At 39.5% G+C, this 144,179-nt stretch overlaps 4 protein-coding genes across 6 annotated transcripts in view; 1 reads left to right on the plus strand and 3 right to left on the minus strand.

Moving 5' to 3' along the window:
* Positions 1 to 639: 639 nt before the first annotated feature.
* On the minus strand, positions 640 to 55,023 carry LOC121954858 (mitogen-activated protein kinase kinase kinase kinase 3-like). The gene is given in 36 exon segments (XM_042502586.2): positions 640 to 5,771; positions 7,054 to 7,107; positions 7,245 to 7,300; positions 7,583 to 7,653; positions 7,831 to 7,923; positions 8,022 to 8,090; positions 8,210 to 8,381; positions 8,679 to 8,782; positions 9,132 to 9,190; positions 9,418 to 9,535; positions 10,025 to 10,085; positions 10,290 to 10,369; positions 10,463 to 10,547; positions 11,336 to 11,377; positions 12,169 to 12,281; positions 14,865 to 15,252; positions 15,716 to 15,767; positions 18,298 to 18,372; positions 20,555 to 20,593; positions 21,834 to 21,886; positions 24,710 to 24,772; positions 27,694 to 27,752; positions 27,904 to 27,982; positions 31,004 to 31,114; positions 31,116 to 31,121; positions 32,241 to 32,322; positions 32,493 to 32,555; positions 33,027 to 33,158; positions 34,070 to 34,142; positions 34,399 to 34,441; positions 35,012 to 35,059; positions 35,815 to 35,870; positions 36,017 to 36,081; positions 36,257 to 36,347; positions 36,721 to 36,778; positions 54,780 to 55,023. Coding segments are annotated over 36 exon segments (3,000 nt in total). The 5' UTR covers positions 54,879 to 55,023; the 3' UTR covers positions 640 to 5,683.
* Positions 55,024 to 56,134: 1,111 nt separating this feature from the next.
* thumpd2 (THUMP domain containing 2) lies at positions 56,135 to 64,076 on the minus strand. Its single transcript, XM_042502327.2, has 11 exons — positions 63,790 to 64,076; positions 62,542 to 62,680; positions 61,705 to 62,250; positions 61,439 to 61,575; positions 61,222 to 61,299; positions 60,982 to 61,034; positions 60,070 to 60,157; positions 59,620 to 59,691; positions 58,427 to 58,541; positions 57,375 to 57,495; positions 56,135 to 57,044 (listed from the first exon to the last, which is right to left on the minus strand). The coding sequence occupies exons 1-11, from the start codon at positions 63,997 to 63,999 to the stop codon at positions 56,696 to 56,698; spliced, it is 1,908 nt and encodes a 635-aa protein (XP_042358261.2). The 5' UTR covers positions 64,000 to 64,076; the 3' UTR covers positions 56,135 to 56,695.
* Positions 64,077 to 71,139: 7,063 nt separating this feature from the next.
* Positions 71,140 to 76,389, plus strand: LOC121954609 (uncharacterized). Of its 2 annotated transcripts, none has more exons than XM_042502234.2 (7): positions 71,140 to 71,262; positions 71,547 to 71,772; positions 73,045 to 73,239; positions 73,459 to 73,628; positions 74,171 to 74,320; positions 75,392 to 75,564; positions 75,648 to 76,389. In XM_042502234.2, exons 2-7 carry the CDS (start codon positions 71,587 to 71,589, stop codon positions 76,085 to 76,087), a joined length of 1,314 nt encoding a protein of 437 aa, XP_042358168.2. In that variant the 5' UTR covers positions 71,140 to 71,262; positions 71,547 to 71,586; the 3' UTR covers positions 76,088 to 76,389. The 2 variants fall into 2 exon arrangements, with proteins under 2 accessions (XP_042358168.2, XP_042358169.2); XM_042502235.2 differs by having other exon boundaries at positions 73,462 to 73,628.
* Positions 76,390 to 92,333: 15,944 nt separating this feature from the next.
* slc8a1b (solute carrier family 8 member 1b) overlaps positions 92,334 to 144,179 on the minus strand; it is a 189,606-nt gene continuing 137,760 nt past the window's right edge. For both annotated transcript variants that reach the window (XM_088086131.1, XM_042501705.2), the window contains exons 6-11: positions 129,420 to 129,565; positions 124,386 to 124,485; positions 108,146 to 108,331; positions 107,764 to 107,853; positions 100,994 to 101,097; positions 92,334 to 100,832 (exon numbers count right to left, since the gene is read on the minus strand). In XM_088086131.1, the coding sequence (XP_087942257.1) occupies positions 100,560 to 100,832; positions 100,994 to 101,097; positions 107,764 to 107,853; positions 108,146 to 108,331; positions 124,386 to 124,485; positions 129,420 to 129,565 (899 nt within the window). In that variant the 3' untranslated portion in view covers positions 92,334 to 100,559. The remainder of the gene's footprint in view (positions 100,833 to 100,993; positions 101,098 to 107,763; positions 107,854 to 108,145; positions 108,332 to 124,385; positions 124,486 to 129,419; positions 129,566 to 144,179) is intronic.

Consider the following 144,179-nt stretch of genomic DNA (forward strand, 5'->3'; position numbering starts at 1 on the left):
CAGGAAACTATTTTTTAATTATCATAATTTAATATTTAAAATTATTTTACAGAATTGTTAATTTTTAAGCACTTTTGCTCAGGCCATTTTCTGCTGTTGTTTTGAATTCCTTGTGCTTTTCTGTTTTGTTTTTTTTGCTAAATGTTCTTAGGTTAGGTTAGGTAGGTTAGAAATAAGTTATCATTCTAGCGCTCAGCAAATAAATTGTTCCAGTCTTTCAAAGATTTGATAAATTGATTCTGTTCACAGATTTCTTTAAAATCCCACGTACAAAGTATTTACATAATATTTTGTCAACTCACCCTCAAATTTAACTGGCTGCAGATTCCTCACCAGGACGAACTGTTTGGTCCTTTGTTAGAGATGCAAACGTCTGCCACCTGCAAGCAAGAACCCAACAGATAAAAGAAAAAGAGAACATGCAGCTGATATAAAATGCACAAACAAAACATTTCAGCTTGATGCTGTAAAGCACAGCATGCACATTAGCAGGAGCCTAAAACGAAAGCAGCTAAATATAATGCAGCCATCATTAACTTTATTTACAATTGTACTTTTCCTGCTGTGAAATGAAGTTAAAATGTCTCACCTCTTACATGCTGCTGCCCGTCAGAAACAATCACCACAGGACACAAAAGGTTTGAGTTCCTTCTTTTTAATGTGTTAACCTGTCATCTCATAAATCTGTTACACTTCTGAAACAAAATATAGGCAATTATACAGTATGTAAAACAAACCCATTTTTATTTTACACTATATACATTTCATAACGTGTGCATTGCATTATGAAAACAAAAGACAAAGGTGATGTAATAGCGACAGAACAGAGGAGACTTGTGTTTTTGTTTTGTTGGGAGGAGACCTGGGCATCAAACTGCGTTTGGAAAATAACTCATCAGTGTTTAATTTGCTTGAAGCACCAGATACTGTAGATAGAAACTCTGAGAGCCAGAAAGAACGAAGTAAATCATCATTATGTCAATTTACTATTCTTTTCTGCTGACTGTCTCATTCAAAAAATCCACATATCTTGTGTCCAAATAATCTTAAAACCATTGCTGTGAATTATTTTCACACATGATTTGAGCCAGGAGAAATTGAAGTCATAAAAACACAAATGGACTTTGAACATTTCAGCACAATGGAGGCCGTGTTGGCACCTGCTTTTGGGGATTATACCCTAGATGAAGCTTGTGTCTATGACAGCACAAATTCTGACACATCATTCAAACTCACACAAACTTTCTTTGTTTTTCTGAAAAGAGGACAGTTTCCAAAAAGTAAAAAATAAAGTTATGAACCCTACAGGGAAAAAAAATAGTATCATATTTTCAGAATTGTTTGTATTGTCTGTTTTCACTAAATCAATACATGACTTTAGATGTGCAGCTTCAGGATGAGCTTTTTCTTAAGTTTCAGATTATTCAAAATAAAATGAAAGCGTAAATAATGCATAAAAAAACAAAAACTGAGTATTTATGAGTTGAGTCTTTCACTTTGTCTTTGTGTGTTCTAGTAACTTAAATTGATTTCTCAACTTCTGATCATTTACATATGTCAACTGAGAGGACAAGGACTTTTAACATGAGTATCGGAGAACATTTTTTGTGTTTCACTAACATTTAATGCTGTTAATGGCTGTCTTTCCAATCGGACATTATGTGTTTTGTTTTTTTTTTTAAGTCTAGGACGAGGTAGACTAAACTTGGCCTGAAAACTGCTCAACATATTTTGATATTCCATTTGCAAATGCAGAAAATATGTTTTTTAACATCAACCAATTCCTAATGCAAAAGAATGCATGGTTTTTAGAAAGAATATGATGTAGTCCCTTCCCTGTAAGGAAGAAATGATTCAATCAAACTGAATAAATTGAATCTAAATGTGAAAAGTGATGAATTAAGCTTAATGACGGACTATGTCGATGTGAAGCTATACTTGGCAGAACTCGCATATTTTTTTGACACTGAAGGAACAAATTTATGCTTTGTTAAATAACCTGATTATGTGACTAAAACTTGGCTGCCGCCCTGAACTTATGACAAGTTTATATTTAGTAATGTTGGCAAGACGCACATGTATTAGCATGATCGTGGCTAAATCGCTTATCTGTGGTTGTGATTCACTTCGATGGCATTTCAAAACATGCTAAATATAACTGGAATAAGCTCTGAAGAACAGTTTCCATCCTGGTTTGAGCAAATATCTTGTGCTAGAAGTGAATCAACTATCAGCTGTGACATTTGTCTCTTTCATGGCTGTTTTGTGGCAAAATTACAGCCACCAGCGTCCTATGAACGACAACACATTTTCCACTCTAAACTTAATATACAGCAAATAAGTGTGCTGCCTTTATGTCTTCTATGATTCATATTGAAGATATTTGTTTTCCAGGTGCAACGCAACACTGTGAGCATTTTGTATGAAAGAGTTATATCCTCTCTACTCTCAACTGGACTATGCTTGTTTTGGCTGTTACACTATAATGGTCCAATAAACCTTCAGGAGCAGGAATCGAGTGAGAGGATCTGTTAATAACGCCATAAAAACAGTGAAAGTGTGTGTCGGGACACTGGTGAGATTCCTGTCACTGAGACACATGCTGCCATGTTGATAAAATGACAAAAAATGATGAGATCACAACTTTCTGTTGGCAGCCCCCCGACATGGTGACATGTGCCTTTTAAAACCACCTTAGTCTTAGTGTCTTTACAGAGCTAAAAAAAAAAACAATCTCACTCTTTAGCCAGCCTTATCAATTTCAAATACTGGAACTGTTGCCAATTCTGTTTAAATTATACATCACATTCTTATAAAACACCACATTTTCCAATAAATTTGGAGATTTCACTGTGACCATAGTGGTAGTAACATTTGTATCAGCATAGCAATTATTTTTTATTGATGTGATCAAATCTCTAAATACTGTGTGTAAAGAGCAGCTCATTAACTTTTTGTAATTGTGGAATTTTTGCTCTTGCAGCCGATTTGTTGTCCCTCTATGGAGAAAATAAAGAAATTAATGAAAAACAGAAAAAGACCCACTTGCTGAAGTGAACCCAAGTGTCTCAGCTCTGTAAGATTTCAGTTGCAGCGATGGTGTCTCAGTACAATTTGGCTAAACTAGTGTTAACGTCCTCTGTAGCGACCTCTAGTGTCACAGCTTGTAAAGACTGGTAGTGTACTGCCACATGTAGACTCTCCTACAAACCACACCGTGCACATCTACATGCATGTAGTGATCTCTTATACAGATGTCGTCCTTTAAAGGAGTCACAGCGATCAAGGCCGAAGTTTAAAAATTTGAATAAAAGGCTTAAAACTTTTGGAAATACACAGAAGTTTCCCATTTGTTTTGGAGGCTTGTTAGACAAGAAGCAGGCTAAGAGTGGAAGTTTGGCTTTGTCTCTTTATTTAACTGTGGACAGTAGATGCATTTAATTTGGCCTGAATTTAACTGTGTTCTATCTTGATAGATCTTTTTCAAGTTGAATTTTAAAATATTTTTTGTGTTTGTTTCATCCTCTTTGGGGTACCAAATGGGAGGGGTTTAATACCAAAAATTGCTAAAAAAAAGTTCTACATAATTTATGGTGTTTCCCACAGATTTAAAGTCTATGTTTGGCAGTGATGGATGTTTGTGTGTGTCTGTGAATGCAGTGCAGGCGAGACACGTTATTAGCTCTTTTTAACCTCAGCAGCAGTTTGAGTCGTGTGGCTGAAAACTGACTGTCGAGATGGATGAGAAGATGAACTGTGACAAAACTGAACTTTTAGACCCAGTGCAACAAACGGTTAAATTTCACATTCGCCACACCTGCCAATTTACTGCTCCATTTGTGCCCAGAGTACGCTCTGCACTCCAACAGTGTGGTGCAATCAATAATGGTGTATATACTTCAATAGGGCTCCTTATGAATGGTTCAGCTCCACCAAAACTATAAAATCAATACGTGGCGGCAGATGTTTTAATCGTGTTGGGCCACCACAAATAATTGAATGTGTGGGAAACTCTGATTTATAGTCAAATATGTCAAACAATTTTAACTATTTTATTGTTTTGCAACAGCTGCTTTTGTGTGGTGCAAACTCCACCCAATCCACAAAATTGGAGGCAAATTTTTACATAAACCGGGTCAATTGAATAAATATATATTTTTTTTTTCCTTCTGTGTAAATCAAGCTTTTTAAAATTGGTTTTTAATATCTTTTGTTTCTCTCTTCAAGTGGCCTCCTCTTGGGAAAACACTGTCACTCGTTAAAGACCAGATCTGTACATAACAGACTTGTATGTGCATATTCTATGGCTACGCAAACACACATACATACACACACACACACACACACACACACCGTGCATACACACAAGGTCATATATTATAATGACATCACATTTGTTTATCAAATACCTTTGTCTCTGTGCAAATTTTAAACACCAGTGGTTCGATAAAAATAAAAAAAGCAACATAAAAAAGCTTTCTGATTAAAACAGCGTTGAAATAAAATAAAGGGTGGATGTCAAAACAGAAGAATAAAATTAAAATTAGCAGATTTTGCAACGGGTGGCCCTGCTTGTTGCTATGGTACAAACGAGCAGGAAGTTTCCATGGTGACGCATGCAAAATGAAAATGACCAATCGTCGCTGCATCTCGTGTTCGCTCAGCTCCATCCTGAGCTCCAGATTATTCGAGTAATATCGGATTGCTAAAGCTGTCCACCTGAGGAGACTGCGGGGCTCTTTGCTTCCCAAATCTCATCACCTGAACAGGGAACCAGGAAGTGAATTTACTGCCCCGTCTGTCCTCCGCGCCTGTCTGTCTCTCTCTGTTCGTCTCCACAGTTGTACAGAGCAACTATACACACGCCTATCTACATGACCAGTCTTTTTAGTGTTCGTCTCTGTCAAAAAAATACTACATTTATATTTACAACAATTAAATAGAGGTCAATTAAGCACTTGTGTGGTGTGGTGACGGGTATTTGACGCTAGCAGAGGTGGCGAAGCTTTTTAGTCTGTTTTCTTTTTTTTTTTTTGTCCTTTTATAAAAAAAGAAAAAAACAAATAAAACAGGAAAGCCATCCTGGTTGTTAAAGTTACATCATGCCACAATAAATAAAGGTGTTTAAAAAAAAGAGAGGAAAGAGGAAGAGGGAGACAGAGTGGAGGACGATGAAAGGTTTTTTGTGCAAGATGGCTTTTCTGTGAAGCTTTAGCGCAAGTAGCAGTAGTAGTAATATGTGTAGAACTAGTAGTAGAAGTAGTGTTCAGACTTCTGTGCGGTTTTTCCCAGTGTGCAGTATGCAGGGAAAGGTGGGATGGTGTCAGGGAGGATTCTGGGTTGAAGTCGCTTGACTACGGTGCAGATTCCCGCCGCCTATCTCAACCCAAACTGGCCTCAGACCAGCAGTTTTTAACCCCTGCTCTTTCGGAAACAGCTCCACAACCTGCTGCTCTACTACGACACGCTTAACTAATACACATGTAACACTGCGGTGCGTTTTTAAAGCAACTGGGAATCCACATCTGCACCCATGAACGGCTTGTCTCCCAGTTACACAGGAGGGTGGGTTAGCGGTAAAGTTGGGGCTGAGTGTGTCTCCCGGTCGCTCACTCCCTTGTTTGCATTAGTGGTAGGCTGTTTAGAGAGTGTTTTTATGTGCGTGTGTGTGTTTGTGTGTGTCTCAGTAGCTGTTTTCGTGGCCTGCCAGGATGTAGAGGTTGCTGTGGGCTGTAGGGTTGTCTGTTGGCCTGCTCTCCAGCACCACCACCCTGCAAGACAAACACAGCCAAAAACACAAGCACACAGAACATCTAGATTAGTTTTTTTTTTTTTTTTTTTAAAAAAGCTTCAAAAAAACCTGCATTATTCAGTCTTTATTTCATCTTTACCCAGCCTGCTTCTGGCACAAATAAACACAACACTGAGTAAAATAAAGTATGACGACATAGTAAAGACCCAGGATTTATTGCAGCAATGTTACAGACAGCCAGCAACCCACACAGGATATGGTCCAAGCCTGTAAAAGCCCTGTTATTTGGAAAAAGGCAGCAGAGGGAGATGACTTGCTCCAAGAGTAAACCCTTCACAAAGTGCACTCTGTTTACCCTGCGGAAAACTGTGAGAAAGCTGTTAATGCTGTTTTAAGAGGGACCCAAAGGCTCACACATTCACACATCATAACTCAGAGGGACTCAGCTGCTCAGTAACGACACAATAAACACCAAATGAATATGACTTTAAGTAATAATCCCCCCCAAATTGGCAAATTATATATTAAATACTCACCCCATGTCACCTTGACATAAAAAAGAAAGCTTTCTCACATGCCTGAGCAGGGAGCAGGCAGGTTATTGGTGAACTGAAGTAATGGGGGCCACGATAAAAACTACATCAAAACTTCTGTTTGTAAACTCTTACAAAACTCATCCAACAGAATCCAAGACTCATTTATCCAGTGGTGTGTTCAGTACTTCCCTAACACATGCATTTTTCCTAAAACCTTAGTATTGCATGCACAGGCAAGCAAGTGGGTTTCCACTTTAGCGTTTTTGAGGAAATGCATGTGTTTGGTAAACATCCAGGATATGACTGGGTTAGTAAGACTTGGACTACACTTCACGAGTTGTGTAAAAGTTTGTAAATGGATGTTCTGAAATAGTTTTTCTATTTTCAAATGAAGTTGTCTATGACTTCAACACATGAAGACTTTTCTCTGTTTTGGATGCTTCATTTACTATTGAGGCATGCGGCATTATTCACAAATGTAATATAACAAGCGGTGAGAAATTGGATATAAACTGACATTTTGGGGGAGAAATAGTCCCTTAAGATCTGGTGTTTGCATGCAGCATCACACCAGACAAAGATGAATTTGGTGTCTATGTTGTCATGACTTAACAGCTTAAATCCCCCGAACTTTGCTGAATTTCTTCAGACTCCTCTCATACAGTCCTTAAGCTCCTGATCATCTGACGTCAAGCAGACCTCAACAGTCCCAACAGAAAGAGGCAGCGTTCTGAGCTGACAGGGGCCAGCGAGCAGTGAGTGTACCTGGGCCGAGTGTGGCCTCCGTTCTCGATCTCTGGATCTCTACAGTCAGCACGTCTTCAGTGAGAAGACATCAGAGAGGATGTTAAAAAAGACCTAAATGTGTGTGTGTGTGTGTGTGTGTGTGTGTGTGTGTGTGTGTGTGTGTGTGTGTGTGTTATGTTTATGAAGTGAGGAGGTGAGTGTGTTCTCACCTGTCTGATCCCAGTAGTCTGAAGATGCGTGTGCTGTCGGAGATCTCCTGGGTGATCTGATAAATATATGAGGAAGAGAAAAAATAAACACAGAGACCCAAAGTCAAGGTCAGATATCGTCTGAAAAATAAAATAAAACACTCCAGTCATCTACTTACACTTTAGGAATTCATCTGCTACAACAGCAGTAATCAAAATCCTATTATATTCTACGATTAAATAACATCGTGCCATGCTGCCGGAGGTGAACCTCATTACACACTCTGAAGATTCCTGCTACTGTGCATTTTCTTCCTAAACAGGCAAACACACACAGAGACATGCAGGATCGATCTCACCTCATTGGTCTTGAAACTGCGTCCCTGCATGCCGTGCCTCCAGAAAGCCAGGACACTGTCTTGGAGACAAACTGCAAAAGAAACAGAAGATATAAGATTGTATAAATCCATGAGAAAATAAGCATGTAAAGTCAAGTAAAAAGTATAACTCGTTCTTTCAGTTCGTAAAAGACATTTTGGTCTTCATATTTATGTCATGAGTTGATTTTTTGCAACTGAAAATATACAAGTGTGGCTTTTTTCTTTACCTGTGGATTCGATCTGGAAGTTGAAGGTGAGTTCTGCTGACAACTTCCTGCTGGATTTCAACCTGCCCTGGAGGTTCACTATCTTTATACACCCTGCAGAGAGAGAAGGAGAGACGGGGAAGAGTAAGAGCTGAGTAAAAAAGTGCACTGTGGAGATTCCCGATGTTTAAAATTGTATGTGTGTTACTCACGGTCGAGGCAGACTAGGATGGTGTCTCTCTCTAGCTGCGTGACGTGGATCACACACGTCTGCGGTGTGTCTGCAGAGAGAAAGATTCGGGCAGTTATTTTGGCGTCCGTCTGTAACATCTCAAAACAAATCAAGTGCTGTTAGATTGACACTGACATGCAGTAGCAGAAAGGCTCAGGCTGTACTCACCGGCTTCTGTGAACCAGGAGGAGGTAGAGTTGGGGTTGACGGTGCCGAACCGAACCACCTGGTTGAGCTCGGTGCCTTTACTGACGGCAACGCAGATCAGAGGGTAGGTCTGCTCCGGGACCACCAACATCTCAAAGACCTCCAACGGACACGGCAACGGGAAGTCAATGTTCTGTCGAAAATACGAAGAGATGGCAGGTAAGAAAGAGAAGATAGGACACTGGACTACTGTTGTCTGACAAAGAAAGACAGTAATGCTGATGCAGTCGCTGAGTAACATATTTAAAGACATTGCAATCATTTTAAAACTTAAATTCAAACATTTTCAAATGTTAAAACATTACAAGCATTAGAACTTAGAAAACGTGTTACATGTTTTTAGTCTTCAAGATTTTGGAGTTTTGTAATAAAACGAGTTACAAGAGGAGGACAGAAAATACAGATGAGGTTTCAAAGAGCAAAAAGTGACCTTGATGAGCATGAACTTCTGCATGGACTCCACCCACTCCAACAGCATGACACTAGACTGAAAGGCTCCACACAGGTACTTATGGCCTGTGTACGGGTTACGAACTGCAGGGAAACGACACCAGTGATCATTGACTTTGAATTTTCTATCTCGGTAACCTTTGTATCTTAAACTCACAATTACCTGTGAAATGTTCTGTGGTTTTTACAGTGCTGCCTCACACTGTTAATTTTAATTACTTACTGATGAGACTCATGAAGTGCTAACAGTAAAATTCTACATACTTTACATTTCTATCAAAATAACACAATGCAGCTTCTTCTATGGTTTGTATGAAGTTGACTGCAACAGGCCCGATTTCAAGACAGTTAAACAAAGTCAGTCCTAAACTTCCAGATGTGCAGAGTCAATCCAGTAACAAAACATATAAAAACCTCCTTCACGAAAACTCACCTACGCAGCACTTTTGGCACCCTTTAGTGTCTGGAATTTTATTGGACACCGCAAACTTCCTGTAAACAGACAAAGAAAAAAATCAGAGTCACTTCAAACAGGCTTTTTTGCAGGTGGTTCAAATTAACATGATTGTGCTGTTTTTGCATTAAAAGCTATTTAAATTTTCGCTGACCAAAGACAGATCAGTAAAGAGGAGTGAAATATTACAATGCTGTTGATAAAAGGAAATAAACTTTGATTGTTTATATGACTGATAGGTTTGACCTCATTTTTGGAGAGTTACCTGGGAATCATCTTATCAGGCAGCTTGTGTGTGGGAATGGCTACTGGTAACTTCTGTAACTGTCTGGCCTGTTCAAACAGGCCGGTCAGACTGTGGGAGTACAGCTGAGAGGCTTTTCCTGCAACAAAACAAAACACAATAAGACAGGAGAAGAGAAGAAACCTAAAGTAACGAGGTGAATAATGTCATGCACACATATATAAACCGCTTCCTCCTCTGATGCCTGTTCCCAGTTTTTTTTTGGCTCATCTTGCATTTTTTTTTACTGTTTATTGTAGGTAGTTTTGTTATTTTAATGTAATGTGTCCACTTGTAATGTATTGTCAGTTAACTCTTTGTGTGATGCCCTGTGGACTGTTCTATGACCTGTCTGTGTAGATGTTTTTTTGGGGTACCTGCCTTAGGACTACAGATGAAATTTAGCAATTGCACTAATTCTAAATAAATAATAATAAATAAATAATAAACTGAATTAATAAAAATAAATCATGTTAAATTTGGATAAATATCTAAACTGGCAATATAAAATCTAATATAAAAACAATATGAAACTATTTATAAAGCCAACTCCAAAACAATTCCATCACACAGACGTGTTATAGCTCACCGGATATGGAAAGAAGACAATTGTTCATGACATATAGCCAGGTACATCGCCGAGGAAACAGCTGCAGAGGTAGAGAGAGAACGGAGATGCAGCAAGTGAGCACCATAACACAACTAACTTGAATAATTGGATTTCTTAATTACTTTTTTAAACAAAAATTCATCGTACAATCTATGAGAACCACCGAATTGAATCATTATTTAGGAGTTTCTATTTATATAAAGTATGTTGCTGATATCTTAAAATGCATCATCTCCAGTCTTACCTGTTCCATCGAGGTCTCGTGCAGCTCATTAAGGTTTAATGTGTAGATTCCCTCTTCAGCTCCGAATATTAAATACTGGTCTGAAACACACGCAGAATCAAGCAGCACATTAGACAACATGAACAGAGTCGGGGCGGTTCAGTTCCGGATGTAACTGTGTCTGTATTGGTTACCTCTGGTGTCGGGGTTGATCCAGGAGGTGGCACAGTGGATCTTTAAAGGACAGCCGTTAAACACTTTGGAGAAACATGCACCCATCTGCCAATCGAAGAAGGAGACAAATTATGACTTCTACAAATTATCTGACAATTCTGCAGATTATGGTGCTTGAATGGGTTGAGTTTTTCCTCTGAGCGCTTCTTTGAACACCTCATTGAGCTAAATATTGATATCCCATCCCAAAGTTGTTAACAGTTTTCAGGAGTTAGTTCAGTTCAACCCTTTAAAACCTGGATCGACATCACTTTTCTTGTGTTGCTTTCAGACGCCTTTTACAAGTATTTGATTTCTTTCAAAAACATTTGAAACAAAGGCAATGAGAAACTTCATAAGAAATGCCCCACAAAGGGAAGAAAGAAAGAAAAAAAGGTGAGGAAAAGTACATTTTAAGCTAATTATTATAATTTCAATTATATTACAGGATTATTATAATTTAGGCACTTTTTCATATCCTTTATTAAAATGTGTGTTTTTTATTTAAACTTGTATTTATTTTTTAAATCAAATTTTTACTAGATTTCAAGTAATTTTCTTGTAATTTTAAAAGTTAAAAGTTCTTCCAAATTTTTGTTGCTTATTGCCTTCTTCCCATGTTTTTAAAGAAAGTAAGCCAATTTGTTCATGTCTCAAAGAGTTAAATACCTGAGTGGCTTGCTGAAGACTAAACCAACTGAAAAATAAAATGTGATGCAACAAAGATATGTAGCATGTGGTTAAATATGACGGTGTATCCTTATAACCTATATCCTATATAAACTGTCCCATATCAAAATGTCTGCTTCTATGTATAATACCACTCACAATAACAGAAAGAGACTGATACTTACGTGGACTTTGGGTGTAGGGGGGAGGCCGTTACTGATTGGCTTCTAGGAGAGACAGAAAAACGCACACAGTCAGCAAAGGATTCTTAATTACAATAAGCTGTTTGTTAATCTTATATGAGGAAAAAAAAATAAAGCTGATACAAAGATACACCACCTTGGTTTTGTTACTGCACCAACAATTCCTACAGATGGTTAAAATTTCCTTTAAACTCTGTGTTTTGAAACAAGTTTTGAGTTTCAAAACATAACAGTGAACTGCAGACACTGTTTTTCTGATGCCTAATTTATACTTCTGCAGAAACGCTCACGCAGAGCTGCAGAGACGGTTTGTGGGTCTCGCAGAGAGCTAAAGAGAAGTATCGCACAGCTCCGGAAAAATGTGCGCAGCAGGCATCGCAGACGCCACAAAAGTTTGACTGGACATCAGACCTGGAAGTTGAGATTTTCATACAGCTCAGGTCGCAACACACGTGTGAAATAACACGCGACCTCAACCTCCCTTGGTAGTACGCATACCTGGTGTGCACAACAGGTGCCTGCACCAGCCCACACAAAGCCGCACAAGAAAACATAAGGTTTAAATCCTATATCCCGCCCATTCTTTGCAAAGGAACCCAGAGCGACCACCAGGACTCACTGGTGCAAAGAAAAGGATGTGACGCCTCACTGACTTTCCACCCACAAAACACAGCCTATGGCGTTAGACAGAGTGCCTGACGTTCTCTCGTCTGTGCCAGAGCATTATGTTTCTTATTAACTTTTTTCAATAGGTGCACTAATGGCTAATTCAGCGAAAACATCCAAGTATTGGACACAGATGCAGTTCTGCTTACCGGAACGTCCTTCTTGTCTTTCCGTATGGGGACACTGGGTGGCATGGTGGACTGTCTGTCTGCTGGACTCTCCCTCTCTCCACCACCATGTGGCGCTGTGTTCAGTCCATTCCCTACAACAACAGAAACATAACTCAAAGTTTGACGAGACTGGGAGTTAATATGTGTGTTTTAGGCACAGTGAGAGCGAGCGTGTGAAAATGCAGCTGCGTGTTTGAGCAAAATAACTGAATGAAGAAAAAAAACAGATTCAGCTGCAAAAACAATGAAACTTTCTCATACATACAATCAGTTTAAATGCATGTTTAAAAGTACAATCTTGAGTGCAGCACTGAGGACACAGAGGAGTTAAACGGTAACAAACAAACTACTGGGAGCAGAGAGGGAGGGAAGGAGGGAGCAGACTAGCAGGAAGAACACAGAGGATCAAATATAGTCGTGAGCGAAGGAAGGTGTTAATGCATCACATACAACCTGCTGGACAGTCGTCAATATTGGTTAATTATGGCTGTTAGATTTGTCTTCTCTACCACTCTAATACTCTGGCCAAAAACTAACAAATCTGGCCGAAATACCATAGCAAAATAATAATAAAAATAAAACAGACTTTGTTTGTGGCAGCTATAAACAAAAACATTTCCTGTCATGGCTGGAGAACAACCCTCGCACCCATACGCAGACCCACAGAGCGACTCCTCCACTGTGGGCATGATGAAGCCTTAAATAACCATTCCAGCATAACTGTATATTTCTAATCTTTATTTTCCATCTATTTAGTTTAAATGATGATTTTTCACATTTTCTACAGTTATCCAGATTTCCCAATCTGTTTTCTATTATATGTGATTCAACTCCAAACACCACAGTTAACATCTCCAGGGAGAACGTTGGCTCCAAAATGTTTTCTAAAATGTCATAACCAAGAAAACAGAGTTTCCCCCATAAATACAGATCTGTCTACAAACAGCCAACTTGGTGTAATAGAAACCACCTTCTCTTAATCTGAAGGAGTAAACAGGTAAACCACATTTACAAAATTGTGCTGATTATTTAGTTTTGAGATTATCGCTGGAATGAAAGGAAGATTTTACAGAATCGTGCCGTTAACAAAGCGCACTTTTCCTTCACTGGAAGTGCTGAAATTATATGAACTAAAATTTATTGATGTACGCTGATCAGATGTACAGTAAGGGGGTGCAGGGAATATTCAAAATACACCAATCATATTAGATATTTTTTAAGAGGGCATTCTTTCAGAAGTATCCTTATTAAATTGGAATTTAATTTGGTTTGTTTTGGTTCTGGTGTTTCTGTTCAGCTTCCATCTCTGATGTCATGGTCTGTTATTGTAATTTGCCTCAAGATTAAATGTAATTGTTCAAAATGTGGCTTGATATAAGTGTTTCCCGTAATGGTCCTTAAAAGGGAACATCACTTAATTGAAGAAATCCAATATAGTATTTCCAAGAACTAGAAACATTCGATCATTATTTACAAACATGAGTTTCTCTCTTCTCTCTCTCTCTCAAAGCCAGAAACCAGAGAAGTTATGCTGCGTCCCAAACATCACAGTATACTGAAGTACTAAAACACATTAGCCTGGCTATTAGCACATAGGCTTGGGAATGACATGTTCTGATCCATGTATGATGGCGTCTGTTACCTTATGCATAGTTTTGGTTACTATGTGCATGGAGGCGGCCCCGCTGATGGTGCAACTGTCCACGGATTAGCCACAGAAACACTAGTTTTTTCTGTACGTTTGGTGTTGGAAGACGGAAATTTCACCTGGGAAATTCTGACTTTGAGTGGAACGCAGCATTAGTCTCTAACTTATGATGGCATCAAGTGTAAAGTCTGGAGCTGCTGCATAGGCAGTGAATGGGAGTCTTATTTAGAATATTTGATTTCTTATTTACACCTAAATGAGCTTTATTTTATTGTAATGTTCTTGGTTTTGAAACGTAATACGTACCAAAATAATCAGAATATTCCCCTGGCTGCTCTCAGTGTCATCGGGAACATTTTTACCCATTCATTGTCTCTGGAGCTCCTCACTTTAAACCCTGTGACATTAAAAAGTTGAGTTTTGGCACCCTAGTTTTTGGATTTGGGAGAGAGTTGTTCATTTTTACCAATATTTTTTGGACTTTAAATTGAGGAATAACATAGGAATAATGTGTGATTTTATAAAACGGGTGTAGTTCCCCTTTAAGTATGACTAAGTTCAGAAATATTTTATCATTTAAATTTAAAGTGGCTGATAGGAACAGGAAAGACCAAATTTAATCCCATGAGAAGAATCAAAAACAAAACTGAACAGAGCTAAATTCCTGACTTATCCGTGCTATCATTTCATTTTATGCCATGTGATTTGTTAAATCACTGTCGTCAGGACAATGTTTTCTCCTCTTCCTTCTTCCTCCTAGGAAGCGAGGGGGAGTGGTAGCAGACTACTAGCTTTTGATTGATTGGATTAAACAACCAATCAGACTTCACAAAAAAAAGACAAACACTTATATTGAGCAGGAGCTGATGAAAAGCTACAAACAAAAGATTTCAAAGCACTGTTATTAATGGACTCATGGAACAAAGAAATCAGACTACGAGGACTGACTAATGGGAGACCACACAACCAATCGGAGGGGACGACAGGGTCTGCGGACACTACCGATCTACCAAGTGGCTGCTCTTACTCTTATCCTTTTCCTCCTCTTTTTCCTGCTCCTCTTTCACCTCCTTCAGCACCTCCCATGCCTCCTCCAGCTCCTCCTCTGTGTGAGGCGTGTGGAGCCATTCCCAGAAATGCCTAAAGCTCCCATCATCCTCTGGGGCAGAGTTTTCGACGTCCGTGCGCTTCGGGCTCTCGTTACCTAGGCTGCTGCGGCGGTGGGGTGGCAGCTTCGGGGGCGGGGGCCGCGGGGGGACGTTGGAGGCGGGCTTGGCGGGGCTCGGCGTCTCCGGGACTGGACAGCGCTTGATGGTTCCTCCGCCTCCGCCGTCGTCCTCGCTGTGTGATTGGCTATCGTCGTGTTTTTGTTGTTGTTGTTGCTGCTGGGGATGGGACGAGCAGATCGACTTGGGCTGAAAGGAAAAAGAAAAGCACAAACAGTCAGCTCACTGCACCACCTGGTCACATTTTCAACGACATTTAACAAAATAAATTAAAAAAAAAAAACGTAACAAAATATAACTTGAAGTTAAAAATCGATCTTCAAATGACAGATTTCGATTCAGGTGGGCTGGAGAAAAAAAGTGTATGTTGGAAGGCTCTACAGGTAAATTTCTGACATACATGAAAACACTAAAACTGTGTACTCTGTCATAACTGATCCTTATTTGAAGTAAATCGTGTGAGTATTTATGTTTACATTTTGATTTATTTGACTATTTTCTTATTCATGTCTAAAATGTGTACATGTACGTATATGTATGTATAAAAAAAAGGACAACATGCAAGTTCTTATGTTCTGATATACCACGGTGATGTACTGCAGTTGCTATTTTGTTGACAACAAGTTTGAAAAAAAGATTCAGTTGTTCATACCTTGGGAGGAAGCGGAGGTGGGACCTTTGGCCTCATGATAGTGCTTGATTTACTGAAGAATAAGAGGAGGAAATCTGAGATTCTGCTTGTTAAAACACAAAATGATCAAAAATTGCTGTTTATTACAAACAACAGTTGCACTGGAAACAATATACACGTGTAGGCGATGGTTGAACTTGCCATTTTAAAGTAATTTTTGCTTGTTTTAAAGGACAGGATTTCATAAGATCACTTATTTTAATATCCATACTCACAAAACTAAACCTACTTATTATAGATAATATCATTATACCTAAAACCCTTGCTGTCAATTTCTTGTTTTGGATCACATATGAAAAAGTACAATCAGCTGTTAAAATCTAGTTTTCAGATTTCAATAAAAATTATATTGTTTGTGCATCTAGACCAGACTTCGTACATTTTTATAGTATTTTATGGAGTGATCAGATGTTAAAGAAACCCTGAAAATGACAAGTACAACCACAGTCCTACAGTATGTGACACCAGATGATTGCTTTAACAGGTTAACCACTACGTCTAAAGTGAGTCTGGCACACTAGAGATCATTAAAATCAGCTACAGATGGAGCATTAATGTGTAAAGTCTCTGAGATCAGCAGGTGGTGTTGCTTGAAGTACTACATCACTTTCTGCTGGGAATATTATAAATTCAACAACATTTCTAAATTATACGTATTTGTACCCATCTTTGTTAAACAGAATAATAATTTTGATTGCAGAACAGGACTTTATTCTCAGAGACTTTATCCATTTTGCCTTATAGACTAAAAAGACTTATAGACTGCACATGTATCGGGTATCCTGTTAATGACTGACAGACAAAGAACCAATCAGAGCACACGAATCAAAACAGACAGAGGCTTAGGGCCAATCACAGTGAGCACAAATACAGAAACACCAATAACAATGAGGTGAAGTGACGACAGAGTTTACATGCACAAAATATTCAGCTCTTCACTTTTGGAAAAAAATCCTAATTTAAAATTTTAAAACATAATGCTATCATGACCTGCGTCAAATTCAAAATACGGTCTGATGGTTGTAATAGTGGAATATTAGTGTGCATGTAAACATAGTGATTCAGCTGAATAGCAGCCAACAGATACATGAATGCAAAATAATAATATATCGTAAACCTTTTCAGTTAAAAACTGATCAGTAACTGACACCGTTCACATTTTGGGGGCTGGGACAAGTTAAAGTTCCAGTCTGTGATTGAGCATGTTAACGGTAAACACTGAACTGGAAAAGGTGGCATGGTGGCGGGTGGCAAATGACAAAGATCCTCCTTCAGGAGAGCATATGAGGGTGCTGAAGAAAACGCCTACTGGTGCAGAAATAGGGTGGCTGGCAAAAATAGCATCTAGTAAGAAAGCAGGGTGACTTAATACAATCTACAGGCCCTACGCTGCAACAAATAATTAATTTAATTGAATGTTTACCTAAGAGGGACACAGCATATTAATGAACACCAGTATAAAATACAAATGTGAATTTGTCAGTGTTAGCAGGACTGCTTATTTACATCTATAGTCTCTTGTTTTATTTTAGAAGCTACATGTCCTGTATTTGGAGGCAATAATTGTAATTCCTCTTTGATAACTTAAGTTTAATTGGGTGTTATTGAAGACAAACTCTGAGGTGCAGGTTTATACCTCCGATGGTTTGTCCATTTATGAATCCCGCTTCTTTCTATTTTTGCAGTCACTCTGTGTGTGTGTGTGTGTGTACTAAGTACTAGGGCCTTTATGACTGCAGTGGAAAATATACGACTACAATGCTCTGGTTCGCTACAGACATTTGGCTTTTACACAATGAAGGATGAGGCCGGACGCCAGATATACAGTTTTATAGAGGCAGGAGAGGACAGCGTGACACACACACACACACGCACACACACACACACACGCACACACACACACACGCGCACACACACACGCGCACACGCACGCACACAGCAAGGAGGGACACAGATGGCGATGCAAGCGGAGAACAAAACAAGACAAGGCCACGAAGATCAGTTATCTAAGCACGGAAGCTAAACTGAGACCTCATGTTTCATGCATCAAATAACGACCACGAAGAAAATTAAATGATACGACGTGTCAGAATTTCTCATGTAGCTCAGATAACACATAGCTACATAACCTCTTTAATCCTGTGGTGTTTAACCCTTCAGATGGCTAAAATATTCACTGTCCCTGTGTATCTATGGAGGTAAAATGTAGAAATAATTAAAAATTAAAACAGAAATTCAACATAAACAGCCTCCAGGTGAGTTTTTAGGGTTAGGGTTACTGTTAGTAGCTATTAAACTTCACACAAGACACACGTAATGGCAAAGAAAACAGGCTGTAAACGCACACACAAACACAGGTGGCGTATGTGGCGTGATGGTGGGGTGTGCTGCATAGAAATGCGTTGATGAAACTGTGGCAAAGATGGGAAGCCTCCCGCCTCCGCTCTCTCCTCTTCCTCATCCTTCCCTCTGAAAAGACGGGAGGATGGCGGAAAAAAAAGTAGACAGGGAGGGAGAGGCTTCCAGGCTGGGAGAGAACTTACTGAGTGTGAGTTTCATCATCATCTGCACCATCATCATCCTCATCATCATCATCCCCTAAGTGTGCCACATGGCCCCTGGGAGAGGAGGTGAAGATAAGGAGGGGGACGGGGGTAAGAAAGGAGGAGGGATAGAGGAGAACAGAAGTAGAGGGTTGAGGCAGGAGGGTAGGGAGATTAAGGGAGCAAGCAAAGGAGGTAGGAGATGACAACAGGAGGTGGAGAAGGAGGTAGGAGAGGATAGAGGAAGAGGGGAGAGGGGAGGGAGATCTGAGTGAAGCTTGGTCCACAAACTACCTCTAACCCTCGAACCCTGCGCAGATCTGAAAGGACTGAACAGATCCAAACAACACGAACAGAATCCCAAAGCCTCGTCAAAATCAATACATCGATGGATGTCTGATCGTTACAACATCGCAGCAGCCGCAACAACCCGCTGATTACTTTCACAAAAAGACATTTCTAAACGCGACTCTGCTGTTTGAATCTACACAGTCCTTATAGATCTACAAAAACCTCTACACAACCTCTAATGAGTGAATCTATAGCAACTTAACCACAACGTTTATCCTGTAAATTCTCAAATATTCATTTAGCAAGTTATTAGAAACTGGCTTACAGTGGAGACATTCCAATTTTCTTCTTACGTACATTTAATCATGTTTTAGTAAAATACCTCCCTGTTTTCTTGTCTGCTACTGTTTTGTTTTGCTATCGAAATATTCAGCTTTGCAAAAATACTGATCTTGCTCACAAGATAAATGCAGTTGCTTCTATTTTGATGTTCTTTTCAGCTCTTTTTGCGGATGTTTCACAGTAAAAGTCCCCCAGGGAGGGGAGAGATTCTGCATTTTGAACCACTGGAAGGTTTTTTGCATTTGAAAGTGCAGAGGGTTGTGTTTCATTGTAGCTTTACGGAAAGAAATAACGCCTGCACACTTTCTCCATATCACAAAAGTTTAACTGACATGTTTGGATCCAACTTGGATTTTTCATCAGGTCAAAAAATGCTGATTTTTGATGTCCATCACGTCAAAAATTTAGATTTTTGATCTCCATCAGGTCGAGCAGGACCGAAAGGTCTTGATTAAACTTTTCTGGTACGGAGTTATTTTTCTCTCCAAACAAAGAGAAAGAGAACAAAGGAGAGACGTGACAGTACGAGCCATTACTTGATAGATTTTTAGCAAGGTCTTTTTTTTTTGCGAACAGCCTTTTAGTTGTTCATGCCAGCTTATTTTCGAGATGAAGCCATGACTTTAACACTGGCTTTTATTTGAGAATTTACAGTCACAAGGAAGCCTTTCTATGTTGGAATACAGCATCTTTTCTAAATGGACAACTTTTCAAGATTGTTAAATATATGAAAAACATTTATGCCATCCAGATACAACCTCCAGATCCATGCCACGTACAGGATACTAATCTTTAAAGGAATATTTAAAATATTTGCTGTGACATAACAAACAAACAAAAAAAAAGCTAAAAAAAAAAAAAAAAGCCACAGTCGACCTGGCACTTTGTTACACAAAAACAAACCATGAACTGCATTTTTCCCAAGTCTGTAAACTACTGACTGACTGTTTTTTTAAACTAAGACTGAAACAAGATCACTGTTATACTCTACGACTATTTCTGTCCACCAAAGGAGACAGAAGAGACAAAAACTGGAAGCAACTCAAACTAAAAGAAACATTCTAGCGTGAAGCCAAACAAAATACTTTTAATTCAACATTATCTAGATTATATATGTTAAAACATTGATTCATCAGACCTTGTACACAGTGAGGACTTGCAGCGCATTTGTTGTATCAGATTGTCTCATAGAAAGTAGCAAAGCACTTTAATTATCAAGAAAGTCTCCACAGACGCGCCAGTAAAATTGCTAAGGACGCCCACTGCAGCTTCGGCTGGAAAACTTCATACTGTACGTGCGTATGTATGTGTGTGTGTGTGAACGCACACGAGAGTGTGAGTGCGTGTGTATGTGTGTGTGTGTGAGCCATGCTCTGCAAGAAGCCCCTATGAAGCACAGCCGTCTCCTGATGACATCAAAGCGTGAAGCAAGCCGCAGAGGGAAAGTAAAACCAGAAGGTATCCAAAATGCTGAGAGCAGTGACAGCCTGGAGTCATTACGACAGCGTTAGTTGCGTGTGATTGGCCTGATTAGTCCTGCCGTTAACAATGATTGGCTGATGGGTGGGCGTGGTTAGAAAACCAGCAAGTCTAGAGGCCCTGAGTGAATCAGGATATGACTTACCTCTGCTGAAGCTCCTCCTCCACAGATTTGAGAAGACTCCTGTTTGACGGACAAGTAAAAAGAAAAGTACAAATGAGAAAATATGAAAAATATTAAAAAAATATTCTGTTTCATAATAACTTATTTATTAAGGCTGAAAATCTACATGCTTGAAGAATACTCTGCCCTGATCTGAACCTGAGCTTTCTGCTTACAGAGCACACTTGAAAGCTCACACAAACACACAGCTTAAGGAACATCCTCAAGCTGCGATTCTGAATAAATCATCAAACCTGCAGTCTACAGAAAACTCTCTCATGCTGGCTCTCCCTGTTAGTGCACAACCTCCCTCGAGGTTGTGGACTCACTGCAACTGTAGATGAAAGAATTGGAGGCAACTGAGGCATCGGAAAGATAAAGAGATGAAGGTGTAAAACATCATAAAATAAGAAATATCGCCATGCGGTTGTATGGCTCCGTGCACCAGTCAAATTGCAATAAAAGTTTATATCCATGTCTGTGAAAATATGGACGCTTCACACACAGAAGATCTATCCATCAGTTTCGAGCTGGGCACCTGAGATTAGTGTCACCAATTCAATATCTGATCAAATATCTTCCCTTTAGTTCCTGACTTATGATGTTAAGTAATGGCCTGAGAGGTTGCAGAATATTATGAAGTCACAGTTGACCTTTGGATATAAAATGTCAGCACTTTATCGTTCATCCTATATGACATTTATGTGAAATTTAAGCATCTGGATGCTTAAAGGTGGCATGGCCAAAAACATGTTTTATGAGGTCACTGTGACCTTTGACCTTCAACCGCCAGATTCTGATCAGTTGACGTTTGTGTCAAATTTGAAGAAATTCCCTAAAGGTGTTCTTGAGATAATGCATTTACAAGAATGAGATGGAGGAAAGGTCATAGTGACCTTGACCACCAAAATTCAATCAGTTCATCATTGAGTCAGAATAAATGTTCGTGCAAATTTTTAAAAAAATCCCTCAAGGTTTTCTTGAGATATTGCATTCACAAGCATGAGATTGATGAGGTCAAAGAGACTTTGACGTTTAACCATTAAATTCTAATCAGTTCATCCTTAAGACCACTCCAACATTTCTGCCAGATTTGAAGAAATTCTCTCCAGGCATTTGTGAGGTGTCACGTTCACAAGATGCGCCAGATGTACGGATGGACAACCCGAAATCACGAAGCCTCCGGCCTAAGCTATTGCAGGTGTAGAGGCATAAAAAGACAGCAAGAGACAAAAGGATAGCAAGTGAACGTGAGGCTTACTTGTTTCCTCCCAGCAGACTTGGTGAATCATGTCCGTACTCCAACTGCAAGTCCTACAAGACAAACAAATGACATTACTACTGTGACACAACATTTCATAACTGTCTCATTTTAAAATGCTCTAATGCTTTTGATATCTATGAGAAGATCTCGCCCAAGTGACAAAATAAACCACATTGATTACAAGAGTGACTATAACTGAATCCCTGTTCAATAATGAAATTACTGCAGGGCTGCTAATGTAGCAGCCATCGTAACTGCTAGAAATAATATCTCCAATAAAACTGCAGTTTCACTCTAAGTTGAATTCATAACCACATATATGTACACAGTGAGCATATGGCTAACTCTTTGCATAGATATGACTCCTGCTGAGTTCACATTGTGGCCTAAAATCATAATAATAAGATATGAGCCACGACAGAAACTCCTTCTGATGTTCATAGTTTTGAAGTTGAAGTTTGTTGGCATTATCATATGTTTTGAAAGATTTATGACAATGCCAGGTGTGTTCATAAAATAAACACTTTTTCTGCAGTGCAGCACTTGTTCAATTCCCACTTTATCATCATTAGAAGACACAGATAGCAGGTTGACACATGTATAGATACCTGCAGTCATCCTGCACCGTTGTTTTTAATATCTGCTCAGTTGGCACTGCACAAAAGTTGGTTTAAAACCTGTTTTCCTAGACCTTTTTAGCTCGTGGTAAAATGAGGCAACATTTACTTTTCACCTGTCATCACATGTTATAGCCTCTAAGTAGACATGAATTCATTTTTAGCCACATAGAGGTGGAAGAATCAATTGATTCACAAGAAAAGAGCAAAAGTTAAAGAAAGTGAACATTGAAAAAAGAATTGCTGGCGTAAATTTCAGTTTATAATACTGCACAGTGAATTTGCTGATTGTGATCAGGGCTTTTTTAAGTAACCAGCAACCCCTTAAACTAATAGAACCAAGTTAGTCAACGTGCTACTTATTTCTTGAAAGTAACACTTGGTTAAATTGCACAGGAGACATGCAAACACTCGCATCTTAGAGCAGCAGGTCAGGGCAGATAAATAACTTGTGTTTTGGTTTTGGACACCATCACCAAAACTCTTAAAAAATGGATACTGACAGGTGAATTTGCAAAGAACGGATTGCAGTCGCTAATAGCACTATAAATTGTGCATCACTTGCAGCTGCTATCTGCCCCATCTCAAGACTTAATAAACAAAAACATGTTGTGATAATGATGTTAAAGTGTAAACACTGCCATTAAACAGCGGAGTTGCCTTTTGTTGCAACAGACTGCGATTTAAAAAAGTACAAAGTATAAATGTTGCCTTTGCTTCAAGAACACAGTGGGAAGAATAATGGCAAAAAGAAGAAGAGAGCTGACATTTTCAGGCTGCGAGGTGCAGGTCCTGAAGAACTGCCTCCATGATCACTGGAGTCTATGAATGCGCTTCACTTCTCACCAACTCTCTTAAAATGCTGTTAATTTCACTATAACTGAGTGTGGCTGTTAGCACTGATCTTCATGAAATGAACTGTTTCTACAATGTGGCTCATTTGCATAGAAAGGGCCAAATTTTGCACCAACTGTATGCATATTACCTAATTAAAATATGTGCACAGGAACAATGAGATGCTATTTGCTTGGCAGCTCAGTTACGGGTGCATTTCATCTTTTGTGGGTGCTTTGAGAATTACAGTTTCGTTGTCCTATTTGTGCAGATTTCAGACGCAAAAGCCATGCGATACATTTCTGAATTAGTTTGTGAGCATGAGAGCCCCATGCGCACTGCTTCAGCAAAATGTGTGCTTGATAACAGTGATTTAATAAAGTTTTATGCTCCTGCAGCACCTTTTGAAACTAGGTGAGTTTCACACCTCTCTGAATGACAGGAATTAAATCTTGGATTTACATCTATTGCCACAATGTGAATGCAGCATTGTGTCCTTTAAAGATAATGACATTTTACAACAGGCATGCAGAGGGAAACACACATACATACAGACAAACATCATACACCCACCCACACACACACACACACACACACGAAAGAGGCCTCACTGCTCTGGTCAACTACAGGACGCAAGAGGTTAGAGAGCATACAAGCAAGAAAAGAGACAAACATTCTGTAGAGAGAAACAAATATCAAGTACAATACAGCAAACATGGAAATGTGTAGTGTGTATGTTTATAAATTTTGATCTAATAAAATATAAACTTTTGCCAGGAGGAACGCTGGTGTTCAAACCCATGTGTCCTCGCTAACTGTCCTTGAGCAAATGACTGCATCACTAAAAGAGTCTGACCTCCGACCTTCATCTGAGTGTGTGTGTGTTAGTCTGCTGTCATACAAATGTCATATCTACCATAAAAATTTGGATTTGATTGCTAGTATTGTCTGTGAATGTGTGTATTGTACGTATATCTGAAGACAACAAAAAGAACACCAACATCACAAAGAGCCCTTATCACCATAAAAACCACGACACCAGTTAGTGAGGCAAAAGCCAAGGCTGGAACAAGAAGAACAAAATGAGCAGTAACAGATGGACGGACCAGAATAGATGGAACAAAACTGTGAAAGTGAACAGAAATACATGTTGGACATGGAACAGCCAAAACAGCCAGCACTCTGGAAAATAAAAGAGACAGTGAGGGCCCAGAAAGCAACAAAGCCAAAAAGGAAGGACAAGGACTTGCCCTTCAGATTAAGAATGAAAGAGAAATATGAAGAGAGTAAGACGGTGGCATAAAAATAAGGCATAAGGTTAAAGAAATGATTGGAAACAAAAAAAAAAGGCGAATGCACTGTAGGTGGACAGAGGGAGAGGCCGAAAGAGAGAGAGAGAGAGACAGATAGAAGGAGTACTACCAGATTAGATCTCGCTGTATAGTAGAGCTCCTCAACACAGTCCAGATAGGGCTCAGATTCACACTGGTCAGCAAGACAGAGCGAGAGAGACCTCAGTTAATACATTAACCTGGACTGATGGAGGGGACGGGGAGGAACGGAGATGCAAGAGAGAGAGGGTGATGGATGAAAAATGGATTACGGCCAAAATGGGCTCTGAAGTCTGTGGCTCAGCAAGACAGAGAAGGAGGGAGATAATGTAATATTAATCTGAGGAGAGGAGGGGATGAATCGGGGTGTAGACTGAGGGAGGGATGGAGTAAACTGGTGTGGATGGGGGTTAAAAATCAGCAAAACTGAGGAGAGACATTAATAAATGACATTAATATATCATAAATACATGCTACATGAAGCTTAAAAAATATAAAATCAATGTCAATGTCTTTCTGTAGCCTCCAGCAGGGAACAACTGAGACAATAATAGCCTCTGTCCTTTTCCAGTGGTGTTATTGGTAGTATTTCTTTGAATGAAGACCACATGTTACCTTAATCCAGGTTCCAGAGTGTTGCTATGGGTGTGTTTGTTTTTTGTTTGGCATGACACAAGATGTTAAAAATGCTGAAAGCTTATTGACTCCATTGACTCCTGGCACCATTTCTTCTGAGCAAAGATGCTGCTGCTAATTAGTTATTAAGATGTAACATTATTAATAAGGTCATGATTTATTGATTTGAAAATGCTAACATCATAATCTCAAATGGACGGACGTTGGTGGGCTAAAAACCACACTGGTCAGCAAGACAGAGAGACACCCCTGTTATTATATTACTGTCAAGGAGAGGATGGAAATTGAAGGACAAAGATATGAATCAAAGACCTAAACTGGTGACTATGTTTCATCAAATTTATCCAAACTAATGGATAAAGAGATGGAGGGAAACAGGAGAGGAGGAGGCATTTTAAAATTGACATTTTGACTTGAGGGGAGGAGGAAAATAAAAAAGGAATTTGTGGAAAATGTGCAAGTTGCAAAGAAAGGAGAGGAAAGTGAGAGGGAGTGAGGGAGCGGAGGACTTCAACAAGACACTGTGACTGTGCGTGAACCCTGAACCATCCCATTTGTCCACTAACCAACACTTCTTTTAAGGCTTGATGCAAACACATCCCTTACTCCTACCACTTAACCCTTTCATTTTGTGTGTTCATGCCTCGGTGTGTAGAGTGTTCTGATTTTTTGTAAGGACAGAGGGGAGGGGTGAGGGGGCAGGACCACATGGCCCTCCAAAATGAGGTTTTTCAGAGGCAAACTTCAAACTGAGTGTCATGAGAAATCATATGCAAGATGGGGGCACAAGAAACAAAAGAGAACCACAATTATAATAAAGCTCATATCATCTTAGCTTAATGTCGTGTATTTATATGAAGCATAAAAAAGTCAGTATTATGTTGATGTCTCGGTAGCTAACTAGCCAGCAAGATGACAGTAAATTGCTGTGCTGATATGTGCATGAAAATCCACCGTTCATGGTTGAAATTTAACTTAAATTCAGCTGTGAAGTTGATGCATTTGTTACTGTTTCTCTAATATTGGTAAAGACTTGCAGGGTAGGATCAAACATTAGCCTACGGAGCACCACCTGTGGTCTGGTAATGAAGCAGCGTTCTTTTTTTTAGATGACTTGGTTGATCGATTGATAGCATAAAACCTAAGTTGTGAGCGAATCAGGAGCATCAATGCTTTTTTTTCTTCATTAGATAACAGGCACATGTTACTGTGGTAAAACCATTATTGCCAGAGTTGCGCCTGTTTACGTCAACACCTTTGATGACGATACCGATGGCGTATTATGTTAGGGTTTTGAATCACATCTTTTCAAGGCCAGTGCTGACAATAACCATGTTTCATGCTAAAATCCAGCATGTATAAATTTATCATTTTTTACGCCAACAAAAAGCAAAGATACAACTGCCCTTATATTTCTGTCTAAGCTGATATGTGCATGTATGTATCCATCCATCCGTGCAAATCAGGAGGCACTACAGCAAGAAAGCTTAAATTTTGCAGTGCTTCACTCTTCAGTGGTTTTTGTGTTTAAGGCTGTTGTCTGGCTGTCAGTTGGTGTCACCACCATGCCGAGGACAGAAGGAGACGGTTGCTGCTTTATGCAAAGACATCTATATGTCCACTTTCTGCTGCTGTCTGAGTCCAGGTCCAGGTCTGAGTCCTGGTGTCAGGCAGCAGGCGTACTCTCTCTCTGTAACCACGTCGTCCAGCATTTACAGGGGGATCATAAAGCATGCCAGTCCAGGTGGGACACAGTATCCCTCCGGCATGTTCTGGTTCCATCCAAGGGTCTCCTCTGATTTGGACATAACCAGAAGTCCTCCAAGCAACGCACCAGGTGTGACCACTCCAAAAACGCCATAGAAGCGCATCGGGAAAAACAGCTAGAAGCACCCGAGGAGCGGGGCTGCGTGACAGTGTGACTCAGCGCCTTGAGTGGAAAAGTTGAAAATATTTTAACTTGTATGTGCGCCCAAAAACTGCTAGAAAAACGCGGCACACAGCAGCAGGAGAGGAGTGTTCGACAGGCGTGCTGTAGCATGGGGAATCAACGGTTTGCTGACGACGCTTCTCTAGTGACGCTGGATGCATGTAGCTCAACTGGAGCCTTTAAAAAGAGCAGTGGTTCTGCTCTGAGCTCCATCTGGGCATCTTAACCTGTCACCCTGACCCTAAACGAGAGCCCAGACACTCTGACCTCAATCAATGACACTGATCAGCACTCTCCTTAATAAAATGCCTCAAGCCCTAAAACTATCAGAGTGAACCATGTGGATGTGCTTCATTCATTTTGGTTCCACACAGATTGACATAAACGTGGATTGGGGTGCTTCTTGTGCGTAGGTGAGGATAAGACATGCTGATACTGGTGAAGGGACACACATACTGTCACTCCCTTGCACACACTCATACACACATATGACAAAGCGAAAAACTCACCGGTTCATGATGAGGTTCTGTCTCCTTTCTCAAGGGAGGATCAAACTTCACCTGACCAACTGAGAAAGAGCAAGTAAAAGAAAGAGAAAGAGGTAAAAATTACATTGATATTGGAGAATATTGTGTATACAGGGAGTTAGGGAGCTCTGGTGGCTTCTGTTGTCAGACTAAAAATGTATTTGTTCATGTTGACCTTGTGCATGAACTCACAGTTAATCTCCGAAAGCGTCTTTCCCTCCCTGGCGCTCCTGCTGGTGGAACGAATACGATGAGGAACAGAGACAGGAGACTATCGGGGAAGAGAAAGACACACACACACAAAGTCAAAGAGCTGTTGAAAGAATATACACACTGTAGTAGTTTACACAGTCCTTGAGAAGATTACAATAGGCTTAAAAAAAAAATCCTTCTGCTATTTCCTGTGGGTGGGATTCGATGACACAGCAAAACAGCCAGCCGCACTCTGCAACCAGACAACCAAAACATAGCAACACAGTCGACGGAAAACACAAACCTTCCCTGGCAACGACAGCGACGTTTTCCCCTTAAAACTGTCCCTGTAAGACAACATACCCTCTATGCTGGAGGATATTCTTTTAGTATCAGAGTGCCAGACAGTACATTGATCACATATGTTTTATTATAGGTGACCCATGTGGCAAACGGCTGACCCTGACAGTCTTGGCATCACAAACTAGCCACAAATCTGCGCTAAATCAGGCTGCGTTTCCATTAAAATGCATTGAGTAAGCTACTGTATGTGATGCTATGTTGATTTTGTTTAGAAGTAACATCGTTCTGTGACCAGTGTGTTTATGTTTATACAGTTCAACTGGTATAATCACAGTATCTGCACACTGACACAGTATTTCCAAACTCCACTTGACGTCATGTCTTCAATATTTAATCTTAATATGTAAACTCCCCTTAAAGAAAAGCTAAAAACACAGCAACCTCAAACCATGCTCGGAAAGCATGAAAAAGACAAACCAATACAGAAAATGCATCCAACAAACCACATCTGTAACTCAGATCCACTGATAGCTTCTTTCTACTCAAAACCACCTCTTACAGGTGCAATAAAGTTCTTCATCTGAACACACAAGTCATGGTTAGTTTCTGTAATGGCAAAGGTAGATGAAGATGGCTTCCACAGCTGACACATCTGAGCACCTGTGTTTATAAACTGCCAAATGAAGAAATGAGATTTTGATCTTTTAATCAGAGCTGAGTAAAACAATCCTCACTGTCTATTTTAAGCTGGTCAGAGTAACAGATGGGCAGCTTTTACTGCATCACTGACATTTCCCTGAAGATCCTTTAACTGAAGTCGAGTTTTTATTTAAAGTGTGAAACCCTTTCTCTCCAGCACAAACCAAAATGTTAATAAAATTTGTTTGGGTTTTTTTTGTTTGTTTTTGATGCATTATGCTAAGGAGTGTGATGATGTCACACTTTGGGAGCCATCTTCATAGATTTAACTGTTTCTTTGTCGGCCGGCGTCCGCCACAGAACTAGAATGAAAAGAACCGATGTTTAGTGAGCTGCTGTGGTTTAGCCAAGATTGCCAATAGTGCTGTCATGGAAGCAGGTGCAGTTTTTTGGGTGGTAAGTGTGAATCACTATAAAATTGTAATATTAGTTACAACCACCTAGAGATTAAAGGAATAGTTTGACTTATGGGAATGTGTTGAGTCGCTTTCTTGTGAGAGTTAGATGAGCAGGTTGAGATCATTCTCATGTGTGTTGGGGGTCAATGAACGCAACGTGGGAAAAACTCCTCGTGAGTTCCTTTCATCCCCAGCAGCAGTTTTTGGAGTTTGACTTGCTGTGTGGATAATTGATCAGTCGATTCGATCACAGCTGATCAGATCAGATTAATGGATGAGAGGAGCAGCTGCCGCTAAGCCGAGGGAATGCAAACTTTTAGACCCAGTGCATTAAGTTTCACTTTCACTGGGTCTGGCACTCTGCTGCTCCACCTGTGCCCAGAGTATGCTCTGTACTCCCACAGTGTAATACAATGAATAACTGAAAAGTATATGTTTTAATAGTGCTACTTGGTCAAGGCCAAAAAATAGAAAATCAATACGTGGCAGCTAATGTTTTAATCGTGGTGTAGGAAACCCTATATCAGGCGTTTGGTTTAGCATAGGAAAAAGGTTAGAAACAGCTAATCTGGAAAACAAAATAAGTTGTTTTTTCACTTTTTGTTTTGAATGGATACATAATGTGATTTAACGTGGTAATAACTGAGCTTTAGAGGTGCTGTGAGGCAGATCTTGTTACCTTTGGACAAAGCTAGTGCCTGTTTTTCCCCCAGACATGAGAGTTGTATTGATCCCCTCATCTAGCTCTTGGCGAGAAAGTGAATAAATGTATTTCCCAAAGTAAATAGGCCAAAAATACATCCATATGAAAGTAAATGAAATGTATTAAAATTGATTATATTCCATAATTTGTTAGGCTAGTAAAACTGTGATTACATAATCATATGATTGTAATTTTATAATTGTAAAAAATGCTTATAAACAGAAAATCACAAGCGTTAAGTACAAGTGCTCGCTGGCATGTTGAATTAATTATGCAACCGCCACGGTAATCCATCACCCGTCTGATAAGCTGCATGCCGATGCCAGTTTCCATGACAGCACCAGTAGACACTGAATTGAATGGAGTTCTATTCATTCAGCTCTGTGGTCCTCCTCCGAGTGAAAAACAACTGACAGTATCGTTTGTGTTAGAATGACATCACTGCAGACACCGCAGCCCAAACCGGTACCTTCCTACGGGCCGCGAAACGGGGTGCACGTCGAGCACCGGGGCTTATGGGTAGGAAATGACCCCTGTACTTAAACTGAGGAGGAGGTAGAGGATGGGGGGTGGAGACAGAAAGATTAAGAAAAAAAGGAAGGGAGAAAGGAGAAGAGAAAGGTAGAGAGAAAGGAGAAGTGCTACAAGGAGGAAGAGAAGAGGAAAGAGGAAGAATAAAAGAAAAGATTAAAGCCAATAAAAGTGAAATGAGAAACAAAGAGGAGAAAAGAGCAAAAAGAAGGAAAGTAAGTAAGGAAAAGAGGGAGAAGGACAAAGAGCAGAAAGATGAGTCACATGTGCCGGGGAAAAGCGTGACTGTGGAGGTTGAATGGTGGTTGATGAAGGAATTTAAGGAACAAATGAGAAAGGAGAAGGGTGCGATTTGAAGGGAAAAGAAGCGAGATCCAGCAAAAAACACAATCACTACTCTGTTGACTCTTCTGCAAGCTTGATGACACTTGTTTTGAAAGCAAAACCTGAGAAGGTCAAAGGTTACCTCTGGCTCAGGGTCATCGTCATCGAAGTCATTGAAGGTGCTGTGGTCGGGGTTGTTGGCTTTGTCCAGCAGCTCTATCGCCAGCGTCCTGCTGAGAGGCTGTGACACAAAAAGGGTGCTGGAGGAGGAAAGGGGGGGGGGGTTGAGTTAAAATGAATTTTTGTCTGTCTGATTAATACTTAAACAACAAAAAGGCACTCGAGTATTCCAGTGTGACAGATGTTTGGGGATTTCCTTGACAAATAACTAAAATGACAGCTTGTGAGAGCTGACATTCAGTAGATAAACATCTGCTGAATTGCCAATTAATAGATGACTAATCGGTTTAGCAAGAGTGAGAACGTGTATAATGGCTAACACCCTGTGATTAAATAGTGTCACAAGAGGATTTTATAACTGGCTTTTGTTGTTTACATTTTGCAGTGGTGTTGTTCCAGGTTATGTAATTTACAATAAAGTTTTCACCACCAGAAGCATACAACTGGTATTTATGACTAGTTAACTACGAATTTGGTTGCATTTCATATATTATGTTGATCTGCAATTGTCAGAACAAATGTTAATTTAGGTTCCTCTCAGTTCATTTTTGATTTTCAAGGTGTGTTATCAATAGCTGTAGGTCAAAATATCTTATATCTACAATTAGACAGATATACAACCAATCAGAGCAGCAAAACACTTGACAAAGTGCGAAGTGACAGACGCACGTAAACAAACAGCAGTGTGCAGGGATGAGCCGCGACGGTGTAGCATCAGTATGTCACTGAACAAGTGTTGCTGTTTTTGCCATACGAATTTAAAAACAGTACTTCAACAGAAAGTTCCACATCAGCTGCTGTACGCTAGGTTTATGCTTGCACTTGTGTCTCTGGCGCAAGGGTGTGCCTGCCAAAAATGACATCATCATGTCTTTTGCATAAAGTCCGAAGGCTTCTCAGGTTGTCGATTCATATCAAATCAACCCCCTAATAGATAAATGGTTGTGGTCAGCCTGAGGCGGGCCTGGTCGACTGCCTGACCTATTAAAATGTGAGTTTTGGTTCCCTGGGTAATATCATGCACCACTGTAGCAATTAATGCTTGTGTAAAAATCACAAACATATGGAAAAAAACAATAACATAGTAAGCTTCATTGTGGAAATAGTCTCATCTACAGTGAGTATCAATGACAGTTCAGCCAGAATGGGTAACACTACTTGAAGTAATCTGTTTGTTTCAAAGCATTTTTATTGCTCACCTGCAGCAGTTTCTCAGCTGTGGGCCTCTTCTTTGGGTTCTTGGTGAGGGCGAGTTTGACAAAATGGTGGAAGTTATTTGTCCTGTCGTCCAGCAAAGAGAGAGAGGAAAAGACAAGGGAGAAGAAGAGAATGGGTTTAGTTTTTGGTCAGTGTGAAAGCCGTGTTGCATGTTCAGTTAATACCTCTTAATAGCTGAAAATAGTGAAGACAGTGAGGACGACAATGACATCGTGGACAGGGTGTTTTCTTACCACTTGACTTTATCTTTCAACTTAGGAGGCTGGAAATTGCTCTTGGTCATTAAGAAGAGAGCTCTGCAGAGAGAGAGAGAGAGAGAGAGAGAGAGAGAGAGAAGGATTTTTTATTTTATTCTTTTTTATTTATGCATCTATTTTTTTTTATCCAATTGCTGTTGATTTTTTTCTTGTATTTATTTATATCATCATTTAATTGTATCAGAGGCTTTGGCAATATTGTTTTACAAACATTCGTGCCAATAAAGCAAATTGAATTAAAAAAAAAAGAGACAGACATTGATTTATGTATTTGCAGGAGAGTACAGACACATAACAGGGAAAGTGCCTAAAAACGTGCTGCTATAATGACAGAATTAAAACACAGGAGCTTCCACTATAGCATCCAGGTCCCTCTATTCTACGGTAATACTTAATACAATTCAACGTTTGCTGAAATACCACTATACATTGTTTAAAAGAAAGCTTGTTACATTTAGAGTAAGAACATTTTTCATCACACTCAACCAGTGATTACACACACTCCTCTACCTCATGGGGTGCAGGTCAAACATGGGTGGCTGTAGCTCAGCCAGCTCTATTGCAGTAATGCCCACAGCCCAGATATCACACAGCTGGTTGTAACCTCCTTTCCGCTCTACTGCTGCTACCTCTGGAGCCATCCTGTGGAGAGATAGAGAGAAAGATGGAGGAGAGACAGAAGGAGGGCATGAAAAACAAGAAAAGAGGGAAATAATGGGAGCAAATATGCAACAGCAGCAGCAATCAGGGAGCCGGCATGACCCTGATGTTAACCTCTATAACTTTACCATAGCTGGGCTTCAGCTGGACACACTGATGAGCTTCTATTCTCAAGTTTGAGAATAGATGCAAAGACATGAAGCAAATAGTTTTTAAAATATATATTTAATAGTGTGCTGTCCAGATTAAAGAAAAAGGGGAAAATGGAGAAAAAAAGAAAAATTCCATGATGTTATTCCTGGTTTGTTCAGGTCTCGTAAAGAGTATGATTCCTGGTGTATTACTGTTGCATAATCCATTATGTCTAATTCACACTATATGAGTTAGCCGTGATTTTCAGGAGCAACCTGTCGTTGACTCAACGCTCCAACTTTCAAGGAGGAGCCCTAATTTTAGCCAAATAACTTACCAGGAATACAGCTTTGTCACTTTGATATTTTCCAAGTGATATCCCCCCCGACCACAGGTTGAGTTAACCAGCGTATCACATGACATACCCATATGACATTTCTTCTAGCGAAAGATATTGTGTGTGTGACTGTGACTCAGTCAGTCATGATGTGGGGAAAACCACAACTTCTTCAAGACTCCCACTTACAAGGCAGCAAGATGTGAAGTGTGATGAAGAATACAGCAATGTGGAGATTTTGAAAGTTGTGTCGTGTCAACTTAGCCTTAGGAAAACTCCTTCATATTTTCTGACGTCACGTTTCCCTCAACTGATCAAAGGTCTTTAGCATGCAGTAGGAAGCTGGATTTTATACTTTTTGTAAGCCTGTTTGCATATCCATGTGCAGCATCAGAGGAGCTGATGAAGAAAAACAACAACTAACCAGTACGGAGTTCCGATGAACGACTTCCTCTTGGCTAAAGTTGCTGTGATCTGGGCCGATACTCCAAAGTCAGCTATGGAGAGAAAAGGGGGGGGAGGGAATACGAGAGAATAAAATAAATAACAGAGGAGAAGGAGTGGCAGAAAGAAGAAAGAATGTAACGGGAAGAAATAAATAAAAAAGGGGGGAGAGAGGGAATTGAAATGATTGTACGAAAGAGGGGAGAGACGGAGGAGACAGAAAGGGAAACCAAGTCAGCAAATGAGGCTATTCAGATTCAGTCTCTTGAAGCAGAAGGAAATTGCAGAAGCTTTGCATGTTCCACTCACCTAGTTTAACATAGCCGTTGTCTGTCAGGAGGATGTTGGCTCCCTGTCAGCAACACAAGATTTCACACATCAGGTCAATTTAAATTAACTTGAGAGGCGCATTCAGCGGTGCAGGTTTGCTGCAAAGTGGTTTGTCATTGATCAACGCAGCCTGCGGCTATGAATCAATAATCGTTTTCCCAGATACAAACACCATCAACTGTTTCTATGCAATAATTTAGTGATCGTTTTTATTTTTAACTATAACTATATGTGATTTTTTTTGTTTGATACACTATCCTTATTTATGATTTTTTTTACAATAATAATTCATTATTAACAGAACTGCCTTTGCAACACTTCTCTTTACATGCATGCTGTTTACAAAATAACAGAAACAGCAGTATGATGGGAAGTCATCTAATACAATAACCCTGCAACACTGTGAAAATTAGAAAAGGTGTTAGTTCCACTGTATTTTGATTTTTGAGGCTCTAGTCCAGGTTGCCATTGCACTGAATTACTTTACACCGAAAAGCATTATTCAAATTGGAAGTTGAAATTAACAGGTGACTTGAAAAGGCCTTTAAGTTTTGCTGACATGCATTTTTAACACAGATTTCTGCAAACTCACCTTTATGTCTCTGTGCATTTTGCCTTTGTTGTGTAGGTAGTATAAACCCTGTAAACAGAATCACAGCAGCTGGTGTTACTGGCTCTTGCAGAAAAAAAGGAAACAGTCATGTGATCAAAATGACAACAGGGCACTGAAAACAGAATGGAACTCAATTTTGAAATATTTGTTAAAGAAGATATTTCGATACTCTCCCCCCTCTTTCCTGCTGGTTTAATGAAAATCAGATGTTTAGGAGATTGGCTCAACTTACAGCTGGCAGCACAAACATCACATCATCTGTGTCTCTGATGGATGACTGGCTCCAGTGTACATTGCTAAAACTTTGCAGTGTTTCCTCTGTAATTTTATACAGCTGTGGTGCTTTTGGGGAATAATCACAGTTTGGTCTTAATATCTGTATACACTTTAAATTTCAGTTTCAGTTTGAATGGATAATATTTAAAAGTTAAACTGCATATATGGAGCACAATTTGACATTTGGACCATGACACATAAAAATCCAATATCTTGGCTCAAGTTAGTTTTCTGAAATCAACTCATAAATGGGTTATTCATGTCCATGTAATTGCACTCAGTGCTTGAACTGCTGAAGTTTCTTTCTCTGTAAAATGATGAAAAGTGTTAGCATGAAGCACAAAGCCAATGAACAGATGAAATCATTTTGGGTCTTTGCTTGCATCATTTTATGGAGAAAGAAACTGAAGCAGTTCAAGCTGTGCATAAGTTCAATGTCCAAAACATGCCTCTTTATTTATTCAAAAATATAACTACACTGACAATAAATATGCTGCATACGCTACCTGCAGGGTCTCCCGTGACATGTAGGCTATCTGTGACTCTGACAAAGGCCCAGTTACTGCAGGAGAGAAACAAGGAGGACAAAGAGAGAGAGAGAACAAAAGAGAGATGGATGGATATCACAGAGTGAGAAAAGGTGAAAAACAAACTGCATGGTTAACATCAAAATGTGTGTATGTGTGTTTGGGTGCAGGTTGTTCTTACCGTGATAGATATCCTGCAGAGAACCTCCTCCACAGTACTCCATACTGATCCATAACTTGTCTCTCCTGCACGCACACAGAGAGCACACAGTGTCAGTGCAGCTCCACATTTACGCAGAAGTGCTTTCCCTTCACACACCAGTTCATCTCTCTTTTCTCTCTCTGACAAACAAGGGCGCATGCATGGAACAGACTAATGCTGTCCCATCATGCACATCACTCATTTGACACACAAACTTACCGGAGATAACTGCCAAAATAGGCTACGATGTTGGAGTGTTTACAGTCCTTCATCATTATGATCTCCTGCTGGACGACAGCAAAGTCCTCACCTGAAAGAGAACACGAGCACGCGTACAGACACACACATTATTATTATCTAAATCTGGTCTCTTAATGCGTGACATGGTTATATGGCTATCATTATTTCAACACTTCCTGCAAATTCTGATTTTCTTTTTATGCTTTTGTTTCTTAAATGGAGGAGCAGAAGAAGGAAACCAGCACTTGAGTGTGGAAAAAAAAAGTTTGTGAAAAGAAGTCTGATGAAGAAAAAGAGCAAAAAAAAAAGGAAGGCGATTTGACAGCAGAGAAAAAAGAGAAGAAATGAGCGTGATTGAGAGAAAGGCTGATATGGAGATAGAGCGGAAGATATGGCAGGAAAAAGGGAGATAAAGGAGTAAAAAGAAAGATGAGATAACTCACCCGGTTCCAGTTTGATGACTTTGATAGCAGCCAGCTCTCCTGTGTTTACATTACGAGCCTAAAGGAGGGAAAACAGAAAAGGGAGTTATTGACTAACAGAAACCAGGTTTACGTGATGTTTAGGAAATCAGAAAATGAGGCAAAAAAGGTGAACCTGGCTCAACCTTTGCAACAACGAAATGCAACGTCATCCAGCAATGCACTGTGTAGATTAATCAGATAACATGAACAGTGGATCTCTGCTAACGGCTGTCATGGAGGATAAAGTCATTGCAGCTGTGATAAATCTCCAGAGTTGTAAAATCCTTTGCACCTGGTGGTATAAACTAGTTTTAAGCAGTGCTGTGGATGAAGTACCTAAAAGCCACACTTGAGTAAAAGTACAGATAGTAGATAATGACTTTAGTAGAAGTTGAAGTCGCCTATCAGAATATTACTTAAGTAAAAGTTCAGATATTAATTTTACTTAAGTACCAAAACTAATTTTATGATATTAAATGTAATTAAGTATTGAAAGTAAAACTACAAGTTAATGCTGTTAAAAATCAATCGGTCACAATTCTGAGAATTATGATATTTATATCTTTATAATATGTTTACCACTTAAAAACAAAGCTTATATTACACTTGAAGAAAACTTTTTTTTTTACAACTTAATGGATTTAAAGAACAAAACCCAGTTTTTCCTTTCCTCCCATTGTCTCATTCATCTGTCTGTCCCTCCCTCCCTCCTTCTCTCCTTCTTCTTCCCTTCCTTCCCTCTTTTGTAGTCAGTGACTAAGATGCTTCGAGGAAATATACTGGAATAAAAATAAACATTTTATCTAGGAAGTGCATTGAAGTAAAAGTGAAATTTAACAGAAATCTAAAAACTCAAGTACAGTAGAGATACTGCCAAAAAATACTTAAGTACTGTAACAAAGTATAAGCACGTTGTTACATTACAACACTGGTTTTAGGTGGCAGCATTTAAACCTTCAAACTCATGGATCATGATTGAAACGGGCCTGCCTGGATCATATTTCGTCCTCTCATCAATGCAGACCCTTATGGATGAGGAGACGTGTGCGTCAGAGAAACTGCAGGTACGATGGAACAAATACATTTTTCCATCATCTGTTACTCTTTGTCATAATAGTAAGGCTGTATCACAGATGCATAAATGTATTATTTACTTATTTGTTTAGAGAATGTCAAATATGTATTTCATTTATTATAATGTCCAATGTTTTTTCTTTTTAATGTAACCTGTCTTTCACTGCCCTGATATTTATGTGTTGCTATATCAACAGCAGTTATTGGTTGATGTATACCTGCAAGTTGTGTCTAAAATAAATAAAAACAGAATGGCTGAATCCCCTTTAGAACCTTTCTACAATTATGTTATTGACTACCGCATTTCAGATGCTTTTAAATGTACTATTTACGTATCAAACAATATTTGTTTTCCTTAATTATGGATATCATGTTCCTGATGCAACCAGAGAGAACACTCATTTTTCAATATGTTGTACGCAGCCAGTTTAAAGCAGGTTTAAAATACCAGAATTCATCCATAGCGCCATCGCCACTCATTCAAAACACACGCTCAGATAAGGCGGGGTCACGGAGGAATGTGTGGACCTCAACAGGAAATCGAGACGTTTTTTTTTTTCTGTATTCCTGAAAAGCTGACATTTGTCGAAAAAAGCGGAGGTTCTTCTGCAGGATACTGAGGCTGATTTTCTATAAATAGTAAGCGATGTTTACATTTAGCAGCAGTGCTGGCGCAGCAGGAGGGGAATTCTATATGAAATACACATGAATAAAAGATGGCCTTTCAGAGGGGGACATGAATTGCTTCTCTCAGGCCAAGAATGTGCGAGTTTGACTGTGTGTGTGTGTGTGTGTGTGTGTGTGTGTGTGTGTGTGTGTGTGTGTGTGTGTGTGTGTGTGTGTGTGACATTGCGGAAGTATGTGGGCAAGAATGAGAGCGTGTGTGTGTGAGCAAGAGAGAGAGAGAGAGAGACTTTTTAAGTGGACTGATAAGATTTTAAGCATCAGAGACAAAACAAAAGCTTTAATACCATGAACTTCCTGGAAATAATTCCTCTTAACACTTCTCGTGTTAACACTCGTCTCAATGCAGAACACGACAGAAACAGAAACACCCCCATCTACCCCCATCTACCCTGATCCTGGCTGCAGCCGCACCTACATATTTATCCAACATTAGGGAGAATAACATGACATTTTACATTCCAGTCTGATCACTTTATTGGGAGGCTGTCAAACTTTGCAAGGACAACTTTTTGTTTTTCATGAACGTCCATAAAGCCTCTTGCATTGCAGTTATTTTTATGTCAATACAGTTACAGCTGATTGATAACAAAATCCTCAGTGGACGGACAAACGCTGGTGTTACTTTAATAAGGTCCACCAAAGCCTTTCTTTTCCCAGCTGAAATAGGGCAGTTGTTGTTGTTCAGCACCTGTATTTGTCCTCTGTGACAGGTGGTCTTTGTGGTATTTGTCCTGCTCCTTCTCCACTGTGATTGGACGGCCAGTGAATGTGACAAGCTCAGCGTTTTACTGGAAGTTAAATATCTGTCATCTCTCACTTTTAATCGGACAACGGATTATTGATCACAGAGGACATTCATAGTCGGATTTATCGTTTATTATACTTTTTATTTTCTATTTTTAAATTTCCAAAAAGTCACCCCAGTTTGAGGCTGGATAAGGTAGAGTAGACTCAGATTTATTAAAATAAATATAAACTTGTTTAAAACTGTACAATTTAACAGATTGTAATAAAAATAATGGTTTCCAACGATATATTAAAAAAAAAACTGAGGAAAAGGATGTGTCTGAACACACTTTATTACTGTTGCACTGTGTTCACAGCCCTGTCCACATCAAAGCATTTAAAAAAAAATTATCCACGATGCAACACAAAGAAGAGGAGACAAAAGATGGCTACAAGATAAGATTGTCTGTCATTTGCTAATTGTGAAGTTTATCCTTACACGCATTTTCAGTAAACTCTCAATTGTCTTATATGAAATACAGCAAGAATGCCACAGAAATACTTAAACATTAAAAGTGTTGCACATTAAAAGGACAAACTTTAGCTCTCATTGAAGGACAGCTTGCAGCGCTGTCCCTAAAGTCTCTTAGTGTCAACATGAGAAGTTATGACAAATTCCTTTGACGTTTTCTGATACAGTGATGTATTATGTGCAGACTGTCCTGCTTAGTCAGCATGAGCAGTGATAGCCACCATGGCTTGAGGGAAAAAGAAAAAATGGCACCAACAGAAACTTAAATCACACCAATAAGGTGTTGGATTACCGCCCATGCCGCAGAAACACAATAGCAATGAGAAGACAAAATAAAACAAAGAACTCAAGGATAACCATGAGAAAAACTACACTATCTAACTATCTAACTACACTGTTGAAGAAAAAAACAGACCTTTGGTTTTGTCTGACAGGAAGGAAAAAGACTGTCTCAAGAGGAAGATCAAGTGAGGAGTAGAGGCAAAGGAGGAATGACAAGAGGCCGACCAACACCAAAACAAAGCTGTGGCGGGAGGGAGGGGATACAAAGAGACGCAAAGACAGAAGCCGAGTGGAGAGCAGAGACAGAGTGTCTTCAGTCAGGAGACAAACCAGAGATGACTCATAGCGCTCAGTGTCACAGTCCGCGGCAACAACACACAGCCTGACTCGACTCGATGGGCTGCTGTGACTCAAACAAGCCGTCTGGAGAAACCGAGGGGTTGCAGGTTTGATCATGCCGTACTTGTGTGTGTTAATCAGAAAAATCACAAACTGTCACGCTTCATCAAACTCAACTTTCAGTGCAAAACCTAAAATGCACCAGTCAAACAAATTCTGTGTAATGTTGAAAATGCCACAACACAGCAGTACACGCCATGATTCTGACATTTCACAAAAATCCATTCAGTGATGGAGCAATGACTGAACGAACACTGATTGTACTAAATTAGCAAACAAAAGAAACGACTGAATAGAAGGCTGTTTCTTATTAGTTCCATTTAATGTTTGGAAAAGCAAAAGGCAAAGTTTATTCGCTCATTTTAATTTACTCTGGGGGGAAAACTCCAAATCTAACAGCTCAACTGTCACATAAATGTATGACTGATGATGACCATCAGTGCATGAATGCAGCCTGACTGCGACACGCTGAGGCTCAGGTGACTGGGCGTGATGGTGACACGGGCAACAGGGAAAGTGATTAAGCACACCCATGTCGAGAATAGAGTTCAGTATACTTACTTTTTTTTTTTTTTTTTACATTTTTATGCCCTCGAAAACACATGGATTGATGACAATGAACAACGAAAGAAGAAATAGCCAAAGATTTGCAAAAAAAATTAGTGAAAAGTACAAGAAAATTACCTGAAAATTTGTTTAAAAAAAGCCTAAAAATTGTAATAATCAAAAGCTTTTTAAAAATGGTTTTCTTAATCTACTATTTTCTTGTAATTTGTGGTACATTTCTTACCAAGTTGCTAATTGCTTTTTTCTCCCGTGTTTTTGAAAGGAATCACATCAAGCTGCTTAGTGTTCACAGGTTTAAACACGTGTGAAAGGCATCTGAAAGCAGCACAAGAAAGTTCCCAAATATTCAAACAAACATTTTAACAGGGTATATTATTATATATATATATATATATATATATATATAACTTATGATTTAAACAAGCAACTGTCACATCTGAGGAGAAATAAAGAGGAGTGTCAACAGTTAGAGCCAACTTATGGCCGTATTTTTTCTTTTTATCAATATCAACATATTTTTTGGTCTGATAGGCAGCCCTACTTGGGAAACTTTGCCTGATGAGAATGAATTAAAAAAAAAAAGGGGAACAACAATTTAAGCAATGTCCATTTTCCCTTCAAGCAAAGGCAGGACTCTTGGAGCAGGGAGTTGTTTCCATGTGTTGAACTGCCAGATCAGCAGAGGCTTGATGTGGACTTCTACTACTGTAACACAGTAATGGAGAGACTTAGCTCATATATCCATCATTAACACCTCTATTAGGCCGCCTCTGTGTGTGTGTGTGTGTGTGTGTGTGTGTGTGTGTCATATACTCGGCATATGGCAGGCTCAGTGGAGGATCAGTGTGGCATTTCACTCTCTCCTCTCTCTGACCATGAAAAACAAACAAGAACAGCCTAAGCAATAGCAGCTCACCATGTTAATCATCCCACCCAGCTGGAGCCGTAACCCTGCGACTACTGTAAGAACACAAGGGCGCACCATTTCGTTTTGTTCTACGGTTGCTTGCTTTATTCAATTTTTCGTACTAAGCTGTACTGAACTAGTGTTCATTCACTGCGGCTCTGACAGAAAAGCTTGTATCATTTACAGTTAATCTTGTGTGACAGCCATATAGTGAGGCTGACTCCTGGCGGGCGACGGATTTGATAAGGTCGGAGGTCATCTCAGGGCAGTGGTCTTTGTAGCAGAGATAAGTCATCTCAGGTCACAAGTTCTTGTCCATGGATTCACACACTAACCCTCATCTTAACCGCTTGCTGGCTCATGATGGGAATCGCCCGGACTTAGATTTTTTATTTTTTACTTTGGATTATTCAGAGTAAATTGACTCATATTTTCAGTCTTTGTTGTGCTACCCCAACATGCAACTTTTCACCAATCATATCCTCTGTTATATACAACTTTAGATATTTTATTCTGTTAACAACACGGGATAAAAGCTGGTCACGCTAATTTCAAACGTCATGTACAGGCCACAGGAAAGGAGTGAGGATAAAATCAAAAATAGCTATTGAGAGCTAAATGATTTAAGATTTAAACAACATTTTTATTGTAAAATTTTCAAATATATATTCATTTTTCAACAAATCATATGGTGGGCTTGTACAGAACACCCATGGGCTTAAATGGGATATTGTGCACACATTAAGCCTCTGCCAGACTTTTGACAATATTTGACATATAGAGCAATCAAAACATTAGAAATTGCTATAAATCAATTATTGAATCTTCAAATGAGATAAGACTTTAATTTTAACTAAATTATTATCACCTCAAATGGTGCAGCATATACTAAAAATTATTGAAAAGCAGATTTGGTGCGCTTGTTAGGTTGCTACAGAAATCAATAAGACCGCCCTTCAATAACCTATAAAACTTGCTGGGGACAAATACAACAAACACAAAAAGAAAAGAAATAAAGAAGTACAGAAAATTTGGGAAGCTCATTAGTGTCTCACCTCCTCTCCTGTCTTGGTGTCATATATCATGTAGGACAACTTGTAATACTGCTGAACTTTCCGTTGTGATTACAATCTCACGCTCACTTACCATCTCATCATCACTCGGTCTCTTGACATTTTCCAATTCCTATTTCAACAGACAAGCTCACAAACTGTTTTTTTCGCCTAACGATGGCCCGGGGGGTTCACACTCACACACATCGCTTAGGAGCAGCCACCGAGCAGCTCCACCACAGTGAGTGGGGGTGTTACGGCCTGGGGCAATGACTGCTGCGGTAGTTGTTAATTCACTTCCTTTAACAAGATTTTTCCAAGAGATTTGATGTTTCAAACCGGTGACCTTCCAATCACAGCCCATGCTTTTCTGACCTTTAAAATAACTATATACACAACACAATGAGCACACTGCACAGGCGTGTTTTTTCAAAGCAAAGACAGCTTATCTCAGTTTTTTTCAACACTGTCATCTGATCATTCCCTCCTGAGGGCTCAGTACATTGATGGCTATCACCTCAAAGAGCATGATGCTTTTCATTAAAAACAATAAAATGCAACCCAATTTTATTGTTTTGTTTTTCTTTTTTACTCTTAATACCACAGCAGACATACCTGTAAGTTGTGAATTGTGTGGTTGTATTTCTGTGTATGGATTTAGGGATATACAAGTTTATGTGTTTATTTGTGGATGTATCTTCGGTGATGTTTTTGTGGTATTAATGGGGGTATTTTGCATGCAGATTTACTGATGTATTTCTATTTCTATTTAAATATTCTTTTTCCTGCAAAAAAAACAAAACTCCTGTGGACAGGTGCTGGAAATAAGCATTTTGCTACAAACACTAAACACAGGATATCTGGTTCTTGTCCACAAATGAACATCTCTAATGCTACTGTGATGTTCATATTAAATAAACTTTGACTATAACTATAAAAAATAGCAAAAATTTAACTTAAAGTGTGGTATTTTTGGAAAAATGGTAAGGACATAACTCTGCATCTTGTTTTTCCCAGAAACAGCTACACAGCTCAACCAACACATGACCCCAGAAGGGGGAACAGGTGAGGCAAAAATGCAGTTAACTGGTTTTAATCAGGACACCTGTCTTTCAACAAAATAACCACTCGCTCATAAATACGTGAGCGCACACACACAACCTCTCAGGGCCACTAAAGTAAAGTCACTTTTCCTTTAAGAATTCAAAGCTTTCTTTTATACACTGCAAAATCATCAATCCAGAGGAGTCATTTCATCTGCGTTTTGTATTGAAATCCTTCTTTCTTAAAGCAAGTGATGGGCTCAGTCAATAGCAATACAGTAGCATTTGTTTCCAGTACAACTCAGCTAGGCTCACAGGAAATAACTGATTTGGAGCTTCACTACAAACTACTGCAATCAATGCCAGAGGCACAAAAATCACTGCGCTACCGGAGTCTGGTTTGAAACAAATTGAACTCGTCACCCTACTCTTTCAACATATGTCACATAATCTGAGAACATCACTGAAGCGAGGTTGAGGTTGGTGATTCAAAACTAAGAAATCTGAAGTTCTGCCAAAGTTACATGTTGGTTGAGATGAATGTGACTAATTCTCCCTCTGTGCCAACGGCATCCACATTTGGTGTCGGCCTGTGAAGTCGCATACCACACACTTCACACAGTCCTGCTACGCCGACCCACCCAAACAGCGTGTGTGTATGAATGCATATAAAGAAAGTGTGTATGTAGTTGCATTTTAGAGGAGTCAGAGAAAAAGCTGGAAAAGGCCGCACAACACACAAAAATATTCCAAACGCCACTGATTGTTTGGGTAAATGTTTCCTAAAAAGCATTCAGCTGGTTGTAAATCATTAGTTAGTCAGAGCCAGGTTTGAGCACTGTCAAGTCCATCGCTGAGCTGATCTCAAAATAGGAATTGGCACTTGGGCCAGCATGGTGCCAAGATTTTCTAAACCAGTTCGGCAGCAGCAGAGTTATATCCTGGCAGAGGTATGAACACCAAGGTGCCTTAAAACAAGCCTCAAAGAGATAATCATTATCCAAGTAGATTTATTTAAAGAGCAATATTACTTTTTTCTTTAATTCAGTGTCAGGCAACAAAGTTAGTCCTAATCCAAAAAGCTATATATGCATTTTTGCAGTTTTACACATTATAATGTAGCCTGGTTACAGAGGGATCCATTACATTACATTAATCCATTACATTTAATGACCCTGATGACTGAGAGTAGCAGCTGCTCTAATTCAGAGGAGTAAAACCTGCTGAGCGGAGTGTTTCCAGTTCAAATGCAGCACCATAGAGCTGTAAATATGTGTGTTTTCGGGGGAAGGCCCACAGATGTCTTCACCTGTCAAACCATTATCTGTTTTGTGTTGACTCTCCCTGCAGAGAAGTGTCATACCATTCACTGCCTGCACTGAAAACATCTTACGAACCCACAGCTTATCCTTGCAGGCATTTTGTTAATCACCTAGTATTTAATAAAAGGAGCTACTTTATTAACATGGATAAACTGTACTCTAAACAGCTGGTTTTGCCCTGGCTCAGGATACAGTGAACCACATCGGCCGGGCCATTTGTTTAGATATTAAATGAATTACGTGCTTTGAGCAGGAGATCGTCATGTCACTTCTGACAGTCTATGAAGAAGAATGGTAATAAAATATTTAACTTCGGGCCGTGAATACATCTGTAAGACATAATAGTTTTCCTAAAAATAATGGTGGAGTTTTTAATATTTAATCACTCTAATTAAAGTCAGTCCACACTTAACTTCACTACCTGATTGAGGACAATGTGATTTCCTTGATTCTGGGCCTTTAAAGATATACTATGCAGGATTTTTATGAAAAGTAGACAGTACAGACACATACGGAAGTAATCCCTCGTAATCAATACTGATGACCCACTAGAAGTTTCTAGCGGTCTTTTTTTCTGTATATTCTGCCCTCTAACTGCATTTTTTCATTTTCTTCTGATTTTCTGTGCTTGAGATGTTTATGGGCACATACCCCCACAGCGCCTAGGTGAGGTTCGGGCTAGTAGCAACCAGGTGGCAGACCATAAACAGTGGTCATCCAAGAGACAAAGCACCAAAAAACGCAAATAAAGCAAGGTGAGGTCAAATGAGAATGAATCTGGGGTTGGCTGTTTTTTACTTCTGCAGGATATTTTACAAACAATAACTGTGCACCACTTACATGCAAAGATTCAAACAAGAAAACCAGTTTCTTTGTTTTCTTATCTCCAATCAAAATCCAATCAAGTTTACTTCCTGTAAAACTAAATATAGCATGTACCAATCCATTTTAATAAATGATATCATGATGTGATCCACTCAACAATCAATCTGCAACTTTTAGCCACACAGCACTAACATTAGGTAAGATAGCTAGGAAAAGCATGCTACACGTTTTTGTGGGCCTGTGAGCGCAGGCGAACTCTTCATGAGTTCGTTTTTGTATCTGGGGATGGATAATTGATCAGTTGATTCCATCAAAGCTGATCAGATCAGTTTGATGGATGAGATAAGGTGCTGCTGCAGAGGTCAGGGAATGCAAACTTTTAGACCCAGCGCAATTAAGCATTAAATTAAAGGATTTTTGAAGCTCAGCATTACCATGTTGTATTGACCGGCTGACATCAAAATGTATTTTAGCCACTTTAAAAAACGCCTACATAAAAAAATACGATATCCATCTACGTGGATGCTGTATTGAGAGCTGCTATCAGCACTTTCCGACCCAAACAGCTGACCGGCGGCGGATGAGCAATGTAGTGCTGAAGGAAAAGGTCGTGTGACGGCGAGGTTAGGTCGTGAAAATACTCTAAATGTAGCGTCCACTTGGACTGATATTGATTTTTTTTGGTTGGCCACTTTGGAAGTAGCTAAAATGCATTGCGATATCAACCCCTGTGGTGTACGCGCCCCGTGTTTCTACAAATCATGAGCTTCGCCAACCATCAGCTACTGCATGTATTAGATTAAAAACCCCAAACTATCCCTTTAGTTTCACTTTCCCTGTGTCTGGTATTCTGTGGCTCTGTCTGTGCCCAGAGTATGCTCTGTGCTCTGGGAGTGTAATGCAAAAAATAACTGAACAGCCTATAATAGCTCTTCATGATGGTTCAGCTCCAAAAATAGAAAATCAATACGTGGCTGCAGATGTTCTAATCATAACAGGCCGCCACGAATAAATGACTGTGTGGGGAACTCTGCACTGAAGCTACATACTCTCAAAAAGCTGTTTCATCTTGTGGCATTAACACAGAGAGCAAACTTAATATCAGGCTGCCTGAATATTAAATGACTTCAGAGGGCTATTTTTACTGGTACATCTGGTTTTGTCTCTTACCGCTACACCGTGTCATTAACTGCTGTGTAACTGTGCAAGTTATCAATATGTGACTGCACCAGTGGCACAGAGACAAATTCCTGCACAGTGCGTTAATTATACTTGGCAAACAGAAACCAGACTGCCAGGATGGGGACTTAAATTTCCGATCTGAGACCAAAGAGGGTTTCAGGAACCTCGCTTGGCTTCAGCACTATTGTAAATGCAGGCTGTATATCCACCTCAGCGAGCAAACAACTGGAGGAACAGTTGACAAAAACAGGATGGTTCTGGGCCAGCAGCTTTTAATTGTGACTCTACGGCCATCTGTGCATGTGTGTCTGTGCATGTGACGATACAATCATCTGGTTTTGTGTGTGTGTTGTGCTGCAGGCTGCTGGACTAGCGTGAAACAATAGGACACGAACACACACACATACGGAGGAAGTGAAGATTCCTGCATTCCTGGACCACGGCTGCCCAGCTGTGCCACACACACACACACACACACACACACAGAGCTCTGGCCAGAGGAAATCGTTAGTCACCACATTAATCACTGTAAGGTACATCAGTTTCATACTAAATACATTGGAAGTGTAAATGTGTACACACCCTTTGAAACCTGTCAAACCTGAGCTAATTGGCTGGATTTCTTTTAAAAACATCAGAATAAAGCAATGAGCCATAGAAAAAAGAGATGACCCAATAATAAATTTTAGTAAATTATTAAAAAAAAAAGTACAAGAAAAAAAAGGCTACCTGAAATTCAGTTAAAAAAAAGAATAATAAAGAATATATTATATATATACATTATATATAATATAAATAAGAATAAAATAAATAAATAAATAATTAATTTAATTAAATATCAAAACAAAGTAAAAAAGAGAGATAAATGACCTGGAAAATGTGCTTTAAAATTAGGATAATTCTGTAACATAATTTAATGTATGTAATCATGATAACTGTGGATACATTTTTTGTCACTAAACATTATCCCCTAGCTTTTTAAAAATATTTTTAAATCTAATTTCATACAATTTGCCAAAAACTTATCACCGCGTTGCTCATTGCCTTTTTGTGTTTTTTAATAAATTGTACCAATTTCCTTTTCAGAAGTTTTAATAGTTGTAAAGGCGTCTGACAGCAGCACAAGAAAACTCACGTCTTGCTTTCAAAGGGTTAATAGTTCATGGACTGGTGACTTGAGCCTTCATCCTTTTCTGAAATCAATAAGATTTCAGTGAATTTCAGGGGGATTTGAACAGGAAATTCTCCCTTAAATAAAGCCAAATGTACTGTTTTATCATGTTATTTTTATCTACACTGATAAATGCCTGAAAAAAAGGGAGCAGGCATAAATAAAGACTGGTAGCATTGTTTGCTCCTTACGTGTGAGTCCAAAAATACCCATGGCATGTTTCTAGAGAACACACTGCTACTGAAATTGATTTGTCATCAACTGAACTCTGTTCCCGCTGAAGGCCGTCGCCTGCATCCACTTCCTCAATCCGGAGCCACAGTCACCTTGAGAGAGCGAGCCAGTCTTCCTATTCAAACATAAGTTGCGTCAGATCCTGTGTATTGGTAAATAGTGAGCCATGTCTTTTGAAGCAAAGAGAGCGCGGGCAGCTGTTACAGCACGAGCAGGTTTCCACGTCTACAAGCTCTTTTGAATGACAAAGTGGGGCCGCGAAAGAGGAGCGTTGTCTTGTCTCCACTCTGCTCACATGAAGCAACAAATCAATACGAATCTTTAACGTCGGTGAGCGAGCGGGCCTTTTATAGAAAGCTCATCAACGTCGGACATTTCTCTTCTCCGGTTTATTTGGTCTTGTTTGGTTGTAGGAATCACACACAGGTCAGTTGGTAAATATAAGCATGTGTGGATGTTTAAATGATTCCTCTGGCATTACAAAAAAAGTTTTCAAGTTTTCTTTTTTTGCCCCTGATCCAAATCATTAGATATTGATTATCTGCTGATACCGAGTCCCGATCTGATATTTTTATTTACCTAAATAATACAGCTGCACAATGTACACTTTGAGTAATTTAAAGTAGTTAAAGTCAATCCAGTGTGTATGCTTGGCAGTTTAATAGCTGTGTTTAATAGCTAAACCGAGTAAAAATAGTTTTATATGGCTCTTATCTCAAATCCACTTGGTGCAGCGTTTTTTTTTTAATAAATAATCAAGTAAACAAACTAAAATGTTTTTAAAATTGCTCTCAAATCCACTTAGTGCAGCATTGTAATTTAAAGTACAGAACACTATAAAGGAGACATATAATCCAAATTTCACTTCAAAGTATTGTTATTGTTTAAATTTAACATTTCCAGTCAAAAAATTTAGTAAAACAGCGAAAATGTCGATTCTCCTTAAAGTGGTGTAGCAGCTTAAGTTGAGCATGAAAAAAATCATTTTCTTCTCACTGGAGCAGCAGCTTTTAAATAAAACCTAAATATCTGTCGCAAATCGTGCTCTCTGTTTACGACAACGTGCGTGTGTGATGGCGAATGTAAACACAGAATCAGTTGGGGCGAGTGCTTAAAATAGCTGATCCTAATCAATTAAAAAACAAAAACATTACATTAAAAAAACATTTAAAGTTTAAACGACTTGCCTTCAACTGGCATTACAAGCCACAAACAAACGTGAGAAGCCGCCTGATGCAGATTTAAAAATTGGACATCACTCAGTGCTGTCACCTCCACAACGAAGGGAGCAGGGCGGCTTTCCTCCAACACTGACACACAGCTAATGATTTGTGTTAAAGAATGGTGAATCACACGTCAGTGTGTCTAGTTGGTATTATTTACAGTGGACTGTACGATGAGAAGTCAAACGGGTATTGTGAAGTATTTCAGGAATCACCCCGAGTGTCTGAGTACAATACAATACAGTGTAAACATATATACGCAAGCTTTAATGTTTTACGGACAGCCTCAGGGGCGTCTGAGACGTCAGCCCGGCCTCACCCTGCCTTAAGGAGCACCTGAAGAGTTTCATTAGTCTGAGCTTAAATGGTAAGTTTTGTTGCTACTGAATGATCTAAAGCTCTTGAGGTTTTTTTACTTCCAGGTGAGGATAAAGTCAAGAAAAAACTGAACCTGTGGCATGAATTTTGTCATGAATCTTCTCGTGATCTTGTGGTTACGAAGCCAGTTTCACTATCAGCCAAATCCTCCCCCTTCACCTTCTAACTAACGCAGACAAAGCAGCCGCAAACAGAGAAAACAAGCTAGCTGGAGTTCACACTTTGTTTCCTGCTCAAACATTCCTATCCGAGCCACAGATTTCCACACAGCAGGAGAACCAAATATAGGCATCACTGAGGTTTACCGAGTGCCCCCGTGCTTAGGAGGACATCCTTTAATCCAGAGGTTTCAGGTTTGAGCCCCCGAGTGTCCACCAACAAAACCCCTATTGACACTACGAACCGGAGCATCGGCTACATAATAACTGTATTCTCCACAGCACAGATACTCCATTTGCTTTGCTGAGGGGCCACTTTTGCAAAATGACAGGAGGCCAGGGGCCAAATGCAGCGGCCCCGTACATGTTTCTAGGATTTTAGGACATCTCTCTGCTTTTGAGACATTTCTAGAATTTCAGGATGTTTATTGGATTTTGGATTTTTTTCAGATTTTAGGATGTTTCTGACATTTTTGACATTTTTAGGCTTTTAGGAAGTTTTCGGATCGGATTTTAGGATGTTACAAGGATTTTAGCACATTTCTAGGATTTTAGGACAAGTACTTTAGGACATTTCTAGGATTTTAGGACAAGTACTTAAGGACGTTTCTATGATTTTGGGATGTTTCCTGGATCGGATTTTAGGACATTTCAAGGATTTAAGGATATTTCTAGGATTTTAGGACAGGTACTTCAGGACGTTTCTATGATTTTGGACATTTCTAGGATTTTATGACAAGCACTTTAGGACATTTCTAGGATTTTAGGACAGGTACTTCAGGACGTTTTTATAATTTTGGACATTTCTAGGATTTTAGGACAAGTACTTTAGGACATTTCTAGGATTTTAGGACAAGTACTTAAGGACATTTCTAGGATTTTAGGACAAGTACTTTAGGATGTTTCCAGGATTTTAGGATGTTTCTTGGATTTTAGGATATTTCCCGAATTTAGGACATCTCTTGGATTTTCTGATTTCTCATATTAGATTTTAGAACATTTCTAGGATTTTTAGAACATTACTAGAATTTTAGGACTTTTTTTTAGGATTTTAGAATTTTACCAGGATTTTTGGGCAGTTGGGGCCTCGGCCTGGGCATGCAGGGGATCCTCCACTGCCACTTTTTTGATAAACAAGCTCCATTTTGCTGCTTTTTAATGCACTCTGGTACTGTATGTATACTAAAAGGACAAAAACAATTCCCAGTATGATGAATAACTTTATCATTATTGTGAATTAGAAAAGGGTCGAGGGGCCATCCTGCACCCTATTAGGGGCCAGATACGGCCTGCAGGCCACAAGTTGAGTATCACTGTACTAGAGCATCAACTAAAAAATAAATGTATTGTCAACAGTATGTCAGCTTTATGAATGCAACAACTGTCTGCAAAACTGAATAAAATCCTGTCACAATGAGGTCATTTATATGAAAGGTGTTTGCGCCTTTCAGTTTGAACATTAGTGCACTTTAATTAGCTGTACACTGTTTGTGACAGGTCTAGCAGGCGAGTGAGTGCTGATCTGCTGCAGAGATCCTGTCAGACATGTGTCTGCAACAAGGCCAGATACCGAACCGAAATTAGAAACAAACAAGATTAGCTCGTTTGTTTGGAAAATCTGGAAGAAATAAGCACAGGTAGCTGGGTTTTTGGATGTTGGAATTTGTGGCATGTAGGTATACTAAAAAAAAAAGACTGGGGATTCTTGTCTCTCATCTTTAGCATATATTCATATTCCCGTCATTACCACAAAGAGCCTAGAGGTTAACCAAACATCATAGTCCTATTACAGCGTTTAATGAATCTCCAGTCTGCCAAAGGCCTCTCCCCCACACAGCACTGAAACTAAATACCTCAACTGAGTGACTGCTACACAAACAACTACAGAGCAAAGAGATTTTAACTTGCACAACCTGACTGATAACGTCTCCAAACCCATCAGGAATGAAGCATCAATGAGGTCTAATTACTTATGGCTTTGCAATGCAGCAATATTGTCAGGGCACGATAACGGACTAAATATCAGGGTTTCACAGTATGATGACATCTGGTTTTTAAAATTCAAAATTATTATTTTTAGTTACAATGACCATTAAAGGAATGAAAACAGAGGGGTTATGGTGTTTAAGAAACATTTTAGTACTATAATTGAAAATTGAAAAATTCAAACTATTTTTTGGAAGCACTTGTTAAAAGTCTCTCTGTTGAAAATAACTAAAATTTAGGTGAAATTGTCTGTCAAGAGCTTTAACCCTTTGAAACCTGCACTGACATAATTTTTCTTAATTAATTTTTTTTGTGCTGCTTTCAGACACTTTTCACACTTATTCAAACCTTTGAAATCCTGAATTATTTTTTACATTTATATTTTAAACATGGGGAAAAAATGAAATCAGCATCTTCAAAAGAAATGTTCCAAACATGGAAATAAATTAGCAAATTAAAAAATAGGTTTTTGTTGTACTTTTTTAAAGCTAGGGAAAGATGTCTAGAGAAAACGGAAAAAAGCTAAGGAAAATTATATCTATAATTATCACAATTACATACAGAATTTTTTGTCACAAAATTATTAGAATTTTTATGCCTGTTTTTCAGGTAAACCCCTTTTTTCAGCTTTCTTTTTTGTTGTTGTCAGGTTTTTTTTTTAAACTAATTTTCAGTTAATTTTCTTGTACTTTTTACTAATTTTGTCCCCCTCATTTTAGGTTGGTTCTTCTTCCATTGCTCATTGCTCTTATCCAATGTTTTTGAAAAAATCAAACCAATTTGCTCGGGTTTCAAGGGTTAAATATACACAAATGTAAACCATATGAGAACAACAGTTTTCATACCCTGCAACTGTCATACCGCTGCAACCCTAAATTTATTCTTCATACTCAGTAGTGTGCTTCTTTTGAACTTATCATACTTTATGGTGTTTTATCTGATAAGGTGTGAATACAGTTTCCTACTGGGGCCTCACTTATGTCTGTTTTGCTCTGCTGTGGATTTATAACAACCCCAATTTACATGGGCAAATTTTTTTTTATGCCCTGCAGCTTAACTTCACTGTTTTCTGTGATATTATACATTTTGCATGAGCTGTGACAGCCTGCGCATTGTATTCTACTACACTGTGCTATATGATTATAGCTGCAATTATTCAATGTAGCAGAAAATAAACAGAGCGGATATATCCAGAGTGACTGTGGTGGAGCTGGGCTGTACTTGAGGAACTGCTTTAGGATGCAGGCTGTCTGCTCCCAGCACAGGGCCTTGGCAAAGTGCAGGACCAAAAATAACAGCTATAATGCAACTTAAATCAGACTGTCTACAAAGAAATGAACACCCCAGTTCCTTAATAACAGTGGCTAGCTCAAACTGAAGTTAAAACGCGAATAATAACTATAAGCGGTGTTAAAATTATGGCTGTTGTTGTTGTAGGTTGCTTAGCCCTGAGCGCTTTAGCCAAACTGGATTTCTGGGCAGCTGTCAGTCACTATCAGGGCGAAACACAGACTGTTTTCACAATTTTAGCAAAAACTATGCAGCATTACGAGTAATGGTTAACCTAGTAAGTTGTTTCTGCTTCAGTTAGCGTAATAAATCACTGCCTGTTATGGGTTTGTCACACGAAAAAGCGGAAAGCCTGGTTAGCTTCTTGATGCTATCAGGCTAGCTGCGTCCGTTCTCGGACAGCTAGCTTAAACGTCTTTTATCGGATGCGTTTGTCAATCGTTATTTAGTATTAACTCGTCATTTGCCGCATTTTTAGACGGTGGCCACAGTCCACGGCTGCAGTAGCATAAGTTATCATCATTTTTTTTGTTTTTGTTTTTTACAACGACCCACACTTGTAGAATGACTACAAAGTAAACGTGATATCAGCTCCACAAAATCAGATTTAATGTGACGCTCAGACTATAGGTTAAAGTTAACGTTAGCTTGTGTGATTTGTGATTTCCGAGCAACCGATAATTTCAACTACTAATTGGCATTTCTGAGGTTAACCCCCTGTGCCCACAATGTCGACAGATAGTCGGGGAGAAAGGCCAAAACAATAACAGTCAATCTTGGCTAGGTGTCCGACAATGGAATTTGGTGCATGAGTAGCAGATTACATGCTGCATCTGTAAACATCAACACTAAAAAAATGTACATTTTTCAGAAACGAGCCAGTGGTTTGATTTCTACTGTTTTGACAAGACTGAAGGGCTACAAAGGAAAGCTATGCATGTCTATCCACTCTGTGTCCGATAATGGAACTGTGTGGCTGCTTCCCTCACTGCAGTTTTACCTTGTACACATCGCCGTATGTGCCGCTTCCTATCCGCTGGATCAGCTCGAAATCCTCCTGCGGATTCCGCCGGGACAGGTCGACACTGGAGTTCATCATTTCCACTGCCGGTTACGGCGCCGATCGCGCACGGTTGACGAACCCCAACAATGTATGGAAACAGATATTTTAGGAAAAACATACGGCGTCAGAAAATCCCAGCCCGACTCCACTGTAGCTCCAACATGGCTTCCAATGCGCATTGAGCATGCGCAATGGACATCATGGCGTAGCCTCTCCATGGAGTCTGAGCAGGGGAGATGGAGCTGCAATTTAAGATTGCGACTGATTTTTACTCAAAACTGTGGCTGAAAATCAATAACAAACAAACAAAAAACACTAACAAATAATCCACTTGCAAATTTGTTTAAAAAAAAGGCCCTAAATCACCTTACATCTGATTTTAACCCCAACCTACATTGATTGCATTTCATTTCCAGCACTGTTAGATCCATACAGTGAAGGTCAGGTCACGTTTTCTAATCTGCACATTCAGCTAAAACACAGGAAGTTTACATCTAACAGGGAAATGAATATAAACATTAAGCCCTGTGTGGCCTTGTATGGCCCCTCGTTGTAAAACTGGGCTAAGCAGGGCTGAAGAGCAACAGACGGCAACATTGTAATTCAGCTAATGGGGTCTGTGTTACAGGAACAACAAAAGTCCCATAACAGAAAACTTTACAGTTGTAATTTCAGTCCCTTTGTAGGATACGGCAGGTGGTATTTCATGTTTGTGGTCAACAAAAGACCCAAACCATCAATAAACTGATCACTCTAACAAGTGTTGTCTGTAGCAAAACCCCAAAATAGGTTAGTCTCTGTGTGATAGATCTCCAAAAACTATTAATAACACACATTGATACACACCGTTACACTGGCTGGCATGTTCCTTTCTGAGCACAAACATGGGCATACACTGCCATGGTGTTAATACTTTCAAGAGCACCATAACACACCATTTACTCCCGTTTGACAAACATTTGCTAAAAAAACAAAACAAAACAAAAAAACAGTGGCACCCTGTTCCAGGAAATTACTAAGCCCCCTTTTTAAATAAGAGTAATAATACATTTGCATCTTCAGTAGGAGGCAGTGGGCCGGCGGCTTGACACCCCTTTTCGTTCTGATTCCTCCAACTAATTTTGAAAAGTTGGTTCTCAGCTGAAACCAAAAAATATCACAATCTCCTTGGCTGTATGTGCGAACCTTGACAACATGAATAGACATGTCATATGCTACAGGTTGGAAAGAGAGGACACAAGGCAAAAATAGAGACGTTCATTGAGAAATCACTGAAAAAAAGGACAGTAGTCTCATTAAAAGTTGCTTTTTTTTGGGATAAAAACAAATATTTGTAAACACAGAACAACAGTTTGCAGTTAATTTGCCACCTTGCTTATGCTGTTTTTTAAGTGGTGCATTGTACAACACCCTCTGTTGATGACACATCCTTGATTACAATATATCTGTGCAAAACAGGTGGGAAGTTGGGCTGGTTCACTAGAAAGCATGAAGGTTTCAAGATTTCTGAATGGAACCAGTTCAAGAACAAGAGCTGATGTGGTGGAAAAGACGTAAGAGACTCCAAGACCTGCAGGAGTCAGGTTCTTTCAGATTCAGTGAAGATGATTTGAATGTTAATTGCATGCAGGATAGCAAAATGGATTTACCTCTGGAATATCAATATTTGTAATACACAGCTCACGCAGCTGTCAAAGCTCACAAAACTCAAACTTCACCTGTATTTCAAAATAAATGTATGTATTTGTTCAATTAATTTGCAATTATAAAACAGTATGGAAACAAAATAGTTCTAATACAGTGTGGATTTCAACAAAACTAAATACTTAAAGTGTAACTTTCACCGACACTGATTAAGTGTCCGTCTTGACATATTTATGAATAAGTCCATCTATCGCACCCAAGCTGACTCGAAAAGTTGCCTCGTGCTTCAGGGCGGAGACAGAGGGACGCTGACTGTTTTCCAGCGCAGACTGAGCGTCTGTTTCAGAGGCAGGTCGGGAGATGACCTCGTGGTGGATTTGGGATGTTTGCTGCTTTGTGGATGATTGAGAGGGAAGTGAGCAGTCTTGTACCCCAGTTTGAGGCTTTCTTTGCTGCGTAGACATTTGTCCAGTGTCTTTCTGGGCCAGGAGTTTTTTCAGAAGACAGGACAACTGAGGACTCAAAAGGAGAACCAGCGAGCCGCCGACACAGAGGACTCTAAACACAAGAACAGTTACATTAATTATAGTTATAGCTTTTTTCTTTGGCAATGTTTTTTTGTCATAGTTATTGCAAAAAAATCAATTAACATAGTAAAAGGGACATGTTTTACTTTAAAAATAACCAGGCAAAATGTAATATTATCTACATTTTTAGGATCTATTCTTACGTGCACCTTGACTCATAGGCTAAGAATTGAGCACACACACACACACACACACACACACACACACACACACACACACACACAGAAAAACTGGGAACATTTTCTGATTCACTGAACAGTTCTAAAAGAAACGACAGAAACAGACACATGGAGGCACAAACCTCTCCATCTCTGCGAGGATGAGTGGCAGGTTGGCAGCCATGTTTGTTTTGGTGCCAAACTTCCTGCCAAATGGCAGGTCGCAGACTACAGCGTCGACACTGGCGCTGGGCAGAGGCAGCCCTGCACACACAGAGGAGGACAGGCCAGCCAAGAGGTAATTTAATACATGACAGCAGGGTTCACTCTCACCTCCCACTCGCTGACTCCCATCCCAAACATGCAGCTTTGGTTCCCCAGAACCAAATAAAAGCAATTTCTAAAAAGCTCGATGTGGATTAAGTGAAATGCATCATCACCTGAAATTCATGATTCATGGACTCTGAGAGATTAATGACTCCATTTGTAAGTGTGACAAATTTATGTTGCTAAAATGCTTTGAAAGCATTCAAGATGGGCTTCATTTTGAGCATCTTTATGTTAATGTGACAGTTCGACAAACATCGGATATTTTCTCTTATACAAAAATGGCAATGTACTTATCTAAGCTAATGTATTTCATATTTCAAAAGAATAAATTATGCAATTTTACATGTATAATTTCATGTACAAAGTACTAAACACTGAAACACATTCAAACAGGCAGGGTATAAAACTCCACGCGTGCATATGTTGATCAGAGATATGTGTGTTTTTTGCACATTTGTGTGTGACGTCTCTAACTAAAGATCATAAATTAAGGGGCATACTTGAGCTTGCATCAGGGCTTGACCCATATTTATTAATCATTTCAGGACGTTTTTAAGTATTTTAAAAGTGGACATATTAGCCTCTTTTAATCTGCACTGTATGCTTTTATATTACATTTGTCATTTGTTTGGTTATGTGATGTGTATGCACTTTGTTTTTTTACACTTATTAAGTTCCTAACAGATAAATGAAGTTATTTTGATATGATCTGACACTTGACTTTACGTTTACGTTACGTTACATTGACTTTACGTTATGTAATAACTCAATAACTCTCTCTGGATATGAACCTTAGCTTGATGTAAAACGTTTGATCGCATACATTGAACATTATTCCACTGATCATTTAGTGCAGGTTTCTTACTCATAGATGAAGCTTTGAGCAGGTGTATCGTGTTTCCCAGCTCTGCAAACTCTACGTTCTCACTGGCCTTCTGCAGCTGAGCATCATCGATGTCCACACCCAGGAAACATGCAGCCTGGAGATCACATTCAGAGTGACAGATCAGATTACAAAGGCGGCCCAACTGCATGCTACAGTATACACTACTACTAAACAATACACACTATGTATGCATCTTTACATTTATTTTTTCTGAGCAGAAATCTAGATGTTTTCATTGAGACCAGAGATTGTTGTCAAATTAAAAATAATTAATAAATTAAGTGCATTAAATAATGTCAAAAAAGTGCACTAATAGTGACTGCAAAATATCACAAATATACTTTATTAGTAATATCTTGACAAAATGCTTTGCTTTAACGTTAATGCACATGAAACACACAACAGGTCAACTGTATAGGATTTTTAACCACGACTGAAACACTTTTTTGTTTGTCTACAGCATAGAGAGAAACTCCCCTATGCTGTCTCGCAAAATTTAGAAATAAAAATAAAAATAAAAATCTGTTTAAGACTTTTATTTCCCTTTATTGTAGTTTGTCTGTACCCTGGAGGAGTTTACTATTTTTTGGTTGTTTGGACTGCATGGATGCTGAATGATATATTTGGTATTTATTATATTTGCTCCATTCATTCACATGCTTACGTCTTGTGACGATTTGAGGAACTTTCATGTATTTATTCTAGGATGATGTTTATGATGATAAATTATGATAATCATTATGTTTGACTTGCAGGGTATGTAAGGTTACATGTAGCTATATTTAATGTTTATTGTGATGGATTGTAAATATTTTTTAACTGTTTCGTTCGGCTGATGATGCAAAGCAGTTTCAGGTGATCATCGGTCTCAGCAGTCCTCTGATTGGATGATTAAAAAACTGAGTCAGTCTCTGTGTTTTGTATAAATATAGAAAAGTTCTGATGCTGCCATCATACCTGATGAAGGTCTGCTAGACCGAAACATAATTTTTTTCATTTAATAAATATGTCAGCAGTGAGCGGGACAGTGTGCAGGAGTGTCTTTCTTTGTTTAATAAACTGCAGCCTCCTCTGACGCACCTATCACACATTCAGGTGTGCAGAGATTCTTTTTAGCAATTTAAAAAAGCCATTTTTTAAGTTCTAAGTGCTGTGCAGATTTATGTCCCGACCTCGTGTTCCTGCGCTGCTTCTATTAGGACGGTTCCAACTCCACACATTGGGTCGACCACACAGAAGCCTGGCTGGAAAACAGGAGACAACATACGGGACAAACTGTTGGCCAACTGCATACTACGACAGAAGGGCTGTTTTACATCCCTGTCTGACCTGCGTTCATGCAAATACTTTACCATGCACACAACAAACAATATATTTAAAAATAAGGTAACTTAGTGTGGCAGCTTTAATGCTCATTGGTCACTTTTTAATGAATTAAAGCATATTATGGGATTGGTAAAATATGCAAAATCTCAAAATCTCTCTCTTCAGCAAAGACAAAAGGAAAGGCCTGCTTGTATTAGTGAACAATGAAATCTGATGTGCATGTGTAAATGAAAGCATACACACAATAAATTACTTTTCTTTCAGAGGACCATAAAGAATACAGTAGCGTGTATTACCTGTATCTGAGCCAGCGAGGTCATCGCCCAGGCTACAGTGGACCTCAGTCCTGTGCTTTTAATGTAGCTCCGGTTAGCCAGAGGTGACCTGAGGGAAAGAGACCCATAAATCACGACTGCTTATCAAAGTTGTTTAACCTGCAGCATCAAACTGGTGTATAATGCATTACCACGTCTACATGTACTGTTTGTGAAGTTTGTCTTTCCCTCATATTCTCAGACATGTCAGCAAAATGACAAAAAATAGACAATAATTACAAGAATTAAAATGAAGAGAAAATGAAGAAAAAATACCCCACCATCTATACTGAAAAAGGAAGATACATTAAGAAAGGTGACCAAATTCTCTAAAATAGACCATCCCTCTTCACTCGTGTCGTTAGTCTTTCTAAGGGTAAGATGTTCACAGTGCCACTGCGAGGCTAAGAGAGGTTCGTCACTTATCCACTGCTTTTAAACACATCTTCTAGCACGGAGAAGCCTGAGGGACAGTGTTTCAGATGGCAAGCTCAGCATGAAGAAACCTGGATCTTTGGTTATTTTTATTTTTTTATTTTTAATTCCTGTGAAATATTACTCCACAATTTTGAGATCTTAGGGCATTCCAAAAAAATGTGAATTTTAGTCCTGATATTTCTCTTACATTTAATACAAAGTGGAAGGATCTGGTTGTTTGTTTTATTAGTTTTATTAGAATAAAGGGTGTTACGTGGGATCTGTGGAGTATTTTAAATTGAGCTTCTCTCACGTGGTCACAGGTAAAAGTGCTTTGGTTGAAGGCTATGGTCTCTTGGAAATTTATATTTTTCACTCGTTTGGCGTTATTATACAAAGTCTGCGTATTTAAGGGGCTTTGACGGACCCACTAAGAAAACAGCGTGTATGTTAAATGTAGTTGATTCAGTCAGTCACCTGGTTAGTGGAATTCCCAGCAGGCAGTGGTCATCACTCAAATAAACATTTACCTGCAGAAAAAACATAACTCGTGATTTTTTTATCTAAAAGGACAAGACAGCAGAGAGTCGCTACCAACACCATTATTCTCCACCATCACCATGTACACCCATAAAAACAGAGCATTATCTTTTTCACTGTTTAGCCCCAAATCATTACAGTAAGGACGTTTTTAAACACATTAAATAAATTGTTCACCTCCAGCTGAGGATTCTTCAGGTCGGCCTTCCAGCACAGCAGTCTGCTCAGACCGACTCCAATCACTCTGCTCACCTCCTTCAATCAGACACAATATGAAAACACACAATATTCCTCTGAGCATAATATACCATTAGTTGTGTTACATGTCTTTTATTAATAATTAATCTGTACATACGTCTGCCTGATTTGTCTGGTCTAGAAAAAAATTCAATACCTGTGTGCTGAAGAATCTGGACAGAGATCCGGTGCACTTGCAGTTGATCCTAAAAGAGACCGGGACGGGAGAAGACGGCTCTGGTTTGGTCCTGCTGGGGTGCAGGAGTGTGTCATCTCTTCCTCCAGTAGTCGTCACTTTATTACACAAAGCCAAACACAACAACGCAGACAGAAAGCACATAAATAATGGAAAATTAAAATAAATGAAAGGCATTTAAAGTTAAAATGATACATTTTGAATTAAATAAATAAATATTTAATTACCATTTTCCACAGTGAAGTCCTTTGCCATGTCATCCGTCTTCCTGCAGCTTCTCTCCACATTGTGTCCTGGTCCTGATGTTGCGTGGACACAAACTGATCCACACAAATCTGTTTCTGATGTGATTTCTTTTTTCCCATTTTGTTCACTGCTACTGAACTCCATCCTCCTCCTCCTCTCTTCATCCTCCTCTTTGTACTGTCTCTTTGTTTCTCTCTCAGATGTCCTCTCTTTCTCTGCATTTTGGTCAATATTAGACTCACTTTCTTCATCGTCCCTCTGTCTCTTTTTCTCCAGTATCTCAGCTTCAGCTCCACAGGTTTCTCTGCTGGTTGTTTCCCCTCTCTGTGCTGCTGTCTCACTCTGAGGCTCCTCGCTCCCTCTCCCCTCCTTCCTCTTCCTTGTCCCTCCCAGGGCAGTGGTTGGTGGTTTGGCAGTGGTCCCTCTGCCTGCCAGCTCCCCCTGCAGGCGGCTCCACGTCATTACAGCACTGCTCCACTGATTCCTGTCACCCAGCAGTCTGGACTGCAGCACAGAGGACGCTTTTGCTACGAATACAGAGAACATAATTCAAAAACAAAATATAAATGTTAACGAGGGAATGAATTTCATTGCAGTTTTGTTTCCATTTGAGTTTTTTTTCTTAACGTGATGTGGACGGATCATTATGTCTATTGTGACTTTGAGGTGTTCATCTTATTAAAATCACATCTTTCTATTGTACTGAGTAAAACAATACATCCTAGATGACTGAGCATCCTGTCAATATCTGTTTAAGTATTCCATATGTTTTATGTTACATGTATATTTAACTGTGTTTTACTGTGTGGGGCAGGTACCTGGGCTGGTGTGGGCAGACAGCCGCACAGGTGAGTCTTGTTTCAACAGGAGGAAAAGTCTCTCTGCAGCCTTCAGCTCACTGACTCTGTCGATCCCCACAGAGGAGCTGAACAACACTTTACCTGGCAGCTGACACACCTGGAAACATACAACAACAAAAAGGGCAAGTCAGCATTTACCTCACCCTGTAGCAAAGAGGGCAATGATTAACCCCTTCAGGTCCGCTTTAATATTACACACACTCTTATCACTCTGCACACAAAATGCACTTTTCAAAATCAAGTTTTGAAAAATACTATACATTAATATTGTTTTATGCTTTCATTGAGTTATTTTTTTTATATCAGCATCAGTCCTAATCATAAATATCAAATATTCATTAATTTTCAGATTTTTAACACTTTAAATGCCAGGGTTTTTTCATGATTCAACTGCTTTTAGATTTAAGAAAAAAGTAACTGAAAAAACAAAATAAAAAATATACACTACAAGTTTGTTTTTTTTTTTTTTTTAACAGCCTGGACATTGATAATGACAGTGCACCTAGTGGAAATAGCATATATTTTCTTCATATGTAAAACTTAATAAAAATCACAAAATCCAAGGAAAAAGCCCAGAATGACATCCATAAATAATCCAATGCATGTTTTTATGCTTTGATGGCTGGTGGATTAAAAACTGTAGTTTGAATGGGTTTCAAATGAGCTTTTTTTGCACTTAACAGTATAAATGTAAGAACTCTGTTTACATCGTCTATTTTTAGACGTATTGTTTTTGTTGTTGTTATTGTGTTGTTGTTTTTTTTAAACTTTTCTTTTTACTTATCTTCAGGATGTTTTCTTGTTTGTGAGTTTTTTACTTTTCTTTTTTGGGCTTTTTTGTTTGTTGCAAGTGTAATAATACCACAATTCATTTTTTTATTTGTATTTTTTAAGTTCTTAATCCAACTTGCATTCGTCATATAAATGTGGTGGAAATCAAAATATAAAATTTGTTTCGGATCTGTAGTGGAGTAGAAGTGTACAGGCCGAAAGAGCAAATACACACGTAAAGTAGCAGTAGTTAATAGTAATTGTACTCACTGAGCGCATGCATTTTAGTGTCTTTCCACCACTGTTATAATATACTGAAGTAATTCTTGCTTTTTGATTCACAAAATATTGAAAAAACACAGATTTATTTGACGCCTCTATCGATTAAATTCTCTAAAACTACTATGCTGAACAGAGATCTGAATATTCACTCACATCTTCAGCTGCCAGTTTCCTCTTCACCTCGTCCATTAAAAAAACCTCCATCCCGTTACCGGCGGTGCAGTAGTACCGGACTAAACTCCCATCACTTCTCGGTGTAGCCATTGTGTTGTATAACGTGTCCTGCGTCAACAAAAGCTCATTTTTAGCTTGTAGAGTTTCGCCATGCCTTCTATTCGGATACGAAAGTCGCCATATTTGCATGTTTGTTTACACCGGAAACGGATTTACGTCACAGCACCGCAGTGACCACGCTTGACCAGCAGGGGTCTCTCTTTCACAGTGAGAAAGTGATGAGACAAACTGGAAACATGCGTTCACGAACAGAAACAAACTGCATGTTAATCTCAACACTGATCACAGTGTGAGTGTAATAATGTGTCTGTTCATATCCACTGTCTCTGCACTAATGACCTGTTAATGTGATACAGCCATGACAGCAGGCATTCATTTTGTGATTAATTTTAAAACGCGAGAGCGCTTATCAGCACACACACACACACACTTTCTAAATACCCAAATGCATCAGTGCACACATTATTCAGACATCAAGTGGAACAAGTCAGAAATAAATATTCAAACCACAATTTTAGGCCAAAATTTCATTTCAAAACTTTCAGTTGTAGTTGTAAATCAGTCCGTGGCGTGAACCAATGGAACGGTTTTATTGTGGAGCTAAAACAATGTCAAATCATAAACCACTTTAAAAAATCATTTAAAAAAATATCTTCACGAGGTACAGGGATGAAGAGGGGGTTTGATAATCACCAGGTGTTTACAGCGGTTACTGTTTATTTATTTGGTTACTAAATATTTATTTATTTATTTTTTAGTTCATCTTCCTCTTTTTTTTCTGTAAATAATAACTGATATAATAGATTTGGGGTATGTGGGTGTATGCTTAAAGGTTTAGTTAATGAGAGTAAATTAAGTGAAGTGAAGTTTAGTTTAGTTTAGCTGCAGAGTTAAAAAATTACATAAAATCCAGTTGAATTTAAAAAAAAAAAAAAGCGCCAGGAGAGGTCAAAAAGCCAGGGCCTTACACAAACGGACCCTCCTCCTTACGTTTTTTTTTTTTTTTTTTTTTTTGCCTGTTTCCTGGGTTGTACGATCATTTCTCTATTTTTTTTATTTCTTTTTTACATATTCCAAATAAACCAACTTAAAAACAAACAACAAGCTGCAAATGTGCAAGTGCATGCACATAAACACACAGCAGTTTTGGGCAAACACACTCGTCTCTGCTGCGGCGTATTACCTGGAGGCAGCTCTGAACAGGTGTTCCCCAAAAGCTTTGAGCGAAACCTCCAATAAGCCCTGCAGCAGAAATAACAGCTTTCACACAATTCTCACTTTCTCTCTTTTTATCATCCCTCTATCTGTCTCCCTCTCTGAATCTCTCTCTTACCTCTGTCTCTCCTCCTGCCCGTCACACTGCCTCTCACACTTTTTAATCTCCTTCTTTTCACTATCTGACATTTTAACGACCCCCAAACATATTTAATCCCCTTACTTTATTTGATGAACAGTGTTCTGCCCGTTGGTTTGTGTCATAAAGCCCTCACACGCTGACAGGCTGGTGCAAACTGAGACAATGTGAAGAATTATGGGAGGTAGCCTAAATATGTTTTTATAGCCTAACAGTCAGCGAACAAGTTACTTTAGATTGATGTAATATGCCTCAGTTTGATTTGAGGATCTGATTGTCACTGAACTCATAAGTACAATTTCTCTACATTTTTCTATTGTCATGTAAGCCGATGAAACTTAACTCCATCAAAGTCATACAAAGATTTGAGATGTGTAATGTTTAATTTACAAATGAGTCTCTGACATTAAACAACCCCTAAAGTTTTATGAAAGTAATCCAAGCTTCAAATCCACCATAAATCAGAATTTGTCAAAACGACTTATGTGATGAAACATTTATTAGTGTGACTTTTGGTGCGTAAAAAAAGGTGAACTATGAATAAAATATTAAAGTGCTACTGGCCTGATCCAACAAATACGGGGCGTTGGAAATGAAAATGTGCGTCCTCGATTGAACTCAACACTTTGTCCTTTTATTTCGTGGTCACAGTGGACGAAAGGACTCAGAGACTTCTCATAGGGTCCAGAATTTGGTGCTACGCCCCCGAGTGTGAACAAAACCGTATGTCGACTCATTTCATAGAAGCTGAGATATTTTACAGGGTAAGTGAAAACTGATTGGCAGTTGCACAAGAATGGAAAGTCACAGGATCACTGAAGTCAGCACAATTAACCCTTTGAAACCTAGACAAAAACACGGAAAGAAGGGAATGAGCAAGTTTGAAAGCAAAAGTACAAGAAAATTACCTTAAAAACAAACAACAAAAAAATACCCCCCCAAACAAAAAGAAGGTAAGGTAATAAAGTAAATTTAAAAAAAAAAAGAAAAAAAGAAAAAGTAAATGACCTGAAAACTGCTAAAAAATATACTTATTCTACAAAAATAATTTTAAATATGGAACTATGATAACTATAAACATATAGTTCTCTGGACATTTTTCCATAGCTTTTTAGCTTCTAGCTTCTTAGCTTTTTAGCTTTTTTTTTTTTTTAAAAAATGTATTCATATACATTTATGTCACTTATGACTTTTACTTAATACTTGTGAAAGGTGTCTGGATGCAGCACAAGAAAAGTCATGTTGATCTGGGTTTCAAAGGGTTAATGTTTATAATCCATGCAATGATTATTAAGATATTTAAGTCTTGATTAAAGTAGACGAGCAGACAGACTGACGTTGCCATCAAAACGCTGTATGGCTTGAAATATAGACCTTAAAGAATTGTTTTGGGATTGTTTTTCACTCAGCTTGTGTGGGCGATATTTCTGGCTGCGATATTAGAATCTGCACTTTGACAATGAAAACATGATCCGTCGTACAAGTTTACAATTTTCTGCATTACGTTTACTTGACAAATGCTTTTCATTATGCATTAAATGCACAATGTCTTTATCTAGAAAAACAAAAAACGCATCAAGTGAGTGTTCTCCTCTTTGCAACATCAAATATATTTAATAACAATTTCTCCGTTTGCATCCGGCTTCTCTGCTGTCACAAATATTGGACACATTGTGGGCCATTAGCACTCAGCTTTTCACAGCCCCGCTTCACCAAAATGCTCCACATATAAACTTTATTGGTCTGCGAGATGGATGATGATTACGGTCCCTTTTGTCGGTGACAGCTTTAATTAAAACTGATACAGTTGGATTTATGGGGCGTCTACCCAACAAGACATAATCCAGTTTCCCCCGTTTCTTCGTCACTCTCGCTCTCTTTAAACTTTAGCCTGTGACTACTCTCATCAGCCCATAATATTGGATGTATCCATGTAGAAAGGACACATTAATACTCCTTTCATCAGCTGCCATTCGCAATAATTAGCCCCACTGCTGCTAAGTGAACACAACAGCTTCACAAAATGGATGCCGCTTGGTGCGCCAGCCATGGCGTGATGTATTACTGTACATTAAACTTGTTTTTATTCTCCTCCACACCCCATAAATGATCGGAGGGAGGGAGGGAGGGATAAAGAAGATAGAGGATGGAAGAGGAGAAATGATGATGAGGGGAAAGAGGCACAGAGGAGAGTAAACGGATAAGTTCATGAATAGTGGGCACGGAGGAGGGCACGGAAAACAATCGCTTTGTTTTACTACTCCATCATGCCCGACCTAATTAGTGCCGCATTGACTGCAAAACGTTTATGTAGATTTTAGGCAGAGATCTGAAGGCGGCAATAATGTAAACAGTGTTGGTAAAATTGCAGACGGGGAGGATTAAAGTGCAGATTTAATGTTCTAGACGATAATACACGGAAACGGACTCACAAACACACATTTCACCCTAACGCGGCCAAACTCACTCGTACGAAAAAGAGCAAATTGTTTTTGTTCTGGGGAAGAAAGTGGTATTTAAGTTATTACAAGCATTTGTGGGAGTCTGAGTAGCTCACTTGCTAGACGTGTATTTGTAGTTAAATCACAAGTAAAGGAGCATCCCAGAGGCCTGGAGTCTCACCGTACATCTGGCCTAAATCTTAGCATGTAGCTGAAATTCATTACTTAAAGGGACAGCTTACCCTAAAAACAAAAATGCGCATTTTCTTTTTACTTGTACGACTATTAATCAGTCTAGATTGTTTTAGCTGACAAGTGTTGGCAATATTGACTGAATGTAGCTGAAAGCTTCAACAAAGACCAAGAACATGGAGCTGGTCAGCTGCAAAATCTGAGGTTTGGTCACACATTTAAAAATGATATCATGTAGACAACATGTTAGCACACAACAATGTACACACACACACACACACACACACACACACACACACACAGAGTGCACACAGACACTTAAACCCACACTCACACAGATGTAAATGTCATAGGGTCCATTCCCCGAATTATCTATTTTCTAATTGAAAATTAGAGCTGAGTTTCAAGTGGCATTATCTCGTAAAATTACACATTCTGTGTGTGATGATTAATATTCAGCGAGGTTTCAAGAGGGCAGTCATTTAAAAGGCCAGACTGTGTGTGTGTGTGTGTGTGTGTGTGTGTGTGTGTGTGTGTGTGTGTGTAGGGCAGGTTGAGTCCTCAACTTCTCTCTTCTATCAACATCACCCTTTACTTTATCTGTTTTCTTTTTCTTTTCCTTTCTCTCTCTTTACCGCTCATCATCTCTTTCCTGCCCTCCTCTTCACTTTTCTTTCCTTTCATCCTCACTTCACTCTGATGGAAATGAGATCTCTACAAAGAGACAGAGCGAAAAAAATCAGAGCGAAAGCGAGAGAGGAAGGGGGCTCTGAATTTTCACCACTTAACTATGTATATGTGTGCATCAATGCCCCTTTCTGAGCGCTGATGTGTGTGTGTGTGTGTGTGTGTGTGTGTGTGCGTGTGACGTGAGCACATTTAAATATTTACTGCTCTCAGAGGAGTGTGAAGTGTGTCAGCAAGGCCAAGCATCCATGGAGGGTGAGAGAGTGAGACACAAAGAGAAAGAGAGAGACGAACATACACACACACACACACACACACACACACACACACACACACACACACACACACACACACACACACTCTCTCTCTCTCTCTCTCTCAGCAGCAGAGCTCAACCCGTAAACACGGCGTCAAACTGACAGAAGCGATCAAAATCAACAATAACAGGCGAAACAGGGAAGAGCAGGAGGATGGAGAGCAGACTGGAGGAAGAGAAAGATGTATGGAGAGAAGGAGGAAACGTGTGTGTGTGTGTGTGTGTGTGTGTGTGTGTGTGTGTGTGTGTGTGTGTGTGTGTGTGTGTGTGTGTGTGTGTCAGTCCACGTGTGGTTTGTTTCGTGCCGGCTGTGTAAAGCTTCACCTCCATCAATTTTTTAAACATCAACATATGACTGTCAAATTCGCTGTGACACCTTGGTATACCTGTTAACGAGCAAACACACCAAGCGTCCTTTATCTCACACAAATGTGCTACTATTTAAAAAAAATGACATTTTTTACTAATTACAGTAATTCCAGTGTTTACTCTAAATTTTCAGTGTATAGCATCTTTCTTTCTTGCCTTATTCAATCTAAATTAAAACAATTCAATCAAACTCCTAAAAGCTTTCATCTCCGTACACCAGCTCCCTGAAACTAAACCATAAAATGGAATTTGGCCGTCATTAATTTTATATTTCACACCTGCGCATTTCATGTCAAAATGTCTTCAGTTTAAAAGCCCCATTTTCCTTTTACCGGCACAGTTAGTTTCAGCCAAGTTAGGTTATCTGCTTAAGTGCTGCTACTCCAACATTTCTAAAGGGGCACTTATCAGAGTTGCGAGAGAGTAACTGAGCTGTCCGACCCAGAAATAAATGTTCTGGCACTCTGAAGAGAGCGTGCACTGAAATGCAAAATCTATAATTTAGATTATTTCAGCAAAATCTTCTTGCAAAACTGGGCAGGAGAACAGTATGTGGGTACGGTTAGTAGTGCCCTCTGTCCTCACCCTTTTTTGAGTATTTTGCTTTATAGCAGGGTTTTAAACCTGCATAATCAGTCCGCCGGCCTCTCAATAGCAGCACAAGTTGTAACAAACACTCTGACATGCTATCACATCTTAAAGCTGGTAGAGCTAATGTTAGTAAACAGTGGTTTATATAACACAGACTTAAAATAATGGACCCTGTGACCACTCAGCCTACAAAAAAGCAGCAGTTGTGATTTTTGTCTGATTTTTGCTTGGACTCCTGGACAGCGGGGCACAGGAGGTTATTGGGGCTTTTTTTTTTTTTGCAACAGTTGAGTTACCAATACAATTATCTTACAGACTCTATAGATTTTCCAGGAAGTTGGTTGAAAATCCCTTCCATGTGACACATAGTCCTTTCCTTTAACTTTTTATAAAAGCATTGATTAGAGCTGATTTAAAGAATCCTAATTGCATGAAAGTGTCACTATATGTTATAATGAGAGAGATGTTGCTACATCAAATAATAAAACAGTGCTTCAAAGTCAGCACAAAAAATGGTATCGTTTGCTTGTGCAAAATAAGATAAAATCACTGAACACATGATAAAATACTAGTTTCGAATCCTTTTGATACCTGAGACGCTCATGAAAAACAGGTGACAGTAGCAGGCGAAAGGTATAGTAGGTTTAATCTAAACAATTAACAGATAAGATCCACATTAACCTGAGCTCCAACACATTTACCTGCAGCTGTAACACACAAAACTCTGAGGCCTGACTGTGCACAAGCCCTTGTCCCAGATAACAAAGAACATCTCTCACACTACATAAAATCCCAAATCCCCTCGCCCCATATTTTATCAAGTAAAAAAAAAAAAAAGTCAACATCACACCACCACCAAGGCCACTGTTCCATTTAGCTAAATAAAAAAGCTGAAAGCCCTTGGCCTATTTTTTCAATGTTTTACGCCGCCATAAAGAGTTTGTAGCTATTACTTTCATTCCCAAGGACCTCTGGATTCTTCCAGGGAGTCCCCTAAGCACAAGGAGGATTAGTTTAATTTCACTATCATGCATTCACTCAAAGATAGCACCGTAAGAAAGAGTGCAAAATAACTAATCTCAGAGGTTTTGATTCTCTGGGCACGAACAGCACAGAGGCAACAAAAAAGACGGAGATTATGGGGGACAAAATCCTAACAGGATGGCGTCCTTGGCCTTGAGGACATGACAAAGTGTCCCCAGCATTCACAGCAGATGCATTTTGTGGTCCTTGCAGCTAGGGGGAGGTCTAGGTTTCCTGCTGAGCTAATTCTGCTGCTGCTGTGTTGTCTTGTTTAATCTTGTTACTGCAGCAGGCGGGGTGGACGGGAGGAAGAGGAGCGGCCAGCTGCCTAAAAACACAAGTCACTGCAGGAACAGAGAGATTAGATGTGACTGAAAGGCTGCCGGGACATTAGAAAATGTTAGGGTGCTATTTTGGAGGTATTTGGAAAATGTTAAGTCTTTTCGATATGATTAATTCAATATATATTTGTCTTGACTTGTGTAATCTTTAAAGACTTTAAATAAACTTGAGTGAAAACCCTTCAGGTCATATTAGGTAACATGATGTTTATAATCATGTAAAAAAGAAAGTATGAGACTGTAATTACTCTGTTATTGTTATATGAGTGTGTGATTCACTATTATTAGCTATTATTCGCTGTTGAATGTTAGTTTTTCCCCCCTACAGTTTAATATTTTCTCTCTTTTTTGTTCTTCTTTAGATGCTGCCATAAATTAGGGATACAGCATACACCTATTATCATGGGCCAGCTGTTTTCATCAGAAGAAGAGCTTTCTCAAGCGAGGGATGGGATTGGTTCTCTCCTCTATGATGCCATGTTGGAGGGTGGTGCTGTGCCTAACCTCGGCGTCGTCCACCCTCGTCTGCTAACCACTCACGATGAGAGCTCTGACTCCCACGCCGGCCTCCAGGACCAACTGCGACAGGTTATTAAAGGGACACTTAACATCAAACTCCGAAACACCTGTAGTGCTATTTATCAGTCTAGATTGTTTTCGTGCAGGTTGCAGATTGTTGGAGAAACCAGCCTTCTCTCTAATATAATGGAAGTAAACAGCACTTGGCTCGTGGTGCTCGAGGACACGTCCTCTGTATATGCGCCCATAAGTTCCCGCTCACCTCATAGACGTTACATAGTGATGATGACAGATTTTTAAATCACTTTTTCTGGCCCTGGACATGTTTTACAAACATAAAACCACAATGTCTCAAAAAAATCATCAAAAAGAGATTCATAATTGACCTTGTTTGCAGTTCGAAGTGTCCTCTCAGTTTTACAGTGGTGGTAGATGGGGAAAATGCTTTCTGGGCCGCAGAGCAGCCACTGGGGGAGCAGCTCTCTCTGGGGGCCTGCAGTAGATGCACGCTCCCTTCTGCGCAGTGATACGGTTGGCGGTGTAGTTCGGTAGAAAGAAAATAATTCCAACAAGAAACTGCTCACAACAAGGTTTGTGGATTATCATCAGTAACCGGGTCCTGATTTCTGAAAAAACGCATTGCTGTTGAGTTTTTCAAATGTATTTTTTTGGCGCTTCGAGCACCACAAGCTGAGTGCCATCTAGTTCAATCATACTGGAGAGAAGGCAGACATCTCTACGGCCGATATCTCAAACATTCGGTAACTCACACCAAAACAATCTAGATTGATAAGCAGCACTAAAAGTAGAGGAAAGTTTTTAAAATTTTTTAATTTTTTGGGTGAAGTGTCCCTTTAAGACTTAAAAGAGGCATTGTTTATGAGTGATGACGATGCTGCATATGAGCAAAACATCGAGGACACATGACTACAAAACACGAGGTCCTCTGTTTGTGCTGAAATAGATTGAGCAGCTGAACTGCTCATCGATTTCACCTTTAAATCTGCTCAGTCATGCAGCGCAGATGGAGATGAGCAGGACGGGAGAGAGAGATGTTGTTGCCTTGAGACAGTTACGAAAGGGCGATTGTGCAAAATGAAGCACCACTCAGTATTAGAAATGTGGTGCTGTTGGGGATTGTAAAGAGGTTAGAAATCAATACGGCAGCCAAAAGGAGCAATATGATGATGACAAAATGCAGTTCACAGTTGTTCTTAAAAAGAAGAGAGAAATATACTCACCCAGCGTTTTTATTTTATTGAGACAGATGGTACGAAGCAGTGTGCTGGAAGTCTATAACCGTTTAAGCACGAACATTTCTGTTCGTTTGATCTCACCCAGCTGCAGGGCGACGTTGGGAACAGGGCGCCGTCATACCTGAAGGATCTGATCGGCCGACTGTCGTCCTTCTCGGATGAGCCCCGCCTGGCAGGCCTGGTGGGATTAGCGATCACCGTGGTGATGGATATGGCCTACACATCGTCCAAGCGGACATCAGGTGTGAAAGGGAAGTCAGCAGGGTCATCATCGAGCCAGGTAAAGCCTTCAAGTGGAAATAATGAGCAGGATTTTTAAAAGTAATAGGAGTGCTAGATGAAATATTGAGAAAAAGTACGCTTCTGTATTATCTATTAAGCCAACTTTTTTAATAAGCCTGCCAAAAAATGTTGTTATAAATCTTGATTTTGAGTGTAACAAGAAAGTTATGACTTAGATGTTTAGGACAGTAATGAATCCATGAATTTCAATCTCCAGCAGAGAGTCTGGGAGCTCCAGGAGGTGATGGAGGAGTACCTGAAGCGCTGCAGGATCAACCTGAGTGACAAAAGCAAGCTGATCCAGGACTCCGTCAGACTCGAGGCTCAGCTCAGCTTCAACCTCACCCAGCTGAAGACCTGCCTGCTGGGAGGAGACTGCGACTCCAGGTGAGAGAAAACAGTAGATGTGAGTGCAACACACAATAGATGCATGAAGGAGAGAAGAGCATTATACAGATGCATGCGATGGATAACCCTTTTAAACCTGAGCGAATTGGCTTTATTTCTCTTAGAAACGTGGCAAGATGACAACATGTAACTTAACAAAAAAATGGCCCCCAAATTTGCAAGAAATTAGTAAAAAGTTACAAGAAAATATGTTTTTTAAAAAAAAAGAAAAGCAAAAAAGATATTTCTTTTCTTTCTGTAACATAATTTTAAGTACATATGAGAATTATAAATAAAGTTTTCAAGACACTTTTTTATTATCATATCTAATGATTGTTTTAAGATAATTTCCTTGTCAGTCTTTATTTTTTTTGCACTTTGCGGCATGTTTCTAGCCAAGTTGGTCATTCGTTTTTTTCTTGTGTTTTTGAGAGGTGTCTCAACGCAGCACAGAAAAACTGCTGTCGCTCCAGGTGTTAAAGGGTTAAAGAGCCTGCAGTCATGAAATGTCTGTTTTGTTCTCACCCCGTCTGTCCCTCCAGGTCTCTGAGGCACTGGGCCAGCGGAGCAGCATTTCACACCCAGATGTTGGTTCACCTGGCGGCTCTGGAGGGTCAGGCCGAGCCGCTGGCTGCCAGGGCGGCACTGGAGCAATACAAGGACGACCTCACACAGATCATACCTGCCTACAGGTAATAAAGTAGCTGCAGCCGTCTACCGATCAAGTGGAAGCTCTCATCACGTCTGTATGTGGTGCCCTAATGGGTTTGTGGGGTTGTATTTGTAATTTTCTTATCTACAAAGTAAACTAGTACAGACTTCTGCCACCTGCTGTTATGGAGAGTTATTTCATTTGCGTACAGGTGCAGAAGATATGTGATAGCAGGCCTTTTGGTATTGGTCTTTGGGATGGCTTCAAGTGCGGCTGTTTGGCTGCGACACACAGGCAACACAGTTGGCTTTGGTCGCCACTAAATCTTTATTGTCAGTTTGTTATTTCTGCCCTAACAGTACAACTCGAGTCAACTTTTTGACTCCATTTTATTGGGGCTGCATATCAGCAATGACTTAGAGTTCAAAAAAGTGTTAGTGACTTATCATTATTTATTTTTATAATTAAACTTGCAGCAACAAATAAAATTGCACAAGGTAGTCACAGGGCCATGAAGTCTACTTGATGATGATGTTTTTCTGGAGCCGTGGGTGGACAACCTGTGCAGCAGGTGTACTACACAGAATACTGTCCAACTACAAAACACTGATGATTTTGAGAGCATGTTGTCAGACTGCAAACACTCAGCACTTCAGTGAAAGCAGGAGCCTATTAAAGCGTACTGACAGTGGAAACCACAGCCACACAAGGCCTGGCTGTCTGCTTGGAGACAAGCTCTCCAGCCTGCTCCAAATATGACAGCGAAAACACAAGAAATTGCACGTCAGACTGTCAGCAAAGTCTAGCACTAAACCTTCAGCTCACATTTAGAGATGCTGCAATAGCTGCAATCATGACAATCAACAGCATTTGGGACAAATAAGGGGAAAAATACACGAAAGCCAAAAGTGAATACGATTTTTTCATCATTGGATTTTTGTTTGAGTCAATGAAAATGCAATTTTAAAGTACTTAATTAAATAATTTGAGCCCAAAATTGTTTTATAAGGTGGAAAATCCACCAATAAATGAGTCTGTTTTGATTTGACTGAAATTTTCTGTTATTTTCCAATTCTTCCTTCCATCCTCTAAATCCCATCTCTTTTTCAAGGCGTTATAAGTCGAATACAGTGTGTGTCGTGAAATGTCGAGGGGGTCTTCAGGCATCATGTGACCCCTCCAGCGAGGTGCCAGAGGAGGGATCCATGACGGGACTCACTGTGACGGACAAAGAGCTGGGAAAAAGCGTGACCATCCCTCTATCCGCCATGAAGACAGAGACAGGTAGACCTTTTCAAAGTATCCAAGAAAACTCTTTTATATTATCAGTCGAGGTGCATTTAACTGATCTAAGTTGAACTTAACAGGGATGAGAAGGAGAGTCTCCGGGCCTGATACCACCTCTGCAACTGTGTCCCCCTCCATTAACCTGGACCTTATCACCTCAGATCAGTATGCTCAGGCATACCTGCACTACCTGTTCTCTGATAACGGCCCTGTGGCAGAGCTGGAGGACTACTTTATCAAGGCGAGTGACAATCTGAGAACACTACGAACCGAGCCAAGATGTACAAAAAAGAAGGAGGTGAGAAAAACGATAGAACAAAGTGATGGAGTGCATCTGAAAGAGCGGGTGCAAGGCACTGATGGAGAACAAAGGAGCAAAGGAGATAATCAGGGCGAGACGGAAAGCTCAGGAAGACGAGATGAGACGAACGAATGCGAGCAGAGGCATGACAGTTTGCATCTGAGTATTGCAGAGACACAACCGGATCAAAGCCTCAATCACAGTGCAACAAGTGCATGAGAGCCGAGACCGGACAGCATCGATCACAGGATATTTACCCTTTAATGAAGAGAGATATTTTACTACAAAAATGAAGGAGTTTTGCAAAGTTTGTAATTTATTTAGAGAGCTTACCTTACTGCTTTAGAAGCTGAACTTGTCTGCAATAATATACTAAATGTGTATACAAAAGTGTCTTGGCCAACTATGAATTTTGGGTTTAAATGTCATTTCTATTAAGTGTGTTTCACATCGGCTTTTCAAATTTGACTCACACATATTAGTCTGTAAGTGTCATTAAAAGTTTATCAGTCTCAAGAAAAGTGTGTGGTTGTTTGTTAAGATAACTTAACATATTTAACCAAGAAAGTTTTCCCGGTTTGTATGTTTCAGGGGTTTTTCAAAGTTTTGATGGCTGAGTGGCAATTTAGGGAGCTAGCTTATGATTTGAGTGTAGAACTAGAGAAATGCAGCTATGTGTTATGTATTTTTTTTAAAGGATGCCAGTGACTCCAGCTAATGTTCCTGACGTCCAAAATTCAGTACATCATGTTGACATCGTCATATCATGCACACAGACGTGTGTGTGATGTACATTAAATTAATCACAAAAGACGCTGTGCACAACATCCCATCTGTTCTTCCTTAAATCACATGTGTACCTCACTTTGTGTTACGTTTAGTGGTCGTTGAAGTTCACTGAAGCATCAACAGCGAAACATATTCACATAATTAGCCTCGTGATCAGTCCATTAATTAGCAACAAAAGCCGTCACCACAGAACAAGAAGCAGCTGTCTGACGCTGAACCACTGATCAGCTGTTTAAGTAAGCAATCGTAAATGATGTTAAATAAAGATTAAGTCTAAATAGGAATTTATGTTGTCCGTCCAAAATCACTAACTTTAATCTCCAGCCAAGAGGCAACCTCTGAGGCTGAAAAATGAAGCCAACACAGCGGTGCTAAAACAGTTCAGGTGAGTCAGTACCCACAGACCCCATGTTATAATGCCCAACTTTCAGCAGAAATACAATAAACGTTTTTGGTCTCTATAGCTAATTTAAAATTCATGACAACTGTACAGGGGGTGAAAAGTTTTACAACATTTACATTTTATGAAGGCTCAAAGTTACGCTTATTAAAAGGCGTCTCTGCAGTCTGAATCAGATCCCGCCCTCACTCCTCCTCAAATCAGTGTGTGACGTCACGGTAGCTATGTCCGTTATTTATACGGCCTGCTTAACGCACGCTAGCACTGATCACAGAACAGAGTTTCTATGAGGCGCCACTATTTGCAATTTAAACAGTAACTTTCTACAAGAGGTCATTCATAACCTGACAGATGTTTGTCAGAGGGGGCGCAGTTTAACAAAGTATCCACGCAGTGTATTTAAATGTAAGCTATTGATAGTGAAATATTAAAATGGATGATTAATTCTTTGAAGCCTGGGCATATTGGCTTGATTTCTTAAAAAAAAAAACATTGCAAGAAGGTAATGAGCAACTTAGGAAGAAATGACCCAGAAATTAGTGAAAAATTACAAGAAAATTACCTGGAAATTAGCACCAAAAAAAACCAAACAAGGTTCATAGATAGAAACCTTATAATTGTGAGATATGCACAATAACAAAGGTTACATAAGAAAGAGCTGAATTCCACATTTTTACTGGGCACTGATCGTTCAGGCAGAGTCAAACCAAAAGTTTATTTAAACCATCACGTCTGGTACTGTTGATAAATCATACATTTTAGCAACACTTGTGCCTTGGATTTGGATACAGAGAGTGAGCGCCCTGTTGCCAATAAACGGTAAAAATGCACACAGCACAGCCTGCGACAGCGATGATAACGTGCAAATTAAATTCATTTTCCAAAAGAGATTCCCCTCGCAACCTTAAATCCATATTTGGAAACGGATCATCATATTTGATCATGCGTTGTAGAAGGTCTGTATTCACAGCTCTGCAAACGCACAGCCATAGGAAACAAGTTTCTATGGTTACTGATTACTACTGTAACACGTCTTATTTTTATGTAAAGCTAAGCTTGTATAAAGTACAGATGTTTATTTTCATTTTATAAGTAAACTTATTGAGCTTCCTTTTCAAAAACTTTTTATGATAATGGAAGAGTGATTTTTCTTTTCTCCCCCCATCAAAGTAATGCTAGAAAATTGGACTCAAATCACACGGCTGTGACTTTCTTATATCACCAAACTAATATCGAAAGGTCACAAGCACACCAACCTGTCCTCCACCTGCACTGGACTGTTTTATATGTATGTGAAAGGAAACGCACGCTGCAAAAAGGGGACCTTTTGAGTGGCGTTCTCAGGAGAGATGGCACTTTTCGTTAAGTGTTTCTCACTCAGAAAGGCTGAAAAAATGCTTTCTGTCTGTGGGATATGGTGCGTGATGCAGCAGGTGGGCGAGCGGCACAGGAAGGCGCTCTGAAAGTGGCGTCGCTGGCAGCGCTGCGTGAATGTCAAGCCGGGAAGGGAAATTGTGTTGGTGTAAATGTGTGAAAAAGAGTGTGTTTGATTGCATGTATGTCTGTATAGATTAGAGAAAAGTGTGGAGACGTAAAGAAAGCAGGCATGTGCAAAATATTGTGAGTGAATTATAAATGGGAGAAAGTTATGGATGTGTGTGCATAAAAGGGAAGGTGTGTGAGTTACTTAGACAAGGGATAATAGTGACTACAGAAAGAAAGAGGGAGATTGGTACAAGTGGTTGATGGTTTTTCTCTCTCTGTGTGTGTGTGTGTGTGTGTGTGTGTCAGGTCTCGCTAGCTGTCGATGAGTCACACTTCACAGCTCCAATTACTGCTCTCTGCTCTGCTAATGCTGTCTGATTGGTGTTATTACTCTCGTACTCTTTTATTCTCTTTCTCCCTCTCTCTCCGATTTTTCCCCTTTGCTCCCACCACCTATCAAATTAGTGTGGCTTTATTATTCAGTGTAACGTAAATCTGACTGGATTTGCACACACAAACTAATGAAAAAGTGGCTCATAGAATTTACATACACCGTACTGCAGCAAATTAGCAGTCATTTGCAAAGCACTGATTCTCTCTTTCTCTGCTCATGTTCATTTTTATCTTCATCTGTTTTTATGTTTGTACTGTATTTATTTATTTATTGTTTTTGCATTTTTAATCTTGCCTATACATCTTTGATCTTTGAAAACAGCTCTTTTTGTAGATACGTCTGATTCAGCTCAGCTAAGATTGATTTCTTGGCAGAGCAAAATGCTCCTTTCATAGCCAAGTATACACGAAGACATCACGTCAGACATCACAGAACATTTCGACATATTTCAAATGAATACAGCCGATGAGCAACGATCTGAGAAACACCGACACGGGTGGTTGTCCAGTATGGGTCGACTCTGAGGGCTGCTGTCTACTGAATGGTTAATTTATTCTGGTAAATCAACATGTTGGGAAAAATGTGTTCAAATCAAAAAGGGCAAGATCAGAAAGTGATTGATTTCTGACAGAATGCTCCGTGGACTTTGAGACACTTTGATACCATCATATCATTATCAGAGAAACTAGTTATATATTTAGCAACTGATAATGCAGTAACTGCATAATGTAAAGTCAAGTTATCATATTTATTATGTAAAAAAATTGCAGCTGTAATCATGTTGTAATAACCCACATGCAGTAATTCATTACATTATGTGCAAAAAGTTATTACCATCCATCCGTTATATAAAAAGGCCCAACCTCGGCCCTACTGGTGGGGTTAGGGTTAGTTTTTTTTTGTTATAAATAAATTATAACTAAGAAAAATCCACAACAAAACAATATTAACATAATATCATCACATAACCAAAATGCAACATTCAAAGAGTAAAAAAAATCCACTTTGCCACACATAAATGGAATAAAGAGAAGGAAAAACACGTTGAAAAAGACAACACGTGTAGAAACCTATTATTAGTCTTTTTTCATATCTTGTGTAATTTTAAGAATTCAGAAGATGCTCCTGTCTCTTGTTTCTCTCTTTCCCTTGTCCTCTGTCTCTCTACCTTCATAACTCCGGTGGACACATATGGACAAAAGATCATAAGGTGATTCCCACTTCTAAAATAAAACCAGAGGAGGGTCAGAGTGTCCTTATTAAAGTAACTCCACCTGATGACTGGTGTTTATGTGGGAGTACACGGGTGTAAAGAGCTTCTATGTCTGGATATGTGTGTGTGTGTGTGTGTGTGTGTGTGTGTGTGTGTGTGTGTGTGTGTGTGTGTGTGTGTGTGTGTGTGTGTGTGTGTGTGTGTGTCAGAGCACATTGACATGTTGCTTTCCCATCTCCCCTCTCTGGCCCTGAGTAGGTGTGCACATGGCTGTCTGTGCGCGTGTCTGTGCTCGTATGCCATGCCCGTCTGTTGTCGTGCAAGCGTCTCCGCGGCAACAGAAAATCGCCACAGTAACTCGACATCATCACGCCGCCCACAGCCTCGCAGCAGAGAACAGCCACTGACACTGAGTAACCTATACTGTCGAGCGTGTTTGTCTCAGTAGATGTAAATGTAGATGTGTAAACTCAGTTGTGTTTTAATACTGTGTGTGTGTGTGTGTGTGTTCTTGTGTGGGTGTGTGCAAGTCAAAAAGAGGCGGACTTGGTCATCAACTCCTGGCAAAAGAGAGGGTGGAAGACAAGCAAGTGAGACAAGAAACAGAGAGGGAGATTTTGAAAGAGCTGTGAATGTAGAAAGGGAGAGAGAGAAAAGAGGGCACAGGAGCAATCAAGACAGAAATGAAGGGACAGAAGGAGGCGGAAAGGTTGAAGAGAGGAAGGAGCAGCGGAAGAGGGAGGTGAGAGGGTGACAGACTGAGGGAAGGAGAGAATGAGTTAGAGAAGGAGGATCAGATGTAAAGACAGGGAGAACGGGACAGAGGGCGGTGGACAGGAAGGTGTGAGCAGAATGATGGATGCTGGAAACTAAAAAATATTTCTCTTTAACTATGATATTTTTCACTAAATAAGCAAAAATCTAAGTTAAAAAACATCTTAAGTTATTATTTATATGACTTTGACATTTTTAACTCATCTGCTTTATTAGGACTGTGCATGGTTAGATCCGATTTGATTGGCAATAATGAAAAGAGGCACCAGCTGTCATCAGATTCTGATTTAAATGGTGCAAAGGAAAGATGTGACATCACTTTTTCCCACATGGGCCCTGCCGACTTTAAACCAGTGACAAGTTCACAAAGATAAAAGAAAACACAGAAATCTTTGATATAAAATAATTTAAAAAAAACTTGTATGACCTTAGGCAGAAATCAGTGTATCTATATAGGATCCAGATCACCCATACAAATATGTGTTTTCAGGGACTATAAAGCTGCATGAAAGCTGTGGTAGGCTGGTTTTATTTTGGCATCATTGTGCAAAAATCCCATAAAAACCTCTGAGCATATTGTAATTCAAGTGGTCTGAGAAAAAAATAGATTTCAGCAATTTTTCCCTCTATTTTTAAGCTTTATAAAAAAAAAAAATTAAACCGTGAAGAGAGATTCTGGCCAATCACAGGTCGTTTCATGGTGAAACGGTGAAAGGCGATTCGATGGCAGAGAATCGTGCAAAAAAAGTTTCTATTTCAGCATTGACAACAACTACCTACACTGCAAAGTGATCACGAAAGACAAATTTATCAAAAAGGGAGTCTAAAAGAGCGAAATTAGTGTAAAATTAGGCAGAAAAGCTCATGGCTGTGGCCAGGTCACGTCCATGCGTATGTAGGTGGCTAGAGCCTTTAATTACTCACCAGGAGGAGAATACGTGAGAATGAGATGGACCCCCAGTCAGTGGCTGCAGCAACTTAAACTAATACCCCTTTCCCACAAAATTAGCCCATGCACACAAGGTTTTCAAACACGGGTAAACCTGCTAAAAATAGCCCATTTGATAGACTGCATTCCTATTGCCAGTAGAACAGAGCTGTGAACACGGCGCTGCAGCAGACGCGTATGGCTTTCTTCGTTTGGTGTGGCGGTTGTTTTGGTGTGTACATTCGACGTCACAGACAGACAGGAGAACAGTTAAACAGTATGCAGCAGCATGGACAGGGGCTTATATCTTTGTTTATATTTTGATTTATCGGTTAAATTTCCATCTGTCTCAAACTCAGTGCAGACTAATTTAGACCAATGTTTAAGCACTGCTGGGGCGGAGACAGACAGTAATTTGGGTTGGTGTGTGTAATTGCATCTAGCCAGTTAAGGAGCTGAATTTACTGTGTTCAACAGGGTGTTGTGTTCCAATTAGCGCCCGGTGACTACTGCAGAGTCATTTGAACCAGGTGTAAATGCCGATCGTATGCATTCTCATTGCAATAAAAAGCCAGATATTAGCGAGTGTTAGCAGGTTTTTTGTGCAGCGGGAATGAGGATTCAGCCAGCACTGGGAGACCAGACCACCCCAACAACCCGACTCTGTTGCTCCCATAACACAGGTTAGACCTGGCACAGTCGCTCAATTTGAGTTGCTACAGCTGCTGAATGAAGGTAATTTCCTGAAGCTGCTGCCACCCCTCACCCCAGCTGAGCAATCCACTATGAGTTGTGGTTGGTTTCTAATTCTTCTCTCATCTGTGGTCTGAAATAGAGATTAAAGATTCAATTAAAGAAGATTAAATAATCAAAGTATGGGAAACACTCATACACATGTATATTACTGTACTTGTCTGGTGGGACGGGGTTAGCACAGAGAGCTGAGCGCTGCAGGTGGAGGCAGCACACTTTCAGATTCTGCTTTCTAGAAAACAGCATACCCCAGCTTTAAATGATACTTCAGCCACTTTATCACCTTATATCACCTTATATCACCTTATGGGTTCATCACTGTGAGAGTCATCTTTCACATTACATGTCATTTGATCCATCATCATTTTAAGATCTATTGATTAGTGCAACTTCAAGAGCGGAATAACACTTTAGTGTTGAAGCACCATACTGGTGGTTTTTACACGCTTTAGCCCATTAACTCCAAATTGCATACACTTTACATTATTGCAGAGCCATATAGGCTCTTAGATTGATTTCCTACCTTCAAACGCAGCCTTTGGATTCAATTCATTTCACCAAGGGGAAAATTAACTTTCACTGACTTGGAACTTGCTTGAGAGAGACAATCTATCATAGTGAAGTATTTATTTATCAAAGGTCCATTATTGTCAGCTGTGAGCAGGGACTGTTGGTGTGTAATGGACACCTAAAAATTGGTTGCAAAAATTGCATTATCCTTTTTACGACTTTGTTTTTTTTAGTGGAAGTCTTTTGATTCTGATTTTCCAACAGTGTGACTTATGAATGCAATAATCTTTTGGTAGCCTGTAACGGAGAAGACAAAATGCTCCTTCTTCTTAACTGACATTTAAAGTCTTCCTTACACATAGATAGCTTTATTTCGATAAAGTTCCTTTGGTGATGGCTTTCTAATGATAGTATAGTTTTGTCCATCATTTGGAAGTGAAATAAAAAAAGACTGGATCCATTATTTGTGTAAATCATAACTATTAGGATTATTTAGCCTGTTTTAGCAGGGCTCATATACACTAAATAAAACAAATGTCAAAACTATTTAAGTTTTGCATATGCAGTGTATCAAGGGTCATAGATTTGTAATTGTTTTTTGTTGGGGCTTAGCCTGGCATGTTCCCTCTGGAAGATATTTCCCCATTTACTGCAACTATATGCACTACTTGTCAAGTCATTTGACATAAACAAATACTTAAATATGTGTACATCCTTTGGACAAAATAAGGATAACAAAAAAATCCAGGGGAAAAAATCATCCTGTAGAGCCTACAATCCTATTTTGTATCTGTTCTCTAGCTGTCTTCATCATTCTGAAACCATTAAAAATAAACATTAAGGATGACTAATTTTCATTTCTGTCACCTAAAAGATGAAAAAAAAGAGTTTGATGTTACAGTTTTTAAGTTACATAACATAGGTGAGGTAGGAATTTGGCGTAAACAGCATTACTAATCTTGAGACCTATTTTTGTTATACTACACTGGAGCAGAGTTCACAGAATTAATATGTAGCTGACAAATCTGCTGCATTTGAATCCATGCCACAATATCTGGGCTGCTCTAAATACAAATCAAGAATAAACAACAACAGCTAAATGTGGTTTTAAATACCCTGAACTGAATATCCTCTACTGCATGAGCGTTGGCAATTACAATGGTCGAGATGCTTTCTTTGCCTCTCTCCACACACACACACACACACACACACACACACACACACACACACATATATATACTGGGTGTGGGGGAGAGTTCATGATCTGGTATTTGCCTGACATTCAGTTTCAATCTGTGCCATGTGTGTGAAACACCTGCTCTAACATGACTTTAAACACACACACACACACACACACACACACACACACACACACACACACACACACACACACACACACAGTATTTGAAAGTCTGTCAATCAAGCCAGTACAACAGCAGAGGTAAAACCCAACAGTGATGTACAGTATTTGTGCCTGACAATGGTGCGGTAGGATTTTATTCTATGCATGTGTGTGTGTATGTGTGTGTGTGTGTGTGTGTGTGTGTGTTGGTTCTACCATGGCCTTTAGTCCTCGGTGGAAGATGTGACAGTCCCATTACTAAAACCTAACCCCCTGGCCTTCCCAGACATCCAGACATCGCCCTTCCTCCTTCTGTCTTTATTCAACATGCTTGACATTACTAACACATAAATGCCACTTGATCTACAGGATGTGGGACTGCATGGTAATTCAACAGGAGGATAATCAAATCACGAACATGCCAATGAGAACAAGTACATGCTTGAATGTATCATGCATCACCAGCATAACAGAGATAGCATTTCAAAACAACAAATAATAAGGTCTTAGCAGAACAAGATGGGACCAAGAATAGAGCCCTGTGGAACACCACACACTTATAGGGTTGATAAGGATACATTATCTTTCATGGACACACACAATCTTTAACCAGGCCAGGGGTAGGCAACCTGCAGCTCTGGAGCCACATTTAGGTCTTAAGCCCCTCTCTGTGGCTTTGATATAAAAGTTCAGGGAACTTTTTACATTTTAATTTTTATTTATGTATACTGTAGGCCTAAAAAGATTCTGTAATTCTCCAGCTGTAAAAATGTGTATCCTACACACTGAATAAAAATAAATTTTTTCAACCTAAATATGCGTTATACATCTATGGCCTACCGCCCCTTCCTAAATTTTGATGAACCTCAATAGCCATGGCTTGTCTTCAGCTTCCCTAGCTCAGCTAGCTGTTGATTCTGAATCAAAACAGTTTCAGAGGAAAAGAGAGATTTTAGTAAATTTTTTGCTTTCACCACCAAAGCTGCAAAGTTTAAGTATCAAATTATCATAAATAGCACACTACAGAGGAGCTAGTTTGTGGTAAACCATTAATGAACACTCATCTTGGACTATTAGTGATTCTGATGGCTAATAATATCTTAATAAACTGTGTTACCATCATTGTAAGGCACAAATATGTATTGTAGCTCCGGAGAGATTTAAAAACAATTTAAGGCCAAAAATGGCTCTTTTGAAAGACATTATCCAACACTCTCTTAGACGCTCCAGAATCATGCTCTATAGTGTCTTGCATCCTATAAAGTTGTATAAATCTATTGGCACAGCAAAGTTTGGTATTCTTCCATTGAGCGTGACTACATTTATTTTTCATGCCTCCTGTTTTCCAAGAAGCATGATTATGGACTGTAACTATTTTTTAAAACATGCCAGGAAGTTTACATCTAGTAATGATGTGCAAAGTTTGTTGCAAGTTCTTAGTTTAATAATTATTAGTATTATAATATTGTCCATAAGGACATGTCACCATCAGAAATCAAAATTACAGTTGAAACAGATCTCCCCTGGCTGTTTGACAGTATATTTCTATTCAGAAGTCTGTGCATGAGTCTGGCAGATATTGTTATTCAAGAGCTGGGGCAAGCTGTCATCCTCAACTTCTGAGACAGGACCGAACAATGTCTGATTCAGAGGCAGAAATAAGGCATAAAGAATAAAAAAAATGCATGAACCGAAAGAACGTCTAGACAGTGAAACAATGTTAGATTGACATATTGAGACATAACAAGTCACTGTACATTTTCGTGGATGTAGACTGGGCACTCTCCACACTCTCTGGAGGATTTTTTTTCTTTTTATTGTTATGCTTGTGAGGGGCACCAGTGGAAGAGCGGCATTAACCCTAATGCAGCATGTGGACAAATACATAAACAGACATACATGAAGATAAAATAAAAATCAACCCACAGGAAGAAGCACTTTCCATCAGCGTGTTACATCACGATGCTTTCAGTCTTCTTACTAAGCAAGGCTGAATTCTGGACGCACAGAAATAAGATTGGCATTAATACTCTCAACTACCTGCAGGTAAAACAGCATTCTCCCCAAACATCTGAGTTTTCACACAGATAGCAGGAAGGAAACAGAAGGAGAGAGAGGAGCGTAACACGCGTACAGCTGTGCATAATGATCATGTTTAACGGTTCTGGTTCCTCACTGATGCATCACAATCAAAGAAAAAAAGACACTTCATCTTCTTTGCTGTTCTTTTTGGAGCGGGCACAAATATCAACATGCAATCTGATGTTTCAGGGTGTTTCTGTTGTCATTTATGGCTAATTGTGGGTGTATAAATGTGGCTTATGCACGTGTCCCCACTTCCATAATGTGAATTAGTCCGATCACTCAAAGCGCTTTCACACTACATGGCACATCCACACACTGACCAAGGCAACCACACATGGTGCCACCTTCTACGCAATAGCTATCCTTATGCACTCACACGCTGATGGCGCAGCATTGGGAGCATTTTGGGGTTCAGTATCTTGCCCTAGGATACTTCGATATGTTGACTGGTGGAACCGGTGGTCAAACCACTGAACTTCCGATAAGAGACTGACCCGCTCTACCTCTGAGCCACAGCCACCCAGTTAAACACACCCACAACCAAACAGAGAAATTAATCCTGATGTCGCGCTAAGGAATAGACTAATGTAAACAGACTACAGCAGGTATGTCCAAAGTCCATCCCAGGATCAAATTGTGGTCCTTGGACCAACTTTGAATGGCTTGATTTTCATCATTTTGGCCTGCCACTCAATATCGATCACTTTGCATTTTTTCCCTTCACCTCCTGATGTGTTTTTTATGTGTAGTTATTATTAAACTTGCACTCAGATTTATCTGTTATATCGGTTCATGATGTTTCTGTCGGTGTGACGTATTTTGTGAACTACGACAAAAGTCAAAAACATGTCGAAAAGTGAAAAATCGGGGCGCTTAGCTCACCTGGGGTTTAATTTCAACCTCGGCCTTTTGCTGCATGTCATCCCCTTTTGTATCCCCCTTTAATGCTAATACTGTCCTGTCGAAATAATGGCTAAAAAGCCCCAAAAAATAATCCTTAAAAAAAAGCAAAGAGGAGAAACATCTCATTCTAATGTTTTTGCTGTTACAAAACCTTTGAAATGTTGTCAAGGAAACTAGAGGAGCAGAAATAGATTCTCACTTATCTTAAATCATATGCCTAGTTTGTGTGTACATCAAAAGCTTCTTCAAAAAAAACTTCTTCTGAACTTTTATTTTTAATGTATAGGCTTTGGTTGAGCCATGACAGACAGCTAAAACAAAGAGAAGCGAACAGTGGAGAGAAAATAAAGGCTGGTCCTGCCGTCTCTCCCTAAGTGCTTGTGCATAGTCTGACAGCCAGCACAGACTTTCTGACAGTTTAAGCATCACTCAGTATTCAGGAGCAGCGTGCACACACATACAGACATAAATTCACACTAATTTCCCAGCATGCTAACCTGCAAGCAGAGGCCGTCCACGCAAGTTCCCGTCTAGAAATCAAATGTGACAGCATAATGAGATTTCAGACAGACACAGCAGCGGGAAGGCAATGAAAGGAGTCAAGGCGGACACCTGTACACACGAAACACCAGCATAAAACACACCACAACAAATCGTCTCTTTTGCTGACTCCTTCTGCAAGCAGTAAATATCATAAAATGGTCTCACCAGATTCTTTAGCCCATTAAATGTGCAAAAACTGGATAAAGTTGTTTCTAATAGAATATAAAAAACAGGAAGAAGATTTAATTGTGATTGGAAGAATTTATCACTCTGCACCCAGAGAAATGGACACGACCCGTCACAGCAGCAGCATGAAAGAACGACAAGAAACAAACACAACTCATCCATCAGTCAGATGTTACATGACGGCTTTACGCTGACCAGCTGGGTACCTCTCCATCCATACCATTTTGGGTAAAAGCTTTGCAGGTTGTAATTTTCACAGCCAAACTGCACTTTGACCCACCCCAACTTCACCAAGAAGGTCAACTGTAAGTGCGCTCTTATTTACATTGAATGCTTGGAAAAGGTCAACCATCATTTTTTCTTCCTTTCCAGCACTGTCAGGTTGGTTGGAGTTTGTCGAATTTACAGGCAATTTGCTTCTATCTGCCAATTTTGACATTTACGTCAAGGGGTTGACCATTTATAGCAAACGGATTGGATTTTTCATTTTGCAGCAATGAGGACTCTGCTGGAGAACTAATCCCCTCTTTAAACACATAAATCTTAGTCAACAATGGCAAGCAAATATAGCACATAAGGAGGAGGCTGGAGCTGCAGCAGGGAACTGCATCAGCATGAGACTATCTGCATAGAAACAGTGAGACACAATTTAATTACCGCACTATACATCTGTATGAATATGACTGGATGTTATAAGTCAGCCAGCAGCCGTACGGCTGTAAGTGAGCCAGTGAGTGTGAAGCATGAAGGAAACAGGTGATGCCATTGTGATTGTGACTTGAGTGCTCTGCCTGAAGTAACGCCACGCTTCATTCATTCTGCAAAAGTCTCTGAACCAAGACAGGTGCTCTTAGCACAAATATGATGTTAACCTGACGGCACAATACTCTGCAACAGCAGAGAGTCAGAGCAAGAGAGTGAAGCATGTCAAACATCCAACAAGCCAGAGCCACAGTTTTTGTCTTAGTAACGTTGAGATGTGATTTAAAAGTAAAAGGTGAAAAGCTGTTTTTTCAGGTCTTTGAAAATGTTTTCTAACGGGATGTCTTGATTTGATGTCAGTCCACATCTCAGTGTTTGCTGGGTTGCAGCAAATGCAGTCTTACTTTCATGGCTATATTCGGGCTATATGTGGTGCCAAACAGATGTCCGTACTGGGCTGAATTTGGACCAATCTGCTATAAAAAAAAACTATAAAATCAATCAAGTCTTTGTCTTCATTGTGCATCGAGCACTGTTACTGACCGTCAAACACTACGATGTCACCGCTAAGATAAGAAATTACTATCAAACAAACAGACAAAAAAACTACTGTTTAGGAGTGGCACATTTCTTTGAAGTAGGACCTGAACAGTGAAATGAGGCCACAAGCAGCAATAATCAGGCAAAACAGTTGTTTTTGTGCTCATAAAGGCCATGACGGAGCGACAGGATTTAGCTCAAGAGACAACATCCACGGGCATCTGGTGCTTGGTAAGCTGAAGTTGTACTTGTGTAATTCTCACAAGTTTTGGGTTATTTCTGAATGACTGAATGAACTGAATTTATAAGAGACTTTAAAAAAAACAACAAAAACAGTCGGTCCAGGTTTGGATGCTTGCACGCCTCAAAGAGGGAACAACAAATGCACACAGAAACATTCGTAAAGTTGTTGCTACTACCACTTCAGCATATCTGCGATAAAATAATCAGTTAATGACCACTTCAAACATTAACGTCAGTTATTAATAAATCTCCCTTGTGCATGAATAATAAAGAAATAGCCTGATTTATGCATAATCCATGATTATGAAGATACAGAAAAATAGAAACGCATGGGAAAAAATGGCATATTGTTAATATTTTAGAGATCCCCAAGTTTCCGAAATCCTATTTTGAGGGGAACAAATTTGGTATTAAGAAGAGCCAAGTTCCCCTGGCTCCGCTGTACTTTACACCTTGTAAGTGTGTCAGTTAGAATAAAAACTTTATTATGAAGTCTTGTCCTTGTTGAAATTCATTCAGTATATTACATACAGATGTTTTCATCCTCGTCTTGTTTCACCTTCCTTAGCTACACACACAACGTCCCCAGACTAACAAAAAAGCAGCAGGTTGTTAAACACCATTACCTGTTTGTTTTGGTTTTGGTGGAGGAAAAAATCGATTCACATAAGAATCTCCATTCTCGTTTTTAACGATTCAGAATCGATTCAAACATCCTAAACATCGATTATAGTCTATATTTCCTAATATATAGTCTATTCTTAAGCCTCTATAATTTTTATCATTTAGAAAAGTCTTAATAATTTTGAGACCGTTTGTCGGACCGACTCACTTGTTTCGCCGGTGAAAGCTGCCGTTCAGAGGGAAACTCCGGTGCATCGTAGCTCTTTCAGAGGCCTCAGTATCCAGCCTGGGAATTCGGGTGTTTTGACGGGACGTTGTTCAATAAATACATACTGATAGATCCGATATTGGTTGTCTTTCGTCCATATTTTATCCATATTTCGATGATAAAAGTATATTAGCATCGATGCTAAACGCCATATTGGTTTCCCATGATTCCTCTAGATAGGTCAGAGGTTTGTTTTGGTCTGTCCACCAATCGGAAGATGAGCCGACGCTTTGTATCCGCTTACGTAAACCATACGTCATCTGGAGCAAACTGCTCTGTGATTGGTCAAATCCTGCTGTATCTATCGCTCTGTGTTATTGGCAGCGCCTCGTGCATTAAAATAAACTCTGGTAGCCCCTAAAATAATAATAATAAAAACAATAAAAAAAATAAATAATAATAATAATAATAATAATAATAATAATAATAATAATAAGAATAAGAATAAGAATAAGAATAAGAATAAGAATAATAAAAAAAATACAAAAAATACAAGGGTAAATCAGGAGACAGTGTAACAAGCAGCAGGGCCTCATATGGATGTAAACTCTGTGTTGACTGCAGGCAGAGCAGGCAGGAGAGTCAGGCCCCTCTCTGAAGTGTCAGGAGTGTGTTGTGGCCCTCTGCAGCAGCACAGGGAGGAGCTGCTTTGCAGAATGGCGCAGATAATGGGATACACAAACAACTGCAAAAAAAAACAACCCAAAAAACAACAACAATGGAAATTTTTTTGGAAAAGTGTGTCCATTTTTTGAAATATAATAATCTCAGTGTTTACTTTGTCACTTCTACAGCAAAAAAGCTTGTATATAATATAGCCTCCATAATTTGCTTTTATAGGATAATATGCCACTGGCAAAACAGACTGGAGTACATCCTGAAATTACACCTCCTATATTTTTAATTGGTCATCGAATTTGAATTGGAAATCGTTTTGAATCAAGAATCGATTCTGAATCAAATTGTTACCCCAAGAATCAAAATCGATTCGAATCGTGAGATACTAAAGGATTTACACCCCTAGCGAATATTAAGAGTAAAGTTTGTCTGGATAAACAAATCCTTCACCCTGTAACATTACACATTTGTGCTAAGTTGAAGCACACGTGCACATGTGCTCTTAAAAACTAAAGCTGTGCACTTGTTGAGAGCGAGAACCTCATTGTACTCAATTCGTTTAAATCTGCTGCGATGTAGATAGTAGATTTAATTAGTCCATTAGTCAAACATTTAATTCTTTTTAATGTTCTTTCCTTTGGTAGGTTAAAAGGAGCTTTTCTTTGAATACAAATTAATAATTTATATTTTGTCTGACAAAGAATGATCGTCGAATATGTGCGTTAAAGGGAAAGGCAGCAGCAGGAGCACAATCGGGGACAATACACATTCATTATTTTTTCACAACACATGAAAAAACAGGCAGAATTAATCAGCGGTGATGCAGTCGTCGCTTCCATCTCTGACACAATGACAGAACAAGTCAGATGACAGTTAATGAGATGTCAGCCATTCAGACAAATGTCATTTTCAGTGTCGACAGTCTGAACATATAAAAGAAAATGAATGTTTGTTTGTTCGGGACACTGAGCGTGAGATAGAGGGAGAGAGAGCAGCACACAAAAGAGCTGGATGCCCATTTACTTCCACTAAATGGAAATGTAAGCTCTAATGGCAATTTGCATAGTAACAAAGCTTTCATATTAAAGTTGTGCATTACAGATTTAACACACACACATGCACACACACACACACACACACTTTAGAAAGGCAGTGGACTCGCAGGGTCTCTGAAACAGGGTATCCCAAACTTTTATTGGTTTTATCAGAAGTACCATGGAGAGCAGTCACAGTTAGTGGCAACACACATACAACAACTTTCCTCCGATCAGTTGGTGTTCAACAAAAAAAATTAATAGAAATAAACTAAATTAAAACACACGCACGCACACACAGAGGACAGCGGCAAAAACAACAAACAAAAAAAGAAAGAAAGAAAAATATTATCTTCATTATTACCAACATTATAACTGTTGCGGTTACTGTTCAGTTTAAAAAAAAACACACCAAATCAAACTGACAAACATGAAAGTACATCCCATGAGAGCGAAGAGAAAGAAAGAAAAGGGTGGATGTGAGGGGAAGTAAGTGTGGAGGTGGAAAAAGCAAAAGAGGGATTAAGGAAAGGAAGATGAAAAGAGATGGATTTAGCGAGCGAGAGAAATGACAGACGGCTCTGAATCAGACAGATGGTGTGTCAAGTAGAGACAAATGATCCTTTGAGAGACAGATGGGGACATGGGCAGATATATTGTAGTCAACTATAGATGGATACGCACGCAAGAAAACAGGTGAATACAAGCAGATACTGTTGAGTCAGCGGGATAAGCAGCCAGACAGACGGAAAGAGACTCAGAACCAAAAGCCCGTCTGAAATAGAAACCGTTCCTCCAGTTTAAAAAATAAGACCACAGGGAGAGATATTGATGGAAAAAAAGACGGATAAACCAGCCATAAAAGAAGAAAGAGCAAGAAACTTGTAGCAACTTCCCCAAAAAGGCAATATATGTCATTCTTGAGTGTAGTGAGTGTTTTCCTTTAAATAAATATGAATTAATTCTCTACGGTTAGCATGATGGCCACGTCGTCCACCTCACTTATAACACTGTACAGTATATACACAATATTATTATTATTATTATTATTTCTTTAATGACAAAATAACCTTTAGATGTACATACAGTATTCCTCGCCCTCTGTCAGAGAATACAGTCACGGTATTAGAAGTAGCAAGCAGTGTCTTTTTTTTTTGTACAAATAATCCATGCAACTCCCGTATAGATTATTTATTTAAGATACATAACTCCTTTAAGATCTCATCTCTCATTCAATAACAGCAGATATTGCCTTTTTAACAAAAAAAACAACAACCCTTAGTTAATTAATCAATGTGCAAGTTACGTCTTTGTTTAAATTAAAAACATACTGTTTTTAAGCTCTACGTACATTTAAAAAAATGAACAGAATAAAAGATGAACAGAAAACCAGAATCTGTACAACATTCAAACCATTTTTTGTCAACACCAGGGGAATGGGATACGATTCTCTATAACTATATACAGACATGTTATCATTCATGCACAGTGTCAACAAGTAGCACATTGACATTCCAAAATATGGAAAACATGGCATAGGGAGACGGAGGGTAAAAAGGGAATTTGGGAGGAAAGGGGAGAAAAGACAGAACGAAAGGATCGCCGCCAGTTTTGGTTGCTTCGGCAGCAAAGACAGAAAGAGGGCGAAGAGACACAGAGGGACAGATAGACACTATAACAATACACATGCTGGGCAGGAGAAGTCCATTTCAATCTCACTGGCCCAGAAATCAATGTATGGCTGTAACTTCATGTTTTTTTCTTTTATGTTCATCTTCATCCTCCTTGTCTTCCATCTCCTCCTTCCTCTTTTATCATCATCCTTGTAAATGTTACTTTAAGGGTAGAGAATAGCTCTGGTAATGTTTTTCCCAACAGTACATTAATCGCTGAAGCTGCGTTTCAGCATGACACTGCTCAGATTTGTACCAGCAGGGGTGTTTGTCCTTACTTTCGTTCGTCTGTCTGTTTGGTGTTGCATTCATTTATTCCTCAGTCTGTCAGACAGACGGTCAGTTATTAAGTGAACGACGCAAAGAAAAATGCACGATCGATCTTTACATCAGAAGCAACATCGTAAATGGTTCACAACTGATTCACCACTGTTGTATTTTTTTTTTTTTTACACCAGGTACAACATTATTATCGTGTACATCAGTCAAAAACAAAATCTGTTGTTCACATCAGAAGCAACTCTGTTAGTGTTTTCGACGGAACAACGTAGTAGCCGTCTCACATAAGCGACAAGAACCAGTGCAATGCTTTTCCTTCATTTAAAACCCTGCCCACTTCTTCAAACCCCAAGAATAAAAAATGTCTACTGTAGCTCATTTTTCTACTCCTAGCTTGCTCTTAGTGTTATATTTACAGCGGTGGCCTGGCTAACCTTTGACCCTTCAAACCTCAAAGGTCCGAACCAAGGCAGGGAGCTAGAGGTGGGTAATAGGATTGGGTGGTATCACGGTATTACGTTATGTAATAAGAAATATTTAAGTATTTAGAAATCCCAACAGAATAATATTCAATACCGTCACAGGTGCTCCTCTTGCTATTAAACTCATTGTATGTAGTGCACAGCATGCACCACCAGAGCTCAGTAAGCATTCTCTTCTTGTGAAACAGGCAGCCGAGCTGAAAGATGCCATCACACCTAGTATTGGAGGGAGAAGTTATAGGACTGTAAACAGCCAGCGGCCAGCAGGCAGAGACTATGGGAGTAACAGCATGCATTTATTTTTTACATCTAAACCAGTGAATTAAGGATTTATTTCAACCAAAATGGAGCCTGTGAATGAATGTCAGTGGACTTACTAACTAACTGACTAACAAGAATAACCAAGATGGTTTGGCTATACTTAAAAGATGTACAGCTGTATTTCTGTACAATAAGAAGAACAGGTGTGGGAATATTACATGTTGTGAGTTTCTATTGTGTATTTATTAGTCTAAAAAAACTAAGAGTGCTAACGGAAAGTAGCAAATTTACTGGTCAGGGAGTGGAGTAGGTGCATAACCAATAATAATACCCCAGTGAAATTTCAGAAATATTAGATACCGCCTAAGCAGGTGGCAGGTAATCAAGCTTGGTAGTTGCAGCTAATATTTCGTTAGCCGGGTTTAGCTTCCTGCCTTGGTCCAAACCATGTGGTGCTTTGAACAGCTGTCGTTAATCTGCCATTAGCTTCACGTCAGACTAGCTTTTAAGTCAAGGTAGATACACTGAGAGAGGCGGTGCAATGAAGCTGGCATAGCAAAATAACTAACTTCTCATCAATGAAAAATGTTAGCTTCTGGAAAAGTTTGTGCAGCAAAACTAATTTGATGCAAACAACTACATTACAGCAAGCTTTTCATTCCTGCGTAAGTTCACTCTGACAAATTAGGCAGCAGGCACGTTTTAAGTAAATCCAACATGATTTAGCGATATCAAAGATAATTTACACCTTGTTGTAGTTACTCAAAAAGTGATGCAAACAGCTTCCACAATGTTACTTCTTTTTTTTCTCTTTTTTTTTTGCACAAGCTAGCATAACTTTTTACAGTGTATAAACCTTAAGCTCCATGCCAGTGAAGAGACAAATGCATACAAATTTAAATAGAAAGATTCTGGTTAGGTTAAAACAACATCAAGTCCCCTTTCAAAGTGTTAATGAAACATGAATAATATTTGGTGTTTTAAGAAAGATCCATTGGTTAGAAAACCCCTCACAGGTTGGACTGCAAATACTAAGTTTCTGATAGAAAGATTTCCCTTTGGCAAAACAGGGGTAAACTGCCACTCCAAGGCCTTCACAAGAGAACAGCTACTCTAATTGAGAGCCATGCATTGTGCAGAGTTTGGCAAATGCAAGAAGTTGTCAAAGGTGTGAGTCACTGTTTAGCTCAGTCGCCAGAAGAAAACGTTGTCATTGTTTCTGCAAACCACAAATACTTTTACTTGCATGTTTCATATGTAGCAAATAAACGTTTCTAAACGGACATAATATATAACCTGCAGACTACTGTTCGAGACCAACAAACAACAAAAGTGGTTATGATTAAGAATGTAATTTCTGTGTTTCCAGCTACTTTTCAGGCACCAAACATGGTGTTTCAAAGCAACCTGTCACTACTTTTCCAGCACAGATAGTGCTGCAAAAGCAGTTGTTTTTTACCGAGACATTGTTGCTTTACCTGCAGGAATTGTGCCCCCAAAAGTGGGTATTAAAAGCCGAAACGTTAGTCTTTTCTTTAGCATAACCGAGGGGTTTACTTGCCGAAACCCAACACCAGTGCAACACGTCTGTAACAAAATAATGTGCAAATGTACCATATTTGTGGTACAACGCTACATTTTTTTTCTGGTAATTGGGTTGCAATGTTGACGCAAATGTTTTATTGTTAAGTTCCTCCCAAATTGTGCAACATGGGCGCTGACAATACCAAAATTCCCAGGATTTCGGTATACAAGACTTGTTCCGGACCTCTGTGCTGCATTACCTATTGAAATTTTCATTCTGGAGTGGTTCTCTATTCCAGGTGAATCATCATGTGAATCAGTAACATATGCCACATTACAAAACCTGGAACCTTTATGTATTTTTAATGAAAGTTCTCCTCAAAATATCGTGAATTTGCCAAACTCATCCAATCCAGGGCTCTGCTCAGCTACACTCTCTCAAAGGGGTTGAAAGCTGTCTGTGACAATATTTTTTGCCAAGTTTTAAATGGATTACATCTAGGCCAGACTACTTACTTTACAGATGACATTTAAAATACTACTTATTATATTATACATCGAGTAAAAAAAACACAACATCAGCAGGAAAGTTCTGGCCAATTCAGATGCATATAGCGCCATTCAACAAACTATGGACTTTTAGAGCGCCTACTTATACAGAAAGTTGCGTGAATGTTGAGATCTCTGTGGTTTTGGAGTAAAAGAGTTAACAGTCTGAAGTGTAAACCTCTCTGACAGTCGAGTTAGGATGAAAGATTTATATTCTACACATATTAGAGGACAGGATTTTAAGCCACTTTTATGTTTTTCTCCCCGTTTGGCCAAAAATACACATAGAAGTATTCTAAGGATATAGTTTATCTTGTTTGCATATGACTGAATCATGAAAGAAAATTCCCAGCCAGTTAGTGTCTGTTACTTCTGCAGTTTAATGTTTACTGTTTAACTAGCTAGCCCAGCACTCGGCAAGGGTTTTCAAAGAAGCTTGGCCATTGCTTGTGATCCTGTTTTGTAGATTGTGTCCTGAAACAGCAAACCTAGAGTTTTCAAAACACTCAGCTGCCTTTTAAGCCATCGCCACAATATTCTAAATGCATGCGCACAGACTTTCGGTCAAATTCAAGCTCAAAATTCATTTTAAAGAGGGCTGAGACAATGTGCTTTGTTGTACTTCAAACCAATGAAATCAGCTACAATTAACTCGATTATAGAACCCATTATTGCCTGTATCATAAAGTGAGAGCAGTCAGTTACACTTTGGGCTTCACTGAGGCGTTCTGGTATTAGGAATAGTTCACTTTTGATTTGGCTAGATCAGACATGGTAGCTTATGCTGCACAACTAATGAGCATCAACTGAACAAACATAGTCGTCACTCCTACAGGCGCCTTAAATAGACTAAAAAAAACATAAAGACACAAGTGATAATGAGCACAGAGAAACATGTTTGCACACCAGAAGAATTACTTTGCTTCCTATAATTATGTTTACATCCGAAAGAAAGGAAACATTTACTCTGGTTTTACAACAGGACTTTGACTTAAAGCTGGAAGTAAGTTGACGAAACAATTTCCAAAAATAGTGCTAAAAGTTTAATATATGTCTTATCCTGATTCACAGTAGTAATTGGTCATGCTTTGCACTTTGTTTTCGTTGCTGAACCTAGGTGAAATCATAGGTAGAAAATCATTTTGCATACCCAATCAGATGATGATGCTATATAAAGTATATCATGCCATATTAAACATGCTTCTTTTAATCTGTTAATGTTGTGTGTAATGGTTATAAACTCCACCTTGACTAAGCAACTTGGTTATCCAGAGACGCCAGTGAAAGATTGACTAACCTGAACTCACTTTGTGATACAGCTCCCAGTTTTTGTGGGTGGCGTGGCCAAAGATATAGGGCATAAAAAATCTGAACAATTGTCTCCAAATCTCTGTGAGGTTGCTAAACAGAGTCTGGCTGTCTGAGATCCAATGTGCCCTATGCAAGATGCCCCTACAGTATTCAAATCGGTTAGTAATCCTACTTCAACGCCAGCAGCAAATACTTTTCTTGAACTATTCCTTCATGTAATGGCTCCTATGTTAAGACTGAAAACTGGCTGCTGAGTGTGAAGTTCCAATGGTTTATGTCCAAGGCCGGTTGAAGCAGTGAATCACGTTGATTCAACTTTGGGTCTTCAGTCAAGAACAAACACTTGCCCTTGAATAAAGAAACAATAAAGTCGGATGTTCATTGCTTCCTCTGGGTTAAGGCCTTCATCATCCACATGGCCTGAAGGGTAGTATATTTAAGAAGCAGAGTGGAGGCGGCCCAGGAAAGAAAATTGAATGGATGGTTTAATTTGGAATAAGGCTGACCACAATTTATAGGCGGTCTTTGTAATAAACTGGGAAAGACTCCAAGAAAGTTGGAGGCCTCGTCTGATGGAGTACTTTGGATCATCGGGTCGCCTTGCTAAGATTTAGGTAAGTCTGGATACTTGTTTTGACAATGTTTGCACTAAATGAAGCTGTCATGTTGTCTGTTTTTTTTTGCTTTTAAAGCCACACTGGACGGAAGTCCTCACTTCTGAGCAGTTGGTGTGTGATGTTAAAGAATACAAATCCCTGTTAACTCGCCCCCTAGAGACAAATCTATGTGAAGAATTAGAAATCAAGGGTTAGGGTCAGGGATTAGTGGTTGTTTCTTACAAAGCCCTTGAGGATTTTGATTGGTCCACTGACCAGCCAAGGGGAGGTGCTTAAGACACACAGGGATAATGAGTGAACCTACAGGAGAGCGGCGTCAAAGTGAGAAAAACATCGACAGAGGCAGTTAGGAAACAGACAACCAATGAGGTTTCACAGAGGGCGGTACCTACGTTTTCAAAGTCTATTGCAATGTTAAGATTGACACATATTGGTGGTAATCTCATCAGTGGAAAACCCGGTAACGGAATTCCACAGCTTTAAAAAAACAAAACAAAAACACACAAGATTAACCTAGATATTTATGCAATGATAATCTCTAACAGTTTTAAACGGTAGAGTGGCCATTTTGACGTGGCCTTATTAAAGGTAAAAGCACGCTAACCCCTTCTTGATTCAAATTAGACCTTAAATCATTTACACCTATTGTATAAAGCAACAGAAAGAGGGCCCGTTCAGGAGCGCATGACGTAACCGAGACATTCAGAAGGAAAATAGTGGAGCTGCAATGTACGTTCAGCTCTTTGTATTTACATTTCTCACCTCAGTGATGTTCAAATCGTTTCATTTCATTGAACGCGCCCTCACGTATAAGAGTCTCGCTCAGCGTTTCTACAGGCTGGGAGAGTGGGAGTCGAAAAAGACCTCGAATACGAAAGCATATTCCGTCTCACACAGCGACAGCAAAACGAGAGGCTTTTTTTTTTTCACAGTACTTGACCATCTTCCCACAATACACAAGCACGAACACACAGTCACACACCAGCACGCACACAGTTTGTTGTCATTAAACAGTTGTGGCAATACATCCGGTTTCTTCTGATTGTGGTTTCAGTATCGTCTGGTCATGCATGTACAAGCTGATAGTTATTCTGTCTCACTCGTGCCTGTTACTGTAGCTGGACGTGGGCGTCGCACTGCTCCGACTGAAGGGGGATTCATGGGATTGCTGTTGTTGAAGCCACATATCCTTTGAGCTTTGGTGGTGTGTCGGTCCGTTATAGCCTCGTTGTTTGGTGAGAACTTTGATTTCTGTATGGTTGAACCAGCTGGGACACGCTGTTTGGGGATTAGTATCATGTAGTTAAAACACGGATGGGTTTAAGACAACTTGATTGGTTTGGATTTATAGATCAAGACAAAAAATGTATTCCTCAGTTCCAACTTCTGAGCTATCACTCTAGATTCTATGATTTTCCTCTTTGTCGTCGTCCTTCCATGCATCTGTATTTCCTTCAATCCTGTTTTTAAATGCGTCCTCCATTTCTTCATCTGTACATCCATCCATTCATCCGTCATTCAATCTATTGCGTAAAGGGAGGGAGTGATAGATCAATGAGACAGCCTTCATTTCCAAATCCATCCTTTCATCCACCTCCCCTTGGTTTCTTCTTCCATGATCTCCTTCTGTCCCACCGTTCCCTTCGTCATCTCTTGTCGCATTAGAAGCCCTGGATGTGGCAGTAGGCCTCCAGTGAGGAAAAGAGGATGTAGAGGAGCCACAGGCTGATGAACAGCATGGTGGTAAGAACCTTCGACGTCCGGGGCCCTCCCAGCTCTCCACCGATCTCTGGCCGCCGCCGGTACATCAGCGTGGCGACGGCGATAAAGGCAAAGATGGTGAAGAGCGTGACAGAGAACGCCAGTGTGCCCGGATCCACCTTGAACTCACGCCCCTTGCTGCTGTGGAAGATGGCAGCAATGGACCACGCCACCTGTCAAGCATCAGCAGAATTAAACTGAATAACGTGAATGTTTTTAACAGTGGAAGCCTCAAAGATAACAAATACACAATAGATATTACTTCTATGGTAGCACCACTTCCTTTACACCAGCTATGAATCAACCAATCAATGTTTAAATGCGCTGGACTTACCCCAATGCCTAGGAAAACATTGACAGCATTTGAGCCTGTCACATTACCAATCGATGCATCTGCATACTGATCCTGGGTAGCTGCGACCTTACTGGCAAAGGTATCTGGGCGGGGAAACAAAAGAAAAGCAGACAATTTAAATTTGGGCTGCTTTGCATCTTTGATTAACATAAACTACTCAGTGAAGGCTCATCAAAGGTGCCTTTATCTATAAGGTTATGGGAACCGCTTTAGCCACTGCAGCCTGGTTTTGCTTGCAGGGTGTCAGAATACGCTGCTTGCTCAATGTCCCCGGTGTCACTATAACGACACCTAGGGCGCCGTTTAGCTTCTGTGTGAGATGCCGGGTTTTCCACCAAGCGCTTCATCCTAGCACTCCATAAAAGAGCGATCCCAGAACTTTTTTTTAAATGACGTGCTGTGTTGGGTTTTTTAGTTGTATGTCAACAATATCTTGATATTAGCATTGGCAGGTAAGCTATCTTGATGATACGTTAACAGAGAGCTGACCACACAGATAACAAGTTTGCAACTGTATGATGATGAAGAGGGCACAACAGGCAGGTCTCATTTTCTTGTGATACATAGTTCTAAATGTTACATTACAGATTTTTTTTTTTTTTTTTTACCTCTTTCTTAACATCATTTTTTCAGAAAAAAAGAAATTTAACGAAAGGGAAAAAAATTCAATGAAACTGTGACCTTTTCAACCTTGTTTAACCACCATTAGACCAAACTTTTGTGCTGCAGTTATGTAACTGTTCTGTCATTTAATCACTAGAGAGTTGACTGAGAAAGTTAGGGCTAGAGGGAGATGAGCCCTTGGCAGTCACAGTGCATTGCTCTTAATAATACAAAATGTGCTATTCAGTGTAAATTAAGTGCTACTGACTGAATGTTCTTTGGTGCAAACAGATTTGCACTTGAAGTTGAACTCCTGACCTCAAAATGCAGTCATCTGTGAGTTACACAAGAACTTAGACACACGGAAGGACACTTTTTGGTAAATGCACTTCTAATTATTAATATAGAACACTGTGCAAATCCTGTTTTCCACATTCGGACAGGGAACCTTAAATTAGAAACCACAATCTTTAATCCTGTTACAGTGTTCTGTCGCCGGCAGCCAGAACAGGCTGAATTTGGTCCAAGATCAATAATTTACAAGGCTGAATCTCAGTTTGCAGGGGCAAACAAATCTTGGCCTGATGGCTGATCAGAATTGCGCTGCTTAGTCCAATTTTTTTTCATGTTTGCTAAACTACAGCAGCTCCAAAAGGACGCTCTTCCTTGGGGTTCTGAAAGGAGCAGAGCCAAATCTCAACAATAGGCTCATCGCTGAGAGCACAAAGACTGAGCAAACAGCCAAATGGTCAGTTAGCACTGTCATCTCGCGCTATTTTTTTTTTGCCATCTTCCCTTCGTTAGTCATTCATGTCCTCTTGCTTTTTTGTGCCAGATACAGTGAAAGGAGATTAAAAAAACCCAACAAAACACAAGGAATGGCTTTCTTGAAGTGGCAGCCAAACTGGCGGTAGAAAAGAGGATGATGGGAGGACCGGAAGAGGATGGAGGAGGGTGAGGCAATGGGCCAAAGAAAGAGTCCAGCAAAGAAAAATGTCCACACACCTTAAAGCTTCAAGGACAGACCTGCTGAGCTTTAGTTTGTGTGTGTATCGAGGCTATATTTATGTGTGCCTGTCTGCCTGCATGTGTGTGTGTTTCTGTGTGTAGTACATGCATGTACACAGTCTGTGTGCGGTACTGAATGATGCCACCTGGGTCCAATCTGACGCCATGCCTCCACCAGCTGGCAGAGGCCCGTGTGTGTTTGTGTGCATCAATTGGTCTTTGAGTGCTTGTGCGGCTGATTGAGTGGGTGATTGCGTGGGTGCCTGCATGTTCGGTAGCGGCGTATGTGTGTGTGTGTGTGTGTGTGTGTGTGAAACAGGTTTCACGCTGCAGCTCCTTCTGTGAGAGTATACCTCCCTGGAGAGTTTTCTGCCCTTTTCCTCTCCCTTTGTGTCAATCAACCAGCGCCTCGCTCTCTCTCTCCTTTCTACCTCATCCATCCTCTCTACATCCACTCCTTCCACCTCACATCCCTCTTTCCTCTGCTCCCTCTTTCCTCTTTAAATGGAAGGACTCAGGAGAGCACTTATGTTCCTGCAGCAATCCAGCAATCTTTCTGCATGTCAACGTTTTTGCCTGTTGTCAGTGATGGAAGAAAGATCAGGGCTCATCAGAAACATTAGGATCCTTACTGTTGAGATCATGAATACACAGAAACAAATCAAGGAAATCTGGCCCTTTATTGTTGTGATACCTTGTCATGGATCGAACTGTTGGCAAAAGGGGAAGATTTGTGCAGATGGTGAAACTAGACTTAAGGTGAGGGGGTTAAAAAAAATTCTAACAAATTGTTTTCTTGGGACATTGAATATTTAATAACAATATATGGAACAAATCTCATGACAGTCTAAGCAGAACTTTCAAAGATATCATGCTCTGGAGAAAAGTGTCGGACGACTGGCACAGTTCTTACTATTTAGTTGGTGGAGAGAAATGTCAATGAAGATTTCTTGATTCTGTGTTTTTCATTTTGACTGAGCAGAGTTTGATTAACATTTGTGGACGTGGGCTTCTGCAACTAGAAATCCAACGATTGGCCAATACTTAATAATAAATTCTGTTTGTGGTTGTGACTGATGACTATTATGACTAAATGACTAAAAAACTGTTTTTTTATCACTATTTTTTCTTGATAAATGCATTTAGATAAATCAGATTTGTGGGACGTTAATTTTCTATTGATTGGTTAATCGATTAACAAACTAATTGCTATTGTAGCATTTTGGGGATATGTGGGTGCGATTTTCCCAGCACATTTTTAAGTGTTTCTGACATGTTCTAAGTTACGCAGGCGTTACCTTTTTATGTGCTGTTTTGTGTTTTTGTTATTTGCACCTTTCTGTTTGAATATTTTGTCATGGGACACTTTTTGCACCATCAATGATTCAGAGTTTATATCTCTGCCTTTTTGCTTTCAGAGACCAAGCTTGCTTCACTATTTACTTATTAATATAGTGAGCTAAATTCCTGGTAATTTCAGCTGAATGCTGTGATTGTAGAACAAAGTTGGGGGTGATGCAGCGCAAATATCCCCATAAATATTCAGGACATGCGCCTTTGATGCAGAAAAGGCATAAATTGGTTCATAAAAATTCTCCAGAATGGAGGAAATGAAGTGTTTGATGCTTGAAATTTTGTGGTGAGGGCCTTTAAAACTCCTGTTGAATATGTTTCCCCCAAAATATTGAAACAAAACCTGGTAGTTTGCATAATAATCAGCTCTTTATGTCTCTTTATGCCCTGTTCTCTTCAACCTCCAGAGACTTGTTGCATTTAAAGTCTGTATTGCTGCTACACAAAAATTAGAGGGCTCAGTCTTTGGATCCAAATTTTTTGTTGGCGTCTCTTGAGGCCTAATGTGTCAGCAGTGTTTTCTTCCACAAATCCGGAAATGTGTCCTGAAAAACCTTCAAACTGATAATCCTAATGGTCACTGTGGATCAGCCGAAAGACTTTTGTCTGGAAGTCTGCAAACCCCAGCAACTTCTTAAGACTTTAATGCCACTTTAGTGTACTTTATTAACGTTAATGCCCCCAGATTTAGAGATGTGACAAATCCCGAAATGGTCAAATAAGCATCCATCCAATGTCATTTACACTGCTGCAGTTTGCTTCTGTTTCCGCAAAAGTTAAAGTCAGTCTACATATAAAGGTTTTATATTTGGCCTGAAATATCACATTTATTAAATACTGTAATAATAAATCCTCTAAAGATGTTTTACTGTCCAGAGCTAGCATTAATTGCACTGTACTTTTTTATCTGTATTCATTGATTTTCTGAAGCCAACACAAAATGATACACAGCATACTTAACAGATACTCTGGAGTCATACACTAATGAGGCTCAGAGGTTTTACCCGAATCCCAAACCAACAACAAATTTTAGTTTCTTGAGTATCTGATTCTCATTTACAAGCTCCACTCCTGTTGTTTTGTAACTATCTCTTTCTCTCTCTCTCTCTCTCTCTCTCTCTCTGTGTGTGTGTGTGTGTGTGTGTGAGAGTGAGTTAGCCTGGCAAACTGTGTAACTGTGATAAACGAGGTTAATAATAGTGGAACCACAGTACAGGATGGGTTTTATTAACTGCAATAACTACAGAACTTGAGGTCTGTTTCTCTGCGAGGGAGTGTTTTTGTGTGTGTGTGTGTGTGTGTGTGTGTGTGTGAGTGAGTGTGTGTGTGTGGGCCACGGGAGGTCCTGTTAATAAGACTGTGAGCCCTTGTAAGGCTGAACCACTTTGCTTCCATTCTTCAGCTTCACACAGTGTGTGTAAGTGTGTGCGCATTACTGTGTCTCAAACAGCTGTGTGTGTGTGTGCGTTTGTCTGTAAGCGCAGCTGTTAGCAAGCCTGTATTTCTGTTTGTGTGTGTTCAAATATTACATTTTCTGTATGTGCACATATGTGTGTGTGTGTGTGTGTGTGTGTGTGTAAAATGGTATGTAATACATCACTTTTATCCCTGAGCTCCCTAAATGGGAGGACAGAGACCACCTGAGCCTGACATGACAAATAGCCCTATGCTAAAAACACATGGTGGGCACAGCACAGGTGTGTATGTGTGTGTGTCGATGTGCAGCGGACAACATATATTTCAAGCTTTAATATGGTGCAAGTATATGAATGCGAGAGTCTGTTCTTCAACTTAATTACAGTTGCACAGCTGTTAATGTGTCTGCATGTTATCCATCTAGTATTCAAACATGTGCTGTATGTCTGCATGTGTGTGTGTGTGTGTGTGTGTGTGTGTGTGTGAGTGCGCAAAGGCAGGACACCAGGTCCAAGGTTAAAACATATTTAGTCAGGCACTACGGTCGCCACTCATTTTTCACATTTAGAGGATGATCCATGCTGCTGTCTGCAGACGGCACTCTTTTCTCTAACAGGGTTCAACATATAAAGAGACACTGGAGAGACTGGGAGCCATACTGGCTCAGACATGGGGAAAAACTCCCTCAGCATGACAGCAGGGAAGATACATGAGTGGTGCACTTTAAAAATAAATATTTTCTAGTTTTTTCTTTGGATGTTTGATTACTTCAAATAAAGTGGAAAAATATATTTTGCAGGGCTTTGTTTTAATTAAGTTTTATTTGACAACCAGTTCAACTACTTTCCTTTAACTAATCTATTTAATCTAATCTTAGAAATTTTCTCTTCCTCTATAAAATAAATGTTGCTATCTAGAGGTTTGTCCTAAAACCCAGTGCTAATTAAAGACCAAAGCCCATGAATAAATACGTGTAAATTTAAATAATCAACAAATCAAGGCAATGTTTATTCACAAAGTTAAAAAAATTCTTCATGGTGTAACCAGAGGTACGACAAAGTCATTGTTTTACAAGTCACAAGTCAGTCTCAAGTCTTCACACAAATAAGCTTTTAAGCCAATGTTAGCTGCGTATTACCTCGCTAACTATGTTAATATTAGCCTCAGCTTGCTGGTTTTTGGGCAGCTTCATATGTTGAACAAAGACCTGCATGTTTTGCATTCAGCAATACGTATTCTGTATATTCTACAATACATTTTGCAATAACTGTTGAGCAGTGCATAATTTTTGCATGTGAATGAGAATATCTCTGGTATCATTTCTTTTTCAAACTGGCCCTCAATAACGTAACATTAGTTCCTAATGCAACTCCTCCTGCAACTTGATTGGATGCTGTTGGATTGTTTCAAATTAAGTTGATCTGGGGAATTAAGTATCAACATGCCTGTAATAAATAATGTTACTGTAAGCTGATTCAGAAAATCAAGGAAAATGAACTGATATGTGGCACAATTTCTCAAGTATATACTTTTTAATCTGTGTGTGCTTGGGTGGTGGGAACAAGGATTTTCAAATTCAAAGGCTCAAGTAAAGGTAAAGTCACGACTCATCAGTGCTAAAGTCAAGGTTTGAGTTGCAAATCTGATTTTATTAGGTCGAGTCTAAGGTCATCAAATTTGCCACGCGAGTCAAAATCATGAGACTTGAGTCCAAACTTCTGGGTGAAACACATCAGCCCAAAATATTTAAATTTCTCAAAGGTGAGATATACACTTCAAAAGTTCTATACCGTGCAAAATCACCTTCCTACACAAACTTTTCTTCTTTCCAGGAAATCTGACACCTCTGTTGCTTTTCTGCCACACTGCAGGCGCTACAATGTGTTCTGTGAAAGTCAACTCTGTGTGCTCTGTAATTTGTTTAATTTATTCTCCTATCCACTGCCTGTGATAGCTCCTCTTAATGTATTTCACCTGGATGCTGTTTCAAAGAGCTCACTTCAATAAGGCTTTCATAAAACAGCCATTACTGCAGAAATACAGCAGTATCTTTTATTCTGCAGTATTCACGCTGCAGAAAAGAAATCAGGGGGAAAAAACTCCCAGTAATAATATCTAAAGCAAGGAATTGAAAATGTCAAGGTATACTCCCTGAATAGGGGTCATTGATGAATACACTAAGTTGAAGACCTCTGGGAATTTATGCTCATAAAGGCCTTAGAAGCTAAATGCCAAATGTGGAGAGTGAAAGGTCTTTGATAAAAGCTGGCGGAAAGTCCAACAATTAAGATAATTAAAACATCAATAGTGCTGGATCAATATTCATATGGTACAGAACATACAAGAGCATACAGTGACCACATACTCACCAGGTACAGAGGTTCCCAATGCAACGAATACTACTGCTGTGACTGAGTCTTTCAGGCCCACTGTGCAGCCGAAATGAGAGGCCAGGTCCCCTGTAGTAATACAACAGGAACATAAACATTATCACTGTACTTAAAACTACTTCTATTAAAGCATCAATTATTTTCTGTCACTATAACGTCACACTGTAAATCCAGAAAGCTTTCATTAATTCACTAAATACCAGTGAAATCTAGAGAATACAGTTATCATACATGTTATCACTTGCCTCTTACGGACTTTTAATTGCAAAATAACCCTTAAAAAGATGAGCTGATTTGTTTTAATTTGCTTAAATACTTTATAATGTATCCTAGAGTTTAAACTTGCAATCTGTCGTCATACCAATGATGGCGGTGAGCAGTCCGATCATACAGATGGAGACGACGAAGCAGGCCCAGCCGTTCCAGTACTCTGTGGGCGGGACGAAGGCGAACAGGACCTTCCAGAACACGGTGAGGAAGTGCATGACGTAGTCGAAACACGATGGTAGCTTCTCCTCTCCACACTCTTCGTCATCATCATCCTCGCCTAGGCAGAAGGAAAAAATGAAAGGTTATGAGGAGGGCGTCAGTGTGGCGGTCTGTGACCTGAAGGGTTTGATTCCCCCAAAGGTCTCACCTGCAAAAGACTTCTTGAGCAAAACACTGAGTGTTTACAGGCATTAAATAACCTAATTGAGTTCTTCTTTAGATTAAGCTGCAGGAACCTTTGATTTCCTCACACTCCCTCTGTCCACAAATACACGATTTTACAGAATGATATAGACAAGAGGTAGCAAAAAAGTGAAGTACAGGTGCAGCACCGTTTTGACTGAGTATTGCATGTTAATGAAGAAATATTAATCCCAAAGGAATCAAATCTAATCGAGTCAAATCTCTTGAGTCTCAGATCACTTGGAGACATAAATACTATAGACTGAATCACTGTGATATTGCAGCAATCACCTCTGGGCAGACAACTGGCAGCTGACCTGAATTGTGGAGTTATGTGGAACTGTTTATTTCTATTGCCATTTTCAGCTGTACCTGTAATGTTTGATGCATCATTTTAACACAGCAGTCAGATGTGACATTTCTGCTGTGTTTATTAAATGCACTGTGTTGTTTTGCTGGTGTCTTTGAAAAATCAAATCTGGCGGGACAAAAGCTAAATAATGTACCGCCATGGACGGGGGATGCAGAAGAACAGCCTTCTTGTTCATTCGTTTATTCTCAGGGACAATGCGCATTGATTAACATCAATTTGAATGTGCCAGTGTTAGCCGAAAGACTATTAACTCTACCTGATGTTAAATTGGCAATTAAAACAACAAATAAAACACACAACTTTTTAGAAAAAAAGCAAAATATAAGCAGTTGACCAGGATCAAAAGCTTAAAGGAGTAAGGCATCATGGCGTTAAGTATGATATGTAAAAAGCAGGCAATTAATACAAAACAATGTTAAGCCGACAATCAGCACAATCCATGGAAACATCAATGAAACTTCCTGATGTTATCTGTCCGTGGCCGACCTGAGACACCTGAAGTATCAAGGATTAAGGACTGTCTGTGTGTCTCACTTTCACTCCAGCAGACAGACACGTTATGAGCTAAAATCTATAGTGACAGAAATTTAAACCTCAGTTTGACACATTTCTGATCCACTGACTGGAAGGTGTGTGTGTGTGTGTGTGTGTGTGTGTGTGTGTGTGTGTGTGTGTGTGTGTGTGTCAGTATCAAAGTCTAGTCACTGCCTCAGGACATGGAGTAGAGCCAAGCACGCACGCACGCATGCGCACGCACACACACACACACACACACACACACACACACACACACACACACACACACACACACACATACACATACATACACACACACCATTAGCAGTCTATACACTCCTGTGTTGTTCTGCTCCGTTTCTAAATCAGTCAAATGAATGAATAAATGAGACTACCTGCTGTTCCCATGAAACATGCTGACGGGGTAAATCCCGGTGAAAGCCATGATCTCTTATTGATTTTGCCCGGATCATTCACTTGCTGCATACTATTAACCTTCTCGGAGTCAGTGATGCATTCAAATTCTCACAACAAGCAAACAGAAACTGCCTGCCCCCTAAACTGAACTGCATTTGAAGAGTATCTTTCTACCACAGCAAACAAACTCCCTGAGATGTATATTTATTTTTTTTACAAACATATCTCATGCAAAGTAATTAATATTTATCTAATCATGACTCATAAATTACCTTCTTTTGAAATATGCCATTTGGGATTGCATGCATTAACACAGCCTTGGCAAAACTGTCACAACAGATAATAATCAGTAAATCATCTGCAAAAAAACACACTTGAATTGTAGCCTGACTTAAAACCATGATGATCTCAAACCGAGGCAGGCCGTTTCCACAAAATTAGTGCGGCTGTCAACACTTTGAGTGCTGACCTTTTGTTGTAAGTACAAAGTTAGCCAGATATTGAAGTCATTAAACACAACTCACGAACCAGATCCAAGCTGCATGTGGTGCAATTACTATACATTAGCGTGGGTTAAAACGAAGATTAATGTACTTTAATAGGGCCGACAGTTTCCACAGAGGTCACGTACCTTGTTTAAAGTAATTAAAAATAGATGCTTCCTTTTCAGGGTGAGCACTTGGAACAAATCAAATCATCAAGTATAAATGAACAGTAGAGGGCCAGCACAGAAAGCGATGGCCTTATCCTCTATTATGGTTTGGAACACACACACACACACACACACACACACACACACACACACACACAGTTGGTAATAAATTATAAAATAAGACTCTCTACTTGAGTTATATCACTTTTTACTTTCAGCAGTTCTCCTTCCCTCCCACACAGTCTGAAATGGCTGAATGGAGCCATTTCTTTCCCTTTCTTTCAACTAATATTTATATGTGCTCTTTTATCACAGCCTTGCTCTCTCTGGTCTTTTTCTTTTTATTCTCTGTTCTTGTGCGTGTGGGCGTTTAATTACGTGGGCGGGGAAATCACAATGTGGGGTGACCACATTGGGAGAATTGTAACAATATCTAATGAAGATAAAGATGCCAAAAACAGTGAGCTAAAACCTGTGTCCACTTCTATATTTCACTTTTGTGGTATCATCCAGCAATCGGTTTTGACCACCCAGTGGTTTCTACTTAAACTATGATACAAAATGCATCATCAATCATCAATTTGATAAACTGTTTGCGATGTGGCATTTGACTGTAGCTATTCATTAAATTTCAAACTTAAAAGTTCGAGAGTTTACCCTGGATCCTATAGATTTTGCTGCATATATGTACTGCTCAGGGATGGACATATAAAATGCAGGACTTCAACACCAAAATGGGTTTGCATCCTCAGACACGTGTGGTTATACCTAGTTCAAACTTCACGACTTTAGCCCCAATTTGCCACTAGTCTACGATATTTGAACCCCCCAACTAATCAGACGAAACTCGACATTGGCCTGCCATACGTAAAGTTCCTGAGGGCTATGTGTGGACTATTCAAAGGCTTGAGTGGAGAGGCTGTCTAGATATCTATTATGCTAAATTTTCTGGAGCTGTTGTGGACTTTATCAGCAAACTACAGCCAATGAGAGTCCACGATACAGGTTGAGGAGACAAGCAGCATTTCAACACTTTTTAAGCTGTTAATGTTTACAGGGAAGAGAGAGAAAATGACAAAGGGGAAGAGATGGTGGAAGGTGGACTATTGCAAGCAATCTTTCTTTAAGTTATTAACTTAATAACTTAATCAGAACGTTGTTTTGTCACTTTTTGTTAACTGATTTTAACACTGCTAGTTGCAAGAAAGAAAGCTATTACTACTAACTGGGGTAAGGAAACACCATCAACGAAGGACCAATGGCTAACAATAGTGGAAGAAATCTTTCTAATGGAAAAATGAACACACTGAGACTACAAGAAGCACTACTAGAAAGAAAATGGGAAAAAGGCTTTTTACAAGCCTCAAAAAGACAACTCTGAACTGGAACAATAACCAACAGATACACACTCTTTAAGAATGTAAAAATGTATATGCACCCAAGCAGTTTTTGATTTGTCAGCTTTTGTCCTCAGGTTTGTCTGTCATAACTGACACATCAATATCACAAATATTTGTGTTAATAAAGATTTCAGTAAAAAAAGCTATATTGACCAGTAAAGTGTCATTAATACTTGTCAGCTGTCTGTGGTTAAACAGCTTATAGTGCGTATCAAATACATAGGTTATATATTCATGAAACATGGAAAAAACTCGGTCACACTCTGATACAGTATTTCTCTCCTATGCCTCCCTCTCCATCTTCCTTTACTTCTGTCCATGCCTGACTTGCACACTCTTTTCTCGTCTCTCTATTTCCATGTTCAGTAGGCGTTATACTGATAAAGTGGTTATCCAAAAGTAATTCTTTCTTCTTCTCTCCCTCTCCGTCGTTCACACTCTTTTCATCCTTGGTCGCACTTTGCTGATATAGCCTTTATATAATTGAATATTCTCTGTCATTTCCCCGCTTCCTCCCTCTAAATCTCCCTCATCCCTTTACAACTTTCTGTCACTCTCTAAATGCCATTAAAAGTCTCTTCATTCTATTTTGTGTGCGTGAGATCAGTCATCTTTGTTATTTATTTAGAGCAAGGGAGGACAAAAAAATCTCCCGGGCAACAATGAAGACTGCATCTATATCAGTTGCATACTGGTTAGCATCTCATGTTAATCTGGCAGCTGCTCACTCAGGGTTTTTGACTGAGAGGCACCGGCATGCTGATGTACTTGACATCAAGAAATATCTAATCTGACACACACACACACATATCAATACTCTGTCTCTCACTCTGCAGAGGTGTCGGGTGTGTGTTATCTCTTGCTGCTCACTGAGCGTGCCCAAAAGCTGCGTTTTCATAGGTCAGGGCAGATGTGGACAGCAGCTTGTCTCTGCATGCTGCTAGCCAAGCGAAGTGTGGGTACATGAGTGTGTCTGAAATTTGTGTTTAAAGTGATATGGTACCAGCTCAGGGGGACTTGCAGGGGATCATTCATACGACTGCATGTTTACACACACACACACACACAGGGCTTTGAAACTGGTGTGTACAAATGAAATCCTGTGCAGAAAAACTCAAAGCTGAATAACAGAATAAGGGGAGAGACTTTGGAAAAGAAAACATGTTAGGCTTCATAGGGGTAGCTACAAACACACACACACACACACACACACACACACACACACACACACAAGCATGAATTAATTTTCCTCCCTTGAGGGGAACATGTATTTTTCACCCAAATGTGGGGTCCACATGAACACACACACTAAGACCGAATGCTTGGCCTGCACAACGACGAACACACACACACACACACACACACACACACACACAGGCATATACGCACAGACTCTGAATCTCAAATGGAGGCAAGAACATCACACACACAGCGCACTGTTGGAAATATCACACACAGGACAGCCTGTCAGTCATCCGTGCATCTTCAAACACAGCCACAGTTTGTGCCTCTCGTTAGTGTTGTTTTGACACTGATGATTTTATTCCAGTCTCAGAAGTAAGCCGCCATAGTTGTCAAAAATAAAAAGAAGTCACATTTTGTGAACACCCCAGATCTTTTAAAAAAAACCTCCCTGTGACCGTGAAGACATGTCTGTAATCTTCAAAGCATCTTCTGGACTGTCGGTAATGTATATAAAAAAACCTTCATTGTACAGTGAATCTGAACTTTCCTTTACATTCTTTGCCAAACAAATATCAGCTTTCTTCAAATTAACAGGCACAGTTTTTTAACTGTGCAATGACAGTTGTGTGTGTGTTTGTCAGATCTCATGCTGACATATTCATGATCCACTTGTCCCATCATGCTGTTTGTTTCTCTCACACATGGAAACACACATAATCACACACCACAGCATGAAATTAACTAACTAATATAACTTCATCATTCAAACCATTGACATGCTGATAAGCAAGACTGGAACGTTATAATGACTTTGCCAAACAAGTAGCGGCGCTTATGTAACATGCTGTACATCTGATGTTAGATGTTTTAAATGAACGCACAGTCCCTCAGTGAAAGAGCCAGTAAGCCTGTCGTTTGACAAGCCAATCAGTCAGCCAGGCAACAAATCAATTATATAATCAGTCACTGAGTCAACCCTTCATTGTCATTCCCCTTCTGGAGGATTCAAATTACAGTTAATGCACAGTAAGGACAGACAGGTGGTGATGTGAACTGCAGTTCAATGCCAGTGACTGAAAAAGTGTTTATTTGCACATAGCAGGGCTGATGCAGGGTGAGAAACACTCACATATGGTCGCATTTAGGTCTCTCTGCTGCACATCAAAGACACAAAAACCCCTCGCAAATGTGAAATGAAGCGCAGGTGTAATTTGCAGTAAGAGAAATGAAGAATAACTCCACTACTATTTGTTTAGAAAGTGGTACAGAAACTTTCTTTAATAATTTACCCCCTTTGAAAGTTTTTATTTTTCAGCCCTGACTGGCTTAAACGTTTTTGGTAGAAAAATAATATGCCTACATGGAGAGGTAAAACACATAACTACACCATCAGTGTCTGGTTTACCTAATACAAACCTTGTAACTGAAAAACACTAAAATGCTCAGGCTGTTCTCGTGCAACCTTTGTATGTGTACTTTTGAAATGTAATGCACCCCAATTCATATACAACCAACACAATCGGGAAGGATGCAATCACACGACCAACGTCCTATTGGAAGTAAAGAAGGAAGTAGAATAAAGAGTGAAAGTCTTCATAAGGAGGCAGGATGGGGTGTTGAATGAGTCACACAGATTCAAGATTTTCCCCCAAGAGACTGGTGTTTGTGTCCTGTGTGAAACCAGTTATTTTGTCAACACATTTCTTTTCCTAAACTGAAACTACATGATTTTACTCGCCTAAACCGTCCGGGGCTTTCTCATCGCAGTGTAGTAACTCACCGCATCCAGTCATTTCAAAGACGTAATTTCAGCTATTCCTGTGTCTTACTACAGTTTGCAGCTTTAAGTTTGCCAGCACTTCTGCCGGTGTTGACCCGAGCAGCCATGGACCACAGCAGCAGCAGCTGCTTTTAAAAAGTTTTCCTTTTGGGGGGAGCTCTCCTGCAGGAAGGCGGTTGTTGTGGTATGTGTGTGGTGTTGAGAAACCACCTTAACCTCAGTAAGTTTATATAAAGTATGTAACTTTATATTATGTTTGTAACGCAAGGGTGTCATTCTTGGAGCACTCATTTACTGAGTATTTTACAGTATTTGTATTTGTGGATGGTTGTATGAGGATATGTAGAAATGCTACATTTCAAAATGTTCAGAATTCATCACTTAATTTGTGGCAAACAATTTTTTTGTCATAATGCAATAACGCTAAGATGGCATTAAAGATCTACACTTTTTGGATTAGTTTTTGATAACTTACAATTTAGTGATGTAATTGTTATGGGAATTATGCACAACAGATAAAAAATGAAATTATATATATATAAATATATATATATATATATATTTATATATATATATATTTTTTTATATATTTGTACCCACTGCAGTACCCCAAAGTACCCTAAGGGTATGTATCTGATGCCTGTCCACAGAGCACAAAGTAAAATGACCACACGCTCATGTTCTTCTCTTTCTTAACACAACTAATGTCAGCTCCAAACACTTCTACGCCAAAAGTCCCCCCTTTTGGAGTTTTTCCTTGAATACCTATTACCTTCGTCCACTTCCCTTGGGTGTACACATATAAACAAACACACACATACGTCGATAAATAACACACGCGCTGAGGAGCAGGTGATGAACAGCGTGGTGTGGACTCAGTAATTATGGGGCAGTGGAGTGTGGAGCTGTTGCACATAAATCTCTTTCTTTCACTTTTCTCCTGCACTCTTTGTCCTAACAACCTCTCTTTCTCTCTCTCTCCCATGATTTCCTTTTCATTGATTTTTCCTCTCTCCATCTTGTTGTCCCTTTGTTGGTGGCTGTGCTGCTCTGAGTCAGACAGTTGAGCTCAACAAGATTATGTTCTGTGAACAAGACCATGTTGCTGTGGATGGAGACAGCGGTAAACAGGGTGATTTAAAAAAAAGGTTAAAATGTTAATTAATTCCACTTAACCTGTAACCATTTACCCTCTGGTCAGGGGCAATAATCACACCTGCACACTGTATATCAGCCCACATGTTCACCCTCTTTCTGCTGCCTGGGAAGCAGAAACACACAAATGGCCAATAGTTTCAGGTGTTGGCATTGTAAGTTTCTGCAAACAGCTGATAAGTTCAACATTTTATATGTGATGTGTTGTATGTTTTACACGTATGCTGTTGTACGCTTGATGTTTTTTACCACCATTCAAATATTCATGAGAGCATAATGGCAGCATAATCTAGTGTACAGACTTTGTTTTTTCTTCTCTTAAATAATCTCTTGTCCAGCACCTATGTCGTCTGGATGTGCGTACTTTTGTTAACTTTTTGTGTGAGCTGAGTTTGTCATCAAAAGGAGAAGACAGTTTTGTTGGGGGATACAGAGGTCAAGTCCCCCTCAATATTTAGACCAGGTGCATTTGTTCTCCCATATTGAACATGAAAGTGGCCAAAAATTGTTGCAGAGAAGGCATAGACTGGTGCAGAAACATTCACCAGAAGACAGGACATCAAGGTTTTGATGCTGAAAATTTCCTGGGGGAGGATTCTTAACCCTCCTTTTTCATGTGTCCTCCCAAATGTTGAAACTAAACCTGCGCCCTTGACCACAACATTGTCGCAACATAAAATTGAAGGGTAATTACACGTGAAGTTTAAACATCTGCTACATATGATTGAACAAATGCAAAATATTTGCAGAAATGTACAATGCCAACATTTATTCTGGACACTGCGTTGCAGCAGGAATAGCTTTATTCTTTCAGATAAATGTAAGAAGAAACACTGCACACAGTAAAAAAAGAAATGTCAAGGTCTTGAAGAATATGAAAGTCAAGAAATGCATTAAAGCATCAAAACGAGCTGCTCGCCAAATGGCAACTTGGCGGGCTTGTCACATACTGTATGTGCTTGACCGCACGTTGCTGAACACATGCACGCACACACACACACACACTCTCCCTGTCTCACTGTGTTAGCTTATCTGGGGAAAATTCTCCATTAGCCATGCAACAAACACAAAAAGAAGGGAACAAGGGAAAACAGGTCAGTGTGTGTATACACACACACACACACACACACACACACACACACACACACACACACACACACACACACACACACCTGCACACTGACATTTCAGAGCGCTTTAATGGCTAACTAAATGCAGGTTTCTTGCTCTGAGATGAATGTCATGGTTTCAGCAGGATTTTGTGTGCATGTGTGTACACATGTGCAGCCTAAATGCCAAATAGTTGTTATGATGTGGTGACCTGAAGGTTGAGTCTTGGCAGATTTTAAATGTCTTTTTCATGGCTGCCATTTTAGCAGAAAAGCTGTTCCAAATCTGCAATCTTCTCCTAATTGAACTGATGAAGTGATAAGCAACAACACATATCTTTTGCCATATATGAGGCCAGAATGATTTCCGGAGGACTTCTACACATCAAGATCATAATCAGACTCTTCAGACGGAGAGCGAGGATGAGAGCAACAATGACAAACTCCAAATGTCTTCGGCCAAGAATAGAAAAATATTCAAGGCTCCTTTAAAGTGATTTTAATCTTGATTTTAATCTAATACATTTGAGAGGAGATAAGAGAGAAAGTTGGGCGGGATGAAAGAGGGGAGGAAGGAGAGCCAGGAAGAGAGAGAGAGAGAGATGGGATTAGACAAAGCTATCTTATCAGTGTGTGCTGCATTAAATCCACCACCGTATCAGTGACAGCCGCTCTGGACTTGTTCAAACCCTTGAACCAGTGTGTGTTTGAAGGGATGAGCTGCCAACTTACAGCATGTCTCCATTTGGGCTTTCTGTGTGTGTGTTTGTGTGTGTGTGTGACTGGATATACAGGGATGGGGATTGTTAGTTTTTGTTGATATTGATACCATTATTGAGACTCCTTGATGATCAGAGTCTTTATCGATACCACTATCAATATTTTTCTATTATTTGGTAGAAATTCGAGGCGACAACATGTTTTTAACAGATCTGGTTTTGCTTTTATTGCTTAACATGTGACCTTTCTAGCCTTCAATAAACATGGCTGATGTAACAGGCCCCCTTCATTATAGCATAAAACTAACAGTAGCAAAAATATATCAGCAGCACTAAACACTTTTTCCATCACTACTATCCATTTTATATTACCGGGAAGACTAATTTCTGACCCGAAACAACTGATTTTTCAAGTTTCAAAAACTAAATTTTCTTTTTCTTGATGTTTCATTTGAACACATCATGATGATGTTTTATTTTCCTTTGGCTAATAGTCATTTTACTGAGCCGACTTTAAACACATCACAATGAAATCTTATGCAACCTCGTTCATTTGGCTAATTTGCTCTTATCTTGCCAATTTCAACATTGGATTACTATTTTTAAGTGATGTTTACGTGTTCTTGGATTTAAATGATGTGACTCGATTTGAGATGTATGTTACATTATAGGACCTGCAGGACTCCATAGCACTATCGGTAAATTCAAAGATTACCGATTTTCAGGTTTTGAAAAAAGCAGAACCAGGTCTTTATAGAACTATATTTCGATCCCCATCCCTAAAAATATGCCCTCTGTTTGTTAAAAAGGTTTGTCAAATCCACCTGGTGTGCCCACAACAACGGCATAAGACCTCCTTAAACACATCTGAGAGAATTAGCTGTTTTTTTGCCTCATTTTGTGAAGAGACTGATCGTCCCTCATTACATTATTTTTTTCCTTCCTTTACTCAATCCCCCTTTTAATTTCTCACCTTCCAGGCAGTAATGAAAGATGTTGGAGCCATTTTAGCTCATTTAATGGGTTATAAATCACTTTTATACTCTAATTTTCTTTGCTCCTCTGTTTCTATTCTCCTCATGTTTCCCCCTCCTGCTATTTTTCCATTCTTCTTTTCTCTCCTTCTTTCACTAAGTTAAAGAAGCTGTGTGTTGCAGCCAGTTGAAACTTCTCTCATGTGCCAAATGTAAACTCCATTAAGAATCCCTTAAGTGTTCATTGTTTAAGAGGTTTTTACTGGGAGCTGAATTATCTGCAGAGGTCTCTTCCTCTCCAAAACAAACACAGCAGGGGATTTCAACAAGTCAAAACACTAAATAAGCTTTTTCACATTACAAATGAGTGTTTCTGTGCTGCTGTTTGGTTTGTGGTGGAGGGGCTGCTAACTATGGCGGCTGACACGAAACCACAAATACGTGACACGACCCCTCACAGAGCCAGTGTTTGGTTTGTCCGTTTTGGGCTACTGTAGAACCATTGCGATGCAACATAGTGGACTTTGTGAGGGAGGACCCGGACCGTATGTGGATATAAGCGACTCATTTTAAGGTAATAAAAAGACAACAATTGTTATTCTTCTTTTCTTTTAGGTCATTTAACAGTAAAGAAACATGCTTATTATATTTTAATCAATTTCTGCGAATTTATCATCCCAAATCCTACACACTGGACCTTTAAGTTGCTGTTTGAGATGTTTCGTTGTCAAACCAAAAACTTAAGTATCTTAAATTATCTCTGCGATCATCTGCTGCTGGTTTATTGGAGGTTCCCAGCAACACCCGAACGAATATCGAGAATGAAGCCTTTGTCAATTATACCCAAGGCTATGAAACACAATACCAATAACAAAAGCCAGCTCATTTAATATTTTTAAAAGAAAACTAAAAAAAATACTTGTTCACTCCAGCCTTTCACTAGCCTTGACTCTCTGATACAGGTCTGAAACTCTTTCTTTTTACTCTTCACACTGATGCAATTTCAAAAAAACCTTGTGATTCATGGTTTAAATGTTGTATAATTATAAGATTTATAGTTTTACTATCACTTAATTTTGATTTGTTTTTTATACTTTATTATCTATTAGCTTAACCCTTTTTCTTTTCTACCTTAAACCTTTTTGTCATCTATTGTAATTTTATTGTTCTTATAACATCTATTGCTCGTCTGTCCATCCTGAAGGAGTGATCCCTCCTCAGTTGCTCTTCCTGAGGTTTCTACTGTTTTTTCTCTGTTAAAGGTCTCTTTGGGGAGTATTTCCTTTGTCGTTGTGAGGATCCAAGGACAGAGAGATGCCGTATGCTTTAAAGCCCTCTGAGGCAAATTGTGATTTGTGATAATGGGCTTTATAAATAAAATTCAATTGAATTGAATTGAACTTCCTTTTTCCTGGATCTCCAGCAGTCATTCATTCATCCATCCATCCATCCATCCATCCATCCATCCATAAGGCAGAAACAATCACATCCAGGCGCAGAGGAGGTGACCCCGGTCTGGCCTCATGTTAAAGCCTGGCTGCCTCATTTCCTCATCGTGCCTCCATCATGGACCTCAACACATTTGTATTCCACGGGAGAAGTAATTAATCTTTGACCTTCCTCCAGTGTTTGGTAATTAATAGGGGGATGGTGGGAGAAATGGAAAGAGAGGCAGTGCAGTAAATGGGGCAAAGCGAGACGGAAAATAGGAAGTGAAAAAAGATTGGGACTATATTGAAGGATAAACCCACTAAAAGCCACTTAATGCAACTTCATCTTTGCTGATTACAGTTTTAGCAGGAAAGATGAGATGACACAAGTCATAGGGAGTTATATTACAGAATACGGCTTAGTCTGCAATCTGAACACAGTCCCTACTTAAGCCAACCACAGTTGGACCATCATCACACACCAGAAAAAAGACACAAAAACATCTTAATATAAGCATCACACTATGAAACATTTGCAACAGCATTTCTCTTGGAAAAATAAGCCTCGTGTTTCAGAGGCGTTGCAATGAGATTATTTGGCGCCACACAAGTTGGCGTTGTTCAAACCTTAACAAATGAACTGAGTCAAAAGAGGAAACCCTCCAGGGTTCGAATAAACTCTAACAAACATGCTGGGTGTAAGTGAGTGAGTCTTGATGTGATGTAGTTAAACTCAGACAATTGGGAGCTGGTGGTAATGATCACAAATCCACACTTAAATGTCTATTTTATCTTTCTTTTGTCTTTCTTATTAAGTCTCAGTTGAGTTAAGTCTCAGTCACACTATATACTAATTTTCATAGTTTAAAAGAGATTGTTTTACTTCTCTCAGCATGCAGGTGACTTTTTTCAGCGTTAAAAAACATTACTGTGTTCTCTCCTTCCTGCTGTCATTCCTGGACTGAACAAACAGAGCAGAGAAATGTGCTAGCGATGTGTTTCTATGGTAATCAGTCACTTTGCAACTGCATGTCCGTCTACCCAACCAGCTGCCAGTTTGATCTGTAAGCATCCAATCAGCTCTTAATCTCAAACACTCTGAACTCTCCCAATCCAATCAGCTTCACATTTAAAGGCCCTGAAAAACCAATCACCCTCCTGTTTGATCTGGTTTTGGATGTGATTTGGCTTGTCAACTTCATGTGCATGTGTGTCACGGTTGACCTGTTACAGTTTGCAGACACAGGGGAACCTTTGAATACTCCATTGTTGTTGAATGCAACCTAATGAAGCCATATGTGTGTGTGTGTGTGAGAGAGAGAAAGAGCCTGTCTTTGGTGGAAACTGCACTCACCGCCTTTATACAGCTCTCTTTAACACACACACACACACACACACACACACACACACACGCGCACACACAGAGCACTCTGTCAGCCTAGACAAACTAATCTGAGATAAGAGAGCGAAGACAGGCCTTTTCATTAATGGCATCAGCTCGCCAACAAAGGCTGGCTGACAGGCTGGCTAACTAAAGCACAAACAAACACACACACACACAACACACACACACACACACACACACACACAGGATAAAGTTATTTGAAGGCACTAAAGTGATTGAGCAGGCTATAGACAAACAATGCTCAAATAGAAACCCAGTTTCAAAGACAGTAGCAGAGGCAGCAGCAGCAAATTGGGTGATTTTTTTTTGTTCAACTCTGCATTCAAAGCAATTATTTGCACTATTTTCAAACAAAAATAAACAACACACAATATGCAGTTCGTGTTACCCTGAATTGCTGATTGACTGTAGCTGTGGAAAATGAGCAAGCAGCTTTTCTCAAAATAATCATTCATCAGTGCCCACTCTTTGGGGGTTCAAAAATAAAACCCCTGCTCAACAACAGATAGGAACTAAATTACCCAACGCAAGTGGGCATAAATAAGCCATTTAAACACCAATTGTTGATTATATGGGGAGATCAATTGTACTTTCAGATCAGTCTGGTAAATATGACACTAGGAAAATAGGGGGAAACACTCTGACTCTGTCCAAGGTGCTCAAATGCACACTAGCAGCACTAAAGCTCACAAACTAAAGTAATACTTCACCCACAAAACGACCATTTGTACATGAGTTACTCACTCCGTTATGTTGAATTTGTGAGGAAAACTCTCTTTTTCTCAGATGCTTCCACAGTGAACGGAGAATCCAAAACCAGCAAACTTTCTTGATGAATTGAGGCAAAAGAAGATCATGTTTAACAACAGCAAAACTATATGAAAACATCAGTTTATAAGCTCTCACACGACTCATTCAGTGCAATCCAAGTCTCATTTGTCTAGCTGTATGCTCAGAACTTCCCAAACTTGTGTATTTTCATTAAATCCTTACTGTTAAAAACACCTCTGCATTTGAGTAACGAGCATGTGAAAGCACATACACTCAAACTCTCTTCATGCATACCACTGAGCTGCTGAGGTGCACCGCTCGACTGTTTATGCATAAGAGGTTTGAGTAGTAAACACGTGTTAGGAAAGTATTGAGCATACGACTGGATAAAAAGTTGGATTATATTGCACAAGTTGTGTGAGAGTTTGCAAATGCATGTTTTGATATAAAGTTTCACTTCAGTTCATTAAGAATGTTCATGTTCTCGGATTCTTCACCTTTAAGACGTGAAAAATCAACCTTAAACAGGGTGAGTATATGATATAAAAGTAGTAATTTTTAAGTGTTACTTTGATACATTAAAAATCATATTGTGAATCTTAACAGACACCTAAGTTACAAGAAACAACAACAAAAAAAAACAATAGATAACAGCATTATAAGAGGTTATGTGTTGCCAGTGGTGTAGTGGTAGTTGATGAGGTGGATAAACTATTACCACCTAAAACGAGGAAAACTCTCCTCAAATGTAATTTCCAGATCCATTATAGGATGGAACTCTTTACCAGATCGTGTTATTAAAATAAATAAAGTTGCTTTCAAGAAAACACATTTTATATGTGATTTGTTTTTTTGTTTTATGTGTCGAACCCCAGGAAGATTAGCTGATGTTGGGCTTTGGCTAAAGATGTTCATAATAAACTAAACTTAACTAAACTAAACTACAGCTAACTACTGTTTGTTGGCGTGAATGCTGAAGTGGAAACACCTCAGCATTGAGAACTTTCTGCAATCTGAATCAAGCTCTCTCTGTTTCCTCTTTTTCCATTGATGAGCTGCAGTAATGTTTTCTGCCTCTAGAGGGCAAGTTACCACAACTAACCAATGAACTGTGAAGATTCTGCAGGGAAACAGAAAAAAAACGCTTCCTCTTTTTCTGTGTTTCTACAACCAGCTTTCTCTCTTAAACTACTTGTTGCATGATTTCTTTCTATCTCTTGTTCCCTTTTTCCTACTTTGTCTTCATAAATGCATCCTTATATTCCAAGCAGCACGTTTCTCTTTAAGCATGCATTCTCTTTTCCCCCACTATGCATGTTTCTCACTGCACGCAACCTCCCTCCGTCTCCGTCAATCTCTGCATAATACATGTTCTCTCTCACACATGAGGCCTCCTTATCTCTCCCTGTTCACATGTATGCTCTCTTTTTCCCTCTTCATGAGACGTTAACATCAGCAAAGCTCATAACAAGTCTTGACAGAGACTAGATAAGTGTTAAATATTCCCCTCTTTCTCTCCCTTCTCTCTATCCCACATAAACACACACACACATCCTTGTCCCTCTGTCGTTGTGGAGGCTGAAACACACACACACAATTGCTCTGAACATTATCTCCCATCTGGTCAGTGTTTGTCTGTCCAAAACCATCAAACCAGGCCAGTCCACTTCCCAGTAACCATTAGATATCATAAATGCGCGCACGCACACGCAACACACTTGACTCCGTTGGACTGTGAAATCGCCCCACTTCATTTTACACACAGTCTGCCATCATTTGATGCAATCGGCATCATTAAAATGGTAAACCACCCATGCGCACACATTCAACACGAGATTTCTGATAGTTTTGGTTATATTGATCGTTAGGGCACATGCAGCAGAGGACCACATAGAGCTCAACCGACTGTAAAACTGCAGCTGTTCAATCTAGCAACAGTTTATACGCCACACACATCTGCTTCAAACCACCTCAGATGACCCCCGGTAAACTCCAGAACCATTAAACTCATAAACACACACTCAGGACACACACTGGGCTTACCTGCGCTCACAGTGATGGCCTCTATGAACTGGTCTCTCCAGCTGTTGGTTCCAACCAGCAGAGCCAGGTTGGTCTTCTTTATCAGCTTGTCCACTGTATTCTGTCAGAGGAGAGAGAAGTAATCACGGTTAGACGGGGAGACAACAGCCTGTTCACTGAGTGCTCAACGTGCCATATCGTTTCATAAAACCATTCCTTTGTAAGAATTAGCCATTTGTTCAGCATTAGGAATCTGCTAGATTGTTGAACTCCATTAACGAGAGACTGGCATTGACCTTTCAGAGCAAAACATACTCCAATCTCACATTTTCATTTACAAATATACTTACCGTCCAGATTTGCTGCCCAAGTTATTGGTTTTTTTGTACCGCCCTTTTGAACTCACTAATAAATAAATAAAAAAGACTTTTGACTCTAAAGAAGCAAAAAAAAAAGATTTGCTCCCCGAGCCTTTCAATGACTTTTTAAAGGCAAATTCACAAATGCATTCTCATTATGTTGTCATTACAAACATTAAGTTATGAGACATTCTGATAACTTTTATCCCCCTTTTTGCTGCACCAAATAGAGAAATTATCATTCCCTTTATAGAGGTTCGTAGCTGTGGAACGCAAATATGGAGTTTATAGGAAATGCGGTCTTAAATTTGAGAACACAACTTACAGCCAAACAGAGATGTAAACACATGTTTATCTTTACTCTGGTGTTGTGTTTGTGTTATAATTCCTTTGATAATGGTATTCAGGAATACTAATCCCCTTAACATACTGCACATTTTTACCCATGAGGGATAGTTTGGATCTTTTGAAGTGGGTTTATATGAGGTACTCATTCATATTCAATGTATTACATACAGTAGATGTTGGTCAGCACCTCCTCAGTTGGAGAAGCAGCAGGAAAACCAACATGATGCTCAGCAAACTACTGCTGTGGACGGGGGCAGCAATTAAAAAACCGTCACATTTCTCACCGCAAAGCCATACTCCATTAAGAAAAACATTAATTTAACATCGGTGACTTACTGGTCCACCGTTGCCTCAATCAAGTGTTTGATTTGTGTTACTGTGTGTTGGTGTTTTAAGGACTTGGTTCAGATTTACCAAAGTAACACAATAACACAAACTAACTAACCACAGCAGAGGACCAGCAGCTCCTGTGTCCAGGAAGCTAAAATTACTGGGGTTTTTTGTGGCAATGGTAAGACAAGGCAAGCCATCTTTTTTGGATAGCATATTTCATACAATCAAAGTGCTTTACAGAGCAATGAAATATATAATGTAATAAAGGATAGATTCACAGTAAAAGAACAGATATAAAAGGTAAAATTAATAACTAAATGATTTACATTTTTTAAATAATCACCATTAAAAATAAATTAAAAGTGCAGACAAGAGGTGCAAAGATATAAAATATGTATAGAGATTTAAAATGATTTAAAATCAAGTGTGAAAAAATATGTTTGCAGTCATTTCTGGGTGGAGTAGGCAGTGTTAAAAAGAAACATTTTTAGCTTTGACTTAAAAGTGGTCAGAGTCTGGGCTTGTCTAACATCATCTGGGAAGTTATTCCAGGTTTGTACGACATTATAACCAAACACTGCTTCACCGTGTTTTTTTCTACCTCGTTGGCCAGCCCCAGATGTCCTAAGTGTCCAGAAGGTTTGTATGTCACAAGCATGTCAGAGATGTATTTGAAAGCTGAGCCACAGAGTTATTTATACAATGGAGTCTGAAGAGCATAGATGGGGAACGGAAGCTGATAACAGCTTATTGAGCATTGAAATATTCTCATTATAGCAAACACTTAAACTGGCATTGATTTTTTTTGGGGGGTGGATTTTTTTAAAACATGTTTTGCTGCTGAACCCGTCCACAGCAGGCATCCCAACCGACATTACTGCATGTAATACACTTATTATGGATAAGTACCTCATACGACCCCACCTTAAAACAACTAAACTATCCCTTTGAGTATCACATACTCTGTACTTGCTTGCTTTGTTATGTTTTTATGGCTGCACCACTCTGTCCTATAGCAATATTCTAGCTTCATTTTATACACATTTTCTCACAAATTAAACCACATACTTGGTCTTTTTGGGATCTCCACTAGAATTGTGAATAACATTTTGTGGATTTTAACAATGTTTGGCTACACAGCATGAATATGTAAGAACAGAGTTGTTTGGGGGGAGGTTTAGGGGGTCGGGAACATTCATTTATCAATCTATAATCATATGTAGGACCTTTCATGTATGCAAAAACAATTTTGCTGCAAGTTTCTTTGCTTCTGTTCACTCCTCTTCTTAATTCTCTCTCTACAAACTTCTCTCCATCCTCCCTCTGTCCACCTCCTCTTTCCTTTATCTCCTTAATTCCTTGTTTTCATACTTCTTTGTTGTTTTCTTCAAAAGGAAGAAACAATGAAATATTGAGATAACACACACACACACGCGCATGCACGCGCCCATGCACAATCACAAGCACACACACACACACACACACACACACACACACACACACACACACACACACACATATCACACACTAATTAGCGGAGCAGTGGGGTTTGCTCTTTTCTTTTCTCTCTACTTCAGAGGGAAACTGGGATACTAATTGTGTTGAATGGAGCTTAGGGGTGTCAATAGTGCTTTGCTGCTGCTGTGGACACATGCACGCACGCACACAGGCATGCGCACACGCACGCACACACACACACACACACACACACACACACACACACACACACACACCAGCTTTACTTCACCCATTGTACATGAAGTGCTTATTTAACTACACTCAGCCAAGTTTTTGTAATACCTTCCTTCTCATTCTGTGTAGGACTGATATTTTTCTCCTCACTTGCTTTCCTTTTCTTTTCCCTCCTCAGATCATTACTTTAAGACTCAGTTGGACCGGTGTGAAACACATTTGCTCATGTTTCTGTGTCTCTCTGCAGAAGAGGACAAATGTGCCACTCCTACAGTGGGTGAATGAAGATATCATTTTTTTCTGTCACCAGTTTGTGCCACAATAAACCTCCGTGATGACCCAGCTGAGGGCAACACATGGCCGTCAACCTGGTGCTGACCCATAAGTCATTGCACTGATAAATCTCTCTTTCTCACTCATATTATTGACATTTATGAGTCCTTTCTCTCTGGACAAACAAATTTTTAAGCATATCAATGATGGCAGAAAATCAATAACTGTTACTAAAACATTATCACAACTTGCTCAGTGCTCTTCAGTTTTCTACTTGTCTGATTTATTTTAGATTTTTAGCTTGTTTATATTGTTTCAATGACATTCACTTAGTTCTAAGAGGAAACTTTCAACTTCAGAGTAAACTTTCCATTAATGCAGCTTGTCTTTTGTTCTCCTTGGATCCGTTACGTCAGACACTCTCACACTGTTGTACTCCTCTATCTACCTATAAGCAGTGCATGGAGGCAACTATAGGATCCTGCTCCATGCTGCACACACACACACACACACACACACACACACACACACACACACACACACACACAGGATTTCATATAGAAAACTACTTGACAAAGTATAGCATCCTGTCAAGTGGTGAGCTATTATTGGGTGTTATTAACTGTCTCCCTGTCTAGAGTGATTGTGTAGGTGGAGCAGCAGAAAAGAACATGCATCAGTACACACACGTACACACACGTGCACACACACACACACACACACACGCATACACACACGTACACACACGTACACACAGACACAATATGTAACATGGATGGTAATTGCATTTAGCTTGTCTTAAGAGTCTGCGTGGGAGAGCGACAGAAAGGAAGGAGATGCACGCAGTAATCACAGGATGATTTCCTGTATGTTTTGGAGCAGTTTGTGAGTGTAATATGTAAAGTGAGTTTGCAACCTGATCACCAGGACAAAATGCTGGCACTTTCTGCAAACCATGGCAGTGTCACATTCGTGTGATTCATGTTATTATGTAACAGATACTTTACATTTTAACAATGTTGTGGTTAATGTGTGGTAAGGTTTGGGCTTAAACTACCCAGCTCTAGGGGCACAATCCTTCCTGAAAAAGGAGGAATATCTTGGTAAAAAAAAAAACAACCTCTATGTTGTGTGGTTTCATTGGAAAAATAGCAACAGGTCGCTACAAGGACAGAGGGGTGTCATATGCTGTAAAGCCCTCTGAGGCAAATTGTGATTTGTGATAATGGGCTTTTTAAATAAAATAAAATAGAACTGAACCCATGTTTGGTGCCTTGAAAAGCTGTTCGGCACTGACTCGCTGACTCATAAAATCACAACTGGTTTTGCTGTTTGCTGTTCACAAAAAATGGTCTGCAGTGGTCTGCAGCACAGCAGGCATCTGGCTTATTTGGCACGCCATCCGTGATCACTTCCACCTCCTGATGACGCCACTTTAGAAATGTTGATATGATATCTGTAAAACACGCTAATGTTATGATTTTGGGTTTGCAGAAATGTACTTTGCTGACATTTTCTTCTAGTGACAGGGCTGGAATTAATGTTGATTTGTGTGCATGTGTGTTTAAATATCTCTGTCTTTTGATCCATCAGTTTCTTATGATATAAATGTTGTAGTGATCAATGCAATTAAAACTTGTTTGCTTCGTGACCACTGTTGCATGTCCTTGATGTGTGCTGCATCTTAGTGATGTGTCAGTGTTTTCCACCTCGATGATGATTAATAGTGTTCATTATGTGATTCAGTTGTCTCTAAATTGTCTTGTTTCCTTTGTGTAATGAAATCAGACTATTCAGAGTCACGTGTGCGGTCATTTAATTTGGTGGCAGTTCAGAGAAAGACATCAGATTAAAAAAAAAAAAGAGGAGCACGTGAACTATCCTACTATGGCAGTTTTTTCTTGTTTTTGTCACTTTCGGTTTTTTGGAAACCTAAAGTAAAACCAGAAGTAAATTAGACTGCATGTTAAAAAAAGCTGCTCCTGCTACCTCTATCACATCGTGCCACTTTCGTTTATTTGACCACACACAAACACACCCTCTACTTTACCTTGAACTCATACGATTCCTCTATGATGACCTCCAGCTTGACGTGGTCTCCCAGCGTGGGACGGCCCATCTCAGCGATGCGCTGCTCCTCTTCATCTTTCCCCGTCAGTGCTTCTTCTTCCTCCTCCTCCGCCTTCTCCTTTTCCTCTGCAAACACCATGAGACAACAACCGACGGCAGAGTTAGAACACGACGGCTGCTTTGCAGACTTTATTTTATTTCACCAGAGTAATCCACTTAACATCAATACTGTTTCAAGGAGTCCTGATTGCAGACATTAAAACAAACAATAAAATAACCAGACAGTTTAAAGCAGGCCGTGTTAGTGACGTTGTAGATGCTGGGTGGGTGAGTCGACAGACAGAGCAAACAAAGCCTGCGAAGTTTCCAGCCAGAGAGAAAAGTAGAAGTAAAGGAGACATTTGAACTATAAAAAGAAGAAAATTTATTTAAAAGACAAACAAGAAATGCAGGAACGTATTGTATTAAATACATAGATGCTTAGAGGAGCAACGTGTATCAGTTTTTATGGACTCAAACGTGTGGCAGTTTTTATTTTTAATGTGCGCTAACAGCATTGTAATTCATATAAACCCTGAAGAACACTGACTCTTTGTTTGACCAAAACTCAGTGTCCGGATGTCTAATGCAAGCGTGAATTTGATGTAGAGTCTTGGCAACAGATGATGTTGATATTTTGTTGCTTTTAAGCTGTGTTAAATAACCAAAATCCAACTCCAACGTCTTTACAATGTCTTATGCCAACACCCTCTTGACGTAGAAGAGTTAGAGAACAAAATCCATCTTCTGCAAAAGTCATTATGTTAATGTCCTCACAATGTCATACTGACGTCTGATTCCAGCTGACAAAAACATCAGCACCTCAGACACCAGTGGCCTCGTGACACCATTACCATCAACAAAATGTGCATACATACACAAATCATCAACACTAAGACTTCAAACTGGACGGACTGTACTAAATCATACTTGTCACTGACTGAATTGGTCAGTATTAACAGCGGAGCTCGTCTCATTAGTACGAAAAAGACTTTGAACGAAATTGAACTAACGATTCAAATCAGTGATTCTCAATTTCCACCCCGAGCGGCCACCTTTGTGTTAAATTAATTTATAGATGTGCCAATGCTTTCAATTCATGTAATTAACTTTACACTGTTCAATAGTGAAGGTAGCATTACTGAATGAAAATATACCTCCAGTTCCTCTCTGGTCTCATTATCTCTGCCTCCCTGTTTCTCACACATGACCCCACTTTACTTTTTTCTTTATGGTGTGTGTCAGTAATTGAGATTCACTGTCGAGTCTGAACTCACCGCTGTGATCAAAGCGGGAAAGAAACACAAAGAGAGAGAGAAAGGCCATGATCACATTTTCCACGGGGTTGGGGTTATCCATGATATTGTCTTCTATTACAGTACCGTACATTGTGGGTCTGCACCAGCTCATTGGTCATTTGTTCCCCTCAGTTGAGTTACAGCATTATTAGCAAGCAGCACAGTTTTGCGGTACGGCTTCTTACACGACCATGAAGAATAATAAAACAGAACCTGCTGAAGCAATGACCCAGGTGTGACACTGTTAAACTGAAGCCATACAATCGATTTTTTTTATTTTCACTTGAATCATCCCCATTCCTTAAATCCAATGCACATTAAACTCTGTGCAGGTGCTGTTATTGATTTTTCCTTAATGATGGCACTGAAACAACTATGTGAATGTCTTGTGATGGTAGGCACTGATGCAAAGGTTAAAGTACGATGGGTTAAAAGAGCATGTTTTGATTTGACAGTGAGTGATTAGCTGTAAGATTTTAGTTTTTATTTGCAATGGCAATATGAGAGCCCCAGTAAAAAAAAGCTTTTTATCAGCCTGCATATTGCACCTGTTTGTTGTACTGTAGATGCATGAGTTGACGTTTTTATTTAGTTTTAAAGCGTCTTCTTACACTTAACGTTTAGATCCTGGTTGTTTTACCTTCACATTTTAACAAGGTGGAAGATTTTAACCCTTGCAGGTTTGGGTCTTTAGTTTATCTGGCCTACTGGACTCTCTGGACTGCCGCTAGCTTAGCAGGTTTGTTTTTAGCCTGGTGGCAAGGCTAATCAGTCGCTCCTAATGAAAATTTTAAGCTTTAAAGCTCCCATAAAATCTACAGACAAACTGCTAGTCCGATGGCTGAGTGCCACTTTACCGTTTCAAGGCTGAAGAAAAGCATCGCTGGTCTGGAAGCTGATCTGAGGGAGAAGGACGAGCTCATTTTTTGCTACAGCCCGGGAAAAACACCTCGCAGTTCTGGGCTCCTCTGGCTGCAGCAACCGGCATGCGACCAGGACACTGATCCCAATCCATCATTAACGGAGCTGGAGCCCCGAGCAATTACACATTATAGCACTGGACTGCCCGCCGGGATCCCCTCCTGTGTTTTGGACTTTTCTGGGCGTGTACCCACACAGCGCTCAGGTGAGATTGGAGCTTTATTTTTGTATTTTTTGAAGTAATTTCTTTTTATTTTCAAATTTAAGCAACAGAATGAAAAAGACCAATTAGAGCCAATCTGGGGTTGACTTTTACTTTCATTATCACTGGTCGGCATCTTTACGAGAAGTAACAGACAATCCTGCAGAGTATACCTTTAATTTACACACAAGCACATGCACAAACACACACCATCACACACTATGTAAGAGCCTTTTAATGAACTCAATTAACAGCCTGCGCTAAACCTCATGTGGGATGAACATGACCGGGCAGTACCCTTGTTAGCTAAACTCCCTCCGTGTGTGTGTGTGTGTGTGTAAATGGACCTGACAGAGGTTGGATGTTGCAGGGTAAGATGCTGCTTCCTGTCAAAGCTGCTGTCTGTACCATTTATCATTTTGATTTTTTCCTCCCTCCGGTGTCCTTCTCTCTGCTCCTTCGCAGTTCAGTTCAATTAAATACGACCGAACGCACTTTACAGCCAGAACATATACGCACAAATATCGCTAGAACATCCAAACAAAGTTGGAATCAAATATATCTTCAAACTGGGCATTTTCCTCTACTTTTACACATAGTATCTGTGTGCACTGTATCTTTAAATAGCCAGCACAAAAAATATGAGCAGGACATAATCTACCTCTGCCCTATCCCCAAATATCTCTCCTTTTGTTACATAACTGTCTCTAACCCCCGGCTCCTTCTTTTCTTAATCTTTATTTTCATTTTGATCTACCTCCTTTTATCTCATCCTCTTTGTCTCTGCTTCTTAGTATTAAAACCTCCAATTTGTATTCTTCCTTCTCTCTCTCTAATTCCTTCATTCCTGATATAGTCTCAATTCGAATCAGCTTCAGCGACCCACCAGAGAAAACCCTCAAAGAGCACATTACTCATTTACTTCAGCAACTTTGACAACATAGCTTTCAAATTAATACAGCTACCTAGGTATTTTCACAGTGGACAAATGAGTCCATGTGGGGACAATTGGTAGTATCTCTCTCCCATTAGTGGTGTCATTAGTTCCCTTTGAATTTAAGAGCACTTCTCATAATCTACTTCATGGCCACGACCCCTGAAAGAGGATTATTATCTACTTTTCATTAGTTTTCCAGTCCGTTCCACCTCAGTGAGCACCTTTGTGTTTTAGTTAGACATCCTAATATGCTGCTCCTCCCCCTGATTTTCACTTTAAAGCACTAAATCAGTTTTCTTTCTCACTCTTTTCTCTCCTTTGTTACCTCTGCTGAGAGGGTCATGTTTTCACCTCAGTTTGTCAACAGGTTTACAAAAAACTAAAAGCCTGACCTTCCTGAAACTTGGATAAAGGTTGTTGCATGGACCAAAGAAGAATCCATTAAATTTTGGAGGGGATCCTAATCATGGAGCAGATACACACCTTATTTTTTACTTGCAAACAAGACATTTGGCCTTGGTGGAGGAATTTGGGATGCATGCACTCAAAAAAGTTCAAATCTGATTTCAGACTTAGAGATGTTAATTACTTTTACAGTGGTTTAACTCTTTGAGCCCTGAGCAAATTGATTTCTTTCAAAAACACAGAAAAAAGGCAACAAGCAACTTGGTAAAAAATGTTTCACACATTTAAATAAATTAGAAGATTTTAATTAAAAAAATACTTAGGAAAAATGTCTAGGGAAGAAGAAAAAAGCTAGGAAAAAATATATATTTCTAAGTATCATAATCACATATTTGAAATTATTAGAATTTTTAAGAACTTTTTTCAGGTGTTTCCTTGTTGATGTGTTTAAATTTCTTGTCTTTTTTTTCTAAAAACAATTTTTCCTGAAATTTTTACAAATTTCTGGCAGATTTTTGCATCATTTCTTTATTCTCTGCTCATCGCCTTCTTCCTGTGTTTTAAAGAAATTGAGTCAATTTGCTCAGGGCTCAAAGGGTTAAGATTGCGTGTGGTTACATTTTCCAGAAATCTTTCACTCATCCAGTTGAGAGACAGTTACATGATGGAGGCTTGTTTTGTGTCGTCTTTGTTGAGTGTCTCAGATGCATCTTGTGGCCTTTTCTCTGATCAAAATCAAAACAAAGCAAGCCATGCAGCAGCAGTTAACATGCATCAACAACAGCTGCTCCCTGGACTCTCTCTACCTGGGGACCTTAAATTGTTTCAGGTCAGATATTCTGCTCTGAAAGTGGCTGTTAGCAGTACAGAAAACTATGTAACAATTATGAAAAAGGAGCTGGTATACTCAATCAGAACTGCCTGTCTGATGGTCTAACCATAGAAATGGTTCCAGAGCGTGAAAAAAAACCCTGCTTGGGCAGTGGCCCGTGATATTAGATATGCACAATGCACAATGCACTGGGTCTGTAGGAGACACATCAGACTTTCAGTCAACAAAGACCATGTATAAAAATATTAATCTCAAAATGAGATGAGTTGATTCATGCCAGATTTAGCTGTTAGCTAGTTTACATCCACAGTACCTGAGCAGGAATAAACAGAAAAAATACATAACACTAAAACAACATTACAACGGACAATACAAACAGACACAAACATACCAAGACATACTTCAAGTTGGCTACAACTAAAAAATCATCATTCATGGTGAAATTAGTGTTGACATGTTGACATATTAGATGTTTAGAGCCACAGATGGAGTATAAAGAATGAGAGGGTCTGCTTTGGGCGAGTAGAAGGGGACGTGGTCTAGCAAGCACAGGACTTTTACCCAGAAGACCAGTTTTTGCATAAAACTAGAAGTCAGTAATTGTTTGTCACATCAGTTGACCCATGTGACTAAAATCAACCACAGTCTTTTCCGAATCCTAACAAAGTATTTATGTTTCCTAAACCAGCCTGTTCCCATTCTGAAGTTTTCAAATATCACCACTTTTGCAATGATTTTCCCAACGCCAAAAGCCTCCTTTTGCATCTGCATAATATGCTGCTGGACAGCATCAGCTGAGAATGCTGACAGATAAAAACTGTCATTATTACATGTCGCTGGAAGGCTGGATAGTCGGACGGCACCTCTCAGCAAGAGGCGTAGTGTCCGTAAAAATATGGACAAACAGAACCTGTCAGGATTTGAACTGTTCATTCTTTACTCAACTATTTCTGGCACTTTTTGTGTGTACAATCAAGTATAAAAAAATCTAAAAATCTAAATAACTATCACACTTGGCACCAAGCCTTTGAGGAAGGCTGTTCAGAACAGTTATTAAAACAACAAACAAATTATTTTCTGGGATAACCAAGCCCCATGAGTGCACTTAAATTGAAAATTAAGTGAGTCCAATGTAAAGATTTGTGCAAATTAACACACATGGAAATTTAAAACTCTAAAATATACAAACAATGTGATAATGGACAAACTCAAAGGCAAAACTTTGGACGTGAAGTTAAAAAGTCTTACTTAAAATAAGAAGTTTGATGCCTTGAAAGATTGCGTTTTCTTCACTTTTTCATTTTCACAGCACATTGCTCATTTGGCACTTGAACACAATGAAATGCAATGGTACATTTTTGATTAAATATTGAGTTTTCCTTCTCTTTTTTCTTTTTTGCACTGACAAAGAGTGTCTGTCGATTTGTCTGGATAAAACATGGGTCAATATGTGCTGACAAGAGCTGACAAGAAGTGTGTGTGTGTAGTGTGTACGTGGGCTTTCACACCTTGTCTTGCTTTGATAGACTCCCTAGTCCCACAGAAGTGATGGAGGACGACAAGGAGAGGAGGACAGAAGGGGGCGAAGGACTGAGGGAGAGGTGAAGGAAAAGGGGTAACGAGGAAGGAAAGAACAAAAATCGACAGAGAGGAGAGACGAGCAGAGGGGAGCATTTTTGCACCCTGTCACGTTTGATGGATTCAGGTTCCATCAGCGGAGGCAGAAGGAGGAGGGAAGAGTAAGGGGCGAGGGGAGGTATCTTTGCAAACTGTCAACATGTAAAGACAAAAGGAGGAGCAGAGGGGAGAAACTTCTGCGCCGTGTCAAGGAGGAGACGAGCAGATGGAAGGAGAGAGACGACAGGAGAAGACATGGTCTTTGACAGGATTAAACAGTACAGCAGGGGACAAGGCAAAGAAGAGGAAGACAGAGCTGTTACATCGTCACACTTTTTTTTGGAGAGTCCCATAGGAGGAGACAGAATAGGAGCAGAAGAGAGGAGTAGGAGGAGAAAAAAAGTGGAACTTTTCACTAGTCTGGTCTGTCCACAGAGGAGGAGAGGAGAGGATGGGAAAGCTGAATTAAGAAAAGGATTAGAAAAGAGGGAAAGGGGCACAGATGAGAAGGAAAATAATGAGTGCGAAGAGGAAGAGGAGAGGGAAGAGAAGAGGGGAGAGGTCAGAGGATGGGGGAGGAATGTATAATAAGAATTAAAAGTGGACGGTAAGAAGATGTTGAGGGAGAGTGAAATAGGAGCAGAAATAACGGGAAAGGAAAAGAGATGACAGTGAGGAATAGTGACAGATAAGGAAGAGCAGAAAAAGAAGCAAGCGGAAGAGGTAAAAGAAAGGAAGAGAACAGAGGATGAAAACGAGGTGGTATATGAGAAGGAAGATGGAAGGGAGCAGGGGGAGGAAAATGAGGGAAAAGGAAAATTGGAGGGAGAAAAAGTGATAAGGATCAGGAAACGAGGACAATAAATGAAGAGATACATTCAAGAAGGATGCAGCTCTGAGTCCTGAAATGATGTTTACATCAGCCAGGTCGCCAGAAGAAAATTTTGGCATTGTATGTTTCTGCAAACCACATTACATCTGTACGTATCACATGTATCATATCAAGTGATGTGGTGTATGAGCTGCAGTAAACGAGCAGCCTCCCAAGCTGCAGATGACTTTTAAGACCAGCAAACAACACAACTAAAGCCAGTTATTGCAGTGTGTTCAGTGGCTTTTTATGCAACAAATCTGGCCTTTTTGCTGCGACCCACTGCCATTTTTTCAGCGAGGACAGTGCCATAAAAAGCAGTTGTTGTTACTGAGACACTGTTGCTTTCCAGCAGGGATCGTGCTCCCAAAACTGGGTTTTTAGGGACCACTTGCTGTGTTTCCATCAGGGATTGTGACAAGAAAAGCGATTCATTTTTTACAGAGACATTGCTTGTTTCCAGCTGGGATTGTGACACCAAAAGTGGATATTTACACCAAAACATTATCAGACCACAGTGTTCTAAAAACATGAAGATATCTAAAGTTTAACATATCTGCTATATCATCACATCCAAATGTAATGCATCCATGGTTTGCAGAAACCTACAATGCCGACATTTATTCTGGTGATTGGGTTGGTTTATATGGAAAAACAACAGAAACTTTGTTTGACAGAAGTGCTGCCCATTTCCTTTTTTAAATCTACATTATCTGCTAAGTTACAAAATGTTAATACTGAATGCATCAGCAGACAATTTACTGTGATTCACTTAGAATATATCACATTTATTTGCCTACACTATCCGCTAGTGGCAATTACAAGATTACTAAATGGATTTTTTTTAATTATGTTTAGGCTACAAAAGCACTTTGGGAGATGAAGATCATGGCCAAAGAAAAAAAGAGGAAGAGGAATGAATAGGTGGTGGAGAGTTTGGTTTGGAAGATAGGAGGATGAAGTTACACTTTAACAACCCAATTGCCAGAAAAACGTTGGCATTGTTTCTGCAAACCAAGGGTCGATTACGTTTGCACGTTATTTTATAGTGGATACGTTGAAATCTTACATTTCAACAACATTGTGGTTAATGTGTTGTTAGGTATAGGCATAAAAAAAACTTAATTATGGTTAGGTAAAGTTTATGAACTGGCTTGAAATATCATGTTTCGGGGGCAGAATCTCTGTAAAAATAACTGCTTTTAGTGGCGCTAACTTCTCTATAAAAATGGTGATGGGTCGCTACAAAAAAAAGTCAGATTTGGTGTTTCATAAGCAGCTGGAAACACTGCAATGACTTACTAAATCTCAGCTGGTTTTGCTGGGTTTTTTTGGCCTAAACAGTGATTTGCCGCCTAGCAGACACCTCTTTTAGGTGACACACCTTACCCCAATCCCTGCACCTCCTGATGACAAAATCAGCTCACTTTAGAAACGTTGATATGATATGTACAAAATGTACAAATGGATTACAGACACGTTTTCTTTTGACTACTGTGCTGAGTTTACAGGAGACTGATGAGCAGAAACAAAAGAGGAAGAAGCTGAGGTTAGAAAACGATGTTGATGAGAAGGATGACCTGCAAAGCCCTGAGTTGATGAATCTATTGTCTCTTCTGCGCCATCACCTCTTTGTTTATTTACACTTTTACGGTTAAAATAATGAATTTAACTGATAATGAATGAATGAACAAAACAATAACGACATCATTTTCTAATGATCGTCCATCATTACTAATGTAAATGTTATTCTCTTGAAGCTGCACATTATTGTAATAAAAACTTGAATAAATTCATTTGCATTGTTTGGTGATTTGCTCTGTTTAATGACAGACTTAATGACACTGGTTCAACACCAAGCACCTCATTAAAATGTATTACTAATATTGTTTACCACTGCACACATTATGACAGAGGGTTCAGCGGCTTTGTACATTATGGAGATTTAATGTAATGTATACACTAATGATTAAGTTAAATATAGTGAGACCTCGGTGAGCACACACACACACGAACTGGCATGAGATACAGATAATCATGTCTCCAATTAATTATGTTGTTTTGGCACATGTCGTAATTAATTTCAGGGTAAATAATAACGTTATGTAGTATTGCATAACCTAACACCCACATATACAGTACACACACACACACACACACACACACACACACACACACACATAGAGGGCAGAGAAAGGATTAGAGGAGGATTAGAGGAGGACATTGCCGTCAGATACAATGTAGCTACATGTATACACACATAGGAACATACAGTATGTGTGTGTGGTGCATATGAGCTGTCACATGTCGCGATGTATGTTTCTCTATGACGTGTGTGTCAGTGCATGCTTGTGTGTGTTTGTGTGTATGAGGACATGGGGTCATCACCCTCTGCAGGGTGCGTGTGTTTTCAGCTGGTTTCGCTCTTAGCGCTGTTTCTTCCTCACGCTGCACTTTCTCCCCACTCAAGTGAGTGACAGAGGTTCACCGGCTGCAGTGAACTCTCCTCTGCCTCCCGCTGTCCTGAGGCTCCTCATAAACCTGCAATATCACAGGGTCATGTGGAAACTTCTGAAGCCTCCAGTGAAAAAACTACAGCTTTTACCTCCACGAAAAAAAGATATCTTCTACATCAAAGATGCAATCGCCCAGAACACTTTCAGAGGTGTCAAAGATGCATTTTCATTCTTTTAAGGGATATTTCACACTAAAATAAAGGAGAGTTTATAGAGTGTTGGAGATATCTGCCTTCTCTCCAATGCAATGGAACTAGATGGCAGTCAGCTTGTGGTGGGCAAAGCGCCAAAAACAAAAAAAGAAACTTCAGAAATCATGTTCCAGTTACTCAAGATAACCTGTAGACCTTGTTATTTCATGTAGAAACTATTTTCTCTTCTACTCAACAACACCTGCCAAACATAATACAAGCGTGCATTGACTGATGGACGAGAGGCTCATGCTCTTTTTATCAGGACATGATGCAGAAATGTATGGCTTCCTCCACAGCTGTGCCGGCTGAACTGTATTGTAAGCTAGCTCAGGTAAGCTAGTAGATGCACGCTTCCTTCTGCACAGTAATACAGTTGGTGGGTGTGCTTCTGTAGAAAGAAAATAGTTCCTACATTAAAACTGCTCACAACAAGGTCTGTGGAATATCTTCAGTAGTATCTTGAGCTGTTTCTTTCTGCCAAACTACACGTGCAAAATGTATTACTGTGCAGATGCGTTGCTCAGCCAGGAAGGATGCCATTAATGTTGACATCTCGCACTTTCAGGAGCATGAGCTTCTCATCGGTGAGTAGATGCATGCTTCCTTCTGTGCAGTGAGACTGCTGGTGGGTGCAGACAACAACGTCTGCAGGAAGCCTTACATTTTTGCATCCTGCGATGTCACGAGCATTAGCCTCTCGTCCATGAGTTGATACACACTTCCTTTTGCATTATACAGCTCAATAGAGAGAAAATAGTTCCTACATGAAACTGCTCACAACAAGGTCTGTGAATTATCTTGAGTAACATGGTCAGAATTTCTGTGAAGAGACACTGCTTTTTTTTAGAGATTTTTAGAGATGTATTTTTGTTGGAGCTTTGGTTGCCATCTAGTTTCGTTACATTGGATAGAAACCAGACATCTCTTTGGCCGATATCTCCAACATTCGGCAGCTCACATTAAAACAATCTTGATTGGTAAAAGGCACTATAGGTAAGAGAAACAATATGTATTTTTGATTTGGGGGCTGAACTGTCCCTTTAAAGAAGACAAATCCATTCTCCCTGAGCCCAACAACACTGTTAGGCGACTGGATATTTGTGCAAATATTAAACCTCTGGCTCCACCTGCACAAACAAACCAAAGCAGGATACAAGTTCACACCTGCTCTCTGGAGGCTGTTGAAAGACGATCTAAGGACGTGACAAAAAACTCAGCCAGAAATAGAGGAGGATGAAAAAGGTTAATGGAAAAGTAAATCACAAGCCTTTTCATCTCTCCTCTACGAATGAGAAGCTGCTGAATTATTTGTTGGGAAGCAGATTTGGATGGAAAGATCGGTAGAGTTTACTTTAAAAGGATACAGACGCTATAATGCTTGGACCAATTTACGATGGAAGTAACGGTGTTGGAGCTAAAGCCAAAGTAAATCACTGTTTACAGCTGATTTTTTAAAATGTGTTTTCATCCAATTTATAGGTAAGATGACTAAGAGCCCAGATGGCAGGACACTTGACACATTCGTTTGAAAAGAAATGAAGCTTTTAAAAGCTGTCAAAGTACTTTTCAGTAAGGCAGCGAACTCTCTACCTGCTTACTCTGTAAAAGTCACTCTGGATAATGGAAATGTAAATTTTAAGCTGCACGATATCTCATAAACAGCAGCAGTCCTTGACTGTCCATTCGGCGCTGCTACCGCTAAAAGCCTCGCTACTCTATCACATCTCTCCAGTTCTCCGTAAAAGTCAAACAGCTACAAGAGGAATGACTGAACTACATTGTTTCCCTCCCCATCTTCCCATGTGTAGCTCCTCATATCAGCATAGCAGATGTCAGATCTGGAGCTTGTTTAGTCACCACATTAATCCTGTCAACTTCTGTTGCTTACAGCGAAATAAAGCAACGAAAATGAAACAACAACAACAAAAAAAGGAAAAGAATACACTGCTTTTATCTTCGGCTCAGAGGCAGTTCACTTATGAAGCACCGGTTTGATAGAAGATGAAACGGGACCTTACTGGATTCCAATAAGAAAAGCTGACTCTGTTCTCTCTCTCATACACTCTCTGAATGCTAACGCTGTTTAAGGCACAATTCACACATTAATCAACATTAGCGAGTGAACGTGCCTGTTCGCCTGGGTTTTCAGCTGCTGCCTCTGGGGCAGGATGCTTAAGAGCCTGTTTGAAACATGTGAGGTTGTGCCAAAATGTATTGGGAAAATCAATTTTAGGTGCCAGAGTCTCTGTGTGTGAGAAGAGTTCATTTACAGAGAGCCTTTGTAAACAATATTACAGAACAAGGGAGAGAAAAAACATGCAAAACCAAATCTCAGCCCTGCCACTCAACACAGTCATTATGTCTCTGCTATATGAGGCAAATATGTAATATAGACTAAATATATCAGTCCAATGGTAAAAATGTATGTGAAAGTAGGCTGAAGGCAGATTTGTAGGGCTGTGGGATATGACGAAATATATCCTCTGATGAGTCTATCGTTTGATGTTAGGCTGTATCATTTATTTCGTTTACGTACGTTTGAATTTACGTTTAAATGGAAAAAACAAATCAAAGACATGGAATGACAGCAGTACTTCTGTGCAAGTTTTTAATACCCCCACCTTAGCAGTATTTTTACTTTAAACTATCGACCATAGGAATACTGCAAAACCTTCTGACCATGAGTATGTATTTATATTTATAAGAATCAATGTCTTTTCAAATATAGGTCCCTAAAGTGAAATCTTATCAAGTGGGGGTCCATGATCTAATATCTATCAATCTTGGCATCTTTCACAAGAAAAAGTTTGAGATCCACTACTCTATGATGATTTAAAAATCTATTGATTATAACTAAAAATATTTTTAAAAGACTGCAACTGATAATATAGTTTCTTGGATTAAAAAATGAGTGTTGAGCCAAAGTCAAAAATCACTCCAATAATTTCTCCAAAACGACTGCTGAAAGCTACAGGGCGCCAACTGCTGGACAAAGTTCAAAGAGCTGCACATTTATTTATTTTTTACCCTAATAAAAGACTCACAAACACAGACACACACAAAAAGCGCACAATGGTAAGTATGTGTGCATACACACAGAGTCATAGGCCGAGGCCATAAAGATCTGTGCAGGGCTAATTTAGCACAGAGAGAGAACCAGCACATCAGCTCATAAAACACACTCATTAAACACACAAACCCACTGCAGCCCCGAAACTGTGTGTGTGCGTCTCTGCATCCCGGAGGTGTGCTTGATCTCCTGACTGTGATAACGTGATATCCAGCCCTCGTCTTTGATCCCCTCATCACTATAAACACTGCTGATGCCTGGTAAACACACGGTGCCATTAACACACTGATAGCACCGCTGTGTCTGACTCTGTGTGTGTATGTGTGTGTGTGTGTGTGTGTGTGTATGTGACAGAGATAGATCTACTTTTAATGAATGTACCCAGCAGAGTTTGAGGGCACAAAACCGTCTTTAGACCACACTGCGGTGGGCTGATTTACCTCAAATCACATCCTGTTTCCACCTCATGCATTTAGTCTCGGTTTAAACATTACTAATCTCTTTCTTTTTAACCTAATTTGGTTACAAGTTATTATCAAGTGACTGCTATGCACAGATTTGTTTGTGTGTGTCTGTGTTTGTCAGTAAATAGCAGGTGGAAAATCGTTTATAACTCTATATTACATTAGAGGGTAATAGAAAAGGAGGGAGACGAGTAGCTCAAATGACATAACAAATGAACACAATGGAAAACACATGCACAGATGTAGCATGTGACCGAGGACACACAACCACATGTAAAACCATACACACTTATTCGCACATCTTAAACCATAATCACTTCTTAATTGCATCAATTTATACCATTTATCTGACAAGGATGTGTTACATAATGCTGTAATGTGACCATTAGCCACAGAAACAGGTTGTTTTAATGGCCTCCCTGAGAGCAAAAGCTTTGTTTGTTATGTTATTCATCTGAGACTGAAGACAGTGACACTTTTTAATCAAAAATACTATTTTTTTCTTACCTGTAGTGCTATTAAATAATCTTGATTTTTTTGGTGCAAGTTGCTGAATGTTAGAGATACCGGCTGCACAGATGTCTGCTTTCTTGCCAATATAATGGAACTCGATGGCGCTGGGTTAGTGGAGTTTAAATTGGCAAAAAATACATTTGAAAAACTCAACAGCAATGTCTCCTTCCAAGGTCTGTGGATTATCTCGAGTAACTGGGTCATGATTTCTGGAAAGACACATTGTTGTTGAGTTCATCAGTTCAGTATTTTTGGGGTGCTTTGAGCACCACAACCTGAGTGCCATCTAGTTTGATTACATTGGAGAGAAGGCAGACATCTCTACAGCCAATATCTAACACACGGTGACTGACTCCTAAAATTTAAAAAAAAAGAAAAAGAAAAGAAGTTTACTTTTGATTTTGGGTTGAACAGTCCCTTAAACTCTATGTCTCTTTATGTTATGATTTGGGATGTATTTCTCCCTTATCTCTGCTGACGTCTTCTGGTTGGATGATTATGAAAGACCTGTGGTGTATTTTTTCTGACAGATTTTATTTGGGAGAGGAGATAAAATCCTTTGTTTACAAACCGTCACTGTCCCGTGAGAACCGCGTTTCTCCAAAATATCAACATTTCATGAGCTTAATTGTTGTCAGCTTTGTGACAGCCATTTTTTTAGATAACCAAATTGAGATTTTTAAAGGTTTATTTAGCTCAGGAAGCAGGGTGGTTATTTTACCCTGTGAAAGATGACAAGCTTCAGGTTTCGGATGCTGTTTTTACTGAACCTTGTGTTTTATTTGATATTTTTCCATACATAGGTTACTTCAAAAGAAACTAGTTCTGACTGATGCAAGTGCTGATGAAATTGTATAAAAC

Source organism: Plectropomus leopardus, chromosome 13 (genome assembly GCF_026936395.1).
Source record: "Plectropomus leopardus strain MGB_pleo_1.0 chromosome 13, ASM2693639v1, whole genome shotgun sequence".
NCBI lineage: Eukaryota > Metazoa > Chordata > Actinopteri > Perciformes > Serranidae > Plectropomus > Plectropomus leopardus.

Coding starts and splice junctions, on each gene's coding strand:
- thumpd2 (XM_042502327.2), bottom strand. CDS start 63,999: ATGCAAATATGGCGACTTTCGTATCCGAATAGAAGGCATGGCGAAACT. Junction 61,300..61,438: donor CCAGATTCTTCAGCACACAG/GTATTGAATTTT, acceptor GTCTGATTGAAG/GAGGTGAGCAGAGTGATTGG. Junction 57,045..57,374: donor ATCCTCGCAGAGATGGAGAG/GTTTGTGCCTCC, acceptor TCTTGTGTTTAG/AGTCCTCTGTGTCGGCGGCT.
- LOC121954609 (XM_042502234.2), top strand. CDS start 71,587: ATGGGCCAGCTGTTTTCATCAGAAGAAGAGCTTTCTCAAGCGAGGGAT. Junction 73,240..73,458: donor CAGGGTCATCATCGAGCCAG/GTAAAGCCTTCA, acceptor TTCAATCTCCAG/CAGAGAGTCTGGGAGCTCCA. Junction 75,565..75,647: donor CGCCATGAAGACAGAGACAG/GTAGACCTTTTC, acceptor TGAACTTAACAG/GGATGAGAAGGAGAGTCTCC.